Source organism: Sturnira hondurensis, unplaced genomic scaffold, assembly GCF_014824575.4.
Source record: "Sturnira hondurensis isolate 20B ecotype Veracruz unplaced genomic scaffold, ASM1482457v3 Scaffold0005493, whole genome shotgun sequence".
Lineage (NCBI taxonomy): Eukaryota > Metazoa > Chordata > Mammalia > Chiroptera > Phyllostomidae > Sturnira > Sturnira hondurensis.
In genome coordinates this window covers 158,268-302,446 of record NW_028078124.1, presented here as the reverse complement: position 1 = coordinate 302,446, position 144,179 = coordinate 158,268, and the positions used below count along the sequence as shown (strand labels likewise).

General features: G+C 41.6%; 8 protein-coding genes and 3 pseudogenes across 8 annotated transcripts in view; 8 read left to right on the top strand and 3 right to left on the bottom strand.

The window, feature by feature from the left end:
* Window positions 1–6,997: 6,997 nt before the first annotated feature.
* On the bottom strand, window positions 6,998–7,954 carry LOC118987911 (olfactory receptor 13-like). The gene has a single exon (XM_037047253.1). It carries the CDS (start codon window positions 7,952–7,954, stop codon window positions 6,998–7,000), a length of 957 nt encoding a protein of 318 aa, XP_036903148.1.
* Window positions 7,955–24,635: 16,681 nt separating this feature from the next.
* Window positions 24,636–26,512, bottom strand: LOC118987910 (olfactory receptor 13-like; annotated as a pseudogene).
* Window positions 26,513–34,389: 7,877 nt separating this feature from the next.
* On the bottom strand, window positions 34,390–35,343 carry LOC118987909 (olfactory receptor 13-like). Its single transcript, XM_037047251.1, has one exon. The coding sequence runs from the start codon at window positions 35,341–35,343 to the stop codon at window positions 34,390–34,392; it is 954 nt and encodes a 317-aa protein (XP_036903146.1).
* Window positions 35,344–55,358: 20,015 nt separating this feature from the next.
* Window positions 55,359–56,381, top strand: LOC118987908 (olfactory receptor 13-like). The gene has a single exon (XM_037047250.1). The coding sequence runs from the start codon at window positions 55,359–55,361 to the stop codon at window positions 56,379–56,381; it is 1,023 nt and encodes a 340-aa protein (XP_036903145.1).
* A 9,596-nt stretch (window positions 56,382–65,977) lies between these two features.
* On the top strand, window positions 65,978–67,844 carry LOC118987906 (olfactory receptor 13-like; annotated as a pseudogene).
* A 13,556-nt stretch (window positions 67,845–81,400) lies between these two features.
* LOC118987905 (olfactory receptor 2A25-like) lies at window positions 81,401–82,357 on the top strand. The gene has a single exon (XM_037047249.1). The coding sequence runs from the start codon at window positions 81,401–81,403 to the stop codon at window positions 82,355–82,357; it is 957 nt and encodes a 318-aa protein (XP_036903144.1).
* A 9,767-nt stretch (window positions 82,358–92,124) lies between these two features.
* LOC118987914 (olfactory receptor 2A5-like) lies at window positions 92,125–92,769 on the top strand. The gene has a single exon (XM_037047255.1). The coding sequence runs from the start codon at window positions 92,125–92,127 to the stop codon at window positions 92,767–92,769; it is 645 nt and encodes a 214-aa protein (XP_036903150.1).
* Window positions 92,770–100,123: 7,354 nt separating this feature from the next.
* On the top strand, window positions 100,124–101,053 carry LOC118987913 (olfactory receptor 2A2-like). Its single transcript, XM_037047254.1, has one exon. It carries the CDS (start codon window positions 100,124–100,126, stop codon window positions 101,051–101,053), a length of 930 nt encoding a protein of 309 aa, XP_036903149.1.
* A 17,805-nt stretch (window positions 101,054–118,858) lies between these two features.
* On the top strand, window positions 118,859–119,810 carry LOC118987904 (olfactory receptor 2A2-like; annotated as a pseudogene).
* Window positions 119,811–135,832: 16,022 nt separating this feature from the next.
* Window positions 135,833–136,762, top strand: LOC118987894 (olfactory receptor 2A2-like). Its single transcript, XM_037047240.1, has one exon. The coding sequence runs from the start codon at window positions 135,833–135,835 to the stop codon at window positions 136,760–136,762; it is 930 nt and encodes a 309-aa protein (XP_036903135.1).
* Window positions 136,763–143,569: 6,807 nt separating this feature from the next.
* The window catches only part of LOC118987903 (olfactory receptor 2A25-like), a 957-nt gene continuing 347 nt past the window's right edge, over window positions 143,570–144,179 (top strand). Inside the window, exon 1 of the mRNA XM_037047248.1 lies at window positions 143,570–144,179. This exon is cut by the window's right edge and continues 347 nt beyond it. Coding sequence (XP_036903143.1) covers window positions 143,570–144,179 — 610 coding nt within the window.

The window sequence follows — 144,179 nt, the reverse complement described above, 5'->3', positions numbered from 1 at the left end:
AGCTAAGTCACTGCATCATGAGACACAGTTAGCCTTCAACAAGAAGGAGACATTAAAAACCCAACCCCACTGTTCACTATAGAATTTATTCCTGAACTGTACTGATAGAAAAAAAGATCAAACTCTTCCATTGACTGAAATAGGTAAAGAAGTATGGCCCTGGCCAGAGTGGCTCTGAGGGCTGGGCGTGGTTCCACAAAGCAAAAGGTCAATGTTTTGATTCCTGGTCAGGGCACATGCCTGGGTTGCTGGTTTGGGCACCAGTTGGGGTTGGGGTCAGGGCACATAGTAGAGGCAGCCAATCAATACATCTCTCTCACATTGATGTTTCTCTTCCTCTCTTTCTATGTCTCTTTTCCTCTCTCTAAAAGAAAATAAATAAATTTCTTTAAAAAGAGTAAAAAAGGATCTAAAGTCAGGTGGAAAATTACCATTACACCCACCTAAACGTAAAAGACATCCCAGGCAAAGCAAACGTCTGAGTGGCACAGATCAAAGACAGTGAGCTGTGCCATTCAGACAAGCACATTTCATTGCATTTTTAGTTTTCTCATTGGGAATGCAGTTTCTGGGGATTTCACTCAAAAAACAAAAGTATGACAAAATAATGAAAACCAGTGCCTGTCAACGCAGAATCAGAAGTGAAAGGACACTGAGTGGTCATCTACTCCAGGATTCTTTCCATCAATTTATAAGAAAACGTTTACTAGTGCATACTGTGCATCCCAAGCTCATGATAGCTGCCTCTTGCCCTTACCACTGCTTGAGGGCGGCATCCCAGAGTCTGCCTCTGTGAATCCCTGTACTTACATCCCTGTGGCTGACCCATGTGTTTGCCAGGACACATGTCTGATCAGAGTGCCTTGCAATCGCAAGTTTGAGAGACATGCACTCTCTTTCTTGTGCACTTCTGTGTCTATGTCTGCTTGCATTTGGTGTTTCCCTCCAAAGGAAGTGGCCCTCTTAGCCTAACTTCTGCTGACACTTTGCTGGAGCTCCCAGGAAATAGTGGCAAATTATGGTCAGTAAAATATCTTACAAAGTTGCTCAAATATTCCTGAACTGATTCTATTGGAGCTGACAGATATACTTTTGACTTCTTATAAATTGATTTCTTTTTAAATTAATGCAAACAGAGTGCACTGAAAGGGTATATGTTGACATTCCAATCAGCAGACATGTAAGTTGGAAAACGGACTAATTTTCTGGACAACATCATTTTAAGGACCAGATGGAACATGGCCCTTTGTCGACCCACCAAGAATTGTGCTCAGGGGTCCCCCTGGATGAGGCTGAATTGGGGGCTCAGAGAATTCTTACTCCCCGAGACTTCCAGGAACATGGACGTGTTGTACATTTTTAAGTCTCTTCTGGAATAAGCATATCATCATGGAAAGTAAGGAACAAAGGGAATGGTAAAACAAATAGATAATGCCTTCAGAAAAGGTCCTGTCTGCATGTCTTTAGAGCAAATGAGGACCTGGCAGCCTGAAAAGACTAGCTCTCTTTTCAAGGATGGTGCTTGAATGAACCATGGAAGACCTCCAGGGGTGAAGAAAGGGTAAGAACTTGACAGGGACAGGCAGGTGGACTGAGAGCAGGGCCTGGGATGGCCCCCTGGAATGCAACAAAGGCTAAGCTCATGGGCTTCTCTGCATTCCCACTGCACCTGGGCCAGTGACCTAGGATAACAGGTGGGTGCTTCAGCTATCAAATATGCAAGTCATTACCCTCCTCTGCCCAAATGGTTAGAATTGACTAGTCTAAGTACATAATTCAAACAATGGGACTTCTAGAGTTTTGCATACATTTTGGAAAGATATTTTTGACAGACAAAACCAATTACTTAGGAAAAACCTATTCGCAAATGGCAGGGACAAATAGGGAGTCCAATATAATTCTTTTTTTAATTTTAATTTTAATTTGCTTCTTGTTCAAGTACAGTTTTCTGTGTTATATTTCCCACCCTGTCTGCCCCCCGCCCAATGCTCCCCACCATTCTCCCATTTCCACCCTCACCCTTAGTTATTGTTCATGTGTCCTTTATACTTGTTCATGTGAGTCCATCCCGTTTTCCCCCATGATTCTCTCCCCTCTCCTCTCTGGACCCTCTCAGCCTGTTCCATATTTGAGTGTCACTGGTCATATTTTGCTTGCTTGTTTATTTTGTTGTTTACATTCCTGTTAATGGTGATATCATATGGTATTTGTATTTCACCACCTGGCTTATTAGTGAAAAAATTCATCTGTGGTGAGGTACAGACAAACCACATGTTCTACAGGAGCCTTGTTTTATCTGAGAAAAAGCCTGGAGCAAATACAGTAAACAGACAGGTACCTGAAATGAAGATACAAGTGACCACTGTAGCCACATATTGAAGAAAGAGCGACAGTGCACAAAACAAGAGGAAAAGTTTCATGAATCTACGTTTCTGTTCTTCCACAGAGTGAAGTTTAGTGGGGATTGAAAAGATCAAGGTCCTTGAAAAAGAGTGAGAGCAGCCTGGTTAACAGTGTCCATCAGCCAGCATTCAGATCTTGAATCTTCAAGGTGGACACAAAAAATAGGACTCACTTAGTCTAAGCCTTTGTTTTCACCCGTGAAATAGTGACAACGGGCATCTAAAGGGCAGGTGTGAGGAATACAGGTAATGAAAGCTACACAGACTGCCAGTTAAAGGGCGGATACGAAGAATAAAGACCATTCACCTGGTAGATATTAGCTGCTAAATATGAGTTGTTATTAATACTATCAAAAAGACCACAACTTCAAGGGGGAATCCAAGTCACTGGGATTAGAGAGCCAGTGAAATCATGGGAAATTCTTTCAAATTGATCTTCCTTTCTTTTTTGCTTAATTTTTACTTTAAATAAAAAGCATAATGGTATAATTTCATTTCTATTAATGTTTTATATGCTATTTTTTAAAATTAAGTTTTCAAAGAAATTTAAAGAAATGTAGGAATCTTTTAAACAAACATCACTGCTGGACTGGAGAAGAAAAGACAGGATTTAAAGCCCAAAAGGCAGTTCTGCCGCACAAACTATCCCAGTGGGAGAGAGTAGGGTGGAGAGAGAGGAGAGGGAGCACAACTACTGCATTAAAGGGAGGGGGCATATCTGGGACACATAACACTGACACAAACAACAAGTGTGTCACGCAGAGCGAGCACCCTGGGCTGTTGTGTTGGGTGCTGCAGATTGGTCCGATGTTCATGCTGAGAAATTATTTACCATCTCCAACAGTTACTTCGACCCTAACAAGTACCATAGCTTCAAAAACAAACGTGGAATCTGGGCGCTACAGCCTGGACTCAAATCCCAACTCTGCTCCATACCACTCTCTGGGCCTCTCTGCTCCTCTGCTTCCACATCTGCAGAAACATGGAGAGCAGCAGACCACACCTCCTAAGAGAGCTGAGAGAATGACATGAATTAACTGACATAAGGCACTTAATAAGTGCCTAGAGATATATTAGGGATTTTAACAACCAACATTGGAGAGAAACTTATGGATCCAATAACCATAAGGAAACAGGTTACATGCTTAATATTCCTGCACTAAAATAAAGACCAGACAGAGAATCTTAATGGCGACAGACACTGAGTTTGACCAGTAAGAGTAAGTCCCTTGGATTCTGGACAAGCAAGGTGTGGGGCCTGTCTGGTGAGACAGTGTTCCTGTGAATCTGCAGGGACAAGCTGGAAATAGGATGGAGAGGGAAGATCAGAGTCAGGGCAAGAAAACCACCTATCTGTGACTGCAGGGGCGGGGGTGTTCATTGCAGGAAGTGGCACCTGGGTCCAGTGGCACCTGGGTCAAGTGGCCCCGAAGGTCTTGGTAGCACTGTAGCAAGATCACATTCTGCATGGGTGGCTGGCCTATTCCACCTCTCTGACACTGTCATAGACAAGTCAGGAGCCGCCAGCCACATGAGGATGACCAGGAGAGTCCTAGAGGGTCAGAGGCATCAGGGCCACACCATGGGCAGAGGGAGCAGCCCCTGGTGATGTCCTCATGTCCCTGGTTGTGGAGACAGGCCTAGGACCACACATGCAAGGCATTTTTTCACAAACACTTAAAGTCAGTCATTTCATTGACCCCATTTCCCATCTCCCACCTGCAAACCCCTCCTCAGGGCCAATGAGCATTCATTACTTACAGTCGTATAATCTATGTTCCGTTCTCAAAACATGGCCTTGGACTTACAGGAAACCTCACGGACGGGGAAAGAAAAGGGATTGAATCTCCTCTGAAGGGGACTCCTTGGGAGTGAAGCCCAGACACAGCTCTCATGAGAGAACTTCATGATTGACTTGCTTTTACCAGTGAAGGCCTTTTTTCTCTCTTCACTGGAACCCACATCCCTCCCCACAGATGCAGAGGATGATTCAGGGACAGACCCTGGGGATTTACATCCACTCACACTCTCGCCAGAGAGATTGAAACGCTTTGCTACCCTCCTGTGGTGGTGAACCAGTGAGTGCATGTCTCACATCCATGCATTTTGCTCTCTCAGTACCCCAGGGGAATTGGTATGTGTTCATATGGGAGGTGTGAGTGTGAATGTGTGCATATTTGGGATTGGGTGAGGCCAGGATGTATCTAAAGTATGCAAGCCCTGGCATAGAAAAGAAAAATTCAGCCAAAAGTTACTTTTTCTCAATATTTATTTTATCAGTATTAAATTGCTCTACTCTTAGTTCCTCCTGTTAAATTACAGGGCTGAGTCTGAGATTTCTTGATCTCTCGTGGTAGGGGCCCAAGGAATCCTGTTAAGACACTATCTTGGAGAAATTGTTACCTTCCAACGAGAACACATGACTGCCAAATAATCACTGTGCATTGCTCACACACATATTTTTGACCTGGTTGTTTAAGGTATGCCTTTTCCTTAATTTTCTGTAGTTTGCCCTCCATTTCAAAAATTCTCCAGATTTCTGAGCCAAATTTTTCTTCCTTCATCATGGGTTAAAGCCCACAGCTAAAACAAAAAATTAATCTCTTTCTCTCTCACTCATAACATTTGAATTTTGCAAAGCCCTTCCCATTCCAACTCTCTAAGTTTATCTTAGTTGAGTTCTCTACACAATCTTAGTTCTGAAACTGTGTTGGAAGGAGGCCTACACAATAACATCAGTATGTTTAATCTACTGGTGAGCAGAAAACATATTATAGTATGTAAGAGGAGACAAATTTTTTTCCTTAAAGTAATCTGTGTCCAACTGAGTCTCTGCCACTCGCCTCCATATTCCCCAGCACACACTCTCTGTCTCAGTCAAGGCCTCCTCCCCAATGCTGCCACTCTTGAAATTCTCATTTCTCGTCATGAGTCCCTCTCATCCTTTCATCACCCACCTGAGTTGAGACACACTCCCTGCCCATCACAGTGCTCTCGGAGCCCTCTTCAGCTGGCTCAGCTGGAGCTGGACTCCCTGTGCTGTCAGACTGAATGCCCTTGTTGTAATGCTCTTCACAGTTGTGCTGAACTCACTTTTTTTACTTTTAATATTCTCACATTGTTCATCTTTCCTGTATTTTACAAGCAAAACAAGATTATTATAGAAAAATAAATTTCACCCATCAATACCCAGAGAGAGCTAAGGATAATGATTTGGTGCATGTTTATTCAAATATGAATAATTACCATTTAATTCTTTTAAAAAAATTAAAACTTACCTGAGGGCATGTTCATTGATTTTTGAGAGAGGGGAAGGAGCAGAGAGAGAAACATCCATCAGCTGCCTCAAAAACACACACTGACTGGGGTCTGAAAACACAACATTTTGGTGTAGGGGATGATGCTCCAACCAACTGAGCCACCCAGTCAGGGCACCGCTTTGATTTCTTTTGATGAGGACAATACGCTGTCATTTAACACAGCTCACAGTGGGTACCAAGAAACATCATGGTTCATCAGGTTTTTTATTTTTTCTGCTAATCCCTGAAACATTTAAGTATTGCCCTTTGATGCAGTCTAAGTATTCAGGTTTAATTTAGTGTATAATTTGAGGACAGTTTTGAAAAAGTCTCTACATACCTTTTACACTACTTCTTAACTGTGCTCTATCACTTCATAATTGTGTTGGAGTTTCATGCTAAATGGTTATTTAACTCACCTCACATTTCTTACTTTAAATAGCAAATTATTACTGATAATTTATAGCCTCCTATCATTGGTCAAACAGCCATCACGGCAATTATACAGTCTGGTCTTATTTGTGGGAATGTTCTCAGTTTTGGTCATCTCTCATAGGAGTCAAGTGACCAAACCAAAGAGAGAAAATGGTAATTCTGCCAAGGACTCTCAGCTACGTCCATTCTGCCTTCTTCCTCTCGTCCCCACCATCCCAGATCTCCACCTACACTGCAAAGGCAGAGAAACACAGCAGCAGAGAAAGTTCCAATGTGTCTGTGTGTTTCACATGACATCCTTTTGGGTTCTCTTCTTGTTGTTAGTTCTGTCAGAGTTACACCCTTAATCTTTTTTCCCCTGAAGTCCTGGCTCCTGCTCTTTCTAATTTAAGTTATTGATGCCTCAGAAAACATCACTGTCATAGACATATGCAGGAAAACAACCAAATATTTTCAATGTAGACCCATTTTTGAAAATGACCATTGCGAAATTAAAACTATTTCAATAATTGCTATATAATTGCAATTAAAAATCCACTCCTATATTTTACATATTCTGCCAATACCTTGGTTTATTCAGTAAAATTTTGCCTACAAATCCTGATTATGAAATATATAAACTTATTTCATCTTATTCAGACTATCCTTCATGACCATGTTACAGGTGCTTGCACCAAGCAGAGAAGTGGAAGAAGGACTCATTTCCTTGTGCAACATCCTTGTAGAGAGGCAACAATATGGGCTTCCTCAGAAGAGAGTCATAGAAGTTCCAGAACAGGAAAAGGATGTCTTAGGCCTAGAGCATCTCTCTGTATTCCTGTGCACATATCAAATAAGGGGACACATTGGGTCTGTATATATTCAGTTATTTTTTATCAGTGAGGCTCTCATGCAGGTCTCTCCTTTCAGCCTCCTTCTCAGAGCAGCATTGACGTCTCTGTTCCTCAGACTGTAGATCAGGGGATTCAGCATGGGATTAAAAACGCTGTGAAACAGGAGGAGGTAGTTATTTTGCTCCTGAGAGTCCCCATGTTGGGGTCTAGCATATGTAATAATGGCTGTGCCATAAAAGAGCCCCACTACACATAGATGGGAGGAACAGGTGGAGAAAGCTTTCCAGCGTCCCTCTCCTGACTGGATCTTCAGGATGGCATGTAGAATGTGACCATAGGAAACCACAACTGTGGACACTGGTCCCACCAGAACCAACACTAGTGCAGCCACAATCACAACCTTATTAAGGTGAATATCTGCACAGGCAAGATTGAGAAGAGCTAGAAGCTCACAGAAAAAGTGATTAACTTTCTGGGGCCCACAGAAGGGCAACCGTAAGAGTAACACCATATCTACTAGGGCTGGGAGGAGCCCTAGAGTCCAGGAAGTCACTGCCAGGGTGAGGCAGACTCTCCAGCTCATGATGGTAGAATAGCGAAGGGGCAGGCAGATGGCCACGTACCTGTCGTAGGACATCACCACCAGGAGAAGACATTCGGTGCCAGCAAAAGTCAAGAATAGAAAGGTCTGTGTCATGCAGCCAACAAAGGAGATGGGCTGGGCTGGCCTCAGAAGGTTGACCAGCATCTGGGGCACTGTGTTGCAGGCATAGGCTATGTCGACAGTGGCCAGGTGGGAGAGGAAGAAGTACATGGGAGTGTGCAGTCGGGAGTCGAGTGAGATGAGCCCCAGGATGATCCCATTGCCCAGCAGGGTGAAGGTGAACAACAGGAAAAAGATCCCAAACAGGAGTACCCGCATCCTTGGGCTGAGCAGAAATCCCACTAGGAGGAACTCTGTGACAGAAGTCTGGTTGCCTTCCATTTTCCTGGGAGGGAACAAGGGAGAGAGCTCATCAAGTCTGCGTGCCCAAGGGACGTGTTTAACATTGTACCTGTGTATGTCATGTATGTCATTGTCTCTTCCCTCAGAATATATCTTCAGTGAAACTTTTGTCCTGTTCATCAGTTACTGAGTACTATCTATGTATGGCAAATGACAGAGAAGGAAACATTTTCACCTTGATAAATTAAATGCCAGTTTTCTATTACACTGTTCAATAAATCTTACCTTAATTTCCAAAGTTCCACCACAGTCCCTAACACGTTAACACGCCTGCTCTGGACACTTTCAGCGTGGACACTTTCAGTGGACAATTTCCTCAGTCGTCACAACTACTTCAGAGGTCTGCCTGAGAGAAGTCCTGATTCCCCCTGCACACACAGCCACCGTGGGGAGGAGGCTGTGGGCCTGCATCTTCACACACACACACACACACACACACACGAGGGTGGGAAGGAGGACTTGGAGCCTGTGGGAGATCCTTCTATCAGGGAATCTGACCTATTTGTGCCTTCATTAGAAGACTTATTTGTCAGCCTTGTAATTTTTACTGGCTACATCATCTTGAATTCAGTTTAGAGCATGGCAGGCAGACTGCCACAACTTTAGCTGCATTTAGGGAGAGAACTTTGTCTTTTGACCTTTTTACTCAAAAATTTTCTTCTCTCATCATGCTGTTTCATGGTGAGATATTACCCATCACACACTTAACCCTATATGAATATTCATACTCTCTGACTGTATGTATGGATAAAGTATATGGTATATATATATAGATACATGCAAGGTTATGTGCACACGCCTATACTTGTACTATTGTTATGTGCAAGTGTGCACGGTACTTGTTACTTTCTATGTTATTTTCTAGCCTCCTTCACTAGTAAAATGCTGGTTGTATGATTTCTTGTTGGGCCACGGCCTGAGATTTAAAATTACTGATCAATAGCCAAGGCTAAAGACTAAGCTCTAACTCTACACTCATGTCCTTAGAACCTTTAACATATTTTACAGCTTAACTCTAACAGGAAAATATTTTTCATCATGGAACTTTACATTCTGTGGTTTATCATTCTTTAGGAAAGAACTTGTCCCAGGATGGAAATTCGGAGGTTTCACTTGTAACTTTAAAACACTGCTTCTGTTTGCTTGTAAGTCTGACTCCATATCCCTCTTCAGTTCCAGCAGCCATCTGAATTTCACTAAAATAAGGATTTCAAAAAAATCCACAATTGGGGTCCTATATGAATTCTCCATTCAAATTTTCTCATAAGTTAATATTTACAAGGTTTGATAAGCAACAGTGTGAAAGTTTCACCCTGCTTCAAAGGAAGAATCTGAATTCACAGCAGTAATCCTGGCAGATGATTTTATCATAGTCCAAGAAATAACATCATATCAGTTGGAATTACCTTCATGAAGAAAGCTGTTTGTTTTAGTAGGACTCAGCTCTATGTCAGTGAGTGCTTTAACTCAGAGATTTGGATTCCCATGTTATGGGAGAACGTGAGCAAGAAAAATGCTCAGTTCTCTTCCAGTCATAGGATTCCTTGGCCCTAAATGTATAGAAAAGCGCTAGCCATTTTTGTTTCAGGTTTGTTGCCACATTTGGGGAGAAAGAAGACAGCAATGCTATTTCTAAAATGTCCTATAATGAATCACACAATAAACTTAAGCAGAAGGACCAGTGACTGTCATCTCATCTTCCTCCTTTCTGCTGAAGTAGCTATAACACAAAATAAAATCCCACAGACATTTACTGAATATACTCCATGTTCATCCACACATCTTGGCTGAGGACATACAAGACAATTTCTAGCTGCTGGTGTACAGAACCTGCTTGGAGTGACAGGTCTGTTAAAATGACTCAAAAGATGATAATTCTCACATTCAAATAACTCACCAAGTGGAAGTTCACTGTCAAATATAAAACCTTCAGGACACTCTTCTGTAACAAACTTCTTTTGTGGTCAATTATGTCATGAAAACCTGACTGAGTTTCATGGGACAATGGAAACACTCGAAAGCAACTCTCTCAAACAGCTAATATATCTTATCATTTAAACAAAGAATTTTATACTAAATGTATCAAGGTAAAGATCGATATTAGGTATATCTAAACAAGATGGTGACTGAGATGATCCTACTAGCTAAGGCTGTACATAGTAAATGCCTACAATTGACAAACAATAACAATTCTGTTCTGCACTGTGATTCCTCATCACAGCCCGTGTGAATTTGAATAAGGACAAAGACTGGACAACATATGAAACTTACCACAGACTTACAGCTAAAATCAAGAAGACCAGCTGAATGTGACCTGGGTGGAGCAAAAACACACTAATATAGAGAAAATATTTGTGAGTCAGTGTTGAAGTTGCCATCTCATAAGCATCTCTTAGGAGAAAAGTGCTGGAAGAAGAAGACATGATTTGTTCTCTGCTCCACTCCACCACCTCTCCATATACTTCTGAGTGGTTGGTGTAGGGATGGATAAAGACCCACCAGGAACACTGCCATCAGCTCTCTTCCAGGGGAAAGGGGTTCTCCAGGGACTAATATCTGGTGTTCTCCACAGGGGCACCTGTCAGAAGACACTGGCTATGATGGTTCCTTCACTCACTGTGGGGTCCATGTTCATCCATGTAGAAGCTCTAGAATGATTTCTGGGACTCTTTCACACATGACAGTGACTGCACCTTGCATTCATTAGGCTCAAGAACTCAATTTCCCCACCTACTAACAATCCAAATTGAGTAGGTGGTGCACAGGGTAGCTGAGGCCCATAGGTTTTTCCCATCTTTTAATCTTGGCTGAGTTTTATCTCACAACTGTCTGGTATATGTATCCTCTCAAATTTTTCTCTTTGAAAATATGGGAAATCAACAGGGAACAGATAGCATACTGGTATAGTATGATAGTAGAGGCTTTCATACAACAGAATGGTTACAAGGATACTGGGAAACTACAACAGGAAACACAGAGCTCTCAGATGAACAATCAGAAATGTGTGAGGCTGCTCTTTCTACAGTACAAGGACACAGAGCAGAGTCTAGGTGATTAGATTCCAGAAGGTCAGAGTGAGGGTTCACACTTGACCCTATGAGTTGAAGGGGTACCCCAGTGGCACAGTGGCCCCAGCAGGGAATGACAGGGCTGGCTCTGGGAAGCTGAGTAACTAAGACTGGGCAGGGAGGCCTCTGCTGCCACTTCCAAGAGCTGCTGGGCAAGGCTGACAAGAAAGGGAGGCAGACAGAAGGAGCAAGGTCCTTTTCCCTGCTCCAGGCTCCCAGTCTACTTCAGAGACCCCTACCTGCACAGTGTAACCAATTAGAAACCCCTGAAACCAATACTCTGCCCTGGCTGGTGTGGATCACTAGCTTATAGCATCATTCCATAAACAGAAAGGTCCTGTGTTTGGTTCCTGGTCAGAGCACACACTGTATTTAGGTTCAGGCTTTGGTCCCAGTCAACACACATACATGCTTTGTGTATATATTTGTAAATATATATAATGATTTGTATGTAAGAGGGCACTGTGTATATTTTCCTCAGAATGAGTTTGAATTCACAGGAAGAGGAGAACTTGGAGCTGAAGAACCTACTGCCTGAGGTGGGTTCCCAGGGTGATGAGTCACAGAGGCCCTTTCTGTCCAGACCACAAACACAGGACACAGGGGAGCTCAGGAGACTTCTTGACCAGAGGGCTTTACACTCTGACCCCCATTCCCCAGACACATACCTGTGCAGTCCAGAGAACAAATTACAAAGCATCTTCCCAATATTCCATGTCTTCCCTACTGAGCAGAACGAACCTGCCCTTTTGTTCTCAACTCCATCCTTGGTATCTTTGGTTGTGACTATATGTGAGTGTGTGAGTGACTGTGTCTGTGGTAATAGCAGAGAAGTGAGAACTCAGGAGAAATGTCAGGGTGGTCCTACTCAGCAGAATCTTGGCATGAAAATGTAACAGGCAGAAAAATCAGATGTTACAGGGCATGTCACAGCACAGTCTCCACATTCCCAAGTATCTGGATTCTGAGCAGCTGATCTGAGGTGAACACTGCCTCTGTACCACTGTGGAGAATGGCGTAAGCTTCATGATGCGGTGCGTGTGGCCCCCATGGAGCTTGTTAAGGTGAGCACCTCGAAGGACTGGTTCCTCCCAAAGGAGCGAATTACCTTGTCTGCGGAAAAGTGCTAACTTTACTGGGAAACCCATAGAGATTGAAGCCTATTTTCTTATATTTAGGGCCCTTGAAGTGACTTCAAGGACACTGAATGGCTATCCTGAGGCTGGATTCAGTGGGTACTGCTATTCACATTCACCTGCAATAGTAATCACTGATCTCAAACACTGCAGTTTCGGAAGAGGCGTGGGGTGACAGATCAATTCATGCCTAGGATGATATAAAATACATAGTCACTGGGAGTGATGAGGTCCCATACAAAGTGCTTGTTCAGGGAGGTGCACACAACCTCAGTAATCTTTAGAAGAATAGGACACGATAGTCAATGACACGATAGCATGAGTCCAGAAAACAGCGGCAATAAAAGGAACAAATAAAGACCTCAACATAAACAAAATGAAAGATAAAAATCACATGATCATAGCAATAGATGTTGAAAAACATTTGGTAAATTACTGTACGCATTTATGGTCAAAACACTGAGCAAAGTAGGAATAGAGGTAGCATACCTCAACATAATAAAGGCCATATACAAGAAATCTATAGCTTACACCACACTCAATGGGCAAAATCCAAAAGCTTTCTTTCTAAGACCAACAACAAGACAAAGATGTCCACTTTTACCACTTTTTTAAAGATTATTTATTTATTTATCTTCAGAGGGGAAAGAAAGGAGAGAGGGAGAGAAGAAGAGAAGTATCAATGTATGGTTGCCCCTCGTGAGTCCCCTGATGGGAACTGGCTCACCACCCAGGCATGTGCCCTGACTGCAAATCAAACTGCAATCCTCTGGTTCACAGGCCCACACTCAATCCACTGAGCTACAACAACCAGGGCCACTTTCACCACTTTTATTCAACATACTATAAGAAGTAGGAGACCCAGTGATCACACAACAAAAAGAAATAACAGGCATCCAAAGTGGAAAGGAAGAACTAAAAATGTCATTGTTTGCAGATGACATGATAGTGTACATAGAACATGCTATAGGATCTGCCAAAAACTACTTGACCTAATAAGTCAATTTTCAAAATAGCAGAATGCAAAGTTGATATTCAGATTAAAAGCATTTTTGCCAACCAACAATGAAATATCAGAAACAGAAACTAGAAAAAAATCCCGTTTACTATGGCCACAAGAAAAATGAAGTACGTAGGAATAACCTGAACCAAGGAGGTAAAGGACCTGTACTCAAAAGACTACACAACACTGAAGAAAGAAATTAAGGAAGATACAAATAAATGGAAGCACATGTGGTGTTCATGGATTGGAAGAATTAACATCATTAAAATGCCAATGCTACCTAAAGCAAACCACAGACTTAATGCAATCTTTATTAACATACCAATGGCATGTTTCACAGATTTAGAACAAATATTTCAAAGATATATATGGAACCAAAAACAACCCCAAAGAGTCTCAGCAATCATGAGAAAGAGGAACAAAGTAGGAGGGATCACAATACCTCATATCAAACTATAGTACAAGGCCACTGTAATAAAACAAGTTTGCACTGGCATAAGAACAGATACATAAATCAATGAAATGGAAGAGAGAGCCCACAAATAAACCCATGTCTCTCTGGTCAACAATATTTGACAAAGGGGGCAGGAGCATAAAATGGAGTGAAAATAGCCTCTTCAACAAATAGTGTTGGGAGAACTGGAATGTTACATGCAAAAAAAAATGAAATTAGGCCACTAACATAAACCATTGACCAGAATTAGCTCAAAATGGACCAAACAATGAAAATATGACCTGTAACATCATTAAAGTCCTAGATGAAAGCAAAAGCAAAAAAATTTCACATATTCATGCAGCAATATTTTTGATGATATATCCTTCTAGCCAAGGGAAATAAAGGAAAGACTAAACAAATGGGACTACATCCAATTAAAAATCCCCCGCATGGCTAAAGAAAACATCATCAAAATGAGAAGGAAACCAACTATATGGGAACACACATTTGTCACTGACACCTGAGAAAAGGATTTGATCTCCAAAATATATAAACAACTCACAGGAGTCACCACCAGGAAGATAAACCATTCTATTCAAAAAGGGCCAAAGGAACTGAACAGACACTTTTCCAAGGAGAACAAACAGAGGGCCTATAGTCATATGAAAAAAATATTAAACATCCCAGCAGAGAGATGCAAATTATAACCACTAGCAGACACCTCCTCACACCATTCAGAATGGCCATCATTAACAGATCAACAAATAGAAAGTGCTGGTGAAGATGTGGTGAAAAGGGAACCCAAGTGCACTATTGGTGTGCTGGAATGCAGACTTGTGCACCTCCTGTGGAAAACATACAAAATTTCTTCCAAAAATTAAAAGTGGAACTTTCTTTTGATCCAATGATTCCATTGCTGGAATCACACTCTAAGAGGCATTAAACACCAATACAAAAGAACTTATGCACCCCTATGTGCATAGCAGTGTTATTTGAAATACCCAAGTGCTGGAAACAGCCTTCTGCTCATAAGTAAATGAGTGGATCAAAAAACTGTGCATCATTTATACAACAGAATACCATGAAAAGAAAGAAAGAACAAACTCCTACATTTTATGATGACATGGATGAAACCAAAGGGTGTTCTGCTAAGTGAAATAAGCCAGGCAGTGAAAGGCAGATACCATGTGATCTCACCTACAAAGGGAACCTAATGAACAAAACAAATGAATAAGCAAATAGAAGAGGAGGCATGGAAACTAGGAATAGACTGGCAGTGACCACAGGGAAAGTGGGAGGGCAATAAGGAGGGAAGGAGGGGAAGATCAAGGAACAAGTATAAATGACTCATGGACATGCACAACAGGGTGGGGATTGACTGTGGGAGCAATGGGGATAAACAAGACAAGTCAAATAGAACACCATTAAAAAAAGACTTCAAATAACTGTAATTTATGTTAAAGGGGGAAACAATGTTATAAAGAATAAAAAATAAAATATTTCAATGAAGTATTCCGATGTACAAGAAAAATCTTATTCATTTTGAAATGGCATTATATAATGACTTCAATGAAGAAAACTTCAAATACCACACATGGCTACACCCTAAAAAGAGCAGGACCAATGAACTCAAATGAAAATGAATAGAAAATATCATATTGAGGCATAAAATGGAAAAACTGGAGTTGAGTCAGAAAGAAATCTTTGAAAGTGCTGAAAAGTGTTCTAACATACACTCCAGAGAAAAGGAAAATTAAATGGTGAAAAAACAACTTTTGAAGATGTTATTTCTGAGAATTTTTCCAGCTGTGATGAACGATATGCACCCATGAGCATAGATATCTCAGCAAATCATAAGTAGGTCACATTTACATAAAACACCATGATTCTGCAATATGGTAGTGACATTTCTGAAAACCATCAATAAAGTAAATAACTCAAACTCAGAAAAAATATTTATTTATTACTCATTACCAACAGGAATTGTTGCTTTAGCTGGAAAAAGATACATCCTTTAGTGTCTTTTGTGTGTGGCCCTGTTGGCAAAGAAATCATGGGTTTGGTTGGTTTGGTTGGTTTGCTTATTTTATTTTTGACTTGTGTTTGTTTGAAAACATGTTCATTTCATCTTAATTTTGGAAGCATATTTTCCTGTATATAAACTGTTGGATTCACAGTTCTTTTTTCAGTCCTTCTCAGATACTGCTCATTGACCTCTGACCTCCGTAGTTCTCACTGAGCAGACAGAAATTATCCTTATTGCTGTATCCCTCATGCTACTACAGGGAAGACCCAGTTCCATGGAGGCACCTGTACTCTAATTTCCCACCTTGCATAAGGGAAGGCTGGTCTCATAAGCCATTGCCATTATTTCAACCTGGGACCTTAGGGACTGAAAGTGACTTTAAGCCAGTGCTGGCTTCAGATCTCCCCATTCACTTGCTGATTCTGCCTCATTTTTGTCCTTTGAGAGTTTTACTTACTCTCTTTCATGCCCAGTTATATATTTCAGAATTATTTTTTTAATATTCTGTCCAATAATTTTAGGTGCTTTCTNACTCTAATTTCCCACCTTGCATAAGGGAAGGCTGATCTCATAAGCCATTGCCATTATTTCAACCTGGAACCTTAGGGACTGAAAGTGACTTTAAGCCAGTGCTGGCTTCAGATCTCCCCATTCAGTTGGTGATTCTTGCTCTTTTTTGCCCTTTGAGAGTTTTACTTACTCTCTTTCATGCCCAGTTATATATTTCAGAATTATTTTTTTAATATTCTGTCCAATAATTTTAGGTGCTTTCTCCTAACATGATTTTCAGGATGGCCACTTTGCTCTGTTGCCACTATTTCTACTCTAGAAATCCCAGAAGTAACCTACTTGGGGAGGGAGTTAAATACCTGCTCTCTCCCTTCGCAATGAACGCTTGATGCAAACAGAGTAGCACTATAAGGATGCAAGCTCCCTTCTCATTACCAGCCCACAAAACCAGTTATTCCTGTGACCCATGTTCCTTACCCTTGCTCCTACCTCCCATTCCACTTTCTGTCTTGTGTTAGTTCATGGGACGCTTATCACCTCCCTTTTCCAAATGTCTTGCCTTCATCTTTAATGCATGCCTCCATTTTTATTTTCTTGGATTCTTCACAATTCCAGCCCATAGTCTTTTCCTGTAGTTACATGCTCAGATTTATAAACCTCTACTTGTTTCACAGATTCTTCAGGGGGGAATCTTTGTTCACATAATTATTTCATTAGATAAATTCTTTAAATGGGAATTACTGGATCAAAATTTACTTCCAGTGTTCATTTCTACTAGTATGTACCAAATTGTCCTGGGGGACAAAAACTCTGTGGTATCATCTATTTTCTCAAAGCTTTACCATAAAATACAAACAAGACTCATAGATAGAAAGCGGACTGACAGGTGTCCAAGGAGAGGAAGTTAATGAGATGAGTGAAAAAGTTGAATAGATTAAGCAACAATAAATAAATAGATCAAAGCCATAGACACAAATACCAGTATGGTGATTGCCAGAGAAAGAGAGGAATGGGGGAGGAAGAAGAGGGTCAAGGGACAAGAAATGGTGATGGAATGAGATTTGATTCAGTGAGAGAAACACACAATACAATTGTCCCTAATACAGACAGTGTATTACAGAATGGCACAGTTGAAACTTATATAATTTTATGTTTAAAAAATTTTGATTTATTTAGCCCTGGCTGGTTTAGCTCAGTGGATTGAGCCGCAGGCCTGGGAACCAGAGGATTGCAGTTCGATTCCCAGTCAGGGCACATGCCTAGGTTGCAGGCCGGTTCCTTGCAGGCCAACTACCAGCAGGGGACACACGAAAGCCAACCATACATTCATGTTTCTCTCCTTCTCTTCTTCCCCGCTAAAGATAAATAAATAAATTAAATATTTAAAATTTTTTTTCATTTATTTAAATTTAGACAGAGGGGAAGGGAGGGAGAAACAGAGGGAGAGAAACTTCAATGTGTTGTTCCCTCTCATGTGCCTCCTACTGGGGACCTAATCTGCAAACCAGAAATGTGTCCTGACTGGGAATTGAACCAGTGACCCTTTGGTTCTCAGGCCAGCACTTAATCCACTTAGTCACATCAGCCAAGTCTGAAACCTATATAACTTTATTACCCAATTGTATCTTCTTTTATTCTGATATGTACTCTTATATTTGTCCTGATCATTTGGGGAATTATTTCTATAGTGTCTGAGAATGTTTACAAAGACACTTAAATGTTGTGTTCTGATCATGCTTGGTCTTTTTTTTTCTTTAAACATTTGAGACACTTTGGGAAAGAAAATAAGTACTTAAAATACCACATTCAGAGGAGATATCTATTTAGAAACTGGGGCTTAATAAAGATTACTGAAAGGGGATTGGACTAGCAGTCTTCCTTTTCATAAAGGTCTCTTTACCAGTTCCCCACTGTGAATACATCACCAGGTGGTCTTACACAGCTGATCTGCTGCTGGAGCTGGTGCTGACTTTCTCTGTGTTTTAAGGCATACCTACTTACATGTACATGGACCAATATGCACAGTGCATCAATAAAGGAATGACCAAAGGCGCATAACTATGAATACTGTGGCCCCCAAATCACCAAACTCATACCTTTGACTGATCCTGTCTTCATGACTAGAGAACTGCTTTTGTAACTGATTTGGAAGATTAACATGAATTCCTTCAAGCATCTTTCATTTTAACATTTTTATTGTTGTTCAAGTACAATTTTCTGCCTTTTCTTCCCATCCCTCCTATCACCCCAGCCCTCCCCACTTCCTTGCCTTGTTTCCAACCCCCTTGTTGCTATCCATGTGTCCTTTATAATTCTTCCTGTAGATACTTTACCCGATCCTCCATTATCCCCCCCCCACTCTCCCCTCTAGTCACTGTCAGCCTGTTCTCAATTTCATAGGTTTTGCTTATATTTTGCTTGCTTCTTCATTTTGTGGATTAGGTTCCAGTTAAAGCTGAGATCATATGGTATTTGTCTTTCACTGCCTGGTCTATTTCCCTCAGCATAATGCTTTCTAATTCCATCCATGCTGTCACAGAGGGAAGGAGCTCGGTCTTTCTTTCTGCTGCATGGAATTCCATTGTGTAAACGTACTATACACGTCTGATTCATTCATTTACACATGGGCACTTAGGTTGCTTCCAGCACTTGACTATTGTACATTTTGCTGAAATCCATCAATAAAATTCAGACGGATTCATTTCAATCTCATATCTACCTACTTAAGCACATTCTATTAAAAATACCGACCAGCTTACAGAAGACTACCTCAATCACTCTGTGTCTGCTTCTCAGGGCTAACATGGAGTTTGGGGGTCCACCCCTACATACAACTCACCACATTCAGGCTTTGTCAAAGAAAGATATCTACATTCATCATGTCTCATGAATGCATTGACACCTATTTCTCTGGGACTTAACCCTTAGGGCAGACACCTCTCCCTCACCTCCTCAGGCCTCTCAGGCTCTGAGATCTCTCTTGGGTTCTCAGTTGATTACTGCCCTTTAGTCTCCTCACTCACGTCACTTCACACACCTCTTGCTTCCTGACCCGAGGTTGCCTTTTTGCCCCAGGGGAAAGTATCTCTTGATTACTTGGTGGCCATACTGTACACACAATTATCCTGTGAAATAACTGACACCCTGTGGAGTGAGACACATCATTTACTGATGCAAGGAAACAGTAACATATTAAGTTCTCCACAGTATTATTTTTCTAAGAGAGGGGTAAGGGGGGAGAAAAACATGGAGAGAAACACCAATGTGAGAGAGAAAAATTGATTACTTACCTCTTGCACAGGCCTCAAGTAGGGAGAGAACCTACAACTGAGGCACCAGCCCAGACTGAAAATTGAACTGGTACCTTTTGCTTTGTCGGACAAAGCACTGAGCCAACTGTGCCACACCAGCCAGGGCTTAAGTTCTTCCCTTTACTCTTCCTGGTAGTAGCTGCCTTAGGTGCATGCTGCTTATGGCCTCTCATAAGGGCATCCTATTTGGTAGAACAGTTCGCTGTTTCTAACATTACACAGTGAGCAGCCTCAGTAAGTCATCCTTGAACTTCCTTTCCATACTCTTTTGTCACTCCTCTTTTTCCTCATTTACAATTCTTGGTACATGAGCTTTTATTGGGGTTTTATTTTGGGAGAACCCAGGTGAATGAAACCACCGACCTTATCAAAAGCTAGTGGTAGAGAGAACCCAGCCTGAGATGTAAGGGCACTCTCAGCCAACATGGAATGGTAAAAATTCTGTTTCTCTGTTCCTGATGAAGTGTAAGGGGAAAGGAAGACAGGTAAGAGAGGTAGGTGGTCAGATGCATGTACATGCGGGCTTCCCCACTGTGGTCTGAAAGGACAGAGATAGGTTTGTTAGGTCTGACAAGAATGAACATGAAAAGCTTATGAGTATTTCTCTGCATCTCCCCTTAGTGCCTCTGGGTAGAGAAGAATGTGCAGGTCAAGTGCATAAAACATCACACTCAGGGAGGGAGGAGAGAAAAGTGCTACAGAACTAGGTTGTGTAGACAGACACACCTGAGGAGTATCTCCTGGATCCTTGCAGCCTACATAGTTTCTGGAAGGACTTCAGGTGATACTGCACATCCCCGCAGGTAGTGGTGGGTGAAAATATTGGAGAAGTAGTTCGACCACTGGCACAGGGAATGGGCATTGTGCCAGGGAAAAGCCTGGTACCTGAGGGTGTCAGGATGGTCCAATGACGCTCAAGATCAAAAGGAAAGGCTCAGCTGGATTTCCTACAGGTTCGCAGCACCAGGGAAGGCATGAGTAAGGTGGGGATGACACACCAAGACATCTAACTGACACTGACTAAATATACAAGAGAACCACTTCCCACAGCCCATGCTCCAGGGTCAGAGACAAGACAAGACAGGTCCTGGGACACTTCCCGAAAGGCCAGATCTCAGTTGGTCACAGCTGTCCTTACCAAGGAAGTGAAGTCCACAGAGACTGATGTATGGACATGAATCAAATGCCATGGGAAAGAGGTTCTTTAAACCAAGCAAGCAAGACTGAGAGACCTTCAACAGAAACGTCTACAAATTCAGGTTGTCCGGTCATACATACAATGCTTCCTTTTCCCCTCTCCCTAAACTTCAGTGCTGGTAATTAAGAATATGCCATGATATAGAATAAATAAGTTGCTTTTCCTGGTCAACTATTCAGAACAAAAGAAAAATGGACTTGTGACCCGGTAACATATTTATGCATATGGTACATTAGAGTAGTGCCAATCTCTCTTACTAGACTCTAAGCCCACCTATATGTAGGTAGAAATTTCATACACTGATGACCACTGAATAATGAAGGGTTTAGGAGAATCCACCTATGTGCAGGGGCTAGGGAAATTGATACCCCATGCATTAAAAAATATGTGACTTCATAAAATTTTAATTACTAACAGCCTAATGTTGACACAAAGGCTCATCCATACCGTAGTCAAATAATGCTCACAAGGATAAAAAAAAATGAACATACCAACCTGGAATTATCTTCTGGAGGGCGAGCCCATTGTAATACAGGCTTCCCCTACTAGGCAATTGTTTTGGGAACTCATGTGTATCAGGGTACCAGCTGGAAAGATCGTCAGAGGCTGTTTTTGGCTGCTGTGAAATTTTTTGGAGACTATTTCAACACATTTGTCCATTGCATGACGGGTTATTTACAAGTACACTTGCCCACACCCCACTGAGTGTTCAGCTCTTTTGACCCACTCTCTATATTCACCCAATCTTGCCCCAAGTAGGCTTTTATTTCTTTCTCCGGGTAAAAAAGTCCTCAGAGGGAAACGTTTTGCCTCTGTGAAAGAGATGAAAGCAAAGAGGCAAAAGCACTAAAAGGAATCAAAATCAGTGAGTTCCAAATTTTGAGCAGGGGAAAAATGTCTCAATAAGTGTGGTCATGACAATTCAAAAGCATAAGAATAAATACACAATTTTTTATAAATACATTTTAGATTTTGGTGGTCCCTTTCATATTTCTTATATGTACTATATACTATACTCTTACCACAAAGTAAGCAATAGAAAAATGTGAAGAAATCATAAAGAAGACAAAATACATTTACAGTATTTGTTGAAAAACATCTGCATAAAAGTGAACCCATGCAGTTCTAGCCCGCTTTGTTCAAGGTCAGCTGTAGGTATGTACTCATCACTGTCTCACCAATGTCCAGCTCAGTGTGAGGAATGGTGTAAATGTTGAGTAAAAGGTCATAACCATGGTACCGACAGCCTATCGAATGTTCAAGCCAAAGCAGATCCAAGTCCAGGACATTCGTGACTCAGAATTACCCTGAGTACATCTTCAACAAAAATGATTGCATGTGGTCCCCAAAGCATGTACATAATTACGTCCATGGACTAATTCTGTGTTATAGCCAGAATTATAGAGAACTAGATATGTGCCACCAGAAGTATCATACATAAATTGTGATAGATTTTTTAAATGAAATAATTAAGTTAATGAAATAGAATTACCTGTAGCAACCCAATGAATCCCACAAATAGTATTGAGTCAAAAGAGGAAATTAACAAAGAATGCACATTTTGGGTGTAGACACATACAGGTATAAATTTTTGCAATTCTCAGTTGTATTTATCCACGTACGTTTAAATATTATTTCTTTAGAATACNAAAATTCAAAAGCATAAGAATAAATACACAATTTTTTATAAATACATTTTGGATTTTGGTGGTCCCTTTCATATTTCTTATATGTACTATATACTATACTCTTACCACAAAGTAAGCAATAGAAAAATGTGAAGAAATCATGAAGAAGATAAAATACATTTACAGTATTTTTTGAAAAACACCTGCATAAAAGTGAACCCATGCAATTCTAGCCTTCTTTGTTCAAGGTCAGCTGTATGTATGTACTCATCACTGTCTCACCAATGTCCAGCTCAGTGTGAGGAATGGTGTAAATGTTGAGTAAAAGGTCATAACCATGATATCGACAGCCTATTAATGTTCAAGCCAAAGCAGATCCAAATCCAGGACATTCGTGACTCAGAATTACCCTGAGTACATCTTCAACAAAAATGATTGCATGTGGTCCCCAAAGCATGTACATAATTATGTCCATGGACTAATTCTGTGTTATAGCCAGAATTATAGAGAACCAGATATTTGCCACCAGAAATATCATACATAAATTGTGATAGATTTTTAAAATGAAATAATTAAGTTAATGAAATAGAATTACCTGTAGCAACCCAATGAATCCCACAAATAGTATTGAGTCAAAAGAGGAAAGTAACAAAGAATGCACATTTTGGGTGTAGACACATACAGGTATAAATTTTTGCAATTCTCAGTTGTATTTATCCACTTACGTTTAAATATTATTTCTTTAGAATACAGAGATTGCTGGGAAAGACTCTATGACTCATTTACTTGACTCAGTTGAAATCTTGGCATTTTGTACCACATAAGGGCTACACTGTGTAGTATTCCGGCTTTTCTCTAGTATAAAAGCAAATTTCATTTTACAGTCTCTTATTTTTAAGTCATGCTACTTGATATTCAAAAATGAGAAATGTATCTAGGCTATGATGTTAATAACTATCATTTACTGATCTCTTGTTAAAATGTGTGGATTCTGCTAAGCATTTTGTGCACAGTATTTCCTCTCTACAAACCTGTGAGTTAGTTAATGAATCTATTTTACACATAATAAATGTAAATTACAAACAATTTAAGTACAATGTATAAGTCTGCACATCTAGAAACTAGCAGAACTTGCTAAAATTCCCAGCTTTGCCTAAATTCAAAATCACTAATTTTAACCTTTTTTGGGGGGTAGTAATGTCTATTTGTTTAGCAGAACTTACAAAATGAATGCTTTGTAAGAAAAAAAATCCATATTTTTTACTCTTTAATAAGTCTTCACACACACACACAAACAGTATTTTAAAGGTAAATATTTCCATTTGATGAAGGTTAACTGTTCAGGTTTAATTTAGTGTATAATTTAAGGACAGTTTTGAAAAAGTCTCTATACACCCTTTCCCACTACTACTTAAACTGCATTCTATCACTTCATACTTGTGTTGGATTTCACGTTTGACTAAACTGGTTATTTCACTCATCTCATATTTCTTACTCTAAATAGAAAATTATTGCTGATCATTTATAGCCTTGTATCATTGGTCGGACAGTCCTCACAGCAATTACACAGTCTGTTCTTATTTGTGAGAATGTTCTCAATTTTTGTCATTTTTCATAGGAGACAAGTGACCACACCAATGAGAGAAAATGGTAATTCTGCCAAGGACTCTCAGCCATGCTCATTCTGCCCCCTTCCTCTCATCTCCATCATCCCAAATTTCCACCTACACTGCAAAGGCAAGAAACACAGTAGCAGAGAAAGTTCCAATGTGTCTGTGTGTTTCAGCCTGACATCCTTCGGGGTTCTCTTCTTACTGCTAGTTCCAGCAGAGTTGCATCCTTAATCCTCTTTCCCTTGAAGTCCTGGCTCCTGCCCTAATTTAAGTTCTTGATGCCTCAGAAAACACCACTATCACAGAAAGATGCAGGAAAATAGCCAAATATTTTAAGTGTACACCTGTTTTTTGAACATGAGAGTTACCAAATTTAAAATATTTCAATAATTGCTGCACAATCAGTCTCAATTCCTTTATTTTAAATATTCTGCCATTACCTGGTTTTCTACAATAAAATTTTGTCTATAAGTCCTGTTTATGGAATATATAAATTTATTTCCTTTATTCGGAATATCCCTCATGAACATATTACATGTGTGAGCACCAAGCAGAGAGCTGGAAGAGGGGCTCATTTTCTTGTGCAACATCCTCAGTGGGGAGGGACAAGAATGGGCTTTCTCGAGAGATAATCACAGGAAGGTTCAAGAACGTGTAAAAAATTCCCAAGGCCTCGAGAATTTCTATGTATCCTGAGTATCATGTGACTTCTCGGGCTCCTGTAGGCTCAGTTACTTTTTCACCATGAGGCTCTCACAAAGGTTTCTCTTTTTCAGCCTCCTTCTCAGAGCAGCGGTGACTTCTCTATTTCTCAGACTGTGGATCAGGGAATTCGGCATGGGATTGAAAAGGCTGTGAAAAAGGAGGAGGTATTTATTCCACTCCCGGGGGTCCCCATTTTGGGGTCCAACATACATGATAATGGCCATGGCATGAAACAGTCCCACCACGCAGAGGTGGGAGGAGCAGTTGAAGAAAGTTTTCTGGTGTCCCTCTGCTGACTGGATATTCAGAACGGCATGTAGAATGTGACCATCGGAGACCACACTTGTGGACACTGGTCCCTTCAGCATTGACACTGCCTCAGCGAAAACCATAACCATGTTAAGGTGGTTTGTGCACAGGAGAGTTTAAGAATGGCTAGAATTTCACAGATAAAGTGATTCACTTTCTGGGGCCCACCAAATGGCAATGGTAAGATTAACGCCAAATGTACTAGGGATAGGAGGACTCTTACAGTCCCTAGGAAGCCAGTTCCAGTGTGCCACAGACTCTCCAGCTCATGATGGTAGAATACCAAAAGGGCAGGCAGATGAACACGTATCTGTCATAGGATATCACCACCAGGAGAATATATTTGGTGAGAGCAAAAGTCAAGAAGAGAAAAGTCTGCATCATGCAGCCAACAGAGGAGATGGGCTAGGCTGGCCTCAGGATGTGGATCAGCATCTGGGGCACTGTGTTGCAGGCTTAGGCTATGTCGACAGTGGCCAGGTGGGAGAGGAAGGCGCTCTTCAGGTGCCTGGGTCTGTCCAGGAGCCAAGGAAGAAAGGGTCATGAAAGGGTGGATGGCATCACCACACTGAGGAACCATGTGGAACCTGGTGCTGTCCTTCTATACTTTTTTCATGTTTTTTCAAGAAACAGCGTAAACTACCTTCATTTTTAAATTTCAAGGCCAAAGGTTCACACCCAGAAAAATATTTAAAAAGAACTCCAATGCTTTCTTTAAGAATAAGTTTTTAATTCATATCTTAAAATGGAGATCATCTTATTCAGACTATTTTTAACTACCATTTTCACTTAAAATAGTGAACAATTTTTATGCATTAAAATAATATCCTACAGATGTCATTAATCATCAGTACAATATTCTATTATCACAAGTTATTTAATTTCTTCTTGGAAATTGTGTATTTCTCTAATGTTTACTAACATTGAGAATAACATTCTTTCAAATTGAAGTTTTCTCTACTCTCATAATTATTTCCTTAGGATGTACTCCAAAAGCAAAACTGAAGATGCTAAAGATACAGATGCTCAGAGCATTGGGTACCTACTTACACCTGCACCACTTTTTCTTTCTGACCACGTGGCGGCCTCACCTCCTTCCCATGCAGTTGTCAGTACTAAGTATTACAGGTTACAACCTAGGTGAATTTGATATGTGAATAATTTCATACAGTTTAAATTTTCATTCCCATAATTCTTTGACAGTATTCCTCCAGTGCCTCATGGGTTCCAACCTCTGTTCTAAGCTCTGGAGGGACAGCAGTGGGTGAAGTCGACATATTCTGAAGGCATGAGGGACAGTGAAGGAGTAGAGAGGTGTACCTGTCATCTGTGCCTCTTGGTTTGGGGGGAAAACGTCTCTGCCCTGGGGTGGAAACACCTTGGCGAATGCCTGCCCCTCTCTGTCCTCGACTTTACAGGATTTGTGAAACAGGACAAAGGAAGTAGGGATGTGCCTTTTCTGCTCCCGTTTTTGGTCCCGTATGTTTCTGCTGCCTCGGAGTAAAGCTTCCAGAACACCTTTTGTCCTACTGGAGGGTGGGAGCGAGCTGAAGGTTGAAATCTGGAGAGAAGTTTTGTCAAAGACATAAACCATGTTTCTCCAAGCCTCGTTAAGACCTAATTTTCATTTCTACTTGAATCCCTGTGTCTATTTCTGACATTATTACTTCAGACTTGGAACAAGGAGATGTCACAGTTAAGGCCGCCCCTAAAACACCAGGAGTAAACAAATCACGAAAACACTTGCTGAGAGTAAAAAGCACTATGAAGGAAATGAACAGGCCAAAATGACAGGGAGTGACTTGGTTCTAGGGGGCTTCCTTACGTGGGATTGTCAAGAAAGATCTTGCCAAAGAGGAGATGCATGGGTGGAATCCGGAGGACACAGGGTAGATCACCTGCGTCCAGCCAGGGTGGGCCGTGATATGCCACCCAGCAGCAGAGGCTCAGCCCCCAGACAGGGAGGACTTGGGGAGTCTGGAAACAGGAAGAAATCCAGGGGACCTGAACCGTAGTCACTGAGGCTTACATACTTGTTGAAATGGATGTAAAAGTTTGTAAGTTGGAGATGTATTGAAATATTTGGCTACCATGCAGCCACTGAAAAGGACAATGTTGAAAGAAGAAGGATAGTATAAGACTCCTTATACAGTGAAATAAAAATTTTCCAAAGAAAGTCAAAGCACAGATGTACAATGTGATCTGAATTATATTTTGATAACATGAACATATTTACTCAATATTTGTATATTTACATATATCTGGGAAAATTTTATAAATTAAACATGAAACTGTTTCTGCTGATTATCTCTAGAAAGAAGGATCATGCAGTAATGTACCTTTCATATAAATTTTATGCTAATGTGTTTTTTTGTAATGCACCCTGTGTGCTTCAATTGGAAAAAATAAGATATTTTCACTAGGGAAAAGGCCATGCTGTGACCTAGAACTGAAGCTGCACCTCATTGGTCCTCATTGGACAGTGACCCTCACCCAGCAGGCCAGGAAATGTCAGAATGGGGGCAGGTTTTCTCAGAGCTTCCAGTGGGAGAGCTAAGTCACTGCATCATGAGACACAGTTAGCCTTCAACAAGAAAGGGAGATTAAAAACCCAACCCGATTGTTCACTATAGACTTTTTCCTGAACTGATAGAAAAAAGATCAAACTCTTCTATTGTCTGAAATAGGTAAAGAAGGATGGCCCTGGCCAGTGTGGCTCCAAGGGCTGGGCATTGTTCCACAAAGCAAAAGGTCAGTGTTTTGATTCCCGGTCAGGGCACATGCCTGGGTTGCTGGTTTGGCACCAGTTGGGGTTGGGGTCAGGGCACATAGTAGAGGCAGCCAATCAATACTTCTCTCTCACATTGATGTTTCTCTTCCTCTCTTTCTATGTCTCTTTTCCTCTCTCTAAAAGAAAATAAATAAATTTGTTCAAAAAGAGTAAAAAGAATCTAAAGTCAGATGGAAAATTACCATTTGACCCACCTAAACATAAAAGACAGACCAGGTAAAGCAAACGTCTGAGTTGCACAGATCAAAGACAGTGAGCTGTGCCATTCAGATAACCACATTTCATTGCACTTTTAGTTTTCTCATTGGGAATGCAGTTTCTGGGGATTTCAGTCAAAACACAAAAGCATGACAAAATAATGAAAACCAGTGCCTGTCAACGCAGAATCAGAAGTGACAGGATACTGAGTGGTCATCTACTCCAGAATTCTTTCCATCAGTTTATAAGAAAACATTTACTAGTGCATACTGTGCATCCCAAGCTCATGACAGCTGCCTCTTGCCCTTGCCACTGCTTGAGGGAGGCATCCCAGAGTCTGCCTCTGTGAATTCCTGTACTTACATCCCTGTGGCTGACCCATGTGTTTGCCAGGACACATGTCTGATAAGAGCGCCTTGCAATCGCAAGTTTGAGAGAAATGTGATCTCTTTCTTGTGCACTTCTGTGTCTATGTCTGCTTGCATTTGGTGTTTCTCTCCAAAGGAAGTGGCCCTCTTAGACTAACTTCTGCTGACACTTTGCTGGAGCTCCAAGGAAAGTGTGGCAAATTATGGTCAGTAAAATATCTTACAAAGTTGCTCAAATATTCCTGAACTGATTCTATTGGAGCTGACAGATATACTTTTGACTTCTTATAAATTGATTTATTTTTAAATTAATGCAAGCAGAGTGCACTTAAAGGCTATATGTTGACATTCCAATCAGCAAACATGTAAGTTGGAAAACGGACTAACTTTCTGGACAACAAATTTTAAGGACCAGATGGAACATGGCCCTTTGTCGACCCACCAAGAATTGTGCTCAGGGGTCCCCCTAGATGAGGCTGAATTGGGGGCTCAGAGAATTCTTACTCCCCGAGACTTCCAGGAGCACGGACATGTTGTACATTTTTAAGTCTCTTCTGGAATAAGCATATCATCATGGAAAGTAAGGAACAAAGGGAATGGTTAAAAAAAATAGACAATGTCTTCAGAAAAGGTCCTGTCTGCATGTCTTTAGAGCAAATGAGAACCTGGAAACCTGAAAAGACTAGCTCTCTTTCCAAGGATGGTGCTTGAATGAGTCATGGAAGACCTCCAGGGGTGAAGCGAGGGTAAGAACTTGACAGGGACAGGCAGGTGGACTGAGAGCAGGGCCTGGGATGGCCCCCTGGAGTGCGACAAAGGCCAATCTCATGGGCTTCTCTGCATTCCCACTGCACCTTGGGCAGTGAGCTAGGATAACACGTGGGTTCTTCAGCAATCAAATATGCAAGTCATTACCTTCCTCTTCCCAAATGATTAGAATTGATTAGTCTAAGTACATAATTAAAACAATGGGGCTCCTAGAGTTTTGCAAACATTTTGGAAAGATGTTTTTGAAAGACACAAGCAATTACCTAGGAAAAAACTATTTGTAAATGGCAGGGACAAATAAGAAGGCAAATAGAATTCTTAGTGGAAAAAAATTCATCTGAGGTGAGCCACAGAAAAACCACATGTTCTACAGGAGCCAAGGGCACTGTGTTACAGCATTTTAGGAAGGCCAGGAGGGAAGACCTCTGTCATTACGGCTACTGACACACACAAGTTGTTGATCAGCTCATCTGTGAGCACAAGGGAAGTAGAAAAAACACACAAAAACATGAAAGCAACTCATTTTCCTTTTAAACATTAGCAATGGTTTTAGATGATGTTGCATCTAAAATTTCCCAGGTCAAGAAACCAGGTGGGTTTTGTTTGGTTGGTTTTTTTTTATGTATTTGGTTTTTGCTTTATGTTTTATCTGAGAAAAAGCCTGGAGCAGATACAATAAACAGACAGGTAATGAAATGAAAATATAAGTGACCACTGTAGCCACATATTGAAGAAAGATTGACGGTGCACAAAACAAGGGGGAAAGTTTCATGAATCTACATTTCTGTTCTTCTATAGAGTGAAATTTAGTGGGGATTGCAAAGATCAAGGTCCTTGAATAGGGGTGAGAGCAGCCTGGTTAACAATGTCCATCAGCCCATCATTCAGATCTTGAATCTTCAAGGTGGACACGAAGAGTGGGAGTCTCTTAGTCTAAGAAATGTGTTCACCCATGAAATAGTGACAACGGGCATCTAAAGGACAGGTGTGAGGAATACCAGTAATGAAATATGCACAGACTGAGCTTCAAAGGGCAGATGTGAGGAATGAAGACCAATTACCTGGTAGATATTAGTTGTTAAATATGAGTTGTTATTAATAGTATCAAAAAGACCAAAATTCAAGGGGGAATCCAAGTCACTGGGATTAGAGAGCCAGTGAAAGCATGGGAAATTCTTTCAAATTGATCTTGCTTTCCTTTTTGGTTAATTTTTACTTTCTGTAAAAAGCACAATGTTATAATTTCATTTCTATTAATGTTTTATATGCTATTTTTTAAAATTAAGTTTTCAAAAAATTTAAAGAAATGTAGGAATCTTTTAAAGAAACATCACTGCTGGACTGGAGAAGAAAATCAGGATTTAAAACTCAAAAGGAAGTTCTGCTGTACAAACTATCCCAATGGGAGAGGGAAGGATGGAGAGAGAGGAGAGGGAGCTCAACTGCTGCATGAAAAGTGAGGGGGCATATCTGGGACACATAACACTGACACAAACAACAAGTGTGTCACGCAGAGTGAGCGCCCTGGGGTGTCATGTTGGGTGCTGCAGATTGGTCCGATTTTCATGCTGAGAAATTATTTACCATCTTCAACAGTTACTTTGACCCTAACAATTGCCATAGTTTCAAAAACAAACTTGGAATCTGCGGGTGGCAGCCTGGATTCAAATCCCAATTCTGCTCCAGACCACTCTCTGGGCCTCTCTGCTCCTCCGCTTCGACACCTGCAGAAACCTGGGGAACAGCAGATCACACCACCTAAGAAAGCTGAGAGAATGACATGAATTAACTGACATAAGGCACTTAATAAGTGCCTAGAGATATATTAGGGATTTTAACAACCAACATTGGAGAGAAACTTCTGGATCCAATAACCATAAGGAAACAGAATACATGCTTAATATTTCTGCACTAAAATAAAGACCAGACAGAGAATCTTAATGAAGACAGACAGTGGGTTTGACCTGTAAGAGTAAGTCAGTTGGATTCTGGACAAGTGAGGCGTGGGGCCTGTCTGGTGAGACAGTGTTCCCATGAATCTGCAGGGACAAGCAGGAAACAGGATGGGGAGGAAAGATCAGAGTCAGGGCAAGTAAACCACCTATCTGTGACTGCAGGGGTGGGGGGTTCATTGCAGGAAGTGGCACCTGGTTCCAGTGGAACCTGGGTCAAGTGGCCCTGAAGGTCTTGATAGCTCTGTAGCAGGATCACATTCTACATAAGTGGCTTGCCTATTCCACCTCTCTGAAACTGTCATAGCCAAGTCAGGAGCCGCCAGCCACATGAGGACTATGAGGAGGGTCCTAGAGGGTCAGAGGCATCAGGGCCACACTATGGGCAGAGGGAGCAGCCCCTGGTGATGTCCTCATGTCCTTGGTTATGGAGACAGGCTTACGACCACACATGCAAGGCATTTTTTCACCTACACTTAAAGCCAGTCACTTCATTCACCCCCTTCCCCATCTTCCACCTGCAAACCCTTCCACAGGGCTAATGAGCATTCATTACTTACAGTGGTATAATCTATGTTCCATTCTCCAAACATGGCCTTGGACTTAGAGGAAACCTCACAGAGAGGGAAAGAAAAAAGATTGAATCTCCTCTCTGAAAGGGACTCCTCGAAAGTGAAGGGAAGACGCAGCTCTCATGAGAGAACTTGATGATTGACTTGCTTTTACCAGTGAAGGCCTTTTTTCTCTCTTCACTGGAACCCACCTCCCTCCCCACAGATGCAGAGGATGATTCAGGGACAGACCCTGGGGATTTACATCCACTCACACTCTCGCCAGAGAGATTGAAAAGCTTTGCTACCCTCCTATGGCGGTGAACCAGTGAGTGCATGTCCCACGTCCATGCATTTTGCTCTCTCAGTACCCCAGGGGAATTGGTGTGTGTTCATTTGGGAGTTGTGAGTCTGTATGTACGCATGTTTGGGATTGGGTGAGGCCAGGATGTGTCTAAAGTATGCACATCCTGGCATAGAAAATAAAAATTCAGCCATGAGTTACTTTTCCTCAATATTTATTTTATCAATCTTAAATTGCTCTATTTTAATTCCTTCTCTTTAATTGTGGAGGTGAATCTGTGGTTTCTTGATCTCTCGTGGTAGGGGCCTCAGAAATCCTGTTAAGACACTATTTCAGAGAAATTGTTACCTTCGAAGGAGAACATGTGACTGCCAAATAATCACTCTGCATTGCTCACACAAATTTTGACCTGGAGGTTTAGATATACCTCTCCCTCAATTTTCTATGGTTTGCTTTTGATTTCAAACATCTCCAGATTTCTGAGCCACATTTTTGTTTCTTCGTCATGGGTTAAACCCCACAGCTAAAACAAAAAATGAATCTCTCTCTCACTGATAACGTTTGATGATTGCAAAGTCCTTCCCATTGTAACTTTCTAATTGTGTCTTAGTTGAGTTCTCTAGAGAATCTTAATTCTGAAACTGTGTTGGAAGGAGCCCTTCACAATAACAGCAGTATGTTTAATGTACTCGTGAGCAGAAAACATATTGTAGTATGTACTAGAAGACAAATTATTTTTTTCCTTAAAATAATCTGTTTCCAATTAAGTCTTACATCACTCACCTTTCTATTCTCCAGCACACACTGACTGCCCAGTAAAAACCTCCCCCCCAATACTGCCACTCTTGAAATTCTCACTCCTTGTCATGAGTCCACCTCATCCTTTCATCATCCACTTGAGTTCAGTAACACTCCCTGTCCATGACAGTGCTCCTGGAGCCCTCTTCAGCTGTCTCACCTGGAGCTAGACTCCCTGTGCTGCCAGACGGAATGCCCATGTGGTAATGCCCTTCACTGTTGTGGTGAACTCACTTTTTTTTACTTTTAATATTATCTCATTGCTCATCTTTCCTGCATTTTACCAGCAAAACAAGATTATTCTACAAAAATAAATTTCACCCATCAATACCCAAAAAGTGCTAAAAGAATGATTTGGTGCATGTTCATTCAGATATGCATAATTACCATTCTAATTCTTTAAAAAAATTTTAAATCCTTACCCGAGGATATGTTCATTGATTTTAGAGAGAGGGGAAGGAGCAGAGAGAGAAACATCCATCACCTCCCTCACAAACACACACTGACTGGGGACTGAAAACACAATGTTTTGGTGTAGGGGATGATGCTCCAACCAACTGAGCCACCCAGTCAGGGACCCACTTTGATTTCTTTTGATGAGGATAATGCAATGGCATTTAACACACCTGACAGTGGGTATGAAGAGGTGTCATGGTTTATCATCTTTTTTAAACATTTTTGCTGCTAATTTTTGAAACACTTGAGTATTTCCCTTTGATGCAGTTTAAGTATTCAGGTTTAATTTAGTGTATAATTTGAGGAAAGTTTTGAAAAAGGCTCTATATACCTTTACCACTACTTTTTAACTGTGCTCTATTACTTCATAATTGTGTTGGAGTTTCATGCTAAATGGTTATTTAACTCACCTCACATCTCTTACTTTAGAGAGCAAATTATTACTGATAATTTATAGCCTCCTATCACTGGTCAAACAGCCATCACGGCAATTACACAGTCTGATCTTATTCATGAGAATGTGCTCAGCTTTGGTCATCTCCCATAGGAGTCAAGTGACCAAACCAATGAGAGAAATAGTAATTCTCCCAAGAAGTCTCAGCTATGTCCATTCTGCCTTCTTCCTCTCGTCCCCACCATCCCAGATCTCCACCTACACTGCAGGGGCAGAGAAACACAGCAGCAGAGAAAGTTCCAATGTGTCTGTGTGTTTCACCTGACACCCTTCAGGGTTCTCTTTTTGCTGTTAGTTTTGTCAGGGTTACACCATTAATCTTCATTCTCTTGAAGTCCTGCTCCTGCTCTTTCTAATTTAAGTTATTGATGCCTCAGAAAACATCGCTGTCATAGACATATGCAGGAAAACAACCAAATATTTTCAATGTAGACCCATTTTTTAAAATGACCATTGCCAAATTTAAAATATTTCAATAATTGCTATGTAATTGGTCTCAACTCCTCTATTTTACATATTCTGCCAATACCTTTGTTTATTCAGTAAAATTTTCTCTACATATCCTGATTATGAAATATATAAACTTATTTCATCTTATTCAGAATATCCCTCATGACCATATTACAAGTGCATGCACCAAGCAAGGAAGTGGAAGAAGAACTCATTTCCTTCTGCAGCGTCTTTGTAGAGAGGCAGCAAAATGGACTTCCTCAGAAGAGAGTTACAGAAGAAGTTCAAGAACAGGAAAAGGATGCCCTAGACTTAGAGCATCTCTCTGAATTCCTGTCCACATATCAGGTAAGGAGACACATTGGGTCTGTCTATATTCAGTTATTTTTTATCAGTGAGGCTCTCATGAAGGTCTCTCCTTTTCAGCCATCTTCTTAGAGCAGCATTGACGTCTCTGTTCCTTAGACTGTAGATCAGGGGATTCAGCATGGGATTAAATAGGCTGTGAAACAGGAGGAGGTATTTATTTTGCTCCTGGGAGTTCCCATGTTGGGGCACAACATACAAAATAATGGCTGTGCCATAAAAGAGCCCCACCACACATAGATGGGAGGAACAGGTGGAGAAAGCTTTCCAGCGCCCCTCTCCTGACTGGATCTTCAGGATGGCATGTAGAATGTGAGCGTAGGAAACCACAATCGTGAACAGCGGTCCGACCATCATCAACACTCCCGCGACCATAGTCACAAGCTCGTTAAGGTGTGTATCTGCACAGATGAGTTTGAGAACAGCTACTAGCTCACAGAAAAAGTGATTCACTTTCTGGGGCCCACAGAAGGGCGATGGTAAGAGTAACATCAAATGTACTAGGGCCGGTAGGACTCCTATAGTCCAGGAAGTCACTGCCAGGGTGAGGCAGACTCTCCAGCTCATGATGGTAGAATATCGAAGGGGCAGGCAGATGGCAACGTATCTGTCGTAGGACATCACCACCAGGAGAAGACATTCGGTGGCAGCAAAAATCAAGAATAGAAACGTCTGTGTCATGCAGCCAGCAAAGGAGATAGGTTGGGCTGGCCTCAGGAGGTTGACCAGCATCTGGGGCACGGTGTTGCAAGCATAGGCTATGTCAACAGTGGCCAGGTGGGAGAGGAAGAAGTACATGGGGGTGTGTAGTCGGGAGTTCAGTGATATGAGCCCCAGGATAACCCCATTGCCCAGCAGGGTGAAGGTGAAGAACAGGGAGAAGACACCAAACAGGAGCACCCGCATCCTTGGACTGAGCAGGAAGCCCACTAGGAGGAACTCTGTGACCAAAGTCTGGTTGCCACCCATTTTCCTGGGAAGAAACAAGGGAGAGACCTCATCAAGTCTGAGTGTCCATGGCGTGAGTTTAACATGGTAGATCTGTGTGTGTCATGTATGTCATTGCTTATTCCCTCAGAAAACATCTTCAGTGACACTTCTGTCTTGTTCATCAGTTACTAAGTGAGTACTATCTACACATGGCAAATGACACAAAAGATAATTTTTTTCTCCTAGATAAATTAAATGCCAATGTTCGATTACACTGTTCCGTGAATCTTACCTTCATTTCCAGAGTTCCACCACAGTTCCTAAAACATTAACATACCTGCTCTCGACACTCAGAGTGGACACCTTCAGTGGACCCTTTCCTCAGACAGCGCAACTCCTTCAGAGGTCTGCCTGAGAGGAATCCCGATTCCCAGTGCACATACAGCCACCGTGGTGAGGGGGCTGTGGGCCTGCATCTGCACACACACACACACACACACAAGTGTGGGAAGGAGGCCCTGGAACCTGTGGGAGATCCTTTTATTAGGGGATCTCACAGTTTTGTTCATTCATAAGATGACTTATTGGTCAGCCTTCTAATTTGTACTGGCAGCATCATCTTGAATTAAGTTGAGAGCCTAGCAGGCAGACTGCCACAACTTTAGCTGCATTTAAGGGAGAGAACTTTCCCTTTTGACTTTTGTACTCAAAGATGTTCTACTCTCATCATGCTGTTTCATGGTGACATATTACCCATTACACACTTAACCCTATATGAATATTCATATTCTATGTCTCTATGTGTGAATAAAGTATATGGTATATATATAATTCCATACAAAGTTACATGCACATGCATATACTTTTACTATAATTACGTGCAAGTGTGCACAGTACTTGTTATTTTCTGTACTATTTTCTATTCTATTTCATTAGTAAAATGCTGGTTGTATGATTTCTTATTGGGTCATGGCCTGGGATTGAAAACTACTGATCAATAGCCAAGGCTAGAGCCTAAGCTCTAACTATACACTCATATCCTGAGAAACTTTATCATATTTTACAGCTTAACTCTAACATAAAAACATTACTCATCATGCATCTTTACTTTCTGGTGTTTACAATCTTTAGGAAAGAACTTGTCCCAGGGTGGGAATTCCAAGGTTTCACTTGTAACTATTAAACCACTGCTTCTGTTTCCTTGTCTCTCTGACTTCATATTCTTCTTCAGTTCCAGCAGCCATCTGAATTTCACTAAAATAAGGATTTCAAAAAAATCCACAATTGTGGTCCTATATGAATTCTCCATTCAAATTTTCTCATAAGTTAATATTTGCAAGGTCTGATAAGCAATAGTGTAAAAGTTTCACCCTGCTTCAAAGGAAGAACCAGAATTCACAGCAGAAACACTTGCAGATAGTCTTATCTTAGTCCAAGAATTAATATCATAACAGTTGGAATCACCTTCATGAAGAAAGCTGGTTGTTTTAGTAAGACCAAGCTTTACGTGAGTGAGGGCTTTAACTCGAAGATTTGGATTCCCATGTTATGGGAGAAGGCGAGCAAGAAAAATGCTCAGTTCTCTTCCAGTCATAGGATTCCTTGGCCCTAAATGTACAGAAAAGTGTTAGCCATTTTGTTTCAGGTTTGTTGCCACATTTGGGGAGAAAGAGGATAGCAATGCTATTTCTAAAATGTCCTATAATGAAGCAAACAGTAAACTTAATGAGAAGAACCAGTGACTGTCATCTCATATTTCTCCTTTCTGCTGAAGTAGCTAAAACACAAAATAAAATCCCACAGACATTTACTGAATATACTCCATGTTGATCCGCACATCTTGGCTGAAGACATACAAGACAATTTCTATCTGCTGGTGTAGAGAACCTGCTTGGAGTGACAGGTCTGTTAAAATGACTCAAAAGATAATTCTCACATTCAAATAACTCACCAAATGGAAGTTCACTGTGAAAAATAAAACCTTCAGGACACTCTTCTGTAACAAACTCCTTTTCTGGTCAATTATGTCATGAAAACCTGACTGAGTTTCATGGGACAATGGAAACACTCGAAAGCAACTCTCTCAAACAGCTAATATATCTGATCATTTAAACAAAGAATTTTATACTAAATGTATCAAGGTAAAGATCGATATTAGGTATATCTAAACAAGATGGTGACTGAGATGATCCTACTAGCTAAGGCTGTACATAGTAAATGCCTACAATTGACAAACAATAACAATTCTGTTCTGCACTGTGATTCCTCATCACAGCCCGTGTGAATTTGAATAAGGACAAAGACTGGACAACTTATGAAACTTACCACAGATTTACAGGTAAACTCAAGAGAACCAGCTGAATGTGGCCTGGGTGGAGCAAAAACACGCTAATATAGAGAAAACATCTGTGAGTTACTGTTGAAGTTGCCATCTCATAAGCATCTCTTAGGAGAAAAGTGCTGGAAGAAGAAGACATGATTTGTTCTCTGCTCCACTCCACCACCTCTCCATATACTTCTGAGTGTTTGGTGTAGGGATGGATAAAGACCCACCAGGAACACTGCCATCAGCTCCCTTCCAGGCTAAAGGGGTTCTCCAGGGACTAATATCTGGTGTTCTCCACAGGGACACCTGTCACAAGACACTGGGTATGATGGTTCCTTCACTCACTGTGGGGTCCATGTTCATCCATGTAGAAGCTCTAGAATGATTTATGGGACTCTTTAACACATTACAGTGACCACACCTTGCATTCATTATGGCTCAAGACGTCAATTTCCCCACCTACTAACAATGCAAATAGGGTAGGTGGTACACAGGGCAGCTGAGGCTCATAGGTTTTTCCCATCTTTTAGTATTGGCTGAGTTTTATCTCACACCTGGCTGGAACATGTATCCTCTGTAATTTAGCTCTTTGAAAATATGGGAACTCAACAGTGAACAGATAGCATACTGGTGTAGTACAAGAGTAGAGGCTTTCATACAACAGAATGGTTACAAGGATACTGGGAAACTACAACAGGAAACACAGAGCTCTCAGATGAACAATCAGAAATGTGTGAGGCTGCTCTTTCTACAGTACAAGGACACAGAGCAGAGTCTAGGTGATTAGATTCCAGAAGGTCAGAGTGAGGGTTCACACTTGATCCTATGAGGAGAAGGGGAACCCCAGTGGCACAGTGGCCCCAGCAGGGAATGACAGGGCTGGCCCTGGCAAGCTGAGTAACTAAGGCTGGGCAGGGAGGCTTCTGCTGCCACTTCCAAGAGCTGCTGGGCAAGGCTGACAAGAAAGGGAGGCAGACGGAAAGCAGCAAGGTCCTTTTCCCTGCTCTAGGCTCCCAGTCTACTTTAGAGTTCTCTACCTGCACCACGTAAACAATTGGAACCCAGTGAAATCAATAATCTGCCCTGGATGGTGTGGTTCACTAGGTTATAGCATCGTCCCTTAAATAGAAAGGTCCTGGGTTTGGTTCCTGGTCAGAGAACACACTGTATTTAGTTTGAGAGTTTGGTCCCAGTCAACACACATACATGCTTCGTGTATATATATATTGATTCGTAAGAAGGTGCTGTGTATATTTTCCTCAGAGTGAGTTTGAATGCACAGGAAGAGGAGAACTTGAAGCTGAAGCACCTACTGCCTGAGGTGGGTTCCCAGGGTCATGAATCACACAGGCCCTTTTTTTCCAGACCACAAGGGCAAGATCCAGGGGAGCTCAGGAGACTTCTTGACCAGAGAGCTTTACACTCTGCCTACCTAAAGCCCACCCATTTCCCAGACACATACCTGTGGAGTCCAGGGAACAAATTACAAAGCATCTTCCCAACATTCCATGTCTTCCCTACTGAGGACAACAAACCTGCCCTTTTGTTCTCAACTCCATCCTTGGTATCTTTGGTTGTGACTATATGTGAGTGTGTGAGTGACTGTGTCTTTGGTAATAGCAGAGAAGTGAGAACTCAGGAGAAATGTCAGGGTGGTCCTACTCAGCAGAATCTTGGCATGAAAATGTAACAGGCAGAAAAATCAGATGTTACAGGGCATGTCACAGCACAGTCTCCACATTCCCAAGTATCTGGATTCTGAGCAGCTGATCTGAGGTGAACACTGCCTCTGTACCACTGTGGAGAATGGCTTAAGCTTCATGATGCGGTGCGTGTGGCCCCCATGGAGCTTGTTAAGGTGAGCACCTCAAAGGACTGGTTCCTCCCAAAGGAGTGAATTATCTTTGTCTGCTGAAAAGTGCTGTTTACTGGGAAACCCATAGAGATTGAAGACTATTTTCTTTTATTTGGGGACCTTGAAGTGACTTCAAGAACACTGAATGGCTATCCTGAGGTTGGATTCATTTGGCACTGCTGTTCACATTGACCTGCAATAGTAAACACTGATCTCGAACACTGCAGTTTTGGAAGAGGCATGGGGTGAGAGATTAAGTTCTGGGCTAGGAGCATATAAAATACATTACGTCACTTGGAGTGATGAGATTCCATAGAAAGTGCTTGTTCAGGGGAGATGCACAAAACCTCAATAATCTTTAGAGCAGTGTGACATAATAGTCAATTGCCCAAATCCAAAAAGCACAGGCAATAAAAGAACAAACAAAGACTTCAACATAAAAAAATGAAAGCTAAAAATCACATGATCATAGCAATTCATGCTGAAAAAACATTTAATACAGTACAGTACCCATTTATGGTAAGAACACGCAGCAAAGCGGAAATAGAGGGAGCATACCTCAACATAACAAAGGCCATATATGAGAAATCTATAGCTTACACCACACTCAATGGGCAAAATATAAAAGCTTTCTTCCTAAGATCAACAACAAGACAAAGTGTCCACTTCCACCACTTTTATTCAACATAGTATCACAAGTTCAGGACGCAGCAATCAGACAACAAAAAGAAATAACAGAAATCTAAATTTGAAAGGAGAAAGTAAACATGTCACTGTTTGCAGATAACATGATAGTGTACATAGAAAATCCTATAGGATCCACCAAAAAGTACTTGACCTAATCAGTCAATTTTCAAAATAGCAGGATGCAAAATTGATATTCAGATTAAAAGCATTTTTGCCAACCAACAATGAAATATCAGAAACAGAAACTAGAAAAAAAATTCCTTTTACTATGGCCACAAGAAAAACAAAGTTCAAGTATGTAGGAATAACCTGAACCAAGGAGGTAAAGGACCTTTACTTAGAAAACTATACAACACTGAAGAAAGAAATTAAGGAAGATACAAATAAATGGAAGCACATGTGGTGTTCATGGATTGGAAGAATTAACATCATTAAAATGTCCATACTACCTAAAGCAAGCCATAGACTCAATGCAATCTTCATGAACATACCAATGGCATGTTTCACAGATGTACAATTAATATTTAAAAAATATGTATGGAACCAAAAACAACCCCAAAGAGTCTCAGCAATCTTAAGAATGAGGAACAAAGTAGGAGGGATCACAATACCTCACATCAGACTATATTACAAGGCCACTGTAAGAAAACAAGTTTGCATTGGCATAAGAACAGATACGTAAATCAATGAAACGTAAGAAAGAGCCCACAAATCAACCTATGTCTCTCTGGTCAACAATATTTGACAAAAGGGGCAGGAGCATAAAATGGAGTGAAAATAGCCTCTTCAACAAATAGAGTTGGGAGAACTGGAATGTTACATGCAAAAAAAAAAATGAAATTAGGACATTAACATAAACCATTGACCAGAATTAGCTCAAAATGGACCAAACACTGAAAATATAACCTGTAACATCATTAAAGTCCTAGAGGAAAGCAAAAGCAAAAAAAATTTCACATATTCATGCAGCAATATTTTTGATGATATATCCTTCTAGCCAAGGGAAATAAAGGAAAGACTAAACAAATGGGACTACATCAAATTAAAAATCCCCCGCATGGCTAAAGAAAACATCATCAAAATGAGAAGGAAACCAACTATATGGGAACACACATTTGTCACTGACACCTCAGAGAAGGGTTTGATCTCCAAAATATATAAACAACTCACAGGAGTCACCACCAGGAAGACAAACAATCCTATTTAAAAAATGGCCAAAGGACCTGAACAGACACTTTTCCCAGGAGAAAAACAGAGGGCCTATAAACATATGAAAGAATATTAACCATCCCTAGCAGAGAGATGCAAATTATAACCACTAGGAGATAACTCCTCACACCATTCAGAATGGCCATCATTAACAGATCCACAAATAGAAAGTGCAGGCGAAGATGTGGTGAAAAAGGGAACCCTAGTGCACTATTGGTGCACTGGAATACAGACTTGTGCAACTCGTGTGGAACACATGCAGACTTTCTTCCAAAAATTAAAAATGGAACTGTCTTTTGATCAAATGATTCCATTGCCAGAATCATACTCTAAGAGGCATGAAACACCAATACAAAAGAACTTATGCACCCCTATGTGCATAGCAGTGTTATTTGAAATACCCAAGTGCTGGAAACAGCCTACTGCCCATAAGTAAATGAGTGGATCAAAAAACTGTGCATCGCTTATACAACAGAATACCATGAAAAGAAAGAAAGTTCAAATTCCTACATTTTATGACAACATGGATAGAACCGACGAGTATTATGCTAAGTGAAATAAGCCAGGCAGTGAAAGGCAGATACCATGTGATCTCACCTACAAAGGGAACCTAATGAACAACACAAATAGAAGAGGAGGCATGGAAACCAGGAATAGACTGGCAGTGACCACAGGGGAAGTGGGAGGGCAATAAGGAAGGCAGGAAGGAAAAGGTCAAGGAGCAAGTAGAAATGACTCATGGACATGCACAACAGGGTGGGGACTGACTGTGGGAGCAATGGGGGTAATCTAACACAAGTCAAATAGAACACTAATCGCAACCCAGTGACTGAGTTGCCCCACCCTGGTGAACACCTAGGGCTCTGCTCCTCATACATAAGAGGCACAAACAGTACAAAATATGGCTCAAGAAGAACTCAAAGCCCCAGAGCTCATAACTCTAAGTGACAAAGAAATAGCAAACCTCTCAGATGCACAGTTCAAAATACTGGTGATCAGGATGCTCACAGAACTGGTTAATTTTAGTCACAAATTAGAGGAACATATGAAGGCTAAACTCATTGAAATGAAGAGAAATGCACAGGAAACCAATTGTGATGGAAAGGAAACTGGGACTCAGATCAATGGAGTGGACCAGAAGGAAGAACGAAACACCCAACCAGAAAAGAATGAAGAAACAAGAATTCAAAAACATGAGGAGGGGCTTAGGAACCTCCAGGACATCTTTAAACATCCCAACATCCAAATTATAGGGGTACCAGAAGGGGAAAAGAAACAGCCACGAGTAAAAAACTTATTTGAACAAATAATAAAGGAGAACTTCCCCAGTTTGGCAAAGGAAATAAACTTCCAGAAAATGCAGGAAGCTCAGACAGTCCCAAAGAAGTAGGACCCAAGAAGGAACACGCCAAAGCACATCATAATTACGTTAGCCAGGATTAAAATGAAGGAGAGAATCCTAGAAGCAGCAAGAGATAAGGGGACAGTCACCTACAAAGGAGTGCCCATCAGACTGTCAGCAGATTTCTCAAAAGAGACCTTACAGGCAAGAAAAATCTGGAAAGAAGTATACCAAGTCATGAAATCCAAAGACCTACAGCCAAGATTGCTTTATCCAGCAAAGCTTTCATTTAGAATAGAAGGACAGATAAAGTGCTTCTGAGATAAGGTCAAGTTCAAGGAGTTCATCATCACCAGGCCCTTATTATATGAAATGTTAAATTTATAAGAAAATTTAACTTATCTAAGTTAAATTTTATCTAAGAAAAGAAGATGAAAACTATGAACAGTGAAAGGACAGCAAACTCACAGTTATTAACAACCACACCTAAAACAAAAGCAAACCAAGAGGACAGCTAGATCAGGAGTGGAACCATAGAAATGGAGAACATATGGAGGGTTAGCAACAGGGGAGTGGGAGGAGGAGAAGTGGGGAGAAGGCACAGAAAATAAGTAGCATAGACGGTAGGTAGAAAATAGGGGAGAGGGCAAGAATAGTAGGGAAAGTATAGAATCTAAAGAACTTGAGACATATGGTCATAAACTAAAGGGGGGAATAGAACAACTGTAACGGTATAATCAATAAAATATATTTTTAAAAAAAGCTATGATACATTTACACAATAGAATTCTATGCTGCAGAAAGAAAGAAGGAGCTNAAACAACTCACTGGACTGCAAAAAGAAAAAAAAAAGAAAAGAAAAGAAAAACTTGGCTGCAAAAACAAATTGCTCTACCAAATTGCTCTGTTGTAGCTGCATTGTGTCTCAAAATAGCTATCAATTTCCCCCAATATTCCACCCTTTGATGCTTGATAGCACTGTTAGGTGGTCTAGCACCACTCTAAGGCTGGCCTATAAATCTTGGGGTATCTTCTGATAATGATGTCTCTGGAGGGACAGGATCTTGGTGGTTGTCCTGTGAGTCACTATGGCCTCTAGACTCTGGGGGCCAAAACTCAGGCCTAAGAAAATGATGATTAGGGGTCCCAGGGGTGGAAGCAACCACTGGAGCCAGGCTTGAGAGTTTATTCCCCAGTTGTCTATTTGTAGCTTTCTCTTTCTTTGGTGCGGCGGTATATATTCTGTCTGACTTCTTTGCTATGATCTCTGACTGATTTACATAGTAGCAAATTTCTCTCCTAGGCGCATACAGGTCCCCCCATTTCCCTGGATTCAGAGCATTAATGAGGTTTCTTTCCTCATCATTTTTCTCCTCCTGTGATTTACTATTACAGAGGGTTTCTGAGATTCTTTTCTCCTTCTGGAATCATATAAAAAACAATAGATGTAGGTCTCATCTTCTTGTAACTACTTCTGGCTGGACATGGACGTCATCCCACCTACCCTTGGTTCAGGGTCCCCTGAAAGGGGAAGGAGGGTGGAGCATGGAGGGAGTCCTTCCTGCAAGGGGAAGGACCTTACAGGGTCCTGGTCAGTTGGCTGTCACCAGGAAGTTGCAGGCTTGGTGTCCAAAGGCTGGCATTACTAGACTGTTGGCCTTCTGGTCAGGTCATATTCTGGAGGTGACAGATTAGGCAAGAAATTGGAAGCACAATTCAATCATAAGTATGAAATGACAAAGGCAGAGACTTCAGTAAAGAATGGCTTATCTGGAGGAAGGTGTACAAGGCATGCCACACCTATCCCAGACTCTTGTGGCCCACTATACTTCACTCAGGGTGAGGGGAATACATTGGGATTTCCCTGCTTTTAGATTTCTGAGCCCTTTCTGTCCAAGTTATCAAGACAGAAAAGGGAAAGTCAGTTCTAAAGTGAAGCCCACAGACCACCCCAACACTTTATCAACCTAACTACTTAGTTCAATCAAACCTTTGAGTCTCAGGGGTTGGCAATGATGCAGATGAGCTCCTTAAGTGAGGCCTATATTGTAACTAAACACCTTTAGGCATAGGCAGGTCATAGGCATACACCCTATGAAAACAGAAGAACACATACGTTAATTCACACAATAATCCCCAAACCAGTCTCTGCGCCTGTGAGACTGTCTTTTGGGATGGCATTCCATTGCAAGGTCCTTCCTGCAATGACATCTAACAGTGGCAATTTGACAGGTCCTTTGCACCTGTAAATAGTACATCTTCAGTGACATCACAAACCTGGTTTCAACTCTTAAATAAAAATGAACTTTTAAGACAGTTAGCTGTGCTATTCTGATGTCCAATACTGAGCATAGTAATTTTCCTTGGAACACAGTTTTTCTCCTTAATATCACCCTCACTGTTATTACAGGGACTACTTTTGGTCCCACTTTTGATTTTGACTGTTCGTTTGCATAAACACACCAAGTGCAGCCTGGATCACTTATGATCCTTAAGTCTGCTTTGCTGGAACTCACACGGGGAACCTTCAGACTGACTTCTCAGTCTGCCCCTTGGGGCACAGAAGCAGAGCCACACATCCGCCATCTGGCTTTGCCTGTACCAGTCTTTTCACTCAAATCCTTGAGCCTCCATTGTGCCTACAGGTTCCTTTTTAGCCATCTTTCAGGAAAGTAACCTTTGTTCCTTCCCTGGAAAGGCTGGCTGGAACCGCACAACCAACAAAAGTACCAGGTTTTTTTGGTGGGCTTTTGCTAGCTTCACAGGTCAATCCCAGTTCCTTTGAGCTTTTTGGTAACGACCAGAACCCATACATGCCTCCTTCAGGTGTGACATTTCAGTCAAGGTCCTGGTTAACAAAACCACTATTAATGACTGGTCTTATTGGTTTTATACAAAGAAACCTTATGTCATCATTCATTCCCTCAGAATGCCAAATTCTGGAGGGATCAGGTAGGGAGAAAAACACAAAGCTTGAAGGAAAATATTTCTCCTTCTAATACACATCAAGATATATCTCCATGCCTTATACCTTCTATTACTAACACCACATAATTTCTTCCCAAAACTTTCACATTTTCATTTATTCTATAACTTCCCACAGACTTCCTGCAATATTAGCCTTTTTACCTATCCAGATTTATCTATAATTCACTTTTAATCCCTGTTCCTTTCCCACACTGGGAAGGACTATACTTAAACTCAGTATCTGGCACTAAAAGTCCCTAGCACTCTAGGCATCTTCTACTAAAAGTCCCTAGATTTGCAGGGACATTTTAACCTTTCTGAAGCTTAGACCTTGCAAACACCCTATAAACCAGATGGTCAGCCTTGGACCTCAGTTCATGACCTTCAAAACTAGAGCTATTCCTATCAGAACCAGTTACACAGAGAACCTAACTGCTGCATTGTCCACACAGCAGCAGCATACAGCTCATAATCTAAAAAGAAGCCTTAGCCAGTTTCAAGATGGTGACACCCATGAATGCTCTGTCCTCCATGGTGGGGCACTCACGTGGCTCATCCATTTTACCCCAAATGGCAGAACCCAACTCTTGTTCTTCCCACCTGTGTTGTCAGCCCCAAGGCTCTGGCTCTAGTCTTCATAGCTAAAGAGGACCCAGAGGCCCCCAAGGCCCCTGGTGTAGCAGGTGAGCAAAACCCTTCCCTCACAGAGGCTGTGAAGTTGTGCTTGAGACTTCTCCCACTTGCAGGGTGAGATAAGCCATAGTGGGCCTCACCTCCCCAGAAGGCAATTTCACCACAGGAGTTTCTGCTGCCTGGGGTCCCCCTTTATCTATTCTGAGGAAGGAAGGATGTCTCCCAAAGACTAACTCATATGGGGTATAGCCTGAAGGGTTAGAAGCATTCCTAACCCTAAGTAGTGCCAGAGGCAGCAATTCATTCCAAAGTAGTCCAGTCTCCTGGTGGAACTTAGCTAGAGTTTCCTTGAGAGTCCAGTTCATGCGCTCGACTTTCCCCAAACTCTGGAGTCAGTATGCAGTGTGCCCACTCTGTTTCAATTTGTGCCCCTTCTTTAAGGACACCCAGTACCCCTTCTTGGTTAGCAGTTCTAAAAGCTGGCAAGGCCCCCGCACCCCCCCACCCCCCGCCCAGCACCTGGCTCTGGTTGGTGCAGCTGAAAGGAGGTCATCTACACACACGCAGTAACACTGGATCTGTCTCCTTTTCAGTGAATGATTTTAGATCTCTGGCCAGGGCCTCTTTGAGGCGAGTGGTAGATTTCCCGAAGCCCTGTGGCAATCTGGTGTGGGTCTAAGCCAGCTAGGTTGAGGACTTCAGGCGCCTGTAACCCTGGTCTTTGTCACCTGCCAGTGGGCTTTTTCTTTTTCCTTTTCAGAGCAGATACAGAGAAAAATCTGAAACACAGACCTCTTTTTTTAAAAATATATTTTATTGATTATACCATTACAGTTGTTCTATTCCCCCCTTTCATTCCCCTCCACCCTGCACAACCCCTCCCCCACCATTTCCCCCCTTTAGTTTATGACCATATGTCTCAAGTTCTTTAGATTCTATACTTTCCCTACTATTCTTGCCCTCTCCCCTATTTTCTACCTACCGTCTATGCTACTTATTTTCTGTGCCTTCTCCCCACTTCTCCTCCTCCCACTCCCCTGTTGCTAACCCTCCATATGTTCTCCATTTCTATGGTTCCACTCCTGATCTAGCTGTCCTCTTGGTTTGCTTTTGTTTTAGGTGTGGTTGTTAATAACTGTGAGTTTGCTGTCCTTTCACTGTTCATAGTTTTCATCTTCTTTTCTTAGATAAAATTTAACTTAGATAAGTTAAATTTTCTTATAAATTTAACATTTCATATAATAAGGGCCTGGTGATGATGAACTCCTTGAACTTGACCTTATCTCAGAAGCACTTTATCTGTCCTTCTATTCTAAATGAAAGCTTTGCTGGATAGAGCAATCTTGGCTGTAGGTCTTTGGGTTTCATGACTTGGAATACTTCTTTCCAGCTTTTCCTTGCCTGTAAGTCTCTTTTGAGAAATCTGCTGACAGTCTGATGGGCACTCCTTTGTAGGTGACTGTCCCCTTATCTCTTGCTGCTTCTAGGATTCTCTCCTTCATTTTAATCTTGGCTAACGTAATTATGATGTGCTTTGGCGTGTTCCTTCTTGGGTCCTACTTCTTTGGGATTGTCTGAGCTTCCTGGATTTTCTGGAAGTTTATTTCCTTTGCCAAACTGGGGAAGTTCTCCTTTATTATTTGTTCAAATAAGGTTTTTACTCATGGCTGTTTCTTTTCCCCTTCTGGTACCCCTATAATTTGGATGTTGGGATGTTTAAAGATGTCCTGGAGGTTCCTAAGCCCCTCCTCATTTTTTTGAATTCTTGTTTCTTCATTCTTTTCTGGTTGGGTGTTTCCTTCTTCCTTCTGGTCCACTCCATTGATCTGAGTCCCAGTTTCCTTTCCATCACAATTGGTTTCCTGTGCATTTCTCTTCATTTCAATGAGTTTAGCCTTCATATGTTCCTCTAATTTGTGACTAAAATTAACCAGTTCTGTGAGCATCCTGATCACCAGAATTTTGAACTGTGCATCTGAGAGGTTTGCTATTTCTTTGTCACTTAGAGTTATGAGCTCTGGGGCTTTGAGTTCTTCTTGAGCCATATTTTGTACTGTTTGTGCCTCTTATGTATGAGGAGCAGAGCCCTAGGTGTTCACCAGGGTGGGGCAACTCAGTCACTGGGTTGCGATTGGAGCTCTATTTGACTTGGCTTAGTTTACCCCCATTGCTCCCACAGTCAATCCCCACCCTGTTGTGCATGTCCATGAGTCATTTCTACTTGCTCCTTGACCTTTTCCTTCCTGCCTTCCTTATTGCCCTCCCACTTCCCCTGTGGTCACTGCCAGTCTATTCCTGGTTTCCATGCCTCCTCTTCTATTTGTGTTGTTCATTAGGTTCCCTTTGTAGGTGAGATCACATGGTATCTGCCTTTCACTGCCTGGCTTATTTCACTTAGCATAATACTCGTCGGTTCTATCCATGTTGTCATAAAATGTAGGAATTTGAACTTTCTTTCTTTTCATGGTATTCTGTTGTATAAACGATGCACAGTTTTTTGATCCACTCATTTACTTATGGGCAGTAGGCTGTTTCCAGCACTTGGGTATTTCAAATAACACTGCTATGCACATAGGGGTGCATAAGGTCTTTTGTATTGTTGTTTCATGCCTCTTAGAGTATGATTCTGGCAATGGAATCATTGGACCAAAAGACAGTTCCACTTTTAATTTTTGGAAGAAAGTCTGCATGTGTTCCACACGAGTTGCACAAGTCTGCATTCCAGTGCACCAATGGAGCACTAGGGTTCCCTTTTTCACCACATCTTCGACAGCACTTTCTATTTGTGGATCTGTTAATGATGGCCATTATGAATGGTGTGAGGAGTTATCTCCTAGTGGTTATAATTTGCATCTCTCTGCTAGGGATGTTTAATATTCTTTCATATGACTATAGGCCCTCTGTTTTTCTCCTGGGAAAAGTGTCTGTTCAGGTCCCTTGGCCATTTTTTAATAGGATTGTTTGTCTTCCTGGTGGTCACTCCTGTGAGTTGTTTATGTATTTTGGAGATCAAACCCTTCTCTGAGGTGTCAGTGACAAATGTGTGTTCCCATATAGTTGGTTTCCTTCTCATTTTGACGATGTTTTCTTTAGCCATGCGGGGGATTTTTAATTTGATGTAGTCCCATTTGTTTATTCTTTCCTTTATTTCCCTTGGCTAGAAGGATATATCATCAAAAATATTGCAGCATGGTTATGTGAAATTTTTTTTTTTGCTTTTGCTCTCCTCTAGGACTTTAATGATGTTACAGGTTATATTTTCAGTGTTTGGTCCATTTTGAGCTAATTCTGGTCAATGGTTTATGTTAGTGGCCTAATTTCATTGTTTTTTGCATGTAACATTCCAGTTCTCCCCACACTAATTGTTGAAGAGGCTCTTTTCACTCCATTTTATGCTCCTTCCCCCTTTGTCAAATATTGTTGACCAGAGAGACATGGGTTTATTTCTGGGCTCTCTCTTCCATTTCATTGATTTGTGTATCTGTTCTTATGCCAATGCAAACTTGTTTTATTACAGTGGCCTTGTAATATAGTCTGATGTGAGGTATTGTGATCCCTCCTACTTTGTTCCTCTTTCTCAAGATTGCTGAGACTCTTTGGGGTTGTTTTTGGTTCCATATATATTTTTGAAATATTAGTTTTACATCTGTGAAACATGCGATTGTTATGTTCATGAAGATTGCATTAAGTCTGTGGCTTGCTTTAGATAGTATGGACATTTTAATGATGTTAATTCTTCCAATCCATGAACACCACATGTGCTTCCATTTATTTGTATCTTCCTTAATTTCTTTCTTCAGTGTTGTAGAGTTTTCTAAATACAGGTCCTTTACCTCCTTGGTTCAGGTTATTCCTATGTACTTGAACTTTGTTTTTCTCGTGGCCATAATAAAAGGAATTTTTTTCCCAGTTTCTGTTTCTGATATTTCATTGTTGGTTGGCAAAAATGCTTTTAATCTGAATATCAATTTTGCATCCTACTATTTTGAAAATTGACTGATTAGGTCAAGTACCTTTTGGTGGATCCTATAGGATTTTCTATGTACACTATCATGTTATCTGCAAACAGTGACATTTTTACTTCCTCCTTTCAAATTTAGATTTCTTTTATTTCTTTTTGTTGTCTGATTGCTGCGTCCTGAACTTGTGATACTATGTTGAATAAAAGTGGTGGAAGTGGACACTTTGTCTTGTTGTTGATCTTAGGAAGAAAGCTTTTATATTTTGCCCATTGAGTGTGGTGTAAGCTATAGATTTCTCATATATGGCCTTTATTATGTTGAGGTATGCTCCCTCTATTCCTACTTTGCTCGGTGTTTTGACCATAAATGCGTACTGTACTTTATTAAATGTTTTTTCAGCATGTATTTCTATGATCATGTGATTTTTAGCTTTCATTTTATTTATCTTGAAGTCTTTGTTTGTTCTTTTATTGCCTGTGCTTTCTGGATTTGTGCGATTGACTATTATGTCACACTGCTCTAAAGATTATTGAGGTTTTGTGCATCTCCCCTGAACAAGCACTTTCTATGGAATCTCATCACTCCAAGTGACTTAATATATTTTATATGCTCCTAGCCCAGAACTTAATCTCTCACCCCATGCCTCTTCCAAAACTGCAGTGTTCGAGATCAGTGTTTACTATTGCAGGTCAATATGAACAGAACTGCCAAATGAATCCAACCTCAGGATAGCCAATTCAGTGTTCTTGAAGTCACTTCAAGGTCCCCAAATATAAGAAAATAGTCTTCAATCTCTATAGGTTTCCCAGTAAACATAGCACTTTTCAGCAGACAAAGATAATTCACTCCTTTGGGAGGAACCAGTCCTTTGAGCTGCTCACCTTAACAAGCTCTATGGGGGCCACACGCACCACATCATGAAGCTTAAACCATTCTCCACAGTGGTACGGAGACAGTGTCCACCTCAGATCAGCTGCTCAGAATCCAGATACTTGGGAATGTGGAGATTGTGCTGTGACATATCCTGTAATATGTGACTTGTCTACCTGTTACATTTTCATGCCAAGATCCTGCTGAGTAGGACCACCCTGACATTTCTCCTGAGTTCTCACTTCTCTGCTATTACCACAGACACAGTCACTCACACACTCACATATAGTCACAACCAAAGATACCAAGGATGGAGTTGAGAACAAAAGGGCAGGTTTGTTCTGCTCAGTAGGGAAGCCATGGAATGTTGGGAAGATGCTTTGTAATTTGTTCTCTGGACTCCACAGGTATGTGTCTGGGAAATGGGTGGGCTTTAGGTAGGTAGAGTGTAAAGCCCTCTGATCAAGAGGTCTCCTGAGCTCCCCTGTATCTTGCCCTTCTGGTCTGGACACAAGGGCCTGTGTGACTCATCACCCTGGGAACCCACCTGAGGCAGTAGGCAATTCAGCTTCAATTTCTCCTCTTCCTGTGCATTCAAACCTACTCTGAGGAAAATATACACAGTTCCCTCTTACATACAAATCATTATATATATATATATATATATATATATATATATGCACGAAGCATGTATGTGTGTTGACTGGGACCAAACCCTCAAACTAAATACAGTGTGTTCTTTGACCAGGAACCAAACCCAGGACCTTTCTGTTTATAGGATGATGCTATAACCTAGTGAACCACATCAGCCAGGGCAGATTATTGATTTCACTGGGTTCCAATTGTTTACGTTGTGCAGGTGGAGAACTCTAAAGTAGGCTGGGAGCCTAAAGCAGGGAAAAGGACCTTGCTCCTTTCTGTCTGCCTCTCTTTCTTGTCAGCTTTGCCCAGCAGCTCTTGGAAGTGGCAGCAGATGCCTCCCTGCCAAGCCTTAGTTACTCAGCTTCCCAGAGCCAGTCCTGTCATTCCCTGCTGGGGCCACTGTGCCACTGGGGTACCCCTTCACCTCATAGGGTCAAGTGTGAACCCTCACTCCTCTGACCTTCTGGAATCTAATCACCTAGCCTCTGCAGTGTGTCCTTGAACTGTAGAAATAGCAGCCTCACACATTTCTGCTTCTTCATCTGAGAGCTCTGTGTTTCCTGTTGTAGTTTCCCAGTATCCTTGTAACCATTGTGTTGTATGAAAGCCTCTACTCTTGTACTACACCAGTATGCTATCTGTTCCCTGTTGAGTTTCCATATTTTCAAAGAGAAAAATTACAAAGGATACATGTTCCAGTTAGATGTGAGGAAAAACTCAGCCAAGACTAAAAGATGGGTAAAACGTACGGGACTCAGCTTCCCTGTGTACCACCTACTCTATTTGGATTGTTAGTAGATGGGGAAATTGAGTTCTTGAGCCATAATGAATGCAAGGTGTGGTCACTGTAATGTGTGAAAGAGCCCCAGAAATCATTCTAGAGCTTCTACATGGATGAACATGGACCCCACAGTGAGTGAAGGAACCATCATACCCAGTGTCTTGTCACAGGTGACCCCGTGGAGAACACCAGATATTAGTCCCTGGAGAATCCCTTTCTCCTGAAAATGAGTTGATGGCACAGTTCCTGGTGGGTCTTCATCCATTCCTACAACAAGCACTCAGAAATATTTGGAGAGGTGGTGGAGTGGAGCAGAGAACAAATCATGTCTTCTTCTTCCAGCACCTTTTCTCCTAAGAGATGCTTATGAGATGGCAACTTCAACAGTAACTCACAGAAATTTTCTCTATATTAGTGTGTTTTTGCTCCACCCAGGTCACATTCAGCTGGTCCTCTTGATTTTAGCTGTAAGTCTGTGGTAAGTTTCATATGTTGTCCAGTCTTTGTCCTTATTCACATTCACACAGGCTGTAATGAAGAATCACAGTGCAGAACAGAATTGTTATTGTTTGTCAAGTGAAGGCATTTGCTATGTACAGACTTAGCTCATAGGATCATCTCAGTCACCATCTTTAGATACACCTAATATGGATCTTTACCTTGATACATTTAGTATAAAATTCTTTGTTTAAATGATAAGATATATTAGCTGTTTGAGAGAGTTTCTTTTGAGTGTTTCCATTGTCCCATGAAACTGAGTCATGGTTTCCTGACATAATTGACCAGAAAAGGAGTTTGTTACAGAAGAGTGTCCTGAAGGTTTTATTTTTGACAGTGAACTTCCATTTGGTGAGTTATTTGAATGTGAGAATTATCATCTTTTGAGTCATTTTAACAGACCTGTCACTCCAAGCTGGTTCTGTACACCAGCAGATAGAAATTGTCTTGTATGTCTTCAGCCAAGATGTGTGGATGAACATGGAATATATACAGTAAATGTCTGTGGCATTTTATGTTGTGTTTTAGCTACTTCAGCAGAAAGGAGAAATATGAGATGACTGTCATTGGTCCTTCTCATTAAGTTTACTGTGTGCTTCATTATAGGACATTTTAGAAATAGCATTGCTGTCCTCTTTCTCCCCATATGTGGCAACAAACCTGAAACAAAAATGGCTAACTCTTTTCTGTACATTTAGGGCCAAGGAATCCTATAGTTGGAAGAAACCTGAGCATTTTTCTTGCTTGCCTTCTCCCATAAAATGGGAATCCAAATCTCTGAGTTAAAGCACTCACTGACATAGAGCTTAGTCCTACTAAAACAACCAGCTTTCTTCACGAAGGTAATTCCAACTGTTATGATGTTATTTCTTGGACTACGATAAAATCATCTGCCAGGGTTACTGCTGTGAATTCGGATTCTTCCTTTGAAGCAGGGTGAAACTTTCACACTGTTGCTTATCAGACCTTGCAAATATTAACTTATGAGAAAATTTGAATGGAGAATTCATATAGGACCCCAATTGTGGCTTTTTTTGAAATCCTTATTTTAGTGAAATTCAGATGGCTGCTGGAACTGAAGAAGGATATGGAGTCAGACTTACAAGCAAACAGAAGCAGTGTTTTAAAGTTAGAAGTGAAACCTCCGAATTTCCGTCCTGGGACAAGTTCTTTCCTAAAGATTGTAAACACCAGAAAGTAAAGATGCGTGATGAATAATGTTTTTATGTTAGAGTTAAGCTGTAAAATATGTTAAAGTTTCTCAGGATATGAGTGTATAGTTAGAGCTTAGGCTCTAGCCTTGGCTATTGATCAGTAGTTTTAAATCCCAGGCCATGACCCAACAAGAAGTCATACAACGAGCATTTTACTAATGAAATAGAGTAGAAAATAGTACAGAAAATAACAAGTACTGTGCACACGTGCACGTAATAATAGTACAAGTATATGCATGTGCATGTAACTTTGTATGGAATTATATATATATACCATATACTTTATCCACACATAGAGATATAGAGTATGAATATTCATATAGGGTTCAGTGTATAATGGTCAATATGTCACCATGAAACAGCATGATGAGAGTAGAACATCTTTGAGTACAAAAGTCAGAGGCAAACTTCTCTCCCTTAAATGCACCTAAAGTTGTGGCAGTCTGCCTCCTAGGCTCTCAACTTAATTCAAGATGATGCTGCCAGTACAAATTACAAGGCTGACCAACAAGTCATCTTATGAATGAACAAAACTGTGAGATCCCCTGATAGGAGGATCTCCCACTGGATCCAGGGCCTCCTTCCCACCCTTGTGTGTGTGTGTGTGTGTGTGTGTGTGTGTGTGTGCAGATGCAGGCCCACAGCTCCCTCCCCACGGTGGCTGTATATGCACTGGGAATCGGGACTCCTCTCAGGCAGACCTCTGAAGCTGTTGTGCTGTCTGAGGAAAGAGTCCACTGAAGGTGTCCACTCTGAAAGTGTCCAGAGCAGGCATGTTAATGTTTTAGGAACTGTGGTGGAACTCTGGAAATGAAGGTAAGATTCACGGAACAGTGTAATTGAACATTGGAATTTAATTTATCTAGGAGAAAAAATTATCTTTTGTGTCATTTGCCATGTGTAGATAGTACTCACTTAGTAACTGACGAACAAGACAGAAGTGTCACTGAAGATGTTTTCTGAGGGAATAAACTATGAGATACATGACACACACAGGTCTACCATGTTAAACTTGTGCCATGGACACTCAGACTTGATGAGGTCTCTCCCTTGTTTCTTCCCAGGAAAATGGGTGGCAACCAGACTTTGGTCACAGAGTTCCTCCTAGTGGGCTTCCTGCTCAGTCCATGGATGCGGATACTCCTGTTTGGTGTCTTCTCCCTGTTCTTCACCTTCACCCTGCTGGGCAATGGGGTTATCCTGGGGCTCATATCACTTAACTCCCGACTACACACCCCCATGTACTTCTTCCTCTCCCACCTGGCCACTGTTGACATAGCCTATGCTTGCAACACAGTGCCCCAGATGCTGGTCAACCTCCTGAGGCCAGCCCAGCCCATCTCCTTTGCTGGCTGCATGACACAGACGTTTCTATTCTTGATTTTTGCTGCCACCGAATGTCTTCTCCTGGTGGTGATGTCCTACGACAGATACGTTGCCATCTGCCTGCCCCTTCGGTATTCTACCATCATGAGCTGGAGAGTCTGCCTCACCCTGGCAGTGACTTCCTGGACTATAGGAGTCCTATCGGCCCTAGTACATTTGATGTTACTCTTACCATCACCCTTCTGTGGGCCCCAGAAAGTGAATCACTTTTTCTGTGAGCTAGTAGCTGTTCTCAAACTCATCTGTGCAGATACACACCTTAACGAGCTTGTTACTATGGTCTCGGGAGTGTTGATGATGGTCGGACCGCTGTTCACGATTGTGGTTTCCTATGCTCACATTCTACATGCCATCCTGAAGATCCAGTCAGGAGAGGGGCGCTGGAAAGCTTTCTCCACCTGTTCCTCCCATCTATGTGTGGTGGGGCTCTTTTATGGCACAGCCATTATTTTGTATGTTGTACCCCAACATGGGGACTCCCAGGAGCAAAATAAATACCTCCTCCTGTTTCACAGCCTTTTTAATCCCATGCTGAATCCCCTTATCTACAGTCTGAGGAACAGAGATGTCAATGCTGCTCTAAGAAGATGGCTGAAAAGGAGAGACCTTCATGAGAGCCTCACTGATAAAAAAAAACTGAATATAAACAGACCCAATGTGTCTCCTTACCTGATATGTGCACAGGAATACAGAGACATGCTCTAGGCCTAGGGCATCCTTTTCTTGTTCTTGAGCTTCTCCTCTGACTCTCTCCTGAGAAAGCCCATTTTGCTCCCTCTCTACAACGATGCTGCACAAGGAAATGAGTCCTTCTTCCACTTCTCTGCTTGGTGCATGCACTTGTAATATGGTCATGAGGGATATTCTGAATAAGATGAAATAAGTTTATGTATTTCATAATCAGGATATGTAGACAAAATTTTACTGAATAAACCAAGATATTGGTAGAATATGTAAAATATAGGAGTTGAGACCAATTACATAGCAATTATTGAAATATTTTTACTTTGGCAATGGTCGTTTTAAAAAATGGGTCTACATTTAAAATATTTGGTTGTTTTCCTGCATATGTCTATGACAGCGATGCTTTCTGAGGCATCAATAAGTTAAATTAGAAAGAGTAGGAGCAGGACTTCAAGGGAAAGAAGATTAATGGTGTAACCCTGACAAAACTAACAGCAAAAAGAGAACCCTGAAGGGTGTCAGGTGAAACACACAAACACATTGGAACTTTCTCTGCGGCTGTGTTTCTCTGCCTCTGCATTGTAGGTGGAGATCCGGGATGGTGCGGACGAGAGGAAGAAGGCAGAATGGACATAGCTGAGACTTCTTGGGAGAATTACTATTTCTCTCATTGGTTTGGTCACTTCACTCCTATGGGAGATGACCAAAACTGAGTACATTCTCACAAATAAGATCAGACTGTGTAATTGCCATGATGGCTGTTTGACCAATGATAGGAGGCTATAAATTATCAGTAATAATTTGCTCTCTAAAGTAAGAGATGTGAGGTGAGTTAAATAACCATTTAGCATGAAACTCCAACACAATTATGAAGTGATAGAGCACAGTTAAGAAGTAGTGGGAAAGGGACTTCCGCCAAGATGGAGGCATAGGTGGAAACACTGTGCCTTCTCCCACAACCAAGTTTGAATACAACAGAGGTTTGGAGAAACAAAGACACAACCAAAAGACAGAAAATTGAATTATACGGGAGTCCAACTACATCTAACCATTCAATGGGGATGGAAAGAGGGGCGGAGCCAGCAGCAAGCAGGGTCGGGCAGGACATGGCCCGACCCAGGCGAGCAGGCAGACGGGAACCAGTTGGGGTGCGGGGCAGACCGTGGGCGCATATTCGCGCACAGTGAGACAGACCACGCAGGCCCCAGGGGGTGAGGGCTGACATTGGTGGCACACTCGCGTGCAGTGGGACGAAACGCGTGGGCCGGTGAGGGCAGCAACTGCGGCACCGGTGAGGGCCGTGGCGGCAGGCGGCGGACAGGACGCCATAGTCCCTCTTTGACCCCGCCCCCACATAGAGCGTCACAACCCAGCGACTGAGTTGCCCTGTTCTAGTGAACACTTTAGGGCTCTGATCCTGCTATGGAACAGGCACAAACAACCTGAAAGATGGCACAAGAAGAACTCAAAGTCCCAGAGCCAATAACTCTAAGCGACCAAGAAATTGCCAGCCTCTCAGAAGCACAATTCAGGACACTATTTCTCAGGATGCTCACAGAACTGGTTGATTATAGTCACAAATTAGAGGAACAAAGTTACAAATTAGAGGAACTTGTGAGGGCTGGACTGATTGAAATGAAGGGAGATGCACAGGAAACCAATAGTGATGGAAAGGAAACTGGGACTCAGATCAATGGAGTGGACCAGAAGGAAGAAGGAAACACCCAACCAGAAAAGAATGAAGAAATGAGAATTCAAAAAAATGAGGAGGGGCTTAGGAACCTCCAGGACATCTTTAAACGTTCCAACATCCGAATTATAGGGGTACCAGAAGGGGGAAAGAAACAGCCACGAGTGGAAAACTTATTTGAACAAATAATAAAGGAGAACTTCCCCAGTCTGGTAAAGGAAATAGACTTCCAGGAAATCCAGGAAGCTCAGAGAGTGCCAAAGAAGTTGGACCCAAGAAGGAACACACCAAGGCACATCATAATTACATTAGCCAAGACCAAAATGAAGGAGAGAATCCTAAAAGCAGCAAGGGATAAGGGGACAGTCACCTACAAAGGAGTACCCATCAGACTGTCAGCGGATTTCTCAAAAGAGACCTTACAGGCAAGAAGGGGCTGGAAAGAAGTATTCCAAGTCATGAAATCCAAAGACCTACAGCCAAGATTGCTTTATCCAGCAAAGCTTTCATTTAGAATAGAAGGACAGATAAAGTGCTTCTCAGATAAGGTCAAGTTCAAGGAGTTCATCATCACCAAGCCCTTATTATATGAAATGCTAAAGGGACTTATATAAGAAAAAGAAGATGAAAAATATTAACAGTGAGAGGACAGCAAACACACAGTTATTAACAACCACACCTAAAACAAAAGCAAACCAAGAAGACAGCTAGACCAGGAGTGGAACTATAGAAATGAAGAACACATGGAGGGTTAGAAACAGGGGGGTGGGAGGGGGAGAAGAGGGGAGAAGGCACAGAAAATAGCATAGATGGTAGGCAGAAAATAGATAGGGGTAGGGCGAGAATAGTCGGAGAAATATAGAATCCAAAGAACTTGAGACACGTGGTTATAAACTAAGGTGGGGGGGAGAATGGTGAGGGAGGGAGGGTGTGGGTGGAGGGGATTGAAGGGGGGGAATAGAACAACTGTAATGGTATAATCAATAAAATATATTTTAAAAAAAAGAAGTAGTGGGAAAGGTGTATAGAGACTTTTTCAAAACTGTCCTCAAATTATACACTAAATTAAACCTAAACACTTAAACTGCATCAAAGGGAAATACTTAAGTGTTTCAAAAATTAGCAGCAAAAATTTTTTTAAAAGATGATAAACCATGACACCTGTTCATACCCACTGTCAGGTGTGTTAAATGCCATTGTATTGTCCTCATCAAAAGAAATCAAAGTGGGTCACTGACTGGGTGGCTCAGTTGGTTGGAGCATCATCCCCTACACCAAAATGTTGTGTGTTCTGTCCCCAGTCAGTGTGGGTTTGTGAGGCAGCTGATGGATGTTTCTCTCTCTGCTCCTTCCCCTCTCTCAAAAATCAATGAACATATCCTCAGGTAAGGATTTAAAATTTTTTTTTTAAGAATTAAATGGTAATTATGCATATCTGAATGAACATGCACCAAATCATTATCCTTAGCACTCTCTGGGTATTGATGGGTGAAATTTATTTTTCTATAATAATCTTGTTTTGCTGGTAAAATGCAGGAAAGATGAGCAATGAGATAATATTAAAAGTAAAAAAAGTGAGTTCACCACAACAGTGAAGGGCATTACCACATGGGCATTCAGTATGGCAGCACAGGGAGTCTAGCTCCAGGTGAGACAGCTGAAGAGGGCTACAGGAGCACTGTCATGGACAGAGAGTGTTACTGAACTCAAGTGGATGATGAAAGGATGAGATGGACTCATGACAAGGAATGAGAATTTCAAGAGTGGCAGTATTGGGGAGGAGGTTTTGACTGGGCAGACAGTGTGTGCTGGAGAATAGAAAGGTGAGTGATGTAAGATTTAATTGGAAAGAGATTATTTTGAGGAAAAAAATAATTTGTCTCCTCTTACATGCTACAATATGTTTTCTGCTCATGAGTAGATTAAACATACTGCTGTTATTGTGAAGGGCTCCTTCCAACACAGTTTCAGAATTAAGATTCTCTAGAGAACTCAACTAAGACACAATTAGAAAGTTACAATGGGAAGGACTTTGCAATCATCAAACGTTATCAGTGAGAGAGAAAGAGATTCATTTTTTGTTTTAGCTTTGGGGTTTAACCCATGATAAAGAAACAAAAATGTGGCTCAGAAATCTGGAGATGTTTGAAATCGAAAGCAAACCATAGAAAATTGAGGGAGAGGTATACCTAAACCTCCAGGTCAAAACTTGTGTGAGCAATGCACAGTGATTATTTGGCAGTCACATGTTCTCCTTCGAAGGTAACAATTTCTCTCAGATAGTGTCTTAACAGGATTCCTGGGGCCCCTACCAAGAGAGATCAAGAAACCACAGATTCACCTCCACAATTAAAGAGAAGGAATTAAAATAGAGCAATTTAAGAGTGATAAAATAAATATTGAGGAAAAGTAACTTATGGCTGAATTTTTATTTTCTATGCCAGGGCTTGCATACTTTAGAGACATCCTGGCCTCACCCAATCCCAATCATGCACACATACACAGTCACAACTCCCATATGAACACACATCAATTCCCCTGGGGTACTGAGAGAGCAAAATGCATGGACGTGAGACATGCACTCACTGGTTCACCGCCACAGGAGGGTAGCAAAGCCTTTCAATCTCTCTGGCAAGAATGTGAGTGGATGTAAATCCCCAGGGTCCATCCCTGAATCATCCTCTGCATCTGTGGGAGGTACATGGGTTCCAGTGAAGAGAGAAAAAAGGCCTTCACTGGTAAAAGCAAGTCAATCATCAAGTTCTCTCATAAGAGCTGTGTCTTGTCTTCACTCTTGAGGAGTCCCTTTCAGAGAGGGGATTCAATCTTTTTTCTTTCCCCCTCTGTGAGGTTTCCTTTAAGTCCAAGGCCATGTTTGGAGAACAGAACATAGATTATACCACTGTAAGTAGTGAATGCTCATTAGCCCTGAGGAGGGGTTTGCAGGTGGAAGATGGGAAAGGGGGTGAATGAAATGACTAGCTTTAAGTGTAGGTGAAAAAATGCCTTGCATGTGTGGTCCTAAGCCTGTCTCCATAACCAGGGACATGAGGACATCACCAGGGGCGGCTCCCTCTGCCCATGGTGTGGCCCTGATGCCTCTGACCCTCTAGGAATCTCCTCATAGTCCTCATGTGGCTGGCGGCTCCTGACTTGGCTATGACAGTTTCAGAGAGGTGGAATAGGCCAGCCACCCATGCAGAATGTGATCTGGCTACAGAGCTACCAAGACCTTCGGCGTCACATGACCCAGCTGCCACTTCCTGTAATAAACCCTCCACCAACTCCCAGTCACAGATAGGTGGTTTGCTTGCCCTGTCTCTGATCTTTCCTCTCCATCCTATTTCCTGCTTGTCCCTGCAGATTCACAGGAACACTGTCTCACGATACAGGCCCCAGGCCTCACTTGTCCAGAAGCCAAGTGACTTACTCTTACAGGTCAAACACAGTGTCTGTCGCCATTAAGATTCTCTGGCTGGTCTTTATTTTAGTGCAGGAATATTAAGAATGTAACCTGTTTCCTTATGGTTACTGGATCCAGATGTCTCCAATGTCAGTTGTTAAAATCCCTAATATATCTCTAGGCACTTATCAAGTGCCTCATGTCAGTTAATTCATGTCATTCTCTCATCTCTCTTATGAGGTGTAGTCTATTGCTCCCCAGGTTTCTGCAGGTGTGGAAGCAGAGGAGCAGAGAGGCCCAGAGAGTGGTATGGAGCAGAGTTGGGATTTGTGTCCAGGCTGTAGTGCCTAGATTCCACGTTTGTTTTTGAAACTATGGTAATTGTTAGGTCAAAGTAACCATTGGAGATGGTAAATAATTTCTCAGCATTAACATCGGACCAATCTGCAGCACCCAACACGACAGCCCAGGGCGCTCGTTCTGCGTGACACACTTGTTGTTTGTGTCAGTGTTATGTGTCCCAGATCTGCCCCCTTCCTTTTCATGCAGTAGTTGGGCTCCCTCTCTTCTCTCTCCATCCTTCTCTCTCCCATTGGGATAGTTTGTGTAGCAGAACTGCCTTTTGAGTTTTAAGTCCTGTATTTTGTTCTCCAGTCCAGGAGTGATGTTTCTTTAAAAGATTCCTACATATCTTTAAAATCCTTTGAAAAGTTAATTTTAAAAAATAGCATATAAAATGTTAATAGAAATGAAATTATAATGTTGTGCTTTTTACTTAAAGTAAAAATTAACCAAAAAGGAAAGCAAGATCAATTTGAAATTATTTACCTTGATTTCACTGGCTCTCTAATCCCAGTGACTTGGATTCCCCCTTGAAGTTGTGGTCTTTTTGATATTATTAATAACAACTCATATTTAACAGCTAATATCTACCAGGTGAATGGTCTTCATTCTTCACATCCACCCTTTGAAGCTCAATCTGTGCATATTTCATTACTGGTATTCCTCACACCTGTCCTTTAGATGCCCGTTGTCACTATTTCATGAGTGAACACATTTCTTAGACTAAGAGACTCCCACTCTTCGTGTCCACCTTGAAGATTCAAGATCTGAATGCTGGCTGATGGACACTGTTAACCAGGCTGCTCTCACCCTTATTCAAGGACCTTGATCTTTGCAATCCCCACTAAACTTCACTCTATGGAAGAACAGAAACGCACATTCATGAAACTTTCCCCCTTGTTTTGTGCACCATCAATCTTTCTTCAATATGTGGCTACAGTGGTCACTTATATTTTAATTTCAGGTACCTGTCTGTTTATTGTATCTGCTCTAGGCTTTTTCTCAGATGAAACATAAAGCAAAAACCAAATACATAAAACAAACAAACAAAACCCACCTGGTTTCTTGACCTGGGAAATTTTAGATACAACATCATCTAAAACCATTGACAATGTTTAAAAGGAAAATGAGTTGCTTTCATGTTTTTGTGTGTTTTTTCTACTTCCCTTGTGCTCACAGATGAGCTGATCAACAACTTGTGTGTGTCAGTAGCCGTAATGACAGAGGTCTTCCCTCCTGGACTTCCTAAAATTCTGTAACACAGTGCCCTTGGCTCCTGTAGAACCTGTGGTTTTTCTGTGGTTCACCTCAGATAAAATATTTTCCACTAAGAATTCTATTTGCCTTCTCATTTGTCCCTGCCATTCACAAATAGTTTTTTCCTGGGTAATTGCTTGTGTCTTTCAAAAACATCTTTCCAAAATGTTTGCAAAACTCTAGGAGTCCCATTGTTTGAATTATGTACTTAGACTAGTCAATTCTAATCATTTGGAAAGAGGAAGGTAATGACTTGCATATTTGATTGCTGAAGAACCCACGTGTTATCCTAGGTCACTGGCCCAGGTGCAGTGGGAATGCAGAGAAGCCCATGAGATTGGCCTTTGTTGCACTCCAGGGGGCCATCCCAGGCCCTGCTCTCAGTCCACCTGCCTGTCCCTGTCAAGTTCTTACCCTCGCTTCACCCCTGGAGGTCTTCCATGACTCATTCAAGCACCATCCTTGGAAAGAGAGCTAGTCTTTTCAGGTTTCCAGGTCCTGATTTGCTCTAAAGACATGAAGACAGGACCTTTTCTGAAGGCATTGTCTATTTTTTTTACCATTCTCTTTGCTCCTTACTTTCCATGATGATATGCTTATTCCAGAAGAGACTTAAAAATGTACAACATGTCCGTGCTCCTGGAAGTCTCGGGGAGTAAGGATTCTCTGAGCCCCCAATTCAGCTTCATCCAGGGGGACCCCTGAGCACAATTCTTGGTGGGTCGACAAAGGGCCATGTTCCATCTGGTCCTTAAAATTATGTTGTCCAGAAAATTAGTCCATTTTCCAACTTACATGTTTGCTGATTGGAATGTCAACATATAGACTTTAAGTGCACTCTGCTTGCATTAATTTAAAAATAAATCAATTTATAAGAAGTCAAAAGTATATCTGTCAGCTCCAATAGAATCAGTTCAGGAATATTTGAGCAACTTTGTAAGATATTTTACTGACCATAATTTGCCACTATTTCCTGGGAGCTCCAGCAAAGTGTCAGCAGAAGTTAGCCTAAGAGGGCCACTTCCTTTGGAGAGAAACACCAAATGCTGGCAGACATAGACACAGAAGTGCACAAGAAAGAGAGCTCATTTCTCTCAAACTTGAGATTGCAAGGCACTCGGATCAGACATGTGTCCTGGCAAAAACATGGGTCAGCCACAGGGATGTAAGTACAGGAATTCACAGAGGCAGACTCTGGGATGCCTCCCTCAAGCAGTGGCAAGGGCAAGAGGCAGCTGTCATGAGCTTGGGATGCACAGTATGCACTAGTATACGTTTTCTTATAAACTGATGGAAAGAATTCTGGAGTAGATGACCACTTAGTGTCCTTTCACTTCTGATTCTGCGTTGACAGGCACTGGTTTTCATTATTTTGTCATGCTTTTGTGTTTTGAGTGAAATCCCCAGAAACTGCATTCCCAATGAGAAAACTAAAAGTGCAATGAAATGTGGTTATCTGAATGGCACAGCTCACTGTCTTTGATCTGTGCAACTCAGACATTTCTTTGCCTGAGCTGTCTTTTACATTTAAGTGGGTCGAATGGTAATTTTCCATCTGACTTTAGATCCTTTTTTACTCTTTTTGAACAAATTTATTTATTTCCTTTTAGAGAGAGGAAAAGAGACGTAGAAGGAGAGGAAGAGAAACATCAATGTGAGAGAGAAGTATTGATTGGCTGCCTCTACTATGTGCCCTGACCCCGACCCCAATTGGCACCAAACCAGCAACCCAGGCATGTGCCCTGACCGGGAATCAAAACACTGACCTTTTGCTTTGTGGAACAATGCCCAGCCCTTGGAGCCACACTGGCCAGGGCCATCCTTCTTTACCTATTTCAGACAATAGAAGAGTTTGATCTTTTTTCTATCAGTTCAGGAAAAAGTCTATAGTGAACAATCAGGTTGGGTTTTTAATCTCCCTTTCTTGTTGCAGTCTAACTGTGTCTCATGATGCAGTGACTTAGCTCTCCCACTGGAAGCTCTGAGAAAACCTGCCCCCATTCTGACATTTCTTGCCTGGCTGGGTGAGGGTCACTGTCCAATAAGGAGAAATGAGGTGCAGCTTCAGTTCTAGGTCACAGCACTGCCTTTTCCCTAGTGAAAATATCTTATTTTTTCCGATTGAAGCACAGGGTGCATTACAAAAAAAAACACATTAGCATAAAATGTATATGAATGGTACATTCCTGCATGATCCTTCTTTCTAGAGATAATCAGCAGAAACAGTTTCATGTTTAATTTATACAATTTTCCCAGATATATGTAAATATACAAATATTGAGTAAATATGTTCATGTTATCAAAATATAGTTCAGATCACATTGTACACCTGTGCTTTGACTTTCTTTGGAAATTTTTTATTTTACTGTATAAGGAGTCTTATACTATCCTTCTTCTTTCAACATTGTCCTTCTCAGTGGCGCATGGTAGCCAAATATTTCAATACATCTCCAACTTACAAACTTTTACATCCATTTCAACAAGTATGTAAACCTCGGTGACTACGGTTCAGGTCCCCTGGATTTCTTCCTGTTTCCAGACTCCCCAAGTCTTCCCTGTCTGGGGGCTGAGCCTCTGCTGCTGGGTGGCATAGCACGACCCACCCTGGCTGGACGCAGGTCATCTACCCTGTGTCCTCCGGATTCCACCCATGCATCTCCTCTTTGGCAAGATCTTTCTTGACAATCCCACGTAAGGAAGCCCCCTAGAACCAAGTCACTCCCTGTCATTTTGGCCTGTTCATTTCCTTCATAGTGCTTTTTACTCTCAGCAAGTGTTTTCGTGCTTTGTTTACTCCTGGTGTTTTAGGGGCGGCCTTAACTGTGACATGTCCTTGTTCCAAGTCTGAAGAAATAATGTCAGAAATAGACACAGGGAATCAAGTAGAAATGAAAATTAGGTCTTAACGAGGCTTATTGGGGAAACATGGTTTATGTCTTTGACAAAACTTCTCTCCAGATTTCATCCTTCCACCATCCATCAGGACAAAAGGTGTTCTGGAGGCTTTACTCCGAGGCAGCAGAAAGGTATGGGACCAAAAACGGGAGCAGAAAAGGCACATCCCCACTTCCTTTGTCTTGTTTCACAAATCCTGTAAATTCCAGGACAGAGAGGGGCAGGCATTCACCACGGTGTTTCCATCCCAGGGCAGAGAAGTTTTCCCCCCAAACCGAGAGGCACAGATGACAGGTATACCTCTCTACTCCTTCACTGTCCCTCATCCCTTCAGAATATGTTGACTTCACCCACTGCTGTCCCCCCAGAGCTTAGAACAGAGGTTGGAACCCATGAGGCCCTGGAGGAATACTGTCAAAGAATTACGTGAATGAAAATTTAAACTGTATGAAATTATTCACATATCAAATTCACCTAGGTTGTAACTGGTAATACTTAGTACTGACAACTGCATGGGAAGGAAGTGAGGCTGCCACGTGGTCAGAAAGAAAAAGTGAGTAGGTCTCAGTAGGTGCCTAATGGTCTGAGCATCTGCATCTTTAGCCTCTGCAGTTTTGCTTTTGGAGTACATTCTAAGGAAATAATTATGAGAGTAGAGAAAACTTCAATTTGAAAGAATGTTATTCTCAATGTTATTAAACATTAGAGAAATACATAATTTCCAAGAAGAAATTAAATAACTTGTGATAATAGAACATTGTACTAATGATTAATGACATCTGTAGGATATTATTTTAATGCATAAAAATTGTTCACTATTTTAAGTGAAAATGGTAGTTAAAAATACTCTGAACAAGATAATCTCCATTTTAAGATATGAATCTAAAAACTTATTCTTAAAGAAAGCATTGGAGTTCTTTTTAAATATTTTTCTGGGTGTGAACCTTTGGCCTTGAAATTTAAAAATGAAGGTAGTTTACGCTGTTTCTTGAAAAAACATGAAAAAAGTATAGAAGGACAGCACCAGGTTGCACATGGTTCCTCAGTGTGGTGATGCCATCCACCCTTTCATGACCCTTTCTTCCTTGGCTCCTGGACAGACCCAGGCACCTGAAGAGCCCCTTCCTCTCCCACCTGGCCACTGTCGACATAGCCTATGCCTGCAACACAGTGCCCCAGATGCTGATCCACATCCTGAGGCCAGCCTAGCCCATCTCCTCTGCTGGCTGCATGATGCAGACTTTTCTCTTCTTGACTTTTGCTCTCACCAAATGTATTCTCCTGGTGGTGATATCCTATGACAGATATGTGTTCATCTGTCTGCCCTTTTGGTATTCTACCATCATGAGCTGGAGAGTCTGTGGCACACTGGCACTGGCTTCCTAGGGACTGTAAGAGTCCTCCTGTCCCTAGTACATTTGGCGTTAATCTTACCATTGCCATTCGGTGGGCCCCAGAAAGTGAATCACTTTATCTGTGAAATTCTAGCCATTCTTAAACTCGCCTGTGCACAAACCACCTTAACATGGTTATGGTTTTCGCTGAAGCAGTGTCAATGCTGAAGGGACCAGTGTCCACAAGTGTGGTCTCCTATGGTCACATTCTACATGCCGTTCTGAATATCCAGTCAGCAGAGGGACACCAGAAAACTTTCTTCAACTGCTCCTCCCACCTCTGCGTGGTGGGACTGTTTCATGCCATGGCCATTATCATGTATGTTGGACCCCAACATGGGGACCCCCAGGAGTGGAATAAATACCTCCTCCTTTTTCACAGCCTTTTCAATCCCATGCCGAATTCCCTGATCCACAGTCTGAGAAATAGAGAAGTCACCGCTGCTCTGAGAAGGAGGCTGAAAAAGAGAAACCTTTGTGAGAGCCTCATGGTGAAAAAGTAACTGAGCCTACAGGGGCCCAAGAAGTCACATGATACTCAAGATACATAGAAATTCTCTAGGCCTAGGGCATTCTTTACACGTTCTTGAACCTTCCTGTGATTACCGCTAGAGAAAGCCCATTCTTGTCCCTCCCCACTGAGGATGTTGCACAAGAAAATGAGCCCCTCTTCCAGCTCTCTGCTTGGTGCTCACACGTGTAATATGTTCATGAGGGATATTCCGAATAAAGGAAATAAATTTATATATTCCATAAACAGGACTTGTAGACAAAACTTTATTGTAGAAAACCAGATAATGGCAGAATATTTAAAATAAAGGAATTGAGACTGATTACGTAGCAATTATTGAAATATTTTAAATGTGGCAACTCTCATGTTCAAAAAACAGGTGTACACTTAAAATATTTGGTTATTTTTCTGCATGGTTCTGTGACAGTGGTGTTTTCTGAGGCATCAAGAACTTAAATTAGAAAGGGCAGGAGCCAGGGCTTCAAGGAAAGAGAATTAAGGATGCAACTCTGTTGGAACTAGCAGTAAGAAGAGAACCCTGAAGGATGTCAGGCTGAAACACACAGACACATTGGAACTTTCTGTGCTACTGTGTTTCTTGCCTTTGCAGTGTAGGTGGAAATTTGGGATGGTGGAGATGAGAGGAAGGAGGCAGAATAGGCATGGCTGAGAGTCCTTGGCTGAATTACCATTTTCTCTCATTGGTTTGGTCACTTCTCTCTTATGAAAAATGACAAAAACTGAGAACATCCTCACAAATAAGGACAGACTGTGTAATTGCTGTGAGGACTGTCCGACCAATGATACAAGGCTATAAATGATCAGCAATAATTTTCTATTTAGAGTAAAAATATGAGGTGAGTGAAATAACCAGTTTAGTCAAACGTGAAATCCAACACAAGTATGAAGTGATAGAACGCAGTTTAAGTAGTAGTGGGAAAGGGTGTATAGAGACTTTTTCAAAACTGTCCTCAAATTATACACTAAATTAAACCTGAATAGTTAAACTTCATCAAAGGGAAATATTTACCTTTAAAATACTGTTTGTGTGTGTGTGAAGACTTATTAAAGAGTAAAAAATATGGATTTTTTTTCTTACAAAGCATTCATTTTGTAAGTTCTGCTAAACAAATAGACATTACTACCAAAAAGGAAAGGTTAAAATTAGTGATTTTGAATTTAGGTAAAGCTGGGAGTTTTACCAAGTTCTGCTAGTTGCTAGATGTGCAGACTTATACATTGTACTTAAATTGTTTGTAATTTACATTTATTATGTGTAAAATAGATTCATTAACTAACTCAGAGGTTTGTAGAGAGGAAATACTGTGCACAAAATGTTTAGCAGAATCCACACATTTTAACAAGAGATCAGTAAATGATAGTTATTAACATCATAGCCTAGATACATTTCTCATTTTTGAATATCAAGTAGCATGACTTAAAAATAAGAGACTGTAAAATGAAATTTGCTTTTATACTAGAGAAAAGCCAGAATACTACATAGTGTAGCCCTTATGTGGTGCAAAATGCCAATATTTCAACTGAGTCAAGTAAATGAGTCATAGAGTCTTTCCCAGCAATCTCTGTATTCTAAAGAAATAATATTTAAACGTACGTGGATAAATACAACTGAGAATTGCAAAAATTTATACCTGTATGTGTCTACACCCAAAATGTGCATTCTTTGTTACTTTCCTCTTTGACTCAATACTATTTGTGGGATTCATTGGGTTGCTACAGGTAACTCTATTTCATTAACTTAATCATTTCATTTTAAAAATCTATCACAATTTATGTATGATACTTCTGGTGGCACATATCTGGTTCTCTATAATTCTGGCTATAACACAGAATTAGTCCATGGACGTAATTATGTATATGCTTTGGGGACCACATGCAATCATTTTTGTTGAAGACGTACTCAGGGTTATTCTGAGTCACGAATGTCCTGGATTTGGATCTGCTTTGGCTTGAACATTAATAGGCTGTCGATATCATGGTTATGACCTTTTACTCAACATTTACACCATTCCTCACACTGAGCTGGACATTGGTGAGACAGTGATGAGTACATACATACAGCTGACCTTGAACAAAGAAGGCTAGAATTGCATGGGTTCACTTTTATGCAGGTGTTTTTCAAAAAATACTGTAAATGTATTTTATCTTCTTCATGATTTCTTCACATTTTTCTATTGCTTACTTTGTGGTAAGAGTATAGTATATAGTACATATAAGAAATATGAAAGGGACCACCAAAATCCAAAATGTATTTATAAAAAATTGTGTATTTATTCTTATGCTTTTGAATTTTCATGACCACACTTATTGAGACATTTTTCCCCTGCTCAAAGTTTGGAATTCATTGATTTTTACTCCTTTTAGTGCTTTTGCCTCTTTGGTTTCATCTCTGTCACAGAGGTAAAACGTTTCCCTCTGAGGACTTTTTTATCCGGAGAAAGAAATTAAAGCTCACTTGGGAGAGGATTGGGTGAATATGGAAAGTGGGTCAAAAGAGCTGAACACTCAGTGGGGTGTGGGCAAGTACACTTGCAAATAACCCCTCATGCAATGGACAAATGTGTTGAAATAGTCTCCAAAAAATTTCACAGCAGCCAAAAACAGCCTCTGAAAACCTTGCCAGCTGGTACCCTGATACACGTGAGTTCCTAAAACAATTGCCTAGTAGGGGAAGCCTGTATTACAATGCGCTTATCCTCCAGAAGATAATTCCAGGTTGGTATGTTTGGTTTTTTTTTTACCCTTGTGAGTATTATTTGACTATGTTATGGGTGAACCTTTTTGTCAACATTAGGCTGTTAGTAATTAAAATTTTAGGAAGTCACATATTTTTTGATGAATGGGCTATCAATTTCCCTAGCCCCTGCACATACGTGGGTTCCACTAAACCCTTCATTATTCAGTGGTCATCAGTGTATGAAATTTATACCTACATATAGGTGGGCTTAGAGTCTAATAAGAGAGATTGGCATTACTCTAATGTAGCATATACATAAATATGTTAGCGGATCAGAAGTGTATTTTTCCTTTGTTCTGAATAGTTGAATCAGGAATAAGCAACTTATTTATTCTATATCATGGCATATTCTTAATTAGCAGCACTGAAGTTTTAGGAGTGGGGAAAAGGAAGATTTCTATGTATGACAGGACTACCTGAATTTGTAGACGTTTCCATTGAAGGTCTCTCAGTCTTGCTTGCCTGGTTTAAAGAACCTCTTCCCCATGGCATTTGATTCATGTCCATACATCAGTCTCTCTGTGCACTTGAGTTCCTTGGTGAGGGCAGCTGTGACCAGCTGAGATGTGACCTCTGGTGAAGTGTCCCAGGATTTGTCTGGTCTCTGTCCCTGGAGCATGGGCTGTGGGAAGTGGTTCTCTTGTTTATTGAGTCAGTGTCAGTTAGATGTCCTTGGTGTGTCATTCCCACCTTACTCACACCTTCCCTGGTGCTGCAAACCTCTGGGAAATTTGGCTGAGCCTTTCGATCTTGAGCCTCATTGGACCAAGCTGATGCCTCAGGTACCAGGCTTTTCCCTGGCACCATGCTGATTCCCTGTCCAAGTGGTCGACCTACTTCTCCAATATTGTCACCCACCAACACCTCTGGGCATGTGCAGAATCACCTGAAGTCCTTCCAGAAACTATGTAGGCAGGAAGGAGCCAGGAGATACTTCTCAGGTGTGTTGTCTAGACAACTTAGTTCTGTAGCACTTGTCTCTCCTCACAAAAGACCAAGCATGATCAGAACACAATATTTAAGTGTCTTTGTAAATATTCTCAGACACTATAGAAATAATTCCCCAATTTTTCAGGACAAATATAGGAGTACATATCAGAATAAAAACGAGATACAATTGGTTAATAAAATTATATAGCTTCAGACCTGCCTGATGTGACTAAGTGAATTAAGTGCTGGCCTGTGAACCAAAGGGTCACTGGTTCAATTCCCAGTCAGGGCACATTTCTGGTTTGCTGGTTAGGTCCCCAGTAAGTGGCACATGAGAGGGAACCACACATGGCTGTTTCTCTCACTCTCTTTCTCCCTCCCTTCCCCTCTCTCTAAATATAAATAAACGAAATTTTTTTAAACATTAAATTACATAAGTTTCAACTGTGCAATTCTGTAATACACTGTCTGTATTACAGACAATTGTATTGTGTGTTTACCTCACTGAATCAAGTCTCATTCCATCACCATTGCTTGCCCCTTTACCCTCTTCTTCCTCCCCCCACTCCTCTCTCCCTCTGGCAATCACCATACTGGTTTTTGCATCTATGGCTTTGTTCTATTTATTTATTGTTGCTTAATATATTCAACTTTTTCACCCATCTCTCTAACCTCCTTTCCTCGGACACCTGTCAGTCTGTTTTCTATCTATGAGTCTTGCTTGTACTTTATGGTAAAGCTTTGAGAGAATAGATAATACCAGTGTGTTTGTCCCCCAGGGAAATTTGATACATAATAACAGAAATGAACACTGGAAGTAAATTTTGATCCAGTAATTTCCATTTAAAGAATTTATCTAATGAAATAATTATGTGAGCAAAAATTCGCCCCTGAAGAATCTGTGAAACAAGTAGAGGTTTATAAATCTGAGCATGTAACTACAGGAAAAGACTATGGACTGGAATTGTGAAGAATCCAAGAAAATAAAAATGGAGGCATGCATTAAAGATGAAAGCAAGACATTTGGAAAAGGGAGGTGATAAGCGTCCCATGAAATAACACAAGGCAGAAAGTGGAATGGGAGGTAGGAGCAAGGGTAAGGAACATGGGTCACAGGAATAACTGGGTTTTGTGGGCAGGTAATGAGAAGGGAACTTGTATCCTTATAGTGCAGCTCCGTTTGCATCAGGTGCTCATTCATGAAGGGAAATAGCAGGTGTTTGACTCCCTCCCCAGGTAGGTTNAAAAATGGAGGCATGCATTAAACATGAAGGCAAGACTTTGGGAAAGGGAGGTGATAATCGTCCCTTGAAATAACACAAGGCAGAAAGTGGAATGGGAGGTAGGAGCAAGGGTAAGGAACATGGGTCACAGGAATAACTGGGTTTTGTGGGCAGGTAATGAGAAGGGAACTTGTATCCTTATAGTGCAGCTCCGTTTGCATCAGGTGCTTATTCATGAAGGGAAATAGCAGGTGTTTGACTCCCTCCCCAGGTAGGTTACTTCTGGGATTTCTAGAGTAGAAACAGTGGCAATAGAGCAGAGTGGTCATCCTGAAAATCATGTTAGGAGAAAGCACCTAAAACAAGTGGACAGAATATTTAAAAAACCATAGCTCTGAAATATATAACTGGGCATGAAAGAGAGTAAGTAAAACTCTCAAAGGACAAAAATGAGGGAGAATCAGCAACTGAATGGGGAGATCTGAAGCCAGCACTGGGTTAAGGTCACTTCGGTCCCTAAGGTCCCAGGTTGAAATGATGGCAATGGCCTATGAGACCCGCCTTCCCTTATGCAAAGCAGGGAATTAGAGTACAGGTCCCTCCATGGAACGAGGTCCTCCCTGTAGTACCATGAGGGATACAGCAATAATGGTAATTTCTGTCTGTTCAGTGGGATCTACAGAGGGCATATGTTAATGAGCAGTATCTGCCAAGTTTTGAAAAAACAACTGTCAATCCAAATGTTTACATACAGGAAAATATGCTTCCAAAATTAAGATGAAATGAACATGTTTCCAAACAAAAACAAGTGAAAATAAAACAAGCAAACCATCCAAACCTATATTTTCTTTGCCAACAGAACTGCATGCAAAAGACATTAAAGGATGCATTTTTTTCCAACTGAAGCAATGATTCCTGTTGGTAATGAGTAATAAATAAATATTTTTTCTGAGTTTGAGTTATTTATTTTATTGATGGTTTTCAAAAATATCACTATAATATTGAAGAATCATGGTATTTTATGTAAATGTGTCCTACTTGTGATTTGCTGAGATACCTATGCTCATGGGTGCATATCGTTCATCACAGCTGGAAAAATTCTCAGAAAAAACATCTTCAAAAGTTGTTTTTTCACCATTTAATTTTCCTTTTCTCTAGAGTGTATGTTAGAACACTTTTCAGCACTTTCAAAGATTTCTTTCTGACTCAACTCCAGTTTTTCCATTTTATGCCTCAATTTGATATTTTCTATTAATTTTCATTTGAGTTCTTTTTAGGGAATAGCCATGTGTTGTATTTGATGTTTTCTTCATTGAAGTCATTATATAATGCCATTTCAAAATGAATAATAGTTTTCTTGTACATCGGAATACTTCATTGAAATATTTTATTTTTTATTCTTTATAACATTGTTTCCCCCTTTAACATAAATTACAGTTATTTGAAGACTTTTTTAATGGTGTTCTATTAGACTTGTCTTAGTTTATCCCCATTGCTCCCACAGTCAATCCCCACCCTGTTGTGCATGTCCATGAGTCATTTATACTTATTCTTTGATCTTCCCCTCCTTCCCTCCTTATTGGCCTCCCACTTCCCCTGTGGACACTGCCAGGCTATTCCTGGTTTCCATGCCTCCTGTTCTATTTGCTTGTTCATTTATTTTGTTCATTAGGTTCCCTTTGGAGGTGAGATGACATGGTATCTGCCTTTCACTGCCTGGCTTATTTCACTTAGCATAATACCCTTTGTTTCCATCCGTGTTGTCATAAAATGTAGGAGTTTGTTCTTTCTGTCTTTTCATGGTATTCTGTTGTATAAATGATGCACAGTTTTTTGATCCACTCATTTACTTATGAGCAGTAGGCTGTTTCCAGCACTTGGGTATTTCAAATAACACTGCTATGCACATAGGGGTGCATAAGGTCTTTTGTATTGGTGTTTCACGCCTCTTTGGGTGTGATTCCAGCAATGGAATCATTGGATCAAAAGACAGTAGCAGTTTTAATTTTTTGAAGAAATTTTGTGTGTTTTCCACAGGAGGTGCACAAGTCTGCATTCCAGTGCACCAAAAGTGCACTAGGGTTCCCTTTTCACCACATCTTCGCCAATACTTTCTATTTGTTGATCTGTTAATGATGGCCAATCTGAATGGTGTGAGGAGGTATCTGCTAGTGCTTATAATTTGCATCTCTCTGCTAGGGATGTTTAATATCTTTTCATATGGACACTATAGGCCCTCTGTTTGTTCTCCTTGAAAAAGTGTCTGTCCAGGTCCTTTGGCCATTTTTTAATAGGATTGTTTGTCTTCCTGGTGGTGACTCCTGTGAGTTGTTTGTATATTTTGGAGGTCAAACCGTTGTCTCAGGTGTCAGTGGCAAATGTGTGTTCCCATATAGTTGGTTTCCTTCTCATTTTGATGATGTTTCTTTAGCCATGCAGGGGATTTTTAATTGGATGCAGTCCCATTTGTTTATTCTTTCCTTTATTTCCCTTGGCTAGAAGGATATATCATCAAAAATATTACTGCATGAATATGTGAAATTTTTTGCCTTTGCTTTCCTCTAGGACTTTAATGATGTTACAGGTAATATTTTCAGTGTTTGGTCCATTTTGAGCTAATTCTTATCAATGGTTTATGTTAGTGGTCTAATTTCATTTTTTTTTTGCAAGTAACATTCCAGTTCTCCCAACACTCTTAGTTGAAGAGGCTATTTTCACTCAATTTTATGCTCCTGCCCCCTTTGTCAAATATTGTTGACAAGAGAGACACGGGTTTATTTGTGGGCTCTCTCTTCCATTTCATTGATTTATGTATCTGTTCTTATGCCAATGCAAACTTGTTTTATTACAGTGGCCTTGTACTATAGTTTGATATGAGGTATTGTGATCCCTCCTACTTTGTTCCTCTTTCTCAAGATTGCTGAGACTCTTTGGGGTTGTTTTTCATTCCATATATATCTTTGAAATATTAGTTCTACATCTGTGAAACATGCCATTGGTATGTTAATAAAGATTGCATTGAGTCTATGGATGTTTTAGGTAGTATGGACATTTTAATTATGTTAATTCTTTCAATCCATGAACACCACATGTGCTTCCATTTATTTGTATCTTCCTTAATTTCTTTCTTCAGTGTTGTATAGTTTTCTGAGTACAGGTCCTTTACCTCCTTGGTTCAGGTTATTCCTATGTACTTGTACTATGTTTTTCTTGTGTCCATAGTAAAAGGGATTTTTTTCCCAGTTTCTGTTTCTGATATTTCATTGTTGGTTGGCAAAAACGCTTTTAATCTGAATATCAACTTTGCATCCTGCTATTTTGAAAATTGACTTATTAGGTCAAGTAGTTTTTGGTGAATCCTATAGGATTTTATATGTACACTATCATGTCATCTGCAAACAGTGACATTTTTACTTCCCCCTTTCAAATTTGGATTTCTGTTATTTCTTTTTGTTGTCTGATTGCTGTATCCTGAACTTGTGATACTATGTTGAATAAAAGTGGTGGAAGTGGACACCATTGTCTTGTTGTTGATCTTAGGAAGAAAGACTTTATATTTTGCCCATTGAGTGTGGTGTAAGCTATAGATTTCTCATATATGGCCTTTATTATGTTGAGGTATGCTCCCTCTATTCCCACTTTGCTGGGTGTTTTTGCCATAAATGGGTACTGTACTTTATCAAATGTTTTTTTCAGCATGTATTTCTATGATCATGTGATTTTTAGCTTTCATTTTGTTTATGTTGACGTCTTTATTTGTTTCTTTTATTGCCTGGGTTTTCTGGACTCACGCTATCGTGTCACTGACTATTGTGTCATACTCTTCTAAAGATTACTGAGGTTCTGTGCATCTCCTCTGAACAAGAACTTTCTATGGGACTTCATCACTTCCAGTGACTATGAATTTTATATAATCCTAGATATAAATTAATCTCTCACCACACGCCTCTTCCCAAACTGCAGTGTGTGAGATAAGTTTTTACTATTGCAGGTCAATGTGAACAGCAGTGCCAAATGAATCCAGCCTCAGGATAGCCAATTCAGTGTCCTTGAAGTCACTTAAAGGGCCCTAAATATAAGAAAATAAGTTTTAATCTCTATGGGTTTCCCAGTAAAGATAGCACTTCTCAGGAGATAAAGATAATTCACTCCTTTGGGAGGAACCAGTCCTTTGAGGTGCTCACCTTAACAAGCTCCATGGGGGCCACACACACCACATCATGAAGCTTAACCATTCTCCACAGTGGTATAAAGGCAGTGTCCAACTCAGATCAGCTGCTCAGAATCCAGATACTTGGGAATGCGGAGACTGTGCTGTGATATGTCCTGCAACATCTGCCTTGTCTCCCTGTTACATTTTCATGCCGAGATCCTGCTGAGTACGAACACCCTTACATTTCTCCTGAGTTCTCACTTCTCTACTATTACCACAGACACAGTCACTCACAAACTCACATACACTGTCACCCAAAGATACCAACGCCGGAGTTGATAACAAAATTGCAGGTTTGTTCTGCTCAGTAGGGAAGATATGGAATGTTGGGAAGACGCTTTGTAATTTGTTCTCTGGACTCCACAGGTATGTGTTTGGGGAATGTGTGGGCTTTAGGTGGTCAGAGTGTAAAGCCCTCCAGTCAAGAAGTATCCTGAGTTCCCCTGTGTACTGTCTTTGTGGTCTGGACATAAGGGCCTCTGTGACTCATCACCATAAGAACCCAACTCAGGCAGTAGGTTCTTCAGCTCCAATTTCTCCTCTTCCTGTGAATTCAAACTCACTCTGAGGAAAATATATATATATACATACACGAAGCATGTATGTGTGTTGACTGGGACCAAACCCTCAACCTAAATACAGTGTGTGCTCTAACCAGGAATCAAACCCAGGACCTATCTGTTTATGGGATGATCCTATAACCTAGTGAACCACACCAGCCAGGTCAGATTATTGGTTTCAGGGGCTTCCAATTACTTACATTGTGCAGGTAGGAATCTCTAAAGTAGACTGGGTGCCTGGAGCAGGGAAAAGGACCTTGCTCCTTTCTGTCTGCCTCCCTTTCTTGTCAGCCTTGCCCAGCAGCTCATGGAAGTGGCAGCAGACGCCTCCCTGCCCAGCCTTAGTTACTCAGCTTCCCAGAGCCAGTCCTGTCATTCCCTGCTGGGGCCACTGTGCCACTAGGGTACCCCTTCTCCTCATAGCGTCAAGTGTGAACCCTCACTCCTCTGACCTTCTGGAATCTAATCACCTAGCCTCTGCTCTGTGCCCTTCAACTGTAGAAATAGCAGCCTCACACATTTCTGCTTGTTCATCTGAAAGCTCTGTGTTTCCTGTTGAAGTTTCCCAATATCCTTGTAACCATTGTGTTGTATGAAAGTCTCTCTACTATCGTACTACACCAGTATAGTATCTGTTCCCGGTGGGTTCCCATATTTTCAAAGAGAAAAATTACAGAGGATACATGTTCCAGCCAGTTGTGAGATAAAACTCAGACAAGACTAAAATATGGAAAAACCTATGAGCCTCAGCTGCCCTGTGAACCACCTACTCTATTTGGATTGTTAGTAGGTGGGGAAATTGAGTTCTTGAGCCATAATGAATGCAATGTGTGGTCACTGTAATGTGTGAAAGAGTCCCAGAACTCATTCTAATGCTTCTACATGGATGAACATGGACCCCACAGTGAGTGAAAGAACCATCATACCCAGTGTCTTGTCACAGGTGTCCCCGTGGAGAACACCAGATATTAGTCCCTGGAGAACCCCTTGCCCCTGGAAGGTTGCTGATGGCAGAGTTTCTGGTGGGTCTTTATCCATCCCGACACCAAACACTCAGAAGTATATGAAGAGGTGGTGGAGTGGAGCAGAGAATAAATCATGTCTTCTTATTCGGGCACCTTTTCTCCTAAGGGATGCTTATGAGATGGCAACTTCAACACTGACTCACAGATATTTTCTCTATATTAGTGTGTTTTTGCTCCACCCAGGTCACATTCACCTGGTCTTCTTGATTTTAGCTGTAAGTCTGTGGTAAGTTTCATATGTTGTCCAGTTTTTGTCTTTATTCAAATTCACATAGGCTGTGATGAGGAATCACAGTGCAGAACAGAATTGTTATTCTTTGTCAATTGTAGGCGTTTGCTATGTCCAGACTTAGCTAATAGGATCATCTAAGTCACCCTCTTGTTTAGATACATCTAATATCGATCTTTACCTTGATACATTTAGTATTAAATTCTTTGTTTAAATGATAAGATATATTAGCTGTTTGAGAGAGTTGCTTTTGAGTGTTTCCATTGTCCCATGGAACTCAGGCACGTTTTCATGACATAATTGACCAGAAAAGGAGTTTGTTACAGAAGAGTGTCCTGAAGGTTTTATATTTGACAGTGAACTTCCATTTGGTGAGTTATTTGAATGTGAGAATTATCATCTTTTGAGTCATTTTAACAGACCTGTCACTCCAAGCAGGTTCTGTACACCAGCAGATAGAAATTGTCTTGTATGTCCTCAGCCAAGATGTGTGGATGAACATGGAATATATTCAGTAAATGTCTGTGGGATTTTATTTTGTGTTNAGTATAAAATTCTTTATTTAAATAATCAGATATATTAGCTGTTTGAGAGAGTTGCTTTCAAGTGTTTCTATTGTCCCATGAAACTCAGTCATGTTTTCCTGACATAATTGACCATAAACAAAGTTTGTTACAGAAGACTGTCTTGAAGATTTTATATTTGACAGTGAACTTCCATTTGGTGAGTTACTTGAATGTGAGAATTATCATCTTTTGAGTCATTTTAAAAGACCTGTCACTCCAAGCAGGTTCTGTACACCAGCAGATAGAAATTGTCTTCTGTGTCCACAGCCAAGATATGTGGATGAACATGGAATATATTCAGTAAATGTCTGTGGGATTTTATTTTGTGTTATAGCTACTTAAGTAGAAAGGAGGAAGATGAGATGACAGTCACTGGTCCTTCTGCTTTAGTTTATTGTGTCCTTCATCATAGGACATTTTTGAAATAGCACTATTGTCTTCTTTCATCCCAAATAGGCAATAAAGCTGAAAAAATGGCTAACACTTTTCTATACATTTAGGGCCAATGAATCCTATAGTTAGAAGAGTCCTGAGCATTTTTGTTGCTCGCTTTCTCCCATAACATGGGATTCCTAATCTCTGAGTTAAAGCACTCACTGACATAGAGATTTGCCCTACTAAAACAACCAGCTTTCTTCATGAAAGTAATTCCAACTGATCTTATTTCTTGGACTATGATAAAATCATCTTCCAGGGTTACTGCTGTGAATTCTGATTCTTCCCTTGAAGCAGGGTGAATTTGTATGGAGAATTCAGATAGGACCACAAGTGTGGATTTTTTTAAAATCCTTATTTTAGTGAAATTCAGATGGCTGCTGTAACTGAAAAAGGATATGAAATCAGAAAGACAAGGAAACAGAAGCAGTGGTTTAATAGTTACAAGTGAAACCTCCGAATTCCCATCCTGGGACAAGTTCTTTCCTAAAGATTGATAAACCACAGAAAGTAAAGGTCCATGATGAATAATATTTTCCTGTTAGAGTTAAGCTGTAAAATATGTTAAAGGTTCTAAGGATATGAGTGTATAGTTAGAGCTTAGGCTCTAGCCTTGGCTATTGATCAGTAATTTTAAATCCCAGGCCATGACCCAACAAGAAATCATACAACCAGCATTTTACTAGTGAAGGAGACTAGAAAATCACTTAGAAAGTAACAAGTCCTCTGCACACTTGCATATAATAATAGTATAAGTATATGCATGTGCATGAAACTTTGTATGGAACTATATATATACCATATAATTTATCCACACACGCAGGCATAGAGTATGAATATGTATAGAAGGTTAAGTGTGTGATGGGTAATATCTCACCATGAAACAGCATGATGAGAGTAGAACATCTTTGAGTACAAAATTCTAAAGACAAGTTCTCTCCCTTAAATGCAGGTAAAGTTGTGGCAGTCTGCCTGCCAGGCTCTCAACTTAATTCAAGATAGTGCTGCCAGTAAAAATTACAAGGCTGACCAATATGTCATCTTATAAGGGCACAAATCTGTGAGATTCCATGATTGGAGGATTTCCCACAGGCTCCAAGTCTTCCTTCCCACCCTCCTGTGTATCTGTGTGTGTGTGTGTGTGTGTGTGTGTGTGTGTGTGTGTGTGTGCAGATGCAGGCCCGCAGCCCCCTCCCCATGGTGGCTGTGTTTCCACTGGGAATCCGGACTCCTCTCAGGCCGACCTCCGAAGCAGTTGTGCCGACTGAGGAAAGTGTCCCCTGAGTTTCCACTCTGAAAGTGTCCAGAGCAGGCATGTTAACGTGTTAGGAACTATGGTGGAACTTTGGAAATAAAGGTAAGATTCACAGAACTGTGTAATACCACATTGGCATTTAATTTGTCAAGGTGAAAAAATTACCTTCTGTGTCATTTCCCATGTGTAGATAGTACTCACTTAGTAACTGATGAACAGGTCAGAAGTGTCACTGAAGATGTTTTCTGAGGGAAGAAACAATGACATACATGACACACACAGGTCTACGATTTTAAACTCTTACCTTGGACACTGAGACTTGATGAGCACTATCCTTTGTTTCTTCCCAGAAAAATGGGGGGCAACCAGACTTCTGTCACAGAGTTCCTCCTAATGGGCTTCCTGCTCAGTCCAAGGATGCGGATACTCCTGTTTGGTGTCTTCTCCCTGTTGTTCACCTTCACCCTGCTGGGCAATGGGATCATCCTGGGGCTCATCTCACTGGACTCCCGACTGCAGACTCCCATGTACTTCTTCCTCTCCCACCTGGCCACTGTCGACATAGCCTATGCTTGCAACACAGTGCCCCAGATGCTGGTCAATCTCCTGAGGCCAGCCCAGCCCATCACTTTTGTTGGCTGCATGACACAGACCTTTCTCTTCTTGATTTTTGCTGCCACCAAATGTCTTCTCCTGGTGGTGATGTCCTATGACAGGTATGTTGCCATCTGCCTGCCCCTTCGGTATTCTACCATCATGAGCTGGAGAGTCTGCCTCACACTGGCAGTGACTTCCTGGACTGTAGGAGTCCTCCCAGCATTAGTACATATGGTGTTACTATTACGGTTGCCCTTCTGTGGGCCCCAGAAAGTGAATCACTTTTTCTGTGAGCTACTAGCTGTTCTCAAACTCGCCTGTGCAGATACACACCTTAACGAGGTTGTGATTGTGACTGGGGTGTTGTTGATGATGGTCGGACCACTGTTCCCCATTGCGTTTTCCTATGGTCATATTCTACATGCCATCCTAAAGATCCAGTCAGGAGAGGGGCGCTGGAAAGCTTTCTCCACCTGCTCCTCCCATCTATGTGTTGTGGGGCTCTTTTATGGCACAGCCATTATTTTGTATGTTGGACCCCAACATGGGGACTCTGAGGAGCAAAATAACTACCTCCTCCTGTTTTACAGCCTTTTTAATCCCATGCTGAATCCCCTGATCTACAGTCTGAGGAACAGAGACGTCAATGCTGCTCTGAGAAGGAGGCTGAAAGGAGAGACCTTCATGAGAGCCTCACTGAAAAAAAAAAACTGAATATAAACAGACCCAATGTGTCTCCTTACCTGATATGTGCATAGGAATTCAGATAGATCCTCTAAGCCTAGGGCATCCTTTTCCTGTTCTTGAACTTCTTCTGTGACTTTCTTCTGAGGAAGCCCATTTTCCTGCTTCTCTACAAGGATGCTGCAGAAGGAAATGAGTCCTTCTTCCACTTCTCTGCTTGGTGCATGTACTTGTAATATGGTCATGAGGGATATTCTAAATAAGATGAAATAAGTTTGTATATTTCATAATTACAATTTGCAGACAAAATTTTATTGAATAAACCAAGGTATTGGCAGAATATGTAAAATATATGAGTTGAGACCAATTGCATAGCAATTATTGGAATATTTTAAATTTGGCAATGGTCATTTTCAAAAATGGGTCTACATTGAAAATATTTGGTTGTTTTCCCGCATATGTCTATGACAGTGATGTTTTCTGAGGCATCAATAACTTAAATTAGAAAGAGCAGGAGCCAGGACTTCAGGAGAAAGTAGATTAAGGGTATAACTCTGATGGAACTAACAACAAGAAGAGAACCCTAAAGGATGTCACGTGAAATACAGAGACACATTGGAACTTTCTCTGCTGTTGTGTTTCTCTGCCTTTTCAGTGCTGGTATAGATATGGGATGGTGGGGACGAGTGGAAGAATGCAGAATGGACATAGCTGAGAGTTCTTGGGAGATTTACTATTTCTCTCATTGGTTTGGTCACTTCACTCCTATGGGAGATGACCAAAATTGAGAACATTCTCACAAATAAGATCAGACTGCATAATTGCCATGATGGCTGTTTGACCAATGATAGGAGGCTATAAATTATCAGTAATAATTTGCTATTTAAAGTAAGAGATTTGAGGTGAGTTAAATAACCATTTAGCATTAAACTCCAACACAANGTCATGTGAAACACACAGACACATTGGAACTTTCTCTGCTGTTGAGTTTCTCTGCCTTTCCAGTGCAGGTATAGATACGGGATGGTGGGGACGAGTGGAAGAATGCAGAATGGACATAGCTGAGAGTTCTTGGGAGATTTACTATTTCTCTCATTGGTTTGGTCACTTCACTCCTATGGGAGATGACCAAAATTGAGAACATTCTCACAAATAAGATCAGACTGCGTAATTGCCGTGATGGCTGTTTGACCAATGATAGGAGGCTATAAATTATCAGTAATAATTTGCTATTTAAAGTAAGAGATTTGAGGTGAGTTAAATAACCATTTAGCATTAAACTCCAATACAATTATGAAGTGATAGAGCACAGTTAAGAAGTAGTGGGAAAGGTGTATAGAGAATTTTTCAAAACTGTTCTCAAATTATACACTAAATTAAACCTGAATACTTAAACTGCAATAAAGGGAAATACTTAAGTATCCCAGAAATTAGCAGCAAAAAAATTTTAAATCATATGATGAACTATGACATCTCTTGGTACCCACTGTGAGCAGTGTTAAATGTCATCGTATTGTCCTCATCAAAAGAAATCAATGTGGTGCCCTGACTGGGTGGTTCAGTGGGTTGGAGCATCATCCCCTACACCAAAAGTTTGTGTTTTTGGTCCCCAGTCATTATGTGTTTGTGAGACAACCAATTTATATTTCTTTCTCTTCCACTTCTCTCTCCCAAAAATCAATGAACGTATCCTCTAGTGAGGATTTAAAAATTTTTAAAGGAATTAAAAATGATAATTATGCATATCTAAATGAACATGCACCAAATTATTATCCTTAGCTCTTTGGGTATTGATGGGTGAAATTTATTTTCTATAATAATCTTGTTTTGCTTGTAAAATATAGGAAAGATGAACAATGTGAGAATATTAAAAGTAAAAAAGAAAGTCAGTTCACCACAACCATGAAGGGCATTACAACAAGAGCATTCAGTCCGACACAGAGAGTCCAGCTCCTGCTGAGTCAGGTCAAGAAGGCTCTGAGAGTGCTCTGATGGACAAGGGTTGTGTCTGAACTCAGGTGTGTGATGAAGGGACGAGACAGACTCATGACGAGAAATGAGAATTTGAAGAGTGGCAGTACTGGGGAGGAAGCCTTGACTAGGGCAGAGAGTATGTGCTGGAGAATATGGAGGTGAATGGTGTGAGACTTAACTGGACACAGATTATTTTAAGGAAAAAAAATCATTTGTCTGCTCTTACATACTACAGTATGTTTTCTTCTCAGCAGTAGATTGAACATACTGCTGTTAATTTGTAGGGCTCCTTCTGGCACAGTTTCAGAATTAAGATTCTCTAGAGAACTCAACTAAGACACAATTAGGGACTTAGAATGGGAAGGACTTTGCAATAATCAAACGTTATCAGTGAGAGAGAAAGAGATCCATTTTTCATTTTACCTGTGGGCTTTAACCCATGATGAAAGAAGAAAAATTTGGCTCAGAAATCTGGAGATGTTTGAAATGGAAGGCAAACTATAGAAAATTGAGGGAGAGGTATATCTAAATCGCCAGGTCAAAACTGTGTGTGAGCAATGCACAGTGATTATTTGGAAGTCATATGTTTTCCTTGGGAGGTAATGATTTCTCTGAGATAGTGTCTTAACAGGATTCCTCAGGCCCCTACTATGAAAAATCAAGAAATCATAGACACCCCTCCACAATTAAACAGGAAGAATTAAGAGTAGAGCAATTTAAGACTGATAAAATAAATATTGAGGAAAAGTAACTTATGGCTGAATTTTTATTTTCTATGCCAGGGCTTGCATACATTAAAGACATCCTCGCCTCACCCAATCCCAAACATGCATAAATACACACTCACAACTCCCATATGAACACACACCAATTCCCCTGGGGGAATGAGAGAGCAAAATGCAAGGACGTGGTACATGGATTCACTGGTTCACTGCCACAGGAGATTAGCAAAGCCTTTCAATCTCTCTGGTGAGAGTGTGAGTGGTTGTAAATCCCCAGGGTCTGTCCCTGAATCATCCTCTGCATCAGTGGGGAGGGAGGTGGATTCCAGTGAAGATAGAAAAGACCTTGGCTGGCAAAAGCAAGTCAATCATCAAATTCTCTCATGAGAGCTGTGTCTTGCCTTCACTCTTGAGGAGTCCCTTTCAGAGAGGAGATTTAATCCCTTTTCTTTCCCCCTCTGTGAGGTTTTCTCTAACTCCAAGGCCATGTTTGGAGAACAGAACATAGATTATACCACTGTCAGTAATGAATGCTCATTAGCCCTGAGGAGGGGTTTGCAGGTGGAAGATGGGAAAGGGGGTGAATGAAATGACTGGCTTTAAGTGTTGGTGAAAATACGCCTTGCATGTGTGGACCTAGGCCTGTCTCCACAACCAGGAACCTGAGGACATCACCATGGGCTGCTCCCTCTGCCCATGGTGTGGCCCTGATGCCTCTGACCCTCTAGGAGCCTCCTCGCCATCCTCAAGTGGCTGTCAGCTCCTGACTTGGCTATTACCCTGTCAGAGAGGTGGAATCAGCCAGACACCCATGTAGCATGTGATCTGGCTGCAGAGCTACCAAGATATTCGGGGCCACATGACTCAGTTCCCTCTTCCTGCAATGATCCCCGCCCCACAGCCCCCACCCCCACCCCGTCACAGATGGGTGGTTCACTTACCCTGACTCTGATCTTCCCTCCCCATCCTGTTTCCTGCTTGTCCCTGCAGATTCACGGGAACACTGTTTCACCAGACAGGCCTCACACCTCACTTGTCCAGAATCCAAGTGACTTATTCTTACAGGTCAAACCCACTATCTGTCGCCATTAAGATTTTCTGTCTGACATTTATTTTAGTGCAGCAATATTAAGCATGTAACCTGTTTCCTTATGGTTATTGGATCCAGAAGTTTCTCTCCAATGTCGGTTGTTAAAATCTCTAATATATCTCTAGGCACTTATTAAGTGTCTTATGTCAGTTAATTCTTGTCATTCTCTCACCTCTCTTAAGAGGTGTGGTCCGCTGCTCCCCACGTTTCTGCAGGTGTGGAAGTGGAGGAGCAGAGAGGCCCAGAGAGTGGTAAGGAGCAGAGCTGAGATTTGAGTCCAGGCTGCAGCGTGCAGAGTCCACATTTGTTTTTGAAACTATGGTACTTGTTGGGGTCAAAGTAACTATTGGAGATGGTAAAAAATTTCTCAGCATGAACATCGGAGCAATCTGCAGCACCCACACGACAGCCCAGGGCGCTCACTCTGCGTGACACACTTGTTGTTTGTGTCAGTGTTATGTGTCCCAGATCTGCCCCCTCCCTTTTCATGCAGTAGTTGCGCTCCCTCTCCTCTCTCTCCATCGTTCTCTCTCCCATTGGGATAATTTGTGTGGCAGAACTGCCTTTTGAGTTTTAAATCCTGTATTTTCTTCTCCAGTCGGGAGTGACGTTTCTTTAAAAGATTCCTACATTTTTTAAAATTTCTTTCAAAACTTAATTTTTAAAAATAGCGTATAAAACGTTAATAGAAATGAAATTATAACGTTTTCCTTTTTACTTAAAGTAAAAACTAACCAAAAAGGAAAGCAAGATCAATCTGAAAGAATTTACCATGATTTCACTGGCTCTCTATTCCCAGTGACTTGGATTCCCCCTTGAATTCTGTGATTTCTCCTATACTACTAATAACAATTCATATTTAACAGCTAACATCTACCAGGTGAATGGTCTTGGTCTTCACATCTGCCCTTTAACTCCCAGTCTGTGTAGCTTTCATTATCCGTATTCCTCACGCCAGCCGTTTACATTCCCGTTGTCACTATTTCACGGGTGAAAACAAAGGCTTAGACTAAGTGACTCCTACTCTTCCTGTCCACCTTGAAGATTCAAGATCTGAATGCTGGGCTGATGGACACTGTTAACCAGGCTGCTCTCACCCTTCCTCGGGGACCTTGATCTTTGCAATCCCCACTAATCTTCACTCCACAGAAAAACAGAAAAGTAGATTCATGAAGCTTCCCCCCTTATTCTCTGCACTGTCAATCTTTCTTCAACGTGTAGCGACAGTGATCACGTATATCTTCATTTCAGGTCCCTGTCTGTTTACTGTATTTGCTCCAGGCTTTTTCTTAGATAAAAACAAAAACTAAAAGCAATAAAACAAACGACAAAACCCACCTGGTTTCTTGTCCTGAGAAATTTTAGATGCAACAGCATCTAAAACCATTGCCAATGCTTAAAAGGAAAACGAGTTGCTTTCACCTTATTGTCTTTTTCTACTTTCCTCCTGCTCACAGTTGAGCGGATCAACAACCTGTGTGTGTCAGTAGCCATCATGACAGAAGTGTTCCCTCCTGACCTTCCTGCAAAGTTATAACACAGTGCACTTGGCTCCTGTAGAACATGTGTTTTGTCTGTGGCTCACCTCAGATATAACAAGTTGTTTCACTAGGAATTCTATTTGCCTCCTTATTCATCCCTGCGATTTACAAATAGTTTTTTCCTAAGTAATTGGTTGTGTATTTCAAAAATATCTTACCAAATTGTATGCAGAACTCTATGAGTACACATTGTTTTAATTATGTACTTTTATTAGTCAATTCTAGTCTTTGGGAAAAAGGAAGGCAATGACATGCACATGAGATCGCTGAAGCACCCACGTTTTATCCTAGGTCACTAGCCCAGGTGCAGTGAGAACACAGAGGAGCCCACAAGCTTCAGCGTTGTTGCAGACCAGGGGGCCACACCAGACCCTGCTCTCAGCCCACCTGCCTGTCCCCTTCAAGCTCTTACCCTCGCTTCACCCGCTAGAGGTCTCCTATGCCTCAGTCAAGCACCACCCTTGGAAAGAGAGCTAGTCTTTCTAGGTTCCTGGATCATCATTAGCTCTAAAGACATGGAGATAGGACCTTTTCTGAAGGTATTATCTAACTTTTTTTTTTACCATTCCTTTTGTTCCTTACTTTCCAGGATGACATGCTTATTACAGAAGAGACTTAAAAATGTACAACATGTCCATGCTCCTGGAAGTCTCTGGAAGTAAGAATTCTCTGAGCCCCCAATTCAGCTGCATCCAGGAGACTCCTTAATACAATGATTGGTGGGGCCACAAAGGGCCATGTTCCTTCTGGTCATTTATATTATGTCATCCAGCAAGTTAGTCCATTTCCCATCTTACATGTGCTGATTGGAATTTCAATATATACCCTTTAACTGTGCTCTGCTGCATTAATTTAAAAATAAATCAATTGATAAGAAGTCAAAAGTATATCTGTCACCTCCAATAGAATCAGTTCAGGAATATTTGAGCAACTTTGTAAGATATTTTACTGACCATAATTGGCCACTATTTCCTGGGAGCTCCAGTGAAGTGTCAGCAGAAGTTAGCCTAAGATGGCCACTTCCTTTGGAGAGAAACACCAAATACAAGCAGACATGGACACAGAAGTTCACAAGAAAGAGAGTGCATGTCTCTCCAACTTGTGATTGCAAGGCACTCTGATCAGACATGTCTACTGGCAAACACATGGGTCAGCCACAGGGATGTAAGTACAGGAATTCACAGAGGCAGAGTCTGGGATGCGTCCCTCAAGCAGTGTCAAGGGCAAGAGGCAGCTGTCATGAGCTTGGGATACACAGTATGCACTGATGAGGATTTTTTATAAACTGATGGAAAGTATCCTGGAGTAGATGACCACTCAGTATCCTGTCACTTCTGATTCTGCATTGACAGGCATTGGTTTTCATTATTTTGTCATGCTTTTGGTTTTTGACTGACATCCCCAGAAACTGCATTCCCAATGAAAAAACTAACAATGCAATGAAAAGTGCTTGTCTGAATGGCACACCTCACTGTCTTTGATCTGTGCAACATTACAAGTTGGCTTTGCTTGGGCTCTCTTTTATGTCTAGGGGGATGTGACAGTAAGTTTTCACCTGACTTTAGATCCTTTTTTACTCTTTTTAAACGCATTTATTTGTTTATTTATTTTTCAAGAGAGGGGAAGAGAGGGAGAGAAACATGGATGTGAGAGAGAAACACCCATTGACTGCCTCTTGTACATGCCCTGACCAGGGACCCCAACTGGGGACCAAACCAGCAACACAGTCATGTACCCTAATCAGGAATCAGACTGCTGACCTTTTGCTTTCTGGAACATCACCCAGCAATCATAGCTTCACCGGCCAGAGCCATCCTCCTTTACCTATTTCAGTCTACAAAAGAGTGATTTTTTCCTCTATCAGTACAGTTCAGAAAAAAATTCTATAGTGAACAGTGGGGTTGGGTTTTGAATGTCCCTTTCCTGTCGAAGGCTAACTGTATCTCATTATGCAGCAACTTAGCTCTCCCACTGGAAGCTCTGAGAAAACCTGCCCCCATTCTGACATTTCTTGGCCTGATGGGTGAGGCTCACTGTCCAATGAGCAGCAGTGAGGTGCAGCTTTATTTCTAGGTCACAGCATGGCCTTTTCCCAAGTGGAAGTGTCTTATTTTTCCTGTTAATGCACAGGGTTTATTACAAAGGCACAAATAAACAAATAATTTATATGAAAGGTAAATTTCCACATGATCCTTTTTTCTAGAGATAATCAGCACAAACAGTTTCATGTTTATAAAATTTTCCAGATATATGTAAATAGGCACACAAATATTGAGTAAATATGTTCATCTTATAAAAGATAAATCAGATCACATTGTACACCTGTGCTTTGACTTTCTTTGGAATTTTTTTTTCACTGTATAAGGAGTCTTATATTATCCTGCTTCTTCCAACATTGTCCTTTTCAGTGGCTGCATGGTAGCCAAATATTTCAATACATCTCCAACTTACAAACTTTCACATCCATTTCAACAAGTATGTAAACGTTGGAGACTACGGTTCGGGTCCCCTGGATTTCTTCCTGTTTTCGGACTCCCCAAGTCCTCCCTGTCTGGGGGTTGAGCCTCTGCTGCTGGGTGGGTTGAGCACAGCCCACCTGGGCTGGAGGCAGGTGGGCTGCCCTGTGTCCTTCATATTCTGCCCATACATCTCCTCTTTGGTGGGACCTTTCCAGACAATCCTACCTAAGAAAACCCCCTAGAACCAAGTCACTCCCTGTCATTTTGGCCTGTTTATTTCCTTCATAGTGCGTTTTGCTCTCAACAGGTATTTTCCTGATTTGTTTACTCCAGGTGGTTAGGAGCGGTCCTTAAGTGGGACATCTCCTTGTTCCCAGCCTGAAGAAATAAGGTGAGAAATAGACACAAGGAATCAAGTAGAAATGAAAATTAGGTCTTAACAAGGCTCATTGGGGAAACATGGTTTGCATGTTTGACAATATTTCTCTCCAGATTTCAACCTTCAGCTCGCTCCCACCCTCCATCAGGACAAAAGGTGTTCTGCAGGCTTTACTCAGGGGCAGCAGAAACGTACAGGACCAGAAAAGGGAGCAGAAAAGACACATATGTCCCCGCTTCCTTTGTCCTGTTTCACAAATCATGTATATTCGAGGACAGACGGGGGCAGGAATTCTCCAAGGTGTTTCCAACCTCAGCAAGAAGGGGCTCCTTAGCAAGAACCAACTGGATGATGCTGCCACTGAGCCCATCCCCTGTCCAGACTCAGAATCCATCTGAGCAGCTGTGGGTGGTCAGCAGGGGATTGGCTGGCAATGCAAGTTGCCAACACTGGGAAGATATGGTGATCACAGAGGATCCTGGCATGTCAGAATGTGAGATAAGCTGTGACATCTGTCTTTATATTAAGTTATAAACCGGAAAAGTAACCACCTGGAAAAGTACAATTATAATACAGCTGTCCTCTTTAAATATATTCGCTGGTCATGTTAATCTGTTTTTCCCCATTTGCTTTCAACCTTGAAACAACTTCAGAAATGTCATCAGGTTGAACTGAACTTAAGACACATGCCTGGGTTCACTTGGTGTAGCCATACTACTTTTTCACTGATGTCTACATTCCAGCATCCAGTGTGGATAAAGAAGTAGCTTAAACTCTCAAAATAAAGCTACTGGAGATGGGGAAAAGGAACCAGAAGATGCTTCTAGGAAATATCAGGCAGCTGCTGCAAGGAGGGGCTTGCAAAGTTTGAAAGGCATTACAAAAGTGAGATGTTGTTGTGAAGGGATTTCAAATTGGACATTAGTGGGTAGGAAAGCAGTTGGGAAGGCGGGTGGATAAGTAAGCAACCAGAAAGAAAAGAGGAACCTAATCCCTTCCTATCTTGGACCAAGAAGGCAAGCAAGCCTAGGAAATGACACTACCTTCTACTGCAGATATTTCGTCAGGGCCATTGCTTTTCTTTCTACATAAATAATCCAGACCCATGCCCTTGAAGGAAAGGCAGATCACTGAGTTCTCCAAAGTGAAATATGTCTACGGCTGTGTGCGTCCTATTAGGTAAAGTATATAACAATGCATTTTATTATATTTTATTATCTATGTATAATAGACATATATTCTATTATTCCTTTGATGCAAGGGAAATTTTTCCCAATGTATATGAATACACCAAGTTAGCTTTCTACAGTATATGTAAAACCAAATTATGGAGAATCCATTCAAAACAGGACATTTCTAAATGCCCCATGGTAATATTTGGTAAGTATTGTGTGTCCTAACTGCCTTACAGCTGTGATCCTCCTGTCCTGGTGGTGGGCATGTCTGTCTCCTCCCCAGGAGAATGGGGGGCAACAGCCCATGGATCACAAAAGTCACCCTGCTGGGCTTCCAGGTGGAGCCAGCACTGGAGTTTGTGCTTTTTGGACTCTTCCCTCTGTACTGTGTCCTCACCCTTCTGGGGAATGGTGTCATCCTGTGCTTTGTCTGCTCAGATTATAGACTGTACACCCCATGTACTTCTTTCTGTCCAGTCTGACTGTCATCGACATGTCCTATGCTTCCATCAATGTCCCCAAGATGCTGGCAAACTTAGTGAGCCACAATAGAGTCATCTCCTTTGTAAATTGCCTTATGCAGACTTATTTGTTTCAGGCCTTTGCTCAAACAGACTACCTGATTTTCGTGGTTATGTCCTATGATCAGTACGTGGCTATCTTCCACCCCCTCCATTACTCTGTCATCATGAGCTGGAGAGTGTTCGTGGTCCTGGCCGCCACTTTCTGGGCATGTGGCTCCCTCTTGGCTTTGGTCCATGTGGTTCTCATCCTGAGGCTGCCCTTCTGTGGGCCTCATAAAGTCAACCACTTCTACTGTGAGATCCTGTCTGTCCTCAAGCTGGCCTGTGCTGACACTGGGCTCAATCAGCTTGTCATCTTTGCTGCCTGTGTGTTTCTCTTAGTGGGGCCCCTGTGCTTGGTGCTGGTCTCCTACACATGCATCCTCTTCACCATCTTGAGGATCCAGTCTGGGGAGGGTTGCAGGAAGGCCTTTTCCACCTGCTCCTCCCACCTCTGTGTGGTCGGGCTCTTCTTTGGTTGTGCCATTGTGGTTTATATGGTCCCTGACCATATAAACGAGACTAACTTCAGTGAATGAGAGGACAAGAAGAAAATTCTGGCCCTGTTCTACATACAGTCTCTTTAACCCAATGCTCAACCCCCTCATCTACAGCCTGAGGAATGCTCAGGTGAAGGACGCCTTGTGTAGGGCACTACAGGTGAAGTCCAGGTGAAGGGAAAACTCAGAAAGTTCTCCTAAATAGAAGTTTCCTAGCTGTGTTTCACACAGCTGAAGTCACAGCCGAAAAGAGTAGCTATGTTTTACAGTTCTGAAAAACCTTTAAGTGTTAGTTGAGCAGAGAACAGCTGGGTTGACATTGTCTGCATTCTCTCTGCCACCTCATCCAATGTCATGTTACCTCCAGAGAGCCCACCATACTGTGGGAGTGACTTCTTTCGCGAGTCCCCCCGAGTGCCACGGATGAAAGTGAATAATGACTGAGACATGCTGAAATCTGTTTGGGGAGAAGCAGTGGGTTATTGTCCAGTTTCTCAGGGGAGACAAAGGCCAGCAGCGGCCAGTTTCTCGGAGGAGAAAGAGGCCCCAAGCGCCCCTCTCCATAGCCATTTATTGGGTTGCAATTCATGGGAATACAGGGCGGCAAGGATCAAACAGTAGACAACATTTCAAAGATATCTGAGGGCTTCAGAGTCTGAGTCAGTGTCTATCAGGAAGAGAGTTGCAGAAACTTTGGGAGACATACTCATTTCCTCTCAGACCCTTATCATATGAATGAAATCAGTCTTAGCAGAGCAGATTTCACAGGTTTATCAGGAAGTCTTTGTGATGCCAAATTTTTCCCAGGACATGCTCTAACAAGGCAAGGAGCTGCACCCTTCCCCATCATGTATTCAGGCTTAAGGGGATTAGAGCCAGGAAGTGCTTCTCCCAGAGAACATGGGGACTCAGGCTTTGTCAAAGCCAGGGGGAAAGAGTCCATTGCTCTTTGTTGCAGCACCCCCCCACCCAGTCCTTCCATGAAGGCCTCCCAAGTGATTGAGTCTGGCTTAGGTTGCACCCCGCTGTGAGAAGTCTGACCCTCATTGACTTCCGACCAAGCTTTGGGGGCAGGGAGAGGAAACTGAGGCAGCCTTTGGTACCAGAGATAAGCTTTGTCCCCTGTGGCTCCCATTCCAGAGGTCTTCTCTTGCCCTTAGGAACAAGGGGTCCAGATACAGTTCCTAAAACCAGGCAGAGCGGTCTACAACACTGTACACTTCCAAGAGAGTGAGGAGACAAAGGCAAAGTGTCTGAGCATTATTGTGAAAGCATTTCCAACCTTGTAGAGCCTTGAAAAGTTCTCAGAGATGCCCTATGGTCCCCAGGCCACACTCAGAGGACTCATATAACAGTGCATTCAAACTTCGAGCTCCATATCTGTAAAGGGAAAATTATTATCATATTGAATTGTGTGGTGTCACCATAAGGTACTTGGCACAATTTCTGAAACCTAAGAAGGACTCAGTAGTTGTTGTTCATGGATATCATAATGGTTTCTCATTTGTACCTATGAGCCCTGAGTGCAGATGGCGAAATATCCTGGCTTGGAGGCCTGTTCTCTCTCAGGGTCACCCTAACAGGTTCCATGGAATCCCATCCTCTACAACAAGGAGAGAAGAAGGCATTCATAATGCTAATTATTTCAAGAGCTTGGTTGCCGTCATTGGTGGTGTCTGTCTCAGGGCTAAAGCTCCTGAGATCCCTGCAACTTCAGGTAGAAACAGCACAGAGCTAGCAGCTGCCCTGCTTGGTCCCCAGGCCTCTTCCCCCAGAGAGTGTCAGACTTGATCTTTGCTGTCCTCCACAGAGGGAATTCAGAGAATTTTTCTTTTTCTGTAGGGAGAAGATAACTAGGCAGAGCATCTTATAATTCTTTGGGGAATGTGAACTCTCAGTAGAAACTCCAGAAGATATTTAGTTCATCTGACTCTCAATTGGAAGCTATGCCCCTGGGGTTCTCTGAAGGACCCGCAGCACCACCTGCAGCCCCTCCAGTGTGAGTCTCCACCTGCAGAAGCTGCAGAGTGCCAGGCTGCTGCCCATGTTCACAGGTGCATCTCTCTCCTCCATGGGGTTTATTCCAGGTCAGAGTAAATGCTCATGAGAAAATCCCACACAGAAGAGACTGATTTGTGCTGGAAGGTCATGTTCAGTGTAGATAATTGAGGCCGCACCGGAGGGCAGCTGACACCACCATGGCTGTGTGCATGAGACTGGCATTGCTGGGCGCTCTTTCCTCCTGACTCCCACAGGCACTGCAGGTCAGTGGAACTGGTGCCTAATTTCTTCCTTCCCCACCTCAGGGACAGTCTTCCTCCTGTGCTGTGAGCAGGGCCCTGACCACCCTCAACATCTCTCACACTCTCCTCCCAATGTCCTTGGGTAATTGTTGTCAGAACTAGCTTGCTGTTTCAGCCAGGGCTTTAGAGCCAGACATTGGCAGTGAGTACGGCTCCGAGGAGCCAGATTAGAGACAGTTTGTGTTACCTAGTCTGAATGAGGAGAGTGAAATCCAGGGCAAGTTCTCTCCATGGAAGAGAATCTCCCAGGAAGTCGGAAAGTAAGTATTTCTTTGCTGAAACCGGGTAAAATATTAACTTACCATACAGTTACCTCCTTTCCTGAACAGCCGAGGTGATGAGCTCTTGGCGATGATTGCCACATTAGAAATCCTAGTATGTGTTGTAAATATCTCCTCTATCATCCATTAGGGCAGACTGTGTGTGAGACTCCAGGCCGGAGGTGGGGAAGTGGGATAAAGCTCCAGAGCTAAAGAAACTCGGAGCCACAGGACCTCCCAGGTTAAGAGCTGCTTCTGCAGACCTCACAAACCTTTGTATGCATGTCACTAGTGTTTTGTTCTCAATGTGATATTTTCTTCTCTGTTCCATTGTGTGTCTGCTTAAGACACTCAGTGTGTTTTCCACTTTGTTTTCATGATCCTTAATTTTTAATAGCAAAGGGATACTGTGGTAATTAAAATAAAAGTAAAATGATAAGTACGTTTAAAATAAAATAATCCATTTACAAAGACACAAAACTAAAAAGTTACTAAACAAATGTTCCTACTGACTAATAATGCACTGAGCTACACTCAACAAAATTATTATTCTTCATGTTCAGAGGTTAAATATTTTTCAGATATTACTTACAGGGTACAGCTGTCTTTGAGTAGAATTTGGCAATACTGATGTGGCTTTCTCCCACTTTCCATAACATGACAGTATTCTTTAATTGTAGGATATATTAATGTCACAAACTTAACACACATTTACATAGAAACTTCCCAAATGTACTCTTATTTTTGAAAATGAAAATCTAGGACTTTGCCTGTTTCCTCCACTGATCAAATTCTCACTGTGCTTTTCCAATAAAATAGAAACCATGTCTTGGTCAATAGACCTGGCAAACACAACATGCTTAACATACACACATTTTTTTTAAACTAAAATGCCAATCAACTATTTAACAGACATTTCCTGAGTGCCTGTTTCATCAAGGACTGTACTAATTGCGGTGAGACATAAAGATGTGTAAGACACTTAAGGATAAAAAGTTCATTATTTGGTGAGAGGGAATCTCAGCTTAAATAAGTGACATTAGATTTGAATCTCCTTCTGTCTTTGATATGTCCTGAAGTTTCCCCATATACCTTTATAGTGAGAATATGACTGTTGTAACTCTTGTTATTGGCAAAGCATGTATTTTGCTTTGTTTCTGAAGAGCCCCCCCACAAGAACCTAGCCTAACTCCCAAGAGTATAAAGACCCTATTTTCAGGTTCTGTGACATCCAGCCCTTCAATGGGCCCAGGACAATCAAGCAGGTATCCACCTTTCTCTCTGTTGTAACTGGCTGCAACTATGATGTCATGGTTCAGATGAGGAAGGTGTGGCACCCTACAACATCCATTGTGGTAAAAGGGTGAGGGTAGTGGTCAGCCCAGTGTGGCAGCACATGTGTGGGTTTGACACATTTGCATACCCACCTGAGGGTACACCAGCCTGAGAATGCTCAGTTACTGAGGTCTGACTGCCCTCCGAGGTATAGACTGTCATTCTCAGCACTTTTAAAATTACCGAAATTATCCACCCACATAAGCCTTACAAAGTGTGTGAATTAAAAGTATATCCATGGTCTTAAGAGATGAACCTTGACATTACTTGGGCATGCACTGTCCACTCCTCTGAAGCTTCACTGTAAGGCCTGTGTGGTGCAGTGGCATCATCTGTAGGCAGAGGGGTTAATTGATGTTCATTGTGTTAAAGGGATTGTTTAACTTGTAATTGCTGCACAGGTAGGAGCCTTCTCACCATGTTCATGCACAGTGAAGAGTCTTGTAATTACAGGTGCCATTCACCCAGAAAACAGGAGTTGCCCTCAAGACAGAAAGTGGAATTCAGAAGAAAACACTTGACAAGACACTACTGAGAAATCTGCGTCTCTTGTTGTTCATAATGTAGATGTAAAGACGTCTAAGAGGAAATCCAAATATTGGTGTTGGGGTTGTTTCTTTCACGTGGACCATGTGGAACCTGGGATGGAGGAGGTAGGACATGAAATAATGTCACACAAAATGTGTCAGTTCCTTCAAATAAGAGGGTAAATAGCTCAGGAGGGAGGTAGACTGAGAGTAAGAATGATTTACAGCCTGGTGACCAAATAGCTGCACACATTGCAAGTCAGGCTGTTCTAAGGTTTGTGGAGCATTTAACATCCATCACAGAGAAGAGTCAACTGAAGAATGAAGGAAGGTGAAGACCAGCAGGCTTTCCCCTGAGTGTGAGGAGAGAACCAGCACTCCTTGGCAGCCAGAGTGGTCGAAGCAGCCACACAAGTGGGACAACTGTGCAGCAGAGGTGAATTCAGTTGTAAGAGAGTCAGGACTGTGGAGTTAGACATCCTTCCCACTGGGGGGTTTCTGACAGAGCTTAGCCTCCCTGCTGCTGGGATTTTGTAGTTTGATCTTCAGATGACTAGAGACAGAGCAATACATGAACCCAGATACATAAATTGTGTAACTGATGTCAATGAGCACTGTCAACTCTCAGAATTTACAGGAAGGATTCATGAATTCAAAATTTATTCACAGAAGCATTATATTGCACAAACCGAATGAGATAATAAATAAAATACATATACTCAAGGAAAAAGTGTGCAGCTCTCCACAACATGTTTCATAGATGTTTTGACATGGGAAATAGTTTCTGATATTTTTCTAAATAAAAAAATAAGTAAACCAGCAACATTGTTTAATACATATATATTTAAATTCATAATACATGTGAAAATGCACAGTAAAATAATATTACTGTATATACACACTGTTAATAATGCCTATTTGTTTTTTTCAAGGTATTACCTCTTTCCTATTAAATAGAGTCTCTTAGTGTTTTTCTAAGAAAGTGTTCAAACTTCATATCAATAGCTCATAAAAGGTAAGAACCACCCTAGTCACACAATGACCCATATTCTTAAAATTTAATCTTAAAATCTTCAACTCTGTGATTTTCTGAGTAGTAATAAAAAATAGTATAAACTTCATAATTAATAAGGTATTGGTTACAAATATATATCTTGCCTAAAAATAAACTACTAAAGAATAGTAAGACTATTTTCTTCAGCGTTAATGTTAACTTAGTGAAATACATTTGACTCCATAAAAGGGAAGGCAGTTAAGCTGTTTTCTCCTCTTTTTTTAAGATTTTTTAAATTTATTTATCTTTAGAGAGAAAGGGAAGGAGAGAAGGAGAGAAACATCAATGTACTGTTTTCTCTCGTGAGTCCTCTGCTGGGAACTGGCCTGCAACCCAGGCATGTGCCCTGACCTCAGAATCGAACCGTGATCGTGTGGTTTGCAGGCCCACGCTCAATCCACTGAGCTACACCAGCCAGGGAAGTTAAGCTGTTTTCAATGTTGAGAAACATGAGAATGTGTTATCTCAGTAACAATTTGTATTCCTTGCCAAATTTTGTGCTTGCTCTTTGAAAAGAGGACATCAGAAATGTGGCAGAAATCATGCTAAACGTATGTTATTGACATTAAGATACTGGTTTATACGTATGACTCTTCCCTCGAGTAATCACACCCTTTTGGAGAAGTATGTGTGCCCATGGCTGAAGTGGAGAATGTATGAGAAAAGTGTGAAACAGCCATCAGAAGTAAGGAAGTGCTCAAAAACTATGGAGACATGTAAGAAAACAAAAGGGCAAGCTTTGTTTGTTTAGATCTAAAGTAATTGGGAATGAGTAAATAAAGAGAAGAAATAATTATAATCCCTTGATTAAAAAATTCATGAGTCCATACTAACAGAAGGATGATAGATGCAGATGTATAAAGATATATAGATGATTGACAGATAGGTAGGTAGATGATAGAGCCTTTTCTTACAAGGAAATTGACAACCAATAAATGTACCAGCAGTGATGGAGTAGAACACCATGTTTCGCAATGATCACTACTGACAATGGAGTCAGGCAAAATAATCAACAGGCACTGAAATCAGTGGCTAAGAAGCTCTATGAGAAACAGAATATTATGTGGTAACTTTAATGGATACTCCAGAAATTACATGAGGGAGAAAGATAAGGATTCTATAATGGAGATACTAAGAAGGCACCATGATCATCAGGCGATCTGAGTGAGCATCGCTGATGATGGAACACTAAACCACAGGAAACTACTGGTGAAGCACAATGGAAGATACTTAATTTCCCTGCAGAAAGTGAATAATCTGATTAAAACAATGAGGAGCTGCATGCAGTTTCAAGCATGTAGTGAAGAACTTCACTACAATCTTCCAAAATTCACTGCTCATGATGGGCAAAGGCAGATAGAGTGACTATTTAAGATGAAAGAAGAATAAGATAAATAATGTCAAATCCCAAATGTCATTTTGGATTGGGCCCTTGGTGAGGGAAGTAGAGAGAAAATATAATAGATTAAAGAATCATGTTTTTATCAAATTGCCTGATTTTGATCATTGTGAATGTCTTTGTTTATGGTGGAAAAAAGAGGAATTTAAGAGTAAATGGGTATCATGTCTATTTATGTTTTAGTCTCAAGAGCTTCACAAAAAGGCAGTACTCACATATAATAATATAGAAAAAGACTTATACTGCAAATATGAAATAAACGGGAAAATTTCTTAATTCTGGGCATATGGTTATATTGGAGTTCTTTTCATAATTCTTGACTGTTCTCTATAAGTTTAAATGTATTTCATAGGAAAGTTAAAAACAGGTAACCAGTTTGGGGGAGAAGGGGAAGCTTTCAAGGAGTGACAATCATACAACCTGTCTCTGAGCTCACACTGAGATTAACTCAACTTTGTATTGATTCCCCAGCCCCGGCTTTATCACAATTCTGATCTTGACCAGCTCTGTAAGGAATGGGGGAAAACCGGTCATGGGCCACAGAGTTTGTGCTGCTGGGATTGCAGCTCAGCCCAGAAACAGAAGTTCTCCTCTTCTGGGTCTTCTCCCTTCTCTACACCTTCAATCTGTTGGCAAATGGCTTGATCTTTGTGCTCATCTGTCTGGACCAAAGATTGCACACCCCCATGTACTTCTTCCTCTCCCACCTGGCCATCATTGACATGTCCTTTGCTTCCAACAACGTCCCCAACATGCTGGCAAACTTAATGACCCAGAATAGAGCCATTTCCTTTGTCCCATGCATCATGCAGACATTTTGGTATTTGGTTCTTGCTGATACAGAATGCCTGATTTTGGTGGCAATGTCCTATGATCGGTATGTGGCCATCTGCCACCCCCTCCAGTACACTGTCATCATGAGCTGGACTGTATGCACAGTCCTGGCCACCATGTGCTGGACATGTGCATTTGTCCTGGCTCTCATACATGTGCTTCTCCTTCTAAGGCTACCTTTCTGCAGGTCTCGGGAAGTAAACCACATTTTCTGTGAGCTCTTGTCTGTCCTCAAGCTGGCCTGTGCTGACACCTGGCTCAACAAAATGGTCGTCTTCGCTGCTTCTATCTTGGTCTTACTCGGGCCCCTCTGCTTGGTGCTGGTCTCCTACATGCACATCCTCCGGGCCATCCTGAAGATAAAGTCTGTGGAGGGCCGCAAGAAGGCCTTCTCAACCTGCTCCTCCCACCTCTGCGTGGTCGGGCTCTTCTTTGGCATATCCATGGTGGTTTATATAGTCCCTGATTCCGGTCAACAAGGGGATAAGAATAAAATTCTATCCCTATTATATACGCTTTTTAACCCAGTGCTGAACCCCCTCATCTACAGCCTGAGAAATGCTCTGGTGAAGGACGCCTTTCGTAGGATGCTACAGGTGAGGTCCAGGTGAATGGAAAACTCAGAGAGTTCTCTGAATTACAAGTTTCCTATACAAATAGTAATCGTTCAACTTATACCCTGAGTATAAGGTAAACTTCCATTTAAGATCATAGCTTTTATTTTAAGACTTTATTTATTTATCTTTAGAGGGGAAAAATGAGAAGGAGAGAAGTATCAATGTATAGTTGCCTCTTGTGAGTACCCTGCTGGGAACTGGCCTGCAACCCAGGCATGTGCCCTGACTGGGAATCGAACCGTGATCGTGTGGTTTGCAGGCTGGTGCTCAATCCACTGAGCTACACCAGCCAGGGAAAAGAGCAGAGATTTTGAAGTTAAAATGGGACAACCAGATTATTGAAATTTTTAGTCTTTCTTTTAAAAAAAATAGTGAATTCTCATTTCCTCAAAGCAGGAATATTACATGGACAAGAAATTAAGTGTGAGGAAATTGTATCAACACACTTCTCTGTACTTAGATATTTGACTTCCTATCACCTGTGGTAGTTGGAAACAGCACAGTAAAAGTAATGCCCTATGAGGTTCCTTCCAAAGTGGACTGAAATTTTAATACAGAATAGTTATATGAATGTGCCTCAACAGTTGTGTGGTGAATGCAGTGAAAGGTTAAAAAACCTCTAAATTCTTTGGTGAAATAATTTAGTAGCAAAGGGGAAAAGTTTGCGAAAGGTGTATTGCAAAAGAAACTATGTAAAAAATCCTAAAATATCTTAAAGGTCAAATGAAGGACATGTATTAGTAAATGTTTAAATGGTTCTACAGGTAAACCTTTTCTGCATTACACAAAGATTACATTTATTCTTTGGTTATGACCATTTCTAACAGAGCAAGATTAAATCCCCTCTTGAAGTTCTTGAAATTATTCCCCCCAATATTCTTGTAGTGTCTTAACCACTCAGCTGAAGATGGCTTGTGGTAGGAGCAAGCAACACAAGACAACTGTGACAGAGCTGAGTGGGCAATGGGGGAAAGGGATGTGGTCAGAGAAGATGCTGGGGAAGTTGACCCTTTACCTTTCTCCCCCTGGCCACCACCCCGTCCTTCTGACAGCTGTCTCTCTGTTCTCTATACCTATGACTCTGTTTCTTTTTTGTTTGCTAGTTCTTGGTGTTCATTAGATTCCTCATGTAAATGAGATCCTGTGGTGTTGACCTTTCTCTGACTAGCTTACTTCATTTAGCATAATGATCTCCAGGACCATTCATGCTGTCACTAAGGGTAAGATTTTCCTTCTTTTTTGTGGCCATGTAGTATTCCATGGTGTAAATGGACCACGGCTTTTTTATCCCCTCGCCTACTGATAAGTACTTGGGCTTTTTCCAGTTTTTGGCTATTGTAAACAACACTGTAATGATCATAAGGGTGCATATACAGGTTCTGCATATACAGTCAGAAGTGTGGTTGGTAGGGTAATAATATGAATGTCATAATCTGTAGTTTTCGTTAAACATTTCACCTATAATGTCACGTGGTGTGTGAGTGTGATATGGTTATGTTACAGAATAACATACTTATGATTTTGTGATAAGAAGTTCTGCAATTTAATTTTATAATACTACTTGTGCCTCACCTTATATTCTTTCAAAGTAGTGTTGTAGGCTTCTTTGGATATATCCCCACAAGTAAATTGGCTAGGTCATAAGGCAGTTCCATGTTTAATTTTTCAAGGAAACTCCATACTGTTTTCCACAGTGGCTGCATTCCCAGTCTGCATTCCCGCCAACACTGCAGGAGGGTTCCCTTTTCTCTGTATCCTCATCAGCACTTGTTGTTTCTTATTTTATTGAAAATAGCCATTCTCACAGGTGTGAGATGATTTACCCTGTGGTTTTCCTTTGCATCTCACTAGAAGTCAGTGACATTGAGCATCTTTTCTTCTGTCTATTGGCCATCTGTCAGTCCTCTTTGGAGGAGTGTGTACTCAGGTCTTTTGCCCAATTCTTAGTTGTAGTGCTTTTTATTAGTGTTTAGCTGCCTGAGTTCTCTGTAGATTTAGCACATTGTTAGTGTGTTATCAGATATACCTTTGGTGAATATGTTCTCTCATTCACTGGGTGGTCTTTTTGTTTTGTTGATGGTTTCTTTTGCTGTGAAAACACTTTTCAGTTTGGTGGAGTTCAGTTTGTTTAGTCCTTGTTTTGTTTCATTTGCCTGAAGAAATATACCAGCAAAAATATTTCTAGATTAAATATCCACGATTTTATTGCCTGTTTTCTTCTAGAATTTTTAGGTTTCTGGTCTTCAAATTCAATGCCCCACTTCTCTTTTCCAAAATCTGAGAAGCCTTGTTTCAGTGGCTAAGTTGGCTGGAGCATCATCCCATGAACCAAGAGATCATGGGTTGAGTTCCAACTCAAGGCACATAAAAAGGTTGCAGGTTCAGTCCCAAGTCAGGGTGAATATGAGAGGCAACCCATCAATGTTTCTCTCTCTAATGGATGTTTCTCTCTCTCTCTCTCCCTCTTTTCTCCTCTCTATAAAATCAATAAGCATGTCCTTGGGTGAGGATATAACAATCTGAGAAATGCCTAAAACTAAGAATATGATTCAAGGAAGCCAACATCAGAGAAAATGGAATTGAACTATTTTGAAGGTATTTCTCCAAACTGTAGGAATACATTCCCCTCACTCAGTCACAGCTCTCACAGTCAGAACCCAGACACCTACAAACTGAAGTGTCCATATCTCAGGCTCTGCCCAATAAGCCATAGTCAATTCTTTATTCTCTTGTTTTGGTCAAGATGCAAAGGAAAACATCAAACTCTTTAACTTTAGCACACATAAATATATGTACTCGATAAATATATTTGGTAACAATTGATAATTATTTCCATCAATTATATACCTACCAAGACTTTCTGAATAACCATTTTTTTCTTTAGGTGGACGTTTACCATGTGGGCAAAAAACCAATGACCTGAAAACCAATTTCCAATAATTTCATTTGGAAGTCATTTCAATGATCAGTGTGTTTGTTTTTGCTCATTTTGTTTTCAGATAGAAAGTATAATCAAAATTCTAGAGGACCTTGCTTGAAACATAGGTATAAATGCAGTTTGAAAAGAGAGCTGTGAGGACAGGAAGTGCCCAGTTCTGATGGATAATGTACATACCTGAGAACATCTTTATTGTACTTAAAAGCTGCCTGTTTTGTGTGTGTCAATGTCCTGTGTGTATATTTGTGTTTTGTGTATGTGTCTTTCTTGCTCTGATCACTTTTACATGTTACAGGAAAGTCACCTGGATAATGAAATAAAAACATGTCATTTTGAGGTGATTTATTTCCCAAGGTTATAGTTGGTTTGGTATCATAAACATTAATATTTTATTACTTATTGTCTTAAAATTGTTATTTTCATACTTGATGGTCAGATGAAGTCAAACTTGGAAAACTGTGTCCTAAACTGCTGTTTTCACAGGGTCAGTTGGCCACTAGTTTTGTCACCTGTGTATCAGTTTTCAGATTTTCTGAAGATCAACTCTATCTTCAAACAAACAGGGAAGAAGATAGGTGCCAATATTGATGCATTGCCCAGCATTTACCAGGCTTCTCATATGATCAGAACCCCTTTTTAGTGTTCCTGAATGTGTTTCTCACCAGCATGGAAATGTAGAGTTAGAGCACAGGTGGACATGTTCCAAAATTTGATTAACTGCTCAGTTTTCCAGAGTTCAGGGCGTGATCCCAGAAAGTCTAGAATCACACAGTTAAGAATGAATTAGTTGTAAACTACATGGTTTATTGACATGAGATTTCCAGAATAACATTTTGACTCCATTACATTTATATGAGACTGCAGCAGAGTACAAATAAATATGACAAAGTCGAAGGTAGCAGATTCTCTCCTGGTCCCAGAAGAGGCATGAAGCTTTGAGGGAAGCCACCTTGCATTGGGTCCTTTCCTCCCCTCCTGGAAGGTCTGGACTTTAAATCCCCCCACTTCAGGGTAGAGATTAGAGGGTACCTCCAATGCTTTGTGCCCTGGAAAACCCTCCCTTAGCCAGGTTCTAATAAGCCCCATGGGGACACATTGACCATACTTTGGAGTCCCCAGGCCACCCCCTGCTCCCTCCATAACTAGCTGTCTACAGCACATCAATCCCTTTAGTTGTCATTTGGATTCTGATGGTTTTTCTGGGTGCTTGCATGCCACTTCTGCTGCAACTCACCAGATCCAGATTACAGAGGGGAGAAGCCTAAATATCAAGGTTAATGCCAGGAGCTTACTCATTGTCACAATGAACTGACTTCCTTTTAGTTTCACCTGGACCAGGTTTGGGGACCAGGGCAGTGCTGGGATGCACACTATCCAAACAGCACAGTGTATCCAGGTTCTGTAATGAATGACATCACCTCAGAGCAGTGCGCTGTGGCCTTGTGTCTTGCAGGGGCGAGAGCAGAAGCAGGAAAAGAGATTTGATCTGTCTCCTTCTTTGTGGCAGGGGGCATGCACTGCTTGTCAAGCCCTGCCCTCCAGTGAGACCCCAGGGCTGCCAACTAGGTCAAGCCCAGTGGGGAATAAAACTCCTTTTTTCGGTGAATTCCCCATTATTTTTCAGTCAGAAACAGAGAAGAGTGTCTGCAGCTCCCAGAGGAGCTCCAAGAAGGCAGGACCCTGTGTGACTTTCAAGTGCTTTTGCTTCTGAGGTTGTTGGGCACAAATGCAGGTACTAAATAGGTTGCCTTCTTTTATTTAACCTCTTTGGTGTAGGAGCCTTTCTCACTGTTTCCATCTTTGGGGGTAAAATGCTGAGCCACTACTGACCACAGAGCAGAACTGGGCATTGGGTCTCAGAGAAACAATCTGGGCTGTGTATGGTCCCCAGGAACTTTTGAGTGATGACCGGTGAATTATGTAGAGATACAGACTGTTTACGTGTTCTCCTGTGTCTTTCGCCAGCACATTCACCCTGATTGGTCCAGGTCTGTGTCTCTTTCCTCATGAGAATGCTTATTCTGACACAGGACATTTTACAGATGCTGTAAGTGACTAGTATTGTGTGGCTGACTCATGTGCCTTGTTGGCAGATTGACATTTGCTCATTCCTTTTACTTTTCAAACAGAGTGGTTGGGGATGTGTCTCACACACCTAGGTGTCCTCGGACGGTGTTACCATGCAGTGTATTTTGTAACCCTTTTTGAGGTGAGGGTGGCCTCTTGCTTCCAGAGTCTTTCTCTATCTCACACTGAGAGTGAACAGACCTGAAAAAACCAGTAAGTAAGTGTATGACCTTCACTTGGGGAGAATTAATTACTTAATGTGAATCTTTTTCCCCCACTAAAATTATCTTCAATGTGAAAATTGTAAACTCATATGTAACAAAACAACGAAGTGTTCAATTATTTTCCTTTAACTCAATGAGCTGTTTATATAGTGATTAAAATGATGACTGTATAGATTTTACAGATGAATAGGAGTTATTTTTATATATTTTATTGATTATGCCATTACAATTGTCCCATTCCCCCTTTCACTCCCCTCCACCCTACACACCCCTCCCCCACCATTCACCCCTGTAGTTCATGTCCGTGTGTCACTTTAATTTTTGTATTTCCCATAGTATTTCTGTCCTTCCCCTGTCTATTTTCTACCTACCATCTATGCTACTTATTCCCTGCAGCTTCTCCCACTTTTTCTCCTCCAACTCCCCTGTTGCTAACCCTCCATGTGATCTCCATTTCTATGGTTCCACTCCTGATCTAGCTGTCCTCTTAGTTTGCTTTTGTTTTGGGTGTGGTTGTTAATAACTGTGAGTTTGCTGTCCTTTCACCGTTCATATTTTTATCTGCTTTTTCTTAGATATATCCTTTTATCGTTTCATATAATAAGGACTTAGTGATGATGAACTCCTTGAATTTGACCTTATCTAAGAAGCACTTTATCTGCCCTTGCGTTCTAAATGAAAGCTTTGCTAGATAGAGCAATCTTGGCTGTAGGTCTTTGGATTTCATGACTTGGAATACTTCTTTCCAGCCCCTTCTTGACTGTAAGTTCTCTTTTGAGAAATCCTCTGACAGTCTGATGGGCACTCCTTTGCAGATAACTGTCCCCTTATCTCTTGCTGCTTCTAGGATTCTCTCCTTCATTTTCATCTTGGCTAATGTAATGATGATGTACCTTGGTGTGTTCCTTCTTGGGTCCAATGTCTTTGGGACTCTCTGAGCTTCCTGGGTTTTCTGGAAGTCTATTTCCTTTGCCAGACTGGGGAAGTTCTCCTTTATTATTTGTTCAAATAAGTTTTCCCCTCGTGGCTGTTCCTCTTCCCTTTCTGGTACCCCTATAATTTGGATGTTGGAACCTTTAAAGATGTCCTGGAGGTTCCTAAGCCCCTCCTCATTTTTTAAAATTCTTCTTCCTTCCTTCTTTTCTGTTTGGTTGTTTCTTCCTTTCTTCTGGTCCACTCCCTTGATTTGAGCCCCAGTTTCCTTTCCATCACTATTGGTTTCCTGTCCATTTCCCTTCATTTCAATCAATTTAGCCTCCATATGTTCCGCTAATTTCTGGCTAAAATCAACCAATTCTGTGAGCATCCTGATCACCAGTGTTTTGAACTGTGCACCTGAAAGGCTGGCTATTTGTTGATCCCTTAGACTTATAGGTTCTGGGGCTTTGAGTTGTGTTTGAGTCATAATGCTTGGTCTGTTTGCACCTGTTATGTTTGAGGGGTGGAGCCTTAGGTGTCCGTCAGTATCAGGCGACCCAGTGGCTTGATTGTGACCCTGTATGTGGGGGCGGGGTCAGAGAGGGGAATAAAAATGGCGCTTTGTTCCACCCCACTCTCTCAGAGTTCTGTCCCCTCTGCATCTTCTCAGAAGCAAATTGGGCCCCTCTGGTGCCATTTCCCAGGTGTGTGGGCCCATGTACTCTCCAGGACCCTGTGGGTCTCTCCAACAAACTCTGTGTGAGCCTGGGAGCCTCTCCTGGCCCCTTGACCCTGAGAAAGTCTTTCCAGTTGGTGCTTTCAGGCTCTTATTCCCATCACTGGGGCCCTAGCCTGAGCGATCTGTCTCACTGTTTGCTCCTCTTCTTGGTTTATCTATGTGTGAATGTGTGACCGCAGTCAGCCAGCCACCCTGTGCCCTCACTGGGTTCACCTGCCACCCTATGCTTGGGATCCATCAACCACCTCTGGCTCCACTCCTGGGCTGGTAGGACTGAAGGGTCTTTCCAGCCCGACCCTGCCTGACCCGGCTCCGCTGCTGCCTCCGCCCCTCTTACCGGTCTGGCTGAGTGGTTAGTTGTTGTCAGATTTCCGTACAGTTCAATTTTCACTGTTTTGGTTGTGTTTTTGTTTCTTAAACTTAGCTGTCTTTACATTTAGTTGTGGGAGGGGGCACAGTGTTCCCACCTATGCCTCCATCTTTGCCGGAAGTCAGGAAAGAGTTATTTTAAGATTTGAAGGGATATGTGAATGAATAATGACTAATGTTATGTAACTGCAATTATGGTACACATATACACAGAAATAGCAAAATCTACGACATACAATAGTACAGTGTAGGTTGTAGGATGGTTGGATGATGACTGTTTATAACTTTTACAAATTGTATTTCATGCAGTAGGAATGTTTGGAGATGTCAGATAACTATGGTTACACCTAAAATAATCTAACCAGTACTAGCCTGTATACCAACTATGCTAAAATTTAAATATATGTGATAATAAAAAATTTGAAATAAATTCATCTACCACTGCTTTTATGATGTAAGAAAAACTCTCATCTTTCATCTCTGTCTTTATTGTAAATACTATAGCATAAAAGATAATTTTGAAAAGCCACCCAACACTTATTGATGTCCTGTTGGCAGTAGAGCTCACTGAATATGAAGATCAGATGGGCTCTTATCAGAACAGCTACCGTATTTTCCATCCCTCACCCAGTGCTGTGCACTGCATATTGATAGCACTCAACACGCAACGTCTCGCCCATCCAACTTAACCAGACCAGGAAAAAGGTCCCATTTTCAGTCACTTTAATGCATGCATGTACCAGAAAGTAGCATACGTTCAAATTTGCTGAGTCTCTGTGACTGCCAAGCCCTCCTTCTCTCTGGTCATCCACCCTTAGCTAGCAGCAATTCTTCTCCTCTGCACCTGAGCAATCACTGTGACATAGATTGGACCTGAGAGGGAAGGCTTTGGCTCACAGTGCAGCCTTTGAGTAGCTAGCATGTTCACTTCAAGGAAAGGATTCAGCAAAAGTCATCGCACATCACATATAAATCTCAGGTATCCATTAGAGTTTTAAAGTAATTCTTGTACTAATGAACTCTTACTATGAGTGAAGTGAAGCTTGTTCTTTAGTGATAAACTTGAGATCTCTGTAACTGGTATCCAGCTGACAATTTTTCTTAACCAAACTGGAACACTTGGACTATTGATTTTTATTTTTAATTATCACCCTGAGTCATCCTTAATGTTTGTTTAGAGATAGGGGAGGGGAGGGAGAGAGGCAGAGAAACATAAATGTCAGAAACATCCATTGGTTTCCTCCAGTATGTGTGCCAACTGGGACCAAACCCACAACCCAGGTCTATACGGGTTCTGACCAGGAACCGAACTTGCAAAGTTTCAATTCATAAGCCTATAAAACAACCTACTGATCCAAACCAGCCAGGGTGGATTACTGCTTTTCGTGGCTTCCATTTGCTTATGTTGTTTAGGTAGGGAGCTCTAAAGCAGACTGGGAGCCTGGAGCAGGGAAATGTACCTTGCTCCTTCCTGTCTTCCCACTGCTCTTTTCAGCCTTGGCCAACAGCTCTTGGCAGTATCAGTGAAGGCCCCATGCCCAGCCTTAGTTACTCAGAATCCCAGAGCCAGCCTAGTCATTCTCTGCTGGGGCCACAGTGCTGTTGAGGCACCCATTTTCTTCATGGGGTCATGTCTGAACCCTGACTCCTCTGACCTTCTACATTCTAAGCACCCACCTTCTGCTGTGTGCCCTTGAACCCTAGGCATGGCAGCTTCACTCAGTTCTGCTCATTCATCTGAGAGCTCTCTGTTTACTGTTGAAGTTCCCCAGCATCCTTCTACTCATCCTGTTGTATGAAGGTCTCTCTACTATTGTTCAATACTCACAATTTCTCCAATATTCTGGGGGTACTGGAGGGATTGGGTGTGAGGGATGCTGGTACCACTGGGCAGGTCTCCCTCGCATTATCCCAAATTTCTGTTTCCCTGTCCCAGAAGCTGGGCTAATCCCTAAGCGAGACACTATAGCTCTGAGTGAAAATATTTGTGTCAGTGTTCCTGATGCCACCAGGGGTGCCTGTGTTTTCACTCCACCCAGCAACATTGGGATGACAGTGACTCAGCTGTACTGTCTGGTGGTTGAGGTGGCCCACCATTCCTCCCCCTTTGTGACCCCACCCTTTGTGAATGAGAGACAGGAGCTCAGCTGCCAGAAGTCTGTAGCAGCACAGGCAGAACCTAATATCCCTTCCAAAGGAGGGAATCTGAGTGAAAATCAGGGATCAGTGGGGAGAAGGAGGAGGAGGCGGAGCTAAGGGTAAACAAAGAGAGGTAAGGAAATCTAACATTACGTCAGAGCCTCAAGAAAGGCTCCCCCCTGCAGAATGATACTGTCTCTTAGCACAGTTATGCCAGACACACGGAGTGGTGACGTCACACGTTTGCTCAAACAGCCTTGCATTTGGATGGTGATGGGGTCAAATGGAAACTTGTAGTCCTGAGTGTCCTTTACTGGGACACATTTTGGCCAAGTGACAGAATGATAAACTGGATCAGTTGTTGGTGACTGGACAGAAATCTGGCTAGGTAACAGTAACTTTTGACTCCTATTTTTTAGGTTGCATCTTCTGCACCAGCTCTCTTTTGGGAAGAAGTTTCCAGGAACCACTCTCCACGTGGCCATTGGACTGTGTATTGTTCAGTTCTCAGCTAGCTGATGAGGGTGTAACTGTGCACCTTGATGATCGCATGCTAAGAAATGTTTCTTGTTTAATGGACCAAAGGAACCAGCTAGGGTGCTGGGCACAGGTACATATTTACTTTGTGGGTGGAAAGTTTTGGGACAGAAGAGAAGAAGACAGGGGTTTACATGGGAACAAAACAGACTTCACATGGTACGTTCAAACTCCTTGGGAAGGGGCCCTGTGTGGCAGGAGGCAGTTTCCACAAGGCCTTGTGGTGTACCCAGACTAACTAACACTGATGTAGGACTAGCACTTCACTAGCAATAATATTGAGAACCCATCTCTTGTGGGGTAAGAAAACATACCTTGCAACTGCACTCATGCCATTGGTGTAAAACAGAAATAACAAGCATGGTGGGTTGTCCCCCAAAACAGAACAAAAGGGCTTTATACAGGATAGAGCTGTCACTCTGAGTTATCCCAGGGCCCCCGTGGCTCCTCCAGGGGCGGGCACAGCTACGCTGGGGGCATGTTTCTTATGCTAAATAAACCATCTCTGTGTCTGTTGTGTACGTGCCCCCTAAACAGATGCTCAGGAGGTCCAAGCATTTCGCTGTAGAAGGTCATGGACCTTCTATGAGCCAGGTGGATGGACTGGGCAACCAACTGTTCACTCAGGTAAGTTTATGTAAAATGAAAATGAATAGACTTTGAAACATTGTAATCCTGTCCCTGAGAGTGAGGCCAAGGATTGGAAATTGTGTTCTTCTGAGGTGAGAGTCAGAGTTGCCGGGACTTTGTGGGATGGGAGTTCTGGAGGCAGGTGCGCTGGTAATGAAAAGGGTAGATTTGTGGGCATCTCCCTAAGGACCAACACAAGATGTAAGGACTTGGGACAGGGCACAGAGGGTAAGAAGAGACCCGATGGGCAGGAGAAATTCTGAAGAAGGCCTCCCGGGTTACCTACTCTTATCCAGCCCTAGTCAGAGGATTGCTCAAAAGAGATGTTGCCCACCAACTGATCCTAAACCAGGGAGGCTGTGGTGGTGGGCTGAACCCAGTCAGGGGAGCCTCCTGGGCCGAGCGCCCCCTCTGGCCCCTGGCAGAGGAGAAAGTCAGAGGGGGAAGTGAAGAGTGAAGGTGGAGGGACCACAGGCAGGGACACAGATGGGGGTGCACACCTGGCCTTAACCTTGGTATCCACCTGAGAGTCCTACGCCTAGAATGCAGCCAAGCCCACCAGGCCTCGGGCCCTTTAGAACTGAGAGACAGTACAACACACGGTGCTGGTGAGAGCCCGTTCACACGTTTGTGTTCATCTGCTGCAGGGACAGGAAAGTGAAACACAGTTGGTGTCTGGTAGGACTCACTTGCTTCCAGCTCTGGCCCTTGCCAGACTGGTCATCTGTCACTTCGTGCAGGACTCCCTTGAACTCTGAGAAATCACTAAGGACCCAAAGATACTTTATTTATGTGACCATGTGTGTTGGTGTGTGTGTAACATAGGAATAAAGCCTGAGAGTTTAATAAATATGTGCTTTTAATTTATTTAGAACAGTTTCCATTGCATGTTAACATAAAGAATGTATTTTGATGATACCTATCTTATATAGAACATAAAAATAGTGAATAGAGCAGCTGTGTTTTACACAGTTGCTGAAAATCCTTTAAGTGTTGGTTGAGCAGAGAACAGCTGGGTTGACATCTTCTGCGTTCTCTCTGCCACCTCATCGAATGCCATGTTGCCTCCAGAAAGCCCCACTGTGCACTCCTGAGAGAGTGAGGATGAAGGAGGCAAAGTGTCTGAGCATTATTGTGAAAACACTTGAGACCTCATATAGCCTTGGAAAGGTCTCAGAGATGCCCTGTGGTCCCTTGGCCACACTCAAGGACTCGAAACATTGCATTCAGATTTCGAGGTCCACATCTGTAAGTGAAAATTGTGATCATATTGAACTGTGTGGTCACTGTAAGGTATGTGGCACATTTTCTGAAACACAAGAAGGATTCACTAGTTGTTGTTCATGGATGTCATAATCCTTCCTCATTTTTACCTATGAGCCCTGAGTGCAGATGGCAACATGTCCTGGCTTGGGAGGCCTGTTCTCATTCACAATCACCCTAACAGGTTCCACGGAATCCCACCCTCTACGAGATGTGGAGAAGTAGGCATTCATAACACGAATCATTTCAAGAGCATGGCTGCCCTCATTCGTGGTGTGTGTCTGAGGGTTAAAGCCCCTGAGATCCCTGCAAGTTCATGGAGCATCAGCACAGGGCTAATGGTTGCCCTGCCTGGTCCCCAGCTCTCTTCCCCCAGGGAAAGTCAGATTTGATCTTCGCTCTCCTCCACAGAGGGAATTCAGAGAGTTCTTCTTTTCCTGTAAGGAGAACACAACTAGGTAGAATGTCTTATGGTCCTTGTGGGAATCTGAACTCTCAGTAGAAAGTATAGAAGGTTTTTAGTTCATCTGATTCTCAAATGGAAGCTATGCCCCTTCTCTGAAGGATACACAACATGTCCTGCGACCCCTCCAGTGTCTGGGTCTCCACCTGCAGAAGCTGCACAGGGGCAGGCTGCTGCCCCAGTTCACAGGTGCATCTCTTTCCTCCGTAGGCTTTATTCTAGGTCAGAGTAAATGCTCATGAGAAAATCCCACACCAAAGAGACTGGACTTTGCTGGGAGGTCGTGCTTGATGTGGGTAGCTGAAGCTGGAAAGGATAGCAACAGACACCACCGTGACTGTGTGCACAAGACTGGCATTGTTGGGTGCTCTTTCCTCCTGACTCCAAGGGGCACTGCAGGTCAGTGGAACTGGCACCTAGATTTCTTCATTCCCCACTTCAGGGCCTTTCTGCCTCCTGTGCCCTGACCACCTTCAGAGTATCTCACATTCCCTTCCTGATGTCCTTGCATAGTGGTGGTCAGAGCCAGCACACTGTCTCAGCCAGGGCTTCATAGCGAGGCATTGGCTCTGAGTAAGGCTTCGAGGAGCCAGATTAGGGGTGGTCTGTTACCTAGTCTGAATGATGAGAGTGATGTCCAGGGAAAGTTCCCTCTGTGGAAGAGAATCTTCCAGGAAGTGGGACAGTAAGCATTTCTTTGCTGAAACTGGGTAAAATGCAACTCTACCATACAGTGACTCCTTTCCTGACCATCCTAGGTGATCAGCTCATGGTGATGATTGTCAGATTGGAAATCACAGTGTGTGATGAAAGTATCTCTGCAAGCGTCCACCAGGGCAGTATGAGTGCGAGACCCCTGGCCAGAGCTGGAGAAATGGGATAAAGCTCCAGAGGTGAACAGACTCAGAGTCACAACCTCCCAGGTGAAGAGCTGCTTATGCTGACCTCACTAACATTTGTATGTATGTCACTAGTGTTTTATTCTCACCGTGATATTTTCCTCTCTGTTCCAGTGTGTGTCTGCTTAAGAGATTGAATCTGTCTCCTATTTTATTTTTAGGTTGCTTATTTTTAATAGCAAAATGGTAACTGTGGTAATAAAAATAAAATGATAAGTACATCTAAAATAAATTAATCCATTTATGGAGACGCCAAACAAAAATGTTAGTGAACAAATGCTCCTACTGACTAATAATACAATGACTTACATTCAACAAAATCATTATTCTTCATGTTCAGAGACTAAATATGTTTCAGACATTACTTACTGTGTCCAACTATGTATGACTAGAATTTGGCTATACAGATGTGGCTCTCTCTCACTTTCCATAACATAGCAGTATTCTTTAATTGTAGGAAAAATTAATGTCACTAACTTAACACACATTTACATAGAATCTGCCCAAATGTACTCATATTTATGAGAGTGAAAAACCAAGATTTTGCCTGTTTCTTTCAGGGATCAAATTCTCACTGTGCTTTTGAAATAAAATAGAAACTGTATCTTGGTTAATAGACCCTGGCAGACAGAACATGCGTAACATACACATCTTTTTAGCTAAAAATGATATTCATCTATTTAATGAACATTTTCTGAGTGCCTGTTTCATCTGGAACTATACTAATCACTATGAGACATAAGATGTATAAGACATTAGAGGATAAAAAGATTATTATTTGATGAGAGGGAATCTCAGCTTAAATAAGTGACATTTGATCTGAATCTCCTTTTATCTTTAATATGTACTGAAATTTATCCGTACCCTTATAGAGAATGTAACTGTTGTTATTGGCCAAGCCTGCACATTTACATTGTTTCTGAAGAGCCCCCAACAAGAACCTAGCCTAACTCCCAAGGGTAGAACAACTCTCTTTTCAGGCTGTCTGACAGCCAGCCCTTCAATTTGGCCCAGAGAAGATCAAGCAGGCGGCCACCTCTCTCTGTGTGTTGTAACTGGCTGCACCCTATGATATCGTGGTTCAGCGGAGGAAGTTGTGGAGCCCTGCAACACCCACTAGGGTGTAACAGTGAGGGCAGTGGTCAGCCCAGTGTGGCAGCACATGTGTGTGATTGACAGATTTGCACACCCACCTGAGGGTCCACTAGCCTGAAAATGCTCAGGTACTGAGGCCTGACTGCCCCCGAGGTATAGACTGTAATTCTCAGCAGTTTTAAAATTACCAAAATCATCCAAACCCACAAGCCTTAGAAAATGTGTGAATTAAAACTATATCTATAATCTTAAGAGATGAAACTCGACAGTATTTGGGCATGCACCATCCACTCCCCCNGCCCTGCAACACCCACTAGGGTGTAACAATGAGGGCATTGGTCAGCCCAGTGTGGCAGCACATGTGTGTGATTGACAGATTTGCACACCCACCTGAGGGTCCACCAGCCTGAAAATGCTCAGGTACTGAGGCCTGACTGCCCCCGAGGTATAGACTGTAATTCTCAGCAGTTTTAAAATTACCAAAATCATCCAAACCCACAAGCCTTAGAAAATGTGTGAATTAAAACTATATCTATAATCTTAAGAGATGAAACTCGACAGTATTTGGGCATGCACCGTCCACTCCCCCGAAGGCCTTACTGTAAGGCCTGTGTGGTGCAGAGGTGTTAAATGATGTTCACTGTGTTAAAGTAACTGTTTAACTTGCAATTGCTACGTACCTAGGAGCCTTCTCCTCTTGTTCATACACAGTGAAGAGTCATGTAATTACAGGTGCCATTCACCTAGAAAGCAGGAGTTTCCCTACAGCCAGACAGTAGAATTGAGAACAAAATACTTGTCGAGACACTAAATGAGACATCCACACCTCTTGTTTTGCGTAACTTAGACGTAAAGATGTCTAAGAGGAAATCCAAATGTTGGGGTTGGGGTCGTTTCTTTCATGTGGACCATGTGGAACCTGAAGTGGAGCAAGTAGGACATAAAATAATGTCACACAGAATGTGTCAGCTCCTTCAAATAAGAGGGTAAATAGCTCAGGTGACAGTTAGAATAACAGTAAGAGAGATTTTCAGCCTGGTGACCAAATAGCTGCACACATTATAAGTCACACTATTCTAAGCTCTGTGGAGCATTTAACATCCATGTGAGATGAGAGTGAAGTGCAGGAAGGTGAAGACCAGCAGGCTTTCCCCTGAGTGTGAGGAGAGAACCAGCGCCCCCTGGCATCCAGCGTGGTCGAAGCAGCCACACAAGTGGGACAACCATGCGGCAGAGGTGAATTCAGTTGTAAGAGAGTCAGGACTGTGAAATTACACACCCTTCCTTCCCACTGGGCGGTTTCTGACAGAGCTGTGTCTACCTGCTGCTGGGATTTTGTAGTTTGATCTTTAGAAGACTAGAGACAGAGCAATACCTGAACACAGATACATAAATTGTGTGACTGATTTCACTGTGCCCTATCAAATCTCAGAATTTACAGGAAGGATTCATGAGTTCAAAATTTATTCACAGAAGCATTATATTGCACAAACCTAGTGAGATAATAAATAAAATACTTATACTCACGGAAATAGTGTGCAGCTGTTCACAACATGTTTCATAGATGTTTAGACATGGAAACTATCTTCTGATATTTTTCTAAATGAAAAAAATAGGTAAACCAGCAACATTGGTTAATATATATATTACAATTCATAATACATGTGAAAATGTACAGTAAAATAATATTACTGTATATACACACTAGTAATAATGCCTATTTGGTTTTTTTTCAAGGTATTACCTCTTTCAACTTAGAGTTTCTTAGTGTTTTTCTAAGAAAGTGTTCAAACTTCATATCAATAGCTCATAAAAGGTAAGAACTACCATAGTCACACAATGACCCATATTCTTAAACTTTAATCTTAAAATGTTCAACTCTGTGATTTTGTGAGTTGAACCTGAAACAATAATATGAACTCGATAATTAACAAAGTGTTGGTTGCAAATATATATCGTGCCTAAAAATATACTACTAAATAATATTAAGACTATTCTCTTCAATGCTAATGTTAACTTAGTGAAATATATTTGACTCCATAAAGGGGAAGTCAGTTCAGCTGTTTTCAATGTTCAGAAATATGAGAATGTGTTATCCCAGTAACACTTTGTGTTCCTTGTCAAATTTTATGCTTGCTGTTTTAAAAGATAACATCAGAAATATGGCAGAAATCATGATAAAAGTATGAGTTATTGACATTAAGATACTGGTTTATAAGTATAACTCTTCCCTAGAGTAGTCACACCATTTTGGAGAAGTGTGTGTGCCCGTGGCTGAAGTGGGGAATGTATGAGAAAAGTGTGAAACAGCCATCAGAAGTAAGGAAGTGCTCAAAAACTATGGAGACGTGTTAGAAAACAAAAGGGTAAGCTTGGTGGGTTTAGACCTAAAATAAGTAAGAATGAATAAATAAAGAGAAGAAATAATTATAATCCCTTGATTACAAAATTGATGCTGATAGAAACATGGTAGATGCAGATGAATAAAGATATACAGATGATTGATAGGTAGGTAGAAGATAGAGCCTTTCCTTATGATGAAATTGACAACCAATAAATGCAACAGCAGTGATGGAGTAAGAACAGCATGTTTTGCAATAATCAGTACTAGTAATCGAGTCAGGAAGGATAATGAACAGGTGCTGAAATTAGTGGCTGAAAAACTCTATGAGGAAAAGAATATTATGTAGTAACTTTAATGGCTGCTCCAGAAATTACATTAGGAAAAAAGGTAATGATTCTATAATGGAGATACTCGGGAGGCATCATGCTCACCAGGCAATCTGAGTGAGTGTCACAAGTGATGGAACAGTGAACCTCATGCATCTGCCCAAGAAGCACAATGGAAGATACTTAATTTCCCTGCAGAAAGTGAATAATCTGAATAAAACAATGAAGACCTGCATACAGCCCATTTGGAGAACACTGTAGTGAAGAACTTCTCTATAGTCTTGCAAAATTCAGTGGTCACAAATGGCAAAGACAGACAGAGTGACTATTTCAGATGAAAGGAGACTAAAGAGGAATGGCATTAAATCTCACATGTCATTTTGGATTGGGTCCTGGGTGAGGGAAGTAGAGAGAGAGTATTATAAAGAATCATGTTTTCATCAAATTGCCTGATTTTGAAAATTGTGGTTAGATTACTGGATGTGTTTGTTTTTGGTGGAAAAAATAAAAATTTAAGGGTAAATGAGTATCATGTCTATTTATGTTTTAATCTCAAGTGCTTCACAAAAAAACAATAATCATAAATAATATAGAGAAAGAATTATAGTACAAATATGAAATAAATAGGAAAATTTGTTAAATTTGGGCACATGGTTATATTGGAGTTCTTTGCATAATTCTTGACTGTTTTCTATAAGTGTAAATTTATATCATAAGAAAATTAAAAACAGGTAACCAGTTTGGGGGAGAAGGGGAAGCTTTCTAGGAATGACAAGAATACAACCTTTCTCTGAGGGAACATTTAGATTAACTCCACTTTGCATTGATTCTCCAGCCCCGACCTTTATCAAAATTCAGTTCTTGAGCAGGTCTCTGTAAGGAATGGGGGGGAACTGGTCATGGGCCACAGAGTTTGTGCTGCTGGGATTAAAGATAAGCTCAGAGATAGAAGTTCTCCTCTTCTGTGTTTTCTCCCTGCTCTACACCTTCAGTCTGTTGGCAAATGGCATGATCTTTGTGCTCATCTGTCTGGACGAAAGATTACACACCCCCATGTACTTCTTCTTCTCCCACCTGGCCATCATTGACATGTCCTATGCTTCCAACAATGTCCCTAAGATGCTGGAAAACTTAGTGACCCAGAATAGAGCCATCTCCTTTGTCCCATGCATCATGCAGACATTTTTGTATTTGGGTCTTGCTGCTACAGAATGCCTGACTTTGGTGGCAATGTCCTAGGATCTGTATGTGGCCATCTGCCACCCCCTCCAGTACACCGTCATCATGAGCTGGACTGTATACACAGTCCTGGCCACCATGTCCTGGTCGTGTGCATTTGTCCTGGCTCTTACACCTGTCCTTCTCCTTCAAAGGCTACCTTTCTGCCTGTCTCGTGACGTAAACCAACTCTTCTGTGAGTTCTTGTCTGTCCTCAAATTGGCCTGTGCTGACACCTGGCTTGTCAAAATGGTCATCTTCGCTGCTTGTATCTTGTTCTTACTCGGGCCCTTCTGCTTGGTGCTGGTCTCCTACATGCACATCCTCTGGGCCATCCTGAAGATCCAGTCTTGGGAGGGCCTCAGGAAGGCCTTCTCCACCTGCTCCTTCCAACTCTGGGTGGTCCGGCTCTTCTTTGGCTCTGCCATGGTGGTTTACATGGTCCCTGACTCCAGTCAACAAGAGGAGAAGAATAAAATTCTATCCCTATTTTACAGTCTCTTTAATGCAGTGCTGAACCCCCTCATCTACAGCCTGAGAAATGCTCAGGTGAAGTCGCTTTGTATAGGGTACTACAGGTGAGGTCCAGGTGAATGGAAAGCTCAGAGAGTTCTCTGAATTACAAGTTTCCTATAAAAATAGTAATTGTTCAACTTCTACCCTGAATATAGGGTAAAATTCCATTAAAGACCATAGCTTTTAAAGTTAAAATGGGACAACTAAATTATTGAAATTTTCAGTCTTTCTTTAAAAAAAAGTGAATTCTCGTTTTTTCAAGCCAGGAACATTACATGGAAAAGAAATTAAATGCGAGGAAATTGTATCAACACACATCTCCATACTTAGATATTTGACTTCCTATCACCTTGTGGTAGTTGGAAACAGCCCAGTAAAAGTAATGCCCTTTGAGATTCCTCCCAAAGTGGACTGAAATTTTAATACACAAAATACTGCAGAGTTATATTAATGTGCCTCAACTGTTGTGTGGTGAATGCAGGGAAAGGTTAAAAAACCTCTAAATTCTTTGGCGAAATAATTTAGTAGCAAAGGGGAAGAGTTTGCGAAAGGCATATTGCAAAAGAAACTATGTAAAAAAAATCCTAAAATATTTTAAAGGTCAAATGAAGGACATGTATTAGTACATGTATAAATGGCTCTAGAGGTAAACGTTTTCAGCATGAATAAAACTTACATCTATTCTTGAGTTATGATCATTTCCAATAGAGCAAGCTTAAATCCCCTCTTGAAGTTCTTGAAGTTTGTCCCACCAATATTCTTGTAGTGTCTTAACCACTCAGCTGAAGATGACTGCAGTACCAGCAAGCAGCTCTGGACAACTTTGACAGAGCTGAGTGGGCAAGGGGAGGAAGGGGTGTGGTCAGGGAAGATGCTGGGGAAGTTGACCCTTTATCTTTCTCCCCCAGGCCACCACCCCCTCCTTCTGACAGCTGTCAGACTGTTCTCTGTATGTATGAGTCTGATTCCTTTTGTTTGCTAGTTTTTGGTGTTCATTAGATTCCATATGTAAATGAGATCCTGTGGTATTGATCTTCTTCTCACTGGCTTATTTCACTTAGTATAATGCTCTCCAGGTCCATTCATGCTTTCACAAAGGACAAAATTTTCCTTCTTTTTTGTGGCCATGTAGTATTTCATGGTGTAAATGTACCACAGCCTTTTTATCCCCTCACCTACTGATGGATACTTGGGATCCTTCCCGTTTTTGGCTATTATCAACAACACTGTAATGATCATCGGAGTGCACATACAGGTTCCGCATATACAGTCAGAAGTGTGGTTGGTAGGGTAGTAATGTGGCTGTCATAATCTGTAGTTTTACTTTAAACATTTCACCTAAAATGTCACATAGTATGTGCAACATTGTTATATTACAGAATTACATGCTTATGATTTTATGATAAGAAGTTCTGTAATAAAATTTTATAATGCTATTTGTGCCTCACCTTATATTCTTTCAAAGTAGCATTGTAGGCTTCTTTGGATATATTCCCACAAGTGAATTGGCTAGGTCATAAGGCAGTTCCATGTTTAATTTTTCAAGGAAAATCCATACTGTTTTCCAGAGTGGCTACATTCCCACCAACAGTAGAGAGGCTTCCCTTTTCTCTAAGTCCTCACCAGCACTTTTTGTTTGTTAATTTACTGATGATAGCCATTCTCACAGGTGTGAGATGATTTACCCTGTGGTTTTGTTTGCATCTCTCTAATATCTAGTTGCATTTAGCATCTTTTCTTCTGTCTATTGGCCATCTGTCAGTCCTCTTTGGAGGAGTGGGTACTCAGGTCCTTTGCCCAATTCTTAGTTGTAGTGCTTTTCATTAGTGTTTAGCTACCTGAGTTCTCTGTAGATTTAGCACATTGTTGATGTGTTATCAGATATATCATTGGTGAATATATTCTCTCATTCAGTGGGTGGTTTTTTTGTTTTGTTGATGGTTTCTTTGCTGTGCAAACACTTTTCAGTTTAATGGAGTTCCATTTGTTTATTCTTTCTTTTCTTTCCCTTGACTGAAGAGATACACCAGCAAAAACACTTCTAGAATAAATATCCAAATTTTTACTGCCTGTTTTCTTCTAGGATTTTTATGCCTTCTGCTCTTCCAATTGAATGCACCACTTCTTTTTTCAAAAATCTGAGAAGACTTGTCCCAGTGGCTCAGTTGGCTGGAGCATTATCCCATGACCAAAAGGTCATGAATTGAGTTCCCATTCAAGGCGCATACAAAGATTGCAGGTTCAGTCCCAAGTCTGTGTGCATGTGACAGGCAACCTATCAATGTTTCTCTCTCCCATGGATGTTTCTCTTCCTCTCTCTTTCCCCCTCCTTTCCAGCCTTTCTCAAATCAATAAGCATGTCCTCCGGAGAGGACTTAAAAATCTGAGAAATTATAAAAATAACAATATGATTCAAGAAAGCCAGCATCAGAGAAAATGAAATTGAACAATTTGAAAGGGTGTTTCTCAAAACTGTAGTAATACTTTCTCCTCACTTGGTCACAACTCTCACAGTCAGAACCCAGGCAGCTACAAACTGAATTGTCTGTATCTTGGGCTCTGCTCAATAAGCCATAGTCAATTCTTTATTCTCTTGTTTTTCAAGATGGAAAGGAAAACATCAAGCTGTTGACATTTTAACCCGCAGTACTGCATAAATACATTTGGTACAATTTAAAATTATTTCCATTAATTATACACATACTGTGACTTTCTGAATGTCCATTCATTATTCAGCTGGATATTGACCACATTGGTGGAAAACTAATGACTTGAAAACCGATTTTCAGGTAATTTCAGCTGGGAGTCACTTAAATGATCAGTGTGCTGATTTTTCCTCATTCTGCTTTCAGAAAAAAATATATAATAAAAATTCTACAAGACCTAGCGAGATCCTTAGAAGCTATAAATGCAGGCTGAAATGATATCTGTGATGACAGAAAGTGCCCAATGCTGATGGATAATGTATATACCTGAGGATATGTTTATTGTAGTTAAGAGCTGGCTTTGTTGTATGTCTCAATGTCCTTTGTGTACATTTGTGTTTTGTGTATGTGTATTTCTTGCTCTGATCACTTTTATAAGTTACAGGAATGTCCCCCTGATAATGAATTATAAATATGTCATTTTGAGATTATTCATTTGCCAAGGTTATAGTTTGTTTGGTATCCTAAACATTAATATTTTATTACTTATTGTATTCTAGTTTTTTTATTTTTATAATTGATGGTCAGATGATGACAAACTTGGAAAACTGTGTCCTAAACTACTGTTTTCCCAGGGTCAGTTGACTACTAATCTCATCACCTGTGGGTCAGTTTTCAGATTTTCTGAAGATCACCTGTAGCATCAAACAGACAGGGAAGGTGACAGGTGGCAATATTTATGAATTCCCCAGTTCTCATCAGGCTTCTCATATGATCAGAAGTCATTTTTGGTGTTTCTGAATGTGTTTCTTATCAGTGTCGAAATGTCGAGTTAGAACACAGGTGGACATGTTCCCAAAATTTGATGAACTGCTCAGTTTTCCGGAGTTCAGCTGGTGATCTCAGAAAGAAAGGAAACACACTGTAAAGAATGAATTAGTTGTAAATTGCATGCGTTATTGATATGAAATTTCCAAAATAACATTTTGACTTTATTACATTGAGTATGAGAGTGCAGCGGAGTACAAATTAATACTACAGAGTTGTAGGTAGCAGATCCTCTCCCAGTCCCAGAAGAGGCATGGATCTTTGAGGGGAAGCCACCTTGGACAAGGTCCTTTCCTCCCCTCCCTGGAAGGGTTGGACTCCAAATCTCCCCACTTCAGGGTAGAGATTAGAGGGTGCCTAAATATTGAGAGGGTGCCTAAATATTGAGGTTAATGTCAGGAGCTTACTCATTGTCACACTGATCCTGCTTCCTTCCCATTTCAACTGGACGAGTTTGGGGGACCAGGGCAGTGCTAGGATGCACAACTTCCAAACAGCACAGAGTATTCAGGTTCTGTAATGAGTGACATCACCTCAGAGCAGTGCTCTGTTGCCGTGTGTCCTTCAGGGGCGAGAGCAGAGGCAGGAGAAGAGAGTTGCTCTGTCTCCTTCCTGGTGGCAGGGGACACACACTGCATGTCATGGACCATCCTCCAGTGAGACCCCAGGGCTGCCAACTAGGTCAAGCCCATTAGATACCAAAAACCCTCTTCTGAGAATTCTGCTCTATTTTCAGTCAGAAACAAAGCAGATGGTCTTTAGCTCCCACCCACAGGACCCTGCCTGACCTTCAGGTGTTTTCCCTTCTGAGATAATTAGGTCCAAATGCAGGTATTAAATACGTTGCCTTCCTTTATTTTACCTCTTTGGTGTAGAAGCCATTCTCACTGTTTGCAACCTTGGGGACAAACTGCTAAGCCAGTAGCTAGCAAAGGGCAGAACTGGGCATTGGATCTCAGAGAAACAATTTGGGCTGTGTATGGTCCCTGGGAAGTTTTGAACAATAAGCTGTGGATTATGTAGAAATACAGACTGTTTACATGTTCTCCAGTGTGTTTTACCAGCACTTGCATCCTGGTTAGTGCAGGTCTGTGTCATTTCCCTCATGAGAATGCTTATTCTGACAAGGGCATTTTACCAGAAGCTGTATGTGACAGTAGAGTGTGGCGGACTCTTCTGCCTTGATGGCAAATTGACTTTTACTAATTCCTTCTACTTCTCAAACACAGTGCTCAGGGATGCATCCCACTCACCTAGGTGAAATCTGAGGATGTTAGCACAAACTGTACCTTGTAACCCGCTTTGACGTGAGGGTGGCCACTTGCTTCCAGATTCTTTCTCGATCTCACACTGAGAGTGAACACTGTGAGATTCTTCTTGATCAGAAGAGTACTTACTCTTTGATAAGTGAGTGCCCTTCACTTGTGGAGCAATAATTACTGAATGGGACTCTTTTTTAACCACTGAAATTATCTTTAATATGAAAGTTGGAAACTCATATTTAACAAAATGATAAAGTGATCAATTATTCCACTTTAACTCAATGAACTATTTATATTGGCATTAAAATGATGACTATGGATTTTACAAACACATAGGAAAGAGTTATTATATGTTTTAAAGGTAAAATGTGAACCAATAATTTCAAATGCTCTATGACTGCAATTATGGTAAACATACACAGTAAATAGCCAAATCTATGACATATGACAGTATAGTGTTCATTGTGGGGCGGTAGGATGATGACTGATTATATCTTTTACAAATTGTGTTTCATGCTGTAGGAAGGTTTGGAGAGGGCAGATCACTATGTTTACAGCTCAAATAATCTAACTAGTACTAGTCTGTACAGCAATTGTGCTGAAATTTAGATATATGTGAAAATTAAAATATAGAAAAAAATTCACCTTCTGAAGTTTGTAAGATGTAAGAAAAGCATATTTCATACCTGTCTTTATGTTAAATACTATAGCATAGAAGGTAATTTTGAAAAGCTACCCACCTTTTACTTACCTCCTGTGGGCAGCAGAGCTCACTGAATATGAAGATCAGATAGGCTCTTATCAGAACAGCTACTGTATTTTCTATCCCTCACCCATGCTCTGCACTACACATGGATAGCACTCAACACGCAACGTCTCATCCAGCCATTCTAACCAGTCCAGGAAGAACGTCCCATTATCAGTCTGTGTTATACGTGCACGTACGGGAAAGCAACAAACGTCCAACCCTTGCTGAGTCATGGTCAATGCCAAGCCCTCCTTCCCTCTGGTCATCCACACTTTCGAACAGCACAAATTCTCCTCTGGGTCTGCACTGTCAGTGTGACATAGACCTTACCTCAGAGGGAAGGCCCGTGGCTCACAGCACATCCTGTGAGTAGCTAGCACACTGGCTTCATTTACAGATTCAGTAAACATCTTTGTGCATCACATCCAGACCTCACGTTCTTGTTAGTGATTTTAATTAACTTTTGCATCTGTCCCTTAATGAACTCTCAGTATGAGTAATGTGGAGGTTGTCCTTTAGTGATAAACTTGGGAGCCCTGCATCTGGTATCCAGCTGAGAACTTTTCTTAACCAAACTTGGACATTCGGACTATTGCTTTTTATTTTTTAATCCTCACCTGAGGACATGCTTATTGTTTTTTGAGAGAGATGAGAGGAGGGGAATAGAGGCACAGAAACATAAATGTGAGAAACATTTGTTGGTTGCCTCCTGTGTGTTTGCCAACTGGGAAAAACTGGCAACCCAGGTGTATATGGGCCCTGACCATTAACCAAACCCCCAAACTTTCATTTTATAGGCTGACACTCCAGCCTACTGAGCCACAACACCCAGGGCAGATTACTACTTTTAGTGGCTGTCAATTGCTTACATTGTGTGGGTAGGGAACTCTAAAGCAGACTGGGATCCTGGAGCAGGGAAAAGGACCTTGATCCTTCCTGTCTGCACACTGCTCCTGTCAGCCTTGCCCAATAGCTCTTGACAGTAGCAGTGAAGGCCCCCTGCCCATCTTTCGTTACTCAGTTTCAAAGAGTCAGCCTAGTCATCTCTTGCTGGGATTACAGTGCCCCTGGGGTGCCCGTTCTCCACATAGGATCAAGTCTGAATCCTGACTCCTTTGACATTCTGGATTCTAATCACCCAGCCACTGCTGTGTGCCATTGAACCCTAGGGATGGCAGCTTCACGCAGTTCTGGTTGTTCATCTGAGAGCTTTGTGTTTACTGTTGTAGTTCCCCAGTATCCTTGCAACCATTCTGTTGCTCGAAAGTGACTCTACTATTGTATAATACTCATGATGCCTTCACTTTTAAGGGGGTTCTTGAGGAAAGGAACGTTGGGGAAGCTGGTACCACTGTGCAGTTCTCCATCACATTATCCCAGCTTTCTATTTCCCTGTCCCAGATGCAGGGCTAATCCTTAAGAGAGACACTATAGCTCTACCTGAAAACATTTGTGCCAGAATTCCTGATGGCACCTGGGAAGCGTGTGTTTTCACTTCATCTGGCAACACCAGAGTGACAGTGACTCAGCTGTGTTGTCTGGTGATCGAGGTGGCCCACCAGTCCTTGCCCTTTTCAACCCCACCCTGTGTGAATGAGAGACAGGAGCTCAGCTGCCAGCAATCTTTAACAGCACAGGCTGAATATAATATCTCTTCCAAAGGAGGGAATCTGAGTAAGAATCAGGGATCAGTGGAGAGGAGGAGGAGCTGACAGTAAACAAAGGGAGGTAAGGAATCTAACATTACATCAGAGCCTCAAGAAAGGCTTCCCCCTGCAGAATGATACTGTCTTGTAGCACAGTTATGCCAGATGCACAGAGTGGTGATGTCACACATTTGCTCAAACCGCCTTGCGTTTGAAAGTTTACCAGGTGAGATGGAAGCTTGCAATCCTGGGTGACCTTCACTGGGACTCATTTTGGTCACATGACAGGATGATAAAATGGATCAGTTGTTGGTTACTGGGCAGAATTCTGACTAGGTAGCAGTAACTTTCGACTCCTATTTTTTAGGTTGCTTCTACAGCACCAGCTCTCTTTTGGGAAGAGGTTTCCAGGAACCACTCTCCACATGGCCATCAGACCATGCAATGTTCAGTTCTCAGCTGGCTGTTCATGGTGCAACTGTGCACTTTGTTGATTGCATGCTTAGAAAGATCCCAGGTTTAATGGTCCTAAAGCACCAGCTGTGTTCTTGGCACAGCTACATATTTATCTTTGTGGGTGGAAAGCTATTGAAAAAAAAACAGAAGGAGACAATGGGTTACTGTGGGAAGAAAACATAGACTGCGCAGTGTAGGTGTGAATTCCCTGGGAAGGGGCCCTGTGTGGCAGGACGAAGTTTCTAGGAGGCCTTCTGCTGTACCTAGAGTAAGTTACACTGAGATAAGACTAGCACTTCTCTAGTAATAATATGAGGGGCCCATTTTTTGTGGAATAACAAAACACGCCTTGCAACTGCACTCATGCCATTGAGAAATGGGAATAACAAGTATACAATGGAAATAACACGCATGATGAATTGTTCCCCAAAACAGAAAAGAAAGTGGCTTTGGGAGAGACAGATGGCTCTTGTGGCATCACCAGACAAGTGGAGTTTCCTTTTGATGAGGAGGAACAGTCTGTGGAAACTTGTTACCTGGAATCAGTGTATTAGGGAGATCTGAGTACCTCACATAAGTAAGTTATTTGGATAATGATCGGGATGGGCAAAAGTATCAGAAGATCTAGTGAAGGCCTCCTGAGAATGTCACATCGGTGGTGAATGCAGCCCGAGGATGGTGGTGATTTAGCTACCTGCTCATTTCTGTGTGTAAGAGTTCTGTCAAGTTATTACAAGGTAGGAATAACACAGCTCAAAGGGGAGCAGGTACCAATCAAAGTACCACAAATCTATGGAAACTTATTTCACAATGTTATACAGGATACACTGAGTTATCCCTGGGCCACAGTCGCTCTTCCAGGTGTGGGGCACAGCCACACTGGGACTCTGTTTGTCATACTAAATAAGCTGTCACTGCATGTGTTGTGTACATGCCCCCTAAACCTAGAAGCTCAGGAGTGACTCGGACACTGGCCTGCATTGTCAGTGGTGTTATGGATGAAATAAGAGACAAATTTGCAGAGACTAATTACCAAGTTCTTTGGAGGAAAAGGGACAGCAGGGCTACTCCCTGAAGGGGGAGAACTTCGGACCAGCCTAGCTAGTCTCTCCACCGGAGAGCACCCCAACCCTTGCCCAGAGAGGCTTTTATTGGGTTCAATTAGAACAGGAATACAGGTAAAGTCCTTTAATCATTATCAGGCAGTAAGGATCAAAGAATACAGAGTATACAAAGAACTACAAGGGCCTATTCTAAGTCAGGGTCTGTTAGCTAAAGGACAATAAAACCTTGGGGGAAAAAACTCATTTCCTCCTCGGATCCTTATCATGTAATTGAGAGCAATCTTAGCAAAGCAGGTTTCACAGGATTTTATGTATTATTTGCTAGGCCTAATCACCTGGGGAGCCTGCCCTTTCCAGCACAGGGCTGCATTGCCCTCTGTCATTGAAGTTTCAGGCTTAACTCTGACAGGGGAAGTAAAGCATCCAAGAGATTAGGAGACCTTTTGCAAAACAAATGAGGACTCAAGCTATGTCAAAGCCAAAAGGCGAGGGTCCATCACCCCGTTTTTCTGTTGCCCCCAAGTCCTTCCCTGGGGCCTCCCCATGATTGTGCCTGTCCTAAGTCATTCGCTTCTGAATGGGTGGGCTGAACCCAGTCAGGGGAGCCTCCTGAGAGCAGAGGTCCCCCTGGGTTCTGACAGAGGAGAAAGTCAGAGGGGGAAGTGAAGAGTGAAGGTGGAGGGGCCACAGGCAGAGCCACATATGGGGGGGTCACACCCTACCTGAAACTTGGTCTCCAAATGAAAGTCCTGGGCTGAGAATGCAGCTGAGCCCACCAGGCCTCCAGCCCAAGGGACCCGTGAGAGAGTACAACACAGGGTGCTGGTAGAAGCAGTTCACACGTTTTTGTTCATCTGCTGTAGGGACAGGAAATTGAAATATGGTTGATTTCCAGTAGGACTCACTTGCTTCCAGCTCTGGCTCTTGCCAGGCCGGTCATCTGTCACTCCCTTCAGGACTCCCTTGAACTCTGAAAAATCACTAAGGAGCCAAAGACACTTTATTTATGTGGGCATGTGTGTTGGTGTGTGTGTCACATAGAAGTGAAAAAAAAGTTTATTAAATATGTGCTATTAATTCCTTTAGAACTATTTCCATTATATATTAACCTAAGGAATGTATTTTTATGATACCTATCTTCCATAGAACATAAAAATAGTGAAATAAGCAGCTGTGCTTTACAGTTCTGAAAAACCTTTAAGTGTTGGTTGAGCAGAGAACAGCTGGGTTGATATTTTCTGTGTTCTCTGTGCCGCCTCATCGAATGTCATGTTGCCTCTAGAAAGCCCCTCTGTGCACTCCCAAGAGAGTGAGGATAAAGAAGGCTAAGTGTCTGAGCATTATTGTGAAAAAAAACTTCATGTCTGGTAGCAACTTGGAAAGGTTCTCAGAGATATCCTGTGGTCCCTTGGGCAACTCAAAGGACTCAAAACATTGCATTCAGATTTCAAGCTCCACATCTGTAAAGTGAAAATTGTGATCATATTAAACTATGTGGTCACTGTAAGGTATTTGGCACATTTTCTGAAACATAAGAAGAACTCACTAGTTGTTGTTCATGGATGTTATAATCCTTTCTCATTTGTACCTATGAAGCCTGAGTGCAGACAGGGACACATCCTGCCTTGGGGGAACTCTTCTATCTCAAGCTCACCCTAACTGGTTCCATGGAATCCCACACTGTACAAGATGTAGAGAAGCAGGCATTCATAACGCTAATCATTTTAAGAGTGTGGCTGCTGTCATTCATGGCGTCTGTCTCAAGGTTAAAGCCCCTGAGGTCCCTGCAAGTTCATGGAGAAACAGCACAACATTACCAGCAGCAATGCCTGGTCCCCAGCGCTCTTCCTCCAGGGACAGTCAGACTCGATCTCTGCTCTCCTCCACAGTGGGAATTCAAGGAGTTTTTCTTTTCCTGTAGGGAGAAGATAACTAGGCAGAACATCTTATAATTCCCTGGGGAATGTGAACTCTCAGTAGAAACTCCAAGAGATTTTTAGTTCATCTGGTTCTAAAATGGAAGCTAGGCCCATGGGCTTCTCTGAAGGACCCACAACAAGACCTGTGGAACCTCCAGTGTCTGGGTCTCCACCTGCAAAAGCTGCACACGGGTATGCTGCTGCCCTTGTTCACTGGCGCATCTCTCTCCTCCGCGGAGTCAGAGTAGGTGCTCATGAGAAAACCCCACAGAGAAGAAAGTGTTTTGTGCTGTGCGGTAGTGTTCAGATTGAGTAGTGGAGGCCAGACAGGATAGCAATAGACACCACTGTGGCTGTGTGCACAAGACTGGCAGTGCTGGCTGTTCTTTTTTCCTGACTCCCATGGAGCATTGCAGGTCAGTAGAACTGGTGCCTAGATTTCCTCCTTCCCCACCTCAGGGACTGTCTGCCTTTTGTGCTGTGGGCAGGGCCCTGACTTCCCTCAGCTTCTCTCACACTCCCCTCCCAATGTGTGCTGGTCACAGCCACCACACTGTCTCAGCCATTTCTTTATAGCCAGGCATTGGCTCTGAGGAGCCAGATTGGAGGTGGTCTGTGTTATCTAGTCTTATTGATGAGAGTGATGACATCCAGAGCAAGTTCTCTGCATGGAAAAGAACCTCTGAGGAAGCACTACACTAATTCATTTCTTTGCTGAAACCAGGTAAAATGTAAGTTTTTCCATACAGTTACTTCTTCCCTGACTATCCGAGATGATCAGCTCATGGTGATGATCTTCTGAATGGAAATCACAATATGTGATGTAAGTATCTCTCCTATCATCCAAAGGACAGTATGAGTGTGAGACTCCTTGCCAGATCTGGGGAAGTGGGACAAAGCTCCAGAGCTGAAGAAACTCAGAGTAACAGGACCACCCAGGTGAAGAGCTGCTTCTGCTGACCTCATGAACATTTGTATGTATGTCACTAGTGTTTTATTCTCACCGTGATAGTTTCTTCTCTGTTCCAGTGTGTGTCTGCTTATGAGATTTAATCTATCTTCTATTTTATTTTACTGTTGCTTATTTTTAATAGCAAAATGATAACTGTGGTAATGAAAATAAAAATAAAATCATAAGCACATCTAAAATAAATTAATCCATTTATGGATACACGGAACTACAAAGTTAGTAAACAAATGTTCCTACAGACTGATAATGCATTGAGTTATGTTCAACAAAATCATTATTCTTCATGTTCAGAGATGAAATATGTCTCAAAAATTGCTTATTGTGTCCAACCGTGTTTGAGTAGAATTTGGCAATACTGATGTGGCTTTTTCTCACTTTATATCACATAGCAGTATTCTTTAATTGTAGTAAAAATTAATGTCACAAACCTAATGCACATTTACATAGAATCTTCCCAAAATACTTTTATTTATAAAAGTAAAAATCTAGGATTTTGTCTGTTTCTTCCAGTGATCAAATTCTCACTGTGCTTTTGTAATAAAATAGAAACCATGTCTTGGTCAATAGACCCTGGCAAAGAGAACATGCTTAACATACACATTTGTTAACTAAAAAATGACAATTATCTATTTAAGGGACATTTCCTGAGTGCCTGTTTCATTTAGAACTATACTAATGGTTATGAGACATAAAGATGTATAAGACATATGAGAGATAAAAAGTTTATTATTTGGTGAGAAGGAATCTCAGCTTAAATAAATGACATTAGATTTGAATTTCCTTCTGTCTTTCATATGTCCTGAAGTTTCCCCATATACCCTTATAGTGAGGATTTAACTGTAGTAACTGCTGTTATTGGCCAAGCCTGCACATTTGCTTTGTTTCTGAAGAGCCCCCCACAAGAACCTAGCCTAACTCCCAAGGGTAGAATGACCCTCTTTTCAGGCTGTCTGACAGCCATCCCTTCACTGGGGCCCAGAGATGATCAAGCAGGCATTCACCTCTCTCTGTGTTGTAACTGGCTGCACCCTACGATATGATAGTTCAGATGAGGAAGGTGGGGTGCCCTGCAACATCCATCTGGTAGGACTGTGAGGGCAGTGGTCAGCCCAGTGTGTCAGCACATGGGTGTGTTTGACCCATTTGCATACCCACGGGAGAGTCCCCCAGCCTGATAATGCTCAGTTACCAAGGCCTGACCACTCCCTTAGGGATAGACAGTCATTCTCAGCACTTTTAAAATTACCAAATTCATGCACGCTCATGAGCATTTAATAATGAGTGAATTAAAATTATATCCATGGTCTTAAGAGATGAAACTTGTTATTACTTGGTAACACACTGTCCCCTCCCCTGAAGCCTCACTGTAAGGCCCGTGTGGTGCAGAGGGGTTAAGTGATGTTCATTGTGTTAAAGTAACTGTTTAACTTGTGATTGCTGCACAGGTAGGAGCCTTCTCCTCATGTTCATACACAGTGAAGAGTCATGTAAATACAGGTGCCATTCATCTAGAAAACAGGGGTTCCCCTCAAGCCAGAAACTGGAATTGAGAAGAAAACTCTAGAGAAGACACTAATGAGAACTCTGTGTCTCTTGTTGTTCATGATGAAGATGTAAAGTTGTCTAAGAGGAAATCCAAATGCTGGTGTTGAGGGTGTGTCTTTCATGTGAGCCATGTGAAAACTGGGGTGGAGGAGGTAGGACATGAAATAATGTCAAACAGAATGTGTCAGTTCCTTCAAATAAGAGAGTAAATAGCTAAGGTGGCAGGTGGAATAAGAATAAAGGGCATTTTCAGCTGGTGACCAAATAGCTGCACCCATTGTAAGGCAGGCTGTTCTAAGCTCTGTGGAGCATTTAACATCCATTTGAGAGAAGAGTGAACTGCAGGAAGGTGAAGACCATCAGGCTTTCACCTGAGTGTGAGGAGAGAACCAGCGCCCCCTGGCAGCCACCATGGTCGGAGCAGCCACCCAAGCTGGACAACTGCACAGCAGTGGTGAATTCAGGATTAAGGGTATCAGGAATGTGAAGTTATATACCCTTCCATTTGGTGGTTTCTGACAGAACTGAGCCTCCCTGCTGCTGGGATTTTGTTGTTTGATCTTTAGATGATAGAGCTATAGGTGAACACAGATACATAAATTGTGTGACTGAGTCCACTGAGCACTGTCAAATCTCAAAAATAACCAGGATTCAAGAGTTTAAAATTTAGTCACTGAAGCATTTTATTGCACAAACCTAATGAGGTAATAAATAAATTCCTTATACTGAAGGAAATATTGTGCAGCCCTTTACAGCATGTTGCATAAATGTTTTTGTTTTGTTTTGCTTTAAAGATTTTTTTTTATTTATCTTTAGAGGGAAAGGGAAGGAGAGAAGGAGAGAAATATCAATGTACGGTTGCCTCTCATGAGTGCCCTGCTGGGAACTGGCCTGCAACCCAGTAATGTGCCTTGACTGGGAATCGAACTGCGATCCTTTGGTTCACAGTCCCATGCTCAATCCACTGAACTACACCAGCCAGGGCTCATAGATGTTTTGACATGGGAAATAGTTTCTGATATGTTTCTGAATGAAAGAAATAGGTTAACCAGCAACATTGGTAAATATATTTGAATTCATAATACCTATGAAAATGTACAGTAAAATGATACTACTGTATATACACATGATTAATAATACTTACTTGGTTTTTTTCAGGGCATTACCTCGTTAGATGTAAATAAAATTTCATCATGTTTTTCTAAGAAAGTTCTGAAACTTGATGTCAAATGCTCATACAAGGTAAGAACCATCATACTCACACAAGGACCCATATTCTTAAGCTTTAATCTTTAAAAAGTTTGACTCTGTAATTTTCTGAGTAGGTATAAAACAATAATATGAACTTGGTAATTAATAAGGTGTTAATTTCAAATCTATATTTTGTCTAAAAATAAACGACTAAACAGTATCAACCATTTTCTTGAATACTAAAGTTAATTTAGTGAATTAGATATGACTCCATAAAAGGGAAGTCAGTTAAGCTGTTTTCAATGTTCACAAACATGAGAATGTGTTATCCCAAGAACAATTGGTGTTTCTTGCCAAATTTTGTGCTTGCTGTTTTAAAAGAGGACATCAGAAATGTGATGAAAGTCCCTACAAAAGTGTAAATTATTGACATTAAGATACTGGTTTATGAGTAAGACTCTTCCCTAGAGAAATCAGACCCTTTTGGAGAAGTGTGTGTGCCCGTAGCTGAAGTGGGGAATGTATGAGAAAAGTGTGAAACAGCCATCAGAAGTAAAGAAGTGCTCAAAAACTATGGAGATGTGTTAGAAAACAAAAGAGCAGGCTTTGTTTGTTTAGATCTAAAGTAATTGGGAATGAATAAATAAAAAGAAGAAATAATTATAATCCCTTGAGTGTAAAATTCATGAGTCCATACTGATAGAAAGATGATACACGCAGATGTATAAAGATGTATAGATGATTGATGGATAGGTAGGTAGATGATAGAGCCTTCCTTACGAGGAAATTGTCAACCAATAAATGTAAAAGCAGTGATATAATAAGAACACCACTAATCCCAATAATTCCCAATAATCAGTACTAGAAATCGAGTCATGCAAAATAATCAACAGGTATTATAATTGGTGGCTGAGAAGCTCTATGAGGAAAACAATATTATATAGTAACTTTGATGGCTGCTCCAAAAATTACACTAGGAAAAAAGATAATGATTGTATAATGGAGATACTCAGGAGGTACCATGATCACCAGGCGATCTGAGTGAGCGTCACTACTCAGGGAACAGTGAACCTCATGCACCTGCCCATGAAGCACAATGAAAGATACTTAATTTTCATGCAGAAAGTGAATGATCTGATTAAAAAATGAGAAGATGCATGCAGTTCCACTTGGAGAACATTGAAGTGAAGAAATTCTCTACAATCTTCCAAGATTCAGGGATCAGGAATGGCAAAGGCTGACAGAGTGACTATTTCAGATGAAAGACACTAAAGATGAATGGCATTAAATCTCACATGTCATTTTGGATTGGGTCCTGGATGAGGGGAGTAGAGAGAGAATAATATAGGTTAAACAACCATGTCAATATCAAATTTCCTGATTTTGATAAGTGTGGTTAGATTACTGACTATCTTTAATTTAGGTGGAAGAAAGATAAATTTAAGGGTAAATGGGTGTCATGTCTATTTAAGTTTTAATCTCAAGTGCTTCAGAAAAAAGCAATACTCATATATAACAATATAGAGGAAAAGAATTATAATGCAATATGAAATAACTAGTAAAATTTGTTCAATCGGGGCATATGGTTATATTGGAGTTCTTTGCATAAATCTTGACTATTTTCTATAAGTTTAAATTTATTTCATAGGAAAGTTAAAAACAGGTAACCAGTTTGGGGGAGAAGGGGAAGCTTTCAAGGAATGACAATGATACCACCTGTCTCTGAGCACACATTGAGATTAACTCCACTTTGTATTGATTCTCCAGCCCCGACCTTTATCACGATTCAGTCCTTGAACAGGTCTCTGTAAGGAATGGGGGAAAACCGGTCATGGGCCACAGAGTTCGTGCTGCTGGGATTCCAGCTCAGCCCAGAGACAGAGGTTCTCCTCTTCTGGGTCTTCTCCCTGCTCTACACCTTCAGTCTGTTGGCAAATGGCATGATCTTTGCACTCATCTGTCTGGACCAAAGATTGCATACCCCCATGTACTTCTTCCTCTCCCACCTGGCCATCATTGATATCTCCTATGCTTCCAACAATGTCCCCAAGATGCTGGAAAACTTAGTGACCCAGAATAGAGGCATCTCCTTTGTCCCATGTATCATGCAGACATTGTTGTATTTGGGTCTTGCTGCTACAGAATGCCTGATTTTGGTGGCAATGTCCTATGATCGGTACGTGGCCATCTGCCACCCCCTCCAGTACACTGTCATCATGAGCTGGACTGTGTGCACAGTCCTGGCAACCACGTCCTGGTTGTGTGCATTTGTCCTAGCTCTGATAAATGTGCTTCTTCTTTTAAGGCTACCTTTCTGCAGGTCTCGGGAAGTAAACCACCTCTTCTGTGAGCTCTTGTCTGTCCTCAGGCTGGCCTGTGCTGACACCTGGCTCAACAAAGTAGCCATCTTTGCTGCTTCTATCTTTGTCTTAGTCGGGCCCCTCTGCTTAATGCTGGTATCCTACATACATATCCTCTGGGCCATTCTGAAGATTCATTCTGGAGAAGGCCGCAGAAAGGCCTTCTCCACCTGCTCCTCCCACCTTTGTGTAGTCGGGCTCTACTTTGGCATAGCCATGGTGGTTTATATGGTCCCTGACTCCAGTCAAAGAGAGGAGAAGGAGAAAATTCTGTCCCTGTTTCACAGTCTCTTTAACCCAATGCTGAACCCCCTCATCTACAGCCTGAGGAATGCTCAGGTGAAGGACGCCTTGTGTAAGGTGCTACAGATGAGATCAAGGTGAAGGGAAAACTCAGAAATCTCTCCCAAATAGAAATTTCATATACCATTAGTAATTGTTTAAATTCTAGTTCTGAAAATACAAGAAACTTTTATGGAAAAGCATACCTTTTAAATTTGAAATAAGACAAGTAAATTATTACAATTTTTATCTTTCTTTTTTAAATAAAGTAAATTCTCATTTTTTCAAGCCAGGAATATTACATGGAGAACAAATTAACTGTGATAAAATTGCATCAACACACTTTTCTGGCTTATGTGCTTAGATTATTTTACCTCCTATCACCTTGTGGTAGTTGGAAACAGCACAGTAAAAGTAATGCACTATGAGAGACCTTCTGAAGTAGACTGAAATTTTAATACAGAAAATACTGTAGAGTTATATGAATGTGCCTCACCAGTTGTGTGGTGAATGCAATGAAAGGTTAAAGACACTAAATTCTTTGGTGGAATAATTTGGTGAGAAAGGGGAAAAGTTAGGAAAAGGTGTAGTGCGACAAGAAACTATGTAAGACATCCTAAAATATCTTAAAAATCAAATGCAGGAAATTTACTAGTAACTGTTTAAATGGTTCTAGAGGTAAACGTATTGAGCTTTATTCTAAGTTTACATTTGTCCCTGGGTTTTGATCATTTCTAACAGAGCAAGCTTAAATCCCCTGTTGAAGTTCTTGACATTTTTCCTGCCAATATTCTTGTAGTTTCTGAACCACTCAGCTGAGAATGGCTTGCAGTAGCAGCAAAGAGCACAAGACAACTTTGACAGGGGAAGGAGAAAGAATGTGGTGGAAGAGGATGCTGGGGAAGTTAACCATCCACCTTTCTCACCCAGCCCCCCACCCCCTTCCTCTGACAGCTCTCAGTCTGTTCTCTGTATCTATGAGTCTGTTTTTATTTTGTTTGGCAGTTCCTTGTGTTCCTTAGATCCACATGTAAATGAGATCCTGTGTTACTTGTCTTTCTCTGACTAACTTACTTAAATCAGCGTAATGCATTCCACGCCAATTCATGCTGTCACGAAGGGTAACATTTTTCTTCTTTTTTGTGGGCTTGTAGTATTCCATGGTGTAAAGGTACCACAGCTTTTTTATCCCCTCATTTACAATAGACAGTACAGCTGCTTCCAGTTTTGGGCTATTGTGAAGAACCCTGTAAGGAACGTCAGAATACATATACAGGTTCTGGCAGAGGTAACACCTCCTTGAGTGTGGTTGGTGTGGTAATGGGTGGGGGGGATAATCTGTAGTTTTAATTTGAACATTTCACCTAAAATGGCACATGGTGTGCTTGAGTGTGATATTGTTATGTTACAGAATTACATGCTTATGATTTTGTGATAAGTGGTTTTGTAATAAAAAATTTTAATACTATTTGTGCCTGACCCTATATCCCTTTGAATTAGTGCTGTAGGCTTGTTTGAATATATTCCCAGAAGGAAATTGGCTAGGTCATAAGGCAGTATCTTGTTTAATTTTTGAGGAAACTCCATACTGGTTTCCACAGTGGCTGCATTCCCAGTCTGCATTCCTGCCAACACTGCAGAAGGGTTCACTTTTCTAACAAGTACATGTCCTTGCCAGTACCTCTTTGTTAATTTATGGATGATAGGCATTCTGACAGATGAGAGGTGATTTTCCTGTGGTTTCCATTTGCATCTCTCTAATGGTAAGTGATGTTGAGCACCTTTCTGTGGGTCCTCTTTGGAGCAGTGTATACTCAGGTCCTTTGTCCATTTTTCAGTTGTATTGCTTGTTTATTGGGGTTTAGTTGTCCAATTTCTTTATAGATTTTGGGCATTGTTAAGCCCTTATCAGATATATCTTTGCTGATTAATGTATCCCATTCAATTGGTGGTCTTTTCGTTTTGTTGATGGTTTCTCTTGCTGAGCAAACACTTTGCAGTTTGATAGAGTTCCATTTGTTTATTCTTTCTTTTCTTTCCCTTGACTGAAGAGATACACCAGCAAAAATACTTCTAGAATAAATATCCAAACTTTTACTGCCTGTTTTCTTCTAGGATTTTTTGGTTTCTACTCTTTCAATTAAAAGTCCCACTTCTCTTTTCCAAAATCTGAGAAGTCCTGTCCAGGTGGCTCAGTTGGCTGGAGCATCATCCCATGAACCAAAAGGTCATGGATGGAGTTCCCACTCAAGGCACATAAAAAGGTTGCAGCTTCAGTCCAAAGTCGGGGTGCATGTGAGAGGCAAAACATCATTGTTTCTCTCTCTAATGGATGTTTCTCTTCCTCTCTCTCTCCCCCTCCTTTCCACTCTCTCTAAAATCAGTAAACATGTCCTCAGGTGAGGATTTAAAAATCTGAGAAATATATAAAAATAACAATATGATTCAAGGAAGCCAGATCAAACAAAATTGAATTGAACGATTTTGAAGGGTATTTCCTAAAACTGTAGAAATACAATTCCCCTCACTCAGTCACACCTCTTACACTCAGAACGCAGGCAGCTACACACTGAAGTGTCTGTATCCTGCGGTATGCTCAATAAGCCGTAGTCAATCCTTATTCTTTCCTTTTCAAGATGCAAACAAAAACATCAAACTGCTGACCTTTTAACACACAGTACGTGATAAATACAGTTGGTAAACATTTATAAGTATTTCCATGATTATACATCAACCATGACTTTCTGAACATCCATTCATTCTTCAGTTGGATATTGACCGCATTGGAGAAAAACAAATGACTTGAAAACAGATTTTCAGGTAATTTAATTTGGGAGTCACTTGAATGATCAGTGTGCTGATTTTTACTCATTCTGCTTTTGGAAAAAAAGTCTAATCAGAATTCTACAGGACCTATCCAGACCAATAGAATCTATGAATGCAGGTTGAAATGAGAGCTGTGATGACAGGACGTACCCAATGCTGATGGATAACGTACATATCTGAGAACATACTTATCGTAGTTAAGAACTGGCTTATCCTAGTTAAGAACTGGCTGTGTTGTGTGTGTCAATTTCATTTGTGTTTTGTGTATGTGTATTTTTGACTCTGATCACCTTTAGAAGTTACAGAAATATCACCTTGATAATGCATTATAAATATGTCACTTTGAGATGATTCATTTCCCAAGGTTATAGTTTGTTTGGTGTCATAGACATTAGTATTTTTTACTTATTGTATTCTAATATTTTATTTTTATACTTGATGGTCAGATGATGTCAAACTTGAAAAACCATGTCCTAAACTACTGTTTCCACAGGGTCAGTTGGCTACTAGTTTTGTCACCTGTGTGTCAGTTTTCAGATTTTTGAAGATCACCTGTAACATCAAAGAAACAGGGAAGAAGATAGGTGACAATATTTATGGATTTCCCAGTACACACCTGGCTTGTCATATGATCAGAAGTCATTTTTGGTGTTTCTGAATGTGTTTCCTATCAATGTGGAAATGTGGAGTTAGAGCACAGGTGGACATGTTCCCAAAAGTTGAATAACTGCTCAAATTTCCTGAGTTCAGCTAGTGATCCCAGAAAGAAAGGAAACACACTGTAAAGAATGAATTAATTGTAAACTGAGTGCTTTATTCATATGAGATTTTCAAAACAACAGTTTCACTCCATTACATTCAGTATGAGAGTGCAGCAAAGTAGAAATAACGATGACACAATCTTAGGTAGCAAATCCTCTCCAGGTCCCAGAAGAGGCATGAGGCTTTGAGTGGAAGCAACCTTGGAGACGGTGGCTTCCTCCCCTCCCTGGAACAGTGGGGCTCCAAATCTCCCCACTTCAGGGTAGAGATTAGAGTGTACCTCCAATGCTGAGGGCCCTGGAAAACCCTCCCTAAGTTAAGTGCTAATAAGCCCCAGGGGGCCACCTTGACCATACTTTGGAGTTCCCAGGGCACACCCTGCTGCCTCCATAAATAACACATCAACACCTTGAGTTGTTACTTGGACTCTGATGGTTTTTCTGGGTGCTCTCATGCCACCTCTGCTGCAACTCATGGGACCCAGATTACAGAGGGGAGAAGCCTAACTACTGAGGTTATTGCCAGGAGCTTACTCATTATCACACTGATCCTGCCTCCTTTCAGTTTCGCCTGGACCAGGTTTGGGGACCAGGGCAGTGCTGGGATGCACAATATCCAAACAGCACAGAATATCCGGGTTCTGTAATCAGTGACGTCATCTCAGAGCTGTGTTCCTTGGCTGTGTGTCCTGCGGGGACAAGAGCAGAAGCAGGAAAAGAGAGTTGCTTTGTCTCCTTCCTGGTGGCAAGGGGCACACAGTACATGTCATGACCCACCCTCCAGTTGAGACCCCAGAGCTGCCAACTAGGTTGAGCCCATTGGAGACTAAAACGCCCTTTTCTGAGAATTCTGCATTATTTTCAGTCAGGAACAAAGAAGAGGGTCTGCAGCTCCCACCCACAGGAGCTCCCAGAGGGCAGGACCTTGCCTAACCTACAGTTGCTTGCCCTTCTGAGGTCATTGGGTCTAAATGCAGGTGCTAAATAGGCTGCCTCCTCTTATTTGACCTCCTTGGTGGAGGAGCCATTCTCACTGTTTACAACCTCGAAGGGCAAAATGCTGAGCCACTGGGTACCTGAGGGCAGATCTGGGCATTGGAACTCTGAGAAATAATTTCGGCTGTGTATGGTCCCCAGGTACTTTTGAGTGTTGGGCTGTAAATTATGTAGATGTGCAGACTGTCTACATGTTCTCCAGTGTCTTTAACCAGCTCATGCACACTGGTTAGTCCAGGTCTCTGTCATTTTTCTCATGAGAATGCTTATTCTGAAACAGGAAATTTTACAGATGCTCTAAGTGACTAGTACAGTGTGGCTGGCTCTTCTGCCTTGATGGCAGATTGACATTTACTCATTCCTTCTACTTCTCAAACACAGTAGTCAGGAATGTGTCTCACACACCTAGGTGACCAGAGGGGGTGTTACCATAAAGTGCATTTTGTAACCCACTTTAAGGTGAGATTGTCCTCTTGCTTCCAGAGTCTTTCTCAATCTCACACTGAGAGTGAACAGACTTGATCAGAACAGTAAGTGTGCACCCTTCACCTGAAGAGATATAATTACTGAATGTGACTCTTTTTTCCCCATTAAAATTATCTTTAATATGAAAGTTGTAAATTCATATTTAACGAAATGATGAAGTGATCAATTATTTCACATTAATTCAATAAGCTACTTTACAGTCACTACAATGACGACTTTATAGATTTCATAAATGCATAGGAAAGAGTTATTATAAGATTTAAAGGGAAAATATGAACCAATAATTACAAATGTTATGTAACTGCCATTATGGTACCTATACGCAAGAAATAGAAAAATCTATGACATACAATAGTATAGTGTTGGTTGTAGGGTGGTAGGATATTTACTATTTAGGGCTGTTACAAACTGTGTTTCATGCCGTAGGAAAGTTTGAAGATGTCAGATCACTATGTTTACATCTGAAATAATCTAATGAGTACTTGCCTGTACACCACCTGTGCTGAAATTAAAATATATGTGAAAATTAAAAAATAGAACAAAATTCACCTACTAAAGTGGTAAGATGTAAGAAAAACCCTCATATATTATTTCTGTCTTTGTTTTAAATTCTATTGCATAAAAATGATTTTGAAAAGCCACCCAACTCTTACTTAGGTCCTGTGGGCAGCAGAGCTCCCTGACTACAAAGATCAGATGGGCTCTAGTGAGAGCAGGTACCCTATTTGTTGGTCCCTCACGCAGTGCTGTGCACTACACATCAATCACACTCAACACGCAACACCTCATCCAGCCATCCGAACTAGTCCAGGAAGAACATCCCATTATCATTCTGTTTTATGCATGCGCCTGCCAGAAAGTAGCAAATTTCCAACTTTTGCTGAGTTGCTGTAACTGCCGAGCCCTCCTTCCCTCTGGTCGTCCACGCTTAGTGAGCATCACACGTTCTCCTCTAGGTCTGCGCTGTCAGTGTGACATGGACTGGACCAAAGAAGGAACGCCTGTGGCTCACAGAACATCTTGTGAGTAGCTAACATGTTGGCTACAAGGTAAGGAATCAGCAAACCACTTTGTGCATCACATCTAACCCTCACCTTCCCATTAGTGTTTTAAAGTAATTCTGTGTCTGTCCCTTAATGAGCTCTCAGTATGAGTGAAGTGGACGTTGTTCTTTAGTGATAAACTTGAGAGTCCTGCATCTGGTGTCCAGCTGACAATTTTCCTTAACCAAACTGAGACATTTGGATTATTGAGTTTTATTTTTTAATCCTCAACAAAGGATATGCTTTTTGTTTTTTAAGAGACATGGGAGGGGAGAGAGAGAGGCAGAGAAACATAAATGTGAGAAACACCCATTGGTTTCTGTAGGAGCCAGCTACGATAAGAGCCAGCTGCAAGTAGAAATTCCAACAGGATATAGTTAGGCCCCCACCCCAGAATGTAGTCAGTGTACAAGGCCAGTCAGGCATGAAGCTAGATAAGGAGAATGTGGAAGGCCTGTAGGAGGGAAAAAAAAGAAAAATATGTTCTGCCTTCCAACAAGAGGATCCCACCAATGAGTAAGGAGGCTATTGTTCAATGGCACCAATAGCTAACAGCCCCATCTGCTTCTGTATATTGCTTGCTTGCAGTATTCTATAAAAACCCTTTAGTCTGTAAGCCAGGCGCGACTTCCATATTGTAGCTCTGAGGAGCTACGGTGACTCCGGTCACAGTTGGGGAAGTTCGCCCCTGCGTAGGTTAAAAGTTTGGCCAATAAATAACATCTAAATGCTCTAAGTGCCTGGACATTTGGTTACTCGCTCTTCGAATGTAACANCCTTTGTTTCTTCCCAGAAAAATGGGGGGCAACCAGACTTCTGTCACAGAGTTCCTCCTAATGGGCTTCCTGCTCAGTCCAAGGATGCGGATACTCCTGTTTGGTGTCTTCTCCCTGTTGTTCACCTTCACCCTGCTGGGCAATGGGATCATCCTGGGGCTCATCTCACTGGACTCCCGACTGCAGACTCCCATGTACTTCTTCCTCTCCCACCTGGCCACTGTCGACATAGCCTATGCTTGCAACACAGTGCCCCAGATGCTGGTCAATCTCCTGAGGCCAGCCCAGCCCATCACTTTTGTTGGCTGCATGACACAGACCTTTCTCTTCTTGATTTTTGCTGCCACCGAATGTCTTCTCCTGGTGGTGATGTCCTATGACAGGTATGTGGCCATCTGCCTGCCCCTTCGGTATTCTACCATCATGACCTGGAGAGTCTGCCTCACACTGGCAGTGACTTCCTGGACTGTAGGAGTCCTCCCAGCATTAGTACATATGGTGTTACTTTTACGGTTGCCGTTCTGTGGGCCCCAGAAAGTGAATCACTTTTTCTGTGAGCTACTAGCTGTTCTCAAACTCGCCTGTGCAGATACACACCTTAACGAGGTTGTGATTGTGGCTGGGGTGGTGT

Bases quoted from the DNA above. Each gene is read 5' to 3' on its own strand.
- LOC118987911 (XM_037047253.1), bottom strand. From the start codon at position 7,954: ATGGAAGGCAACCAGACTTCTGTCACAGAGTTCCTCCTAGTGGGATTT.
- LOC118987909 (XM_037047251.1), bottom strand. From the start codon at position 35,343: ATGGGTGGCAACCAGACTTTGGTCACAGAGTTCCTCCTAGTGGGCTTC.
- LOC118987908 (XM_037047250.1), top strand. From the start codon at position 55,359: ATGGGTGGCAACCAGACTTTGGTCACAGAGTTCCTCCTAGTGGGCTTC.
- LOC118987905 (XM_037047249.1), top strand. From the start codon at position 81,401: ATGGGGGGCAACCAGACTTCTGTCACAGAGTTCCTCCTAATGGGCTTC.
- LOC118987914 (XM_037047255.1), top strand. From the start codon at position 92,125: ATGTACTTCTTTCTGTCCAGTCTGACTGTCATCGACATGTCCTATGCT.
- LOC118987913 (XM_037047254.1), top strand. From the start codon at position 100,124: ATGGGGGAAAACCGGTCATGGGCCACAGAGTTTGTGCTGCTGGGATTG.
- LOC118987894 (XM_037047240.1), top strand. From the start codon at position 135,833: ATGGGGGAAAACCGGTCATGGGCCACAGAGTTCGTGCTGCTGGGATTC.